The 144,179-nt window shown below is 38.9% G+C and overlaps 1 protein-coding gene across 5 annotated transcripts; it reads left to right on the top strand.

Annotated features, from left to right (window-relative positions):
• The first annotated feature begins 38,271 nt into the window (after positions 1 to 38,271).
• UBE2E3 (ubiquitin conjugating enzyme E2 E3) lies at positions 38,272 to 131,049 on the top strand. 5 transcript variants are annotated; one of them, XM_061433816.1, is made up of 6 exons: positions 38,272 to 38,350; positions 39,816 to 40,034; positions 41,807 to 41,857; positions 123,816 to 123,948; positions 128,419 to 128,566; positions 130,411 to 131,049. In XM_061433816.1, exons 2-6 carry the CDS (start codon positions 39,841 to 39,843, stop codon positions 130,506 to 130,508), a joined length of 624 nt encoding a protein of 207 aa, XP_061289800.1. In that variant the 5' UTR covers positions 38,272 to 38,350; positions 39,816 to 39,840; the 3' UTR covers positions 130,509 to 131,049. The 5 variants fall into 5 exon arrangements, with proteins under 5 accessions (XP_061289800.1, XP_061289810.1, XP_061289790.1 ...); XM_061433826.1 differs by having other exon boundaries at positions 38,336 to 38,780; XM_061433806.1 differs by lacking the exon at positions 38,272 to 38,350 and adding an exon at positions 39,098 to 39,188.
• The last annotated feature ends 13,130 nt before the right edge of the window (positions 131,050 to 144,179 follow it).

Genomic DNA, 144,179 nt, shown 5'->3' with positions numbered 1-144,179 from the left:
TAATACTATGATCATCAGTAGTAATAGTAACAGTAGTAGTAAATAGTTGTTCTGTGAGAACTTTCTAAAACTCTGTGAGATAGATTGGGCTACAGAATTGTCAGTATTTTGATATCTTCTGGTTAGTGTTGCAATTTCTCATATGACCATAAAAGAGAGATGTGCTTCTGTCCTGTGTTTGAGGAGGGAGTACAGGAAAAAGAAAGAGGTTCATGAGAACATTAAGAAATAAGGTCAGACAACTGAAGACATGCCATCGGCATACCTCAGAATCTTAGGATTTTCCAAGATCTCCATTTGCTCCTGGGATCTCAGGTACTTAATATTGCTAAGAAATGTAACCATTGCCCATTTTGAATAAATATGGAGACTATTTCTTTACTGTACTATTATGTTATTTTAAAATATAAAAATGTTATTAAATTTTCTTACTTATTGGGACTGATTGTGAAAGTGCTGAGGATGCGGCAGACAACATTTTTACCTTTACCCCTTTATACTATTTAGAAATTTTTGCCCTGAACATGTAGTACTTTTGTAATTTAAAATATAGTTATTTAAAAAATTTTAAGATACACAAGAAAACTATGAAACAGACAAAATAATTTAGGTTATACTACGACAACATATGATTCTTATAAAATTCTAGAAATTTAATCTGATAAAAATATAGGTAATATTCCCCCCCAACCCATACTTATGTGACCAGAGTAAAGTGCTTTAAGTCTAGTCTATTGCTAATATTTTCCCTGGTGGCTCAGTCAGTAAAGAATCTGCCTGTGATGCAGGAGACCCGGATTCGATTCCTTGGTCAGGAAGATCCCCTGGAGAAGGGAATGGCTACCCACTCCAGTAATCTTGCCTAGAGAATTCCATGGACAGAAGAGCCCGGTGGAATACAGTCCATATTGTCACCAAGGACTGTAGAAACAGTACACATGCATTGCTAATATTATTTCCAGGTGTTAGATTTAGCTAGCTTTTTGTAAATGAGTTCATTTTACAATAAGGGTATTCCCAGGAACAGCAGTCAAGGGGAGAGGGCTGACCAGAACAGTCATTCAGTGTTTTCCTTTAAGAGTCTTTTTCTCTGGAACTTCCAAGCCATGAGTTCAGGAACTTCTGAATTTACTGATGGATATACTCCTTTAAGACTGCAACCAAGCAGGAATTTCACTTCTGCTGTGATGGAAATTGTAGTAAGTGATTTGTGTAGCACTTTAAAGGTCCTTCAGTGTTTCACATCTATTATCTCATTCTCTCTTCTGAATCATCCTGTGAAACAGTAAGTTAGAAAGGTTGTACCTATCAGACCACTTTCTAATAGTGTGTTAAATGTCTTTTTACACAAGATATTTTGTTATTTAAACAAGCATAAGCTTCAGAGTTCATAGTTCCATTTTTCCAGCTATATAACATTAGGCATGATTATTAGAGAGATGGCAGAAGTTTCACTTATTAGCCAGTTATGTTTCCTCCTTTGTTGAATCGCATGCTCATAACTTTTGCCCATTTTTTCTCTATCGAATCATTTTGTTATTGATTGTAGTGAGTTCTAGAGAGAATAGATGTTAGTCATTTTTTAATTATGGTGTTACAAACATCTTTTAAATGGTGGTGGGTTATTTGTTCAATTTTTATACTGTCTCTTGATTTAAAAAGTTTTTCATTTTAACTCTGAGTTTATAAATATTCTTCAAAACATTTTAATGTTTTGCTTTTCATATCAGGTCTTTAATTTTATCCCTTTACCAGCTTAATTTTGTGCATAAGATGAGAGGGAATCCATTTTTTCTCCTATGAAGTACTGAACTTGGGAACTACAAGTATTTAATACAAGAGTCTGTTTGGCTGTTTTCCTTAAGGACTAGGCCTATGTCATAAGTGACATTTGGATCTGTTTATTGAAGTTTGTCTTCTCACTGCTGTGAACTACTGGCTTGCTTACGTTTTCCTCTGCTTATGTCTCTTGGCCTATGTCTGTCCCACAGCCGACACATTGTCCTAATGTAACTTTAAGTCTTTCTGTTTGGCAGAACACACCTTTTCAATAGGTTCATCTTCAAAATGTCTTGGCTTCTTCCAGCCTTCTGCTTTTTCATACATATTTTTCAGCTTTCAGTTCAGTTCATTTCAGTCACTCAGTCGTGTCCGACTCTTTGCGACCTCATGAATCGCAGCACCCAGGCCTCCCTGTCCATCACCAACTCCCTGAGTTCACTGAGACTCACGTCCATCGAGTCAGTGATGCCATCTGGCCATCTCATCCTCTGTCGTCCCGTTCTCCTCCTGCCCCCAAACCCCCCCAGCATCAGAGTCTTTTCCAATGAGTCAACTCTTCGCATGAGGGGGCCAAAGTACTGGAGTTTCAGCTTTAGCATCATTCCTTCCAAAGAAATCCCAGGGCTGATCTCCTTCAGAATGGACTGGTTGGATCTCTTTGCAGTCCAAGGGACTCTCAAGAGTCTTCTCCAACACCACAGTTCAAAAGCATCAATTCTTCGGTGCTCAGCCTTCTTCACAGTCCAACTCTCACATCCATACATGACCACAGGAAAAACCATAGCCTTCACTAGACGGACCTTTGTTGGCAAAGTAATGTCTCTGCTTTTCAATATGCTATCTAGGTTGGTCATAACTTTCTTTCCAAGGAGTAAACATCTTTTAATTTCATGGCTGCAATCACCATCTTCAGTGATTTTGGAGCCCCCCAAAAATAAAGTCTGACACTGTTTCCACTGTTTCCCCATCTATTTCCCATGAAGTGGTGGGACCGGATGCCATGATCTTCATTTTCTGAATGTTGAGCTTTAAGCCAACTTTTTCACTCTCCACTTTCACTTTCATCAAGAGGCTTTTGAGTTCCTCTTCACTTTCTGCCCTAAGGGTGGTGTCATCTGCATATCTGAGGTTATTGATATTTCTCCCAGTAATTTTAATCAGCTTTATTAAGTTATAATTTGACAAGTAGAAATTGTATGTATTTAAAGTGTACAATTTGACATTTTTATATACTAGTAAATTTTATATACTAATAAATGAAATCATCACCTCAATCAACCTCAATTAACATATTCATCATATCATACACTTACTTCTTTCTTTCTTCCTCCCACCTTCCCTCCCTTCTTTCATTCTTTCTTTTGTCATGAGGATGCTTTAAGATCTACCCTTCTAGGAGATTTCAAGTACACAATACAATAATGTTAACATAGTCACCTTACTGTATATTAGATCTTCAGAACTTATTCATGTTATATAACTGATACTTTGCATACTTTAAGCAAGATCTCACCATATCCCCCATCTTCCAGCCCATGGTAACCACCATTCTATTCTCTCCTTGTATTAGTCTATTTTGGCTTTCATATATAACTGATACCATTCAATATTTGTCTTTCTGTGATTGATTTATTTCACTTAGCACAATGTCCCTCAAGTTCATCCATGTTGTCACAAATGGCAAGATTTTCTTCTTTTTAAGGTTGGATAATATTTCTAAGAAATCTGTATGCAGGTCAGAAAGCAACAGTTAGAACTGGACATGGAACAACAGACTGGTTCCAAATCAGGAAAGGAGTACATCAAGGCTGTATATTGTCACCCTGCCTATTTAACTTATATGCAGAGTACATCATGAGAAATACTGGGCTGGATAAAGCACAAGCTGGAATCAAGGCTGCTGGGAGAAATATCAATAACCTCAGATATGCAGATGATATCACCTTTATGGCAGAAAGTGAAAAGAACTAAAAAGCCTCTTGATGAAAGTGAAAGAGGAGAGTGAAAAAGTTACTCAACATTCAGACAACAGAGATCATGGCATCCGGGATGGGGAGGCAATGGAAACAGTGAGAGACTTTATTTTGGGGGGCTCCAAAATCACTGTAGATGGTCACTGTAGCCATGAAATTAAAAGATGCTTGCTCCTTGAAGAAAAGTTATGACCAAGCTAGACAGCATATTAAAAACCAGAGACATTACTTTGCCAACAAAGGTCTGTTAGTCAAAGCTATGATTTTTTCCAGTAGTCATGTATGGATGTGAGAGTTGGATTATAAAGAAGCTGAGTACCGAAGAATTGATGCTTTTGAACTGTGATGTTGGAGAAGACTCTTGAGTATCCCTTGGACTTCAAGGAGATGCAACCAGTCCATCCTAAGGGAAATCAGTCCTGAATATTCATTGGAAGGACTGATGCTGAAGCTGAAACTCTAATACTTTGGCCACCTGATGCGAAGAACTGACTCATTTGAAAAGACCCTGATGCTGGGAAAGGTTGAAGGTGAGAGAAGAAGGGGACGACAGAGGATGAGATGGTTGGATGGCCTCACCGACTCGATGGACATGAGTTTGAGTAAACTCTGGGAGTTGGTGATGGACGGGGAGGCCTGGTGTGCTGCAGTACGTGGGGTCGCAAAGAGCTGGATGCCACTGAGCAAATGAACTGAATATTCCAGTGTATTCATGTGTGTGTGTTTGTGTGTGATTGACTTTTTTCACATTCTCTTTATTCATTCATCCATCAGTGGACATCCTGCAGTGAACACAGAAGTGCATAGATTTCAAGACCCAGGTTTCATTTTCTTTGGCTCTATGTCCAGAAGTAGGATTGCTGGATCATATAGTGACTTTATTTTTAATTTTTTTTAGTAATCTCCATATTAGTTTCCATAATGGCTGTACCAATTTACATTCCTACAGGCAATGTACGAGAATTTCCTTTTGTTCACAATCTCACCAACACTTTTATCTCTTTGATAATAGTTATCCTAACAAATGTTAGGTGATATCTCATTGTGATCTTGATTTCCATTTCCCTGATGATTAATGATGTTGAGCACCTTTTCATTTACCTTTGGTCATTTGTATTTCTTCTTTTAAGATGTATCTGCTCAGATCCTTGCCTGTTATTTTCACATATATTTTATAATTCATACATTGACATCCTGACCCCTAGTGTGATGGTATTAGAAGATAGGTTCTTTGGGAGGTAATTAGGTCATGAGGGTAGAGCCCCTGTGAATAGGATCAGTGCCCTTACATGAGAAACTCCAAGAGAGCACCCTTGTTCTTCACCATATGAGGACACAGCAAGAAGACAGCCATGTACGAATCAGGATGCTGGCTCTCACCAGACACTAAGCCTCCTGGTGCCTTGATCTTGGGTTTCCCAGCCTCCAGAACTATAAGAAATAGATTTCTGTTGTTTATAAGCCACAGGGTCTATATTATTTTTGTTATAGCAGCCAGAACAGGCTGAGACAGTGTTTCTTTAGCATCACATTTTACTTTTTAAAAAGTAGTTGAATTATTTTTAAACGGAACAGCTTACACAAAATCCCAGCAAGTAAAACAGAGAAAAGTGATAAGCCTAAAGTGGATAACCTGGAGCTGAGTCTGTTCTGTCTGCTCTGGGTACCCTGACAATCCTCTTGAAGGTTCCTGGGAAATCCTATAATACCAAAAATTGAATCTGAAACCATTGATTGAGAGCGTCTCTCCTTTTCCTGGCATAAAAGAAGATGCCTGTTTTATTTATTAGAAAGTGATACAGAGACAAATCCTCCCTATATCCAAGTTCTTTGGTGGTTAATTGAATGCTGGGGGTTGGGAGCCACTCAGATACTGTTTACTGAACCTCAGCAGCAAGGCCCAGAAAAAGACAGCTGGTGTTATGTCCAGGCTTGGGTTTGCCAGCTTGTTTTGTTATTTTTTTTTGACAGTACAACTGATCCTCCATTTGTCTAATAGCAATTGCTAGAAGGGGAGAAGAGGCCATCAGAGCTCTTTTAATTTACATTTTTATATGCCTTAGCACCAGCTGATTTTAGGAATGTGCTGCTAAAAAGTCAGGGTGGGGAGGGAGGTGCGGGTTGGGTGCTGAGCATCTGTTAAAAGACGCTCAGTGGGCTATCTACACCAGCAACCTGAATGTCGTTTGTGCACCAGGAGTTTCAGAGGATGCTCCAAAATAATGTGGAGTCAAAATTCTCCAAGCCAGGCTTCAGCAATATGTGAACCGTGAACTTCCTGATGTTCAAGCTGGTTTTAGAAAAGGCAGAGGAACCAGAGATCAAATTGCCAACATCCGCTGGATCATCGAAAAAGCAAGAGAGTTCCAGAAAAACATCTATTTCTGCTTTATGGACTATGCCAAAGCCTTTGACTGTGTGGATCACAATAAACTGTGGAAAATCCTGAAAGAGATGGGAATACCAGACCACCTGACCTGCCTCTTGAGAAACCTATATGCAGGTCAGGAAGCAACAGTTAGAACTGGACATGGAACAACAGACTGGTTCCAAATAGGAAAAGGAGTTCGTCAAGGCTGTATATTATCACCCTGTTTATTTAACTTATATGCAGAGTACATCATGAGAAACGCTGGACTGGAAGAAACACAAACTGGAATCAAGATTGCCGGGAGAAATATCAATAACCTCAGATACGCAGATGACACCACCCTTAGGGCAGAAAGTGAAGAGGAACTCAAAAGCCTCTTGATAAAAGTGAAAGTGGAGAGTGAAAAAGTTGGCTTAAAGCTCAACATTCAGAAAACGAAGATCATGGCATCCGGTCCCACCACTTCATGGGAAATAGATGGGGAAAAAGTGGAAACAGTGTCAGACTTTATTTTTCTGGGCTCCAAAATCACTGCAGATGGTGACTGCAGCCATGAAATTAAAAGATACTTACTCCTTGGAAGGAAAGTTATGACCAACCTAGATAGCATATTCAAAAGCAGAGATATTACTTTGCCAACAAAGGTCCGTCTAGTGAAGGCTATGGTTTTTCCTGTGGTCATGTATGGATGTGAGAGTTGGACTGTGAAGAAGGCTGAGCGCCGAAGAATTGATGCTTTTGAACTGTGGTGTTGGAGAAGACTCTTGAGAGTCCCTTGGACTGCAAAGAGATCCAACCAGTCCATTCTGAAGGAGATCAGCCCTGGGATTTCTCTGGAAGGAATGATGCTAAAGCTGAAACTCCAGTACTTTGGCCACCTCATGAGAAGAGTTGATTCATTGGAAAAGACTCTGATGCTGGGAGGGATTGGGGGCAGGAGGAGAAGGGGACGACAGAGGATGAGATGGCTGGATGGCATCACTGACTTCATGGACGTGAGTCTGAGTGAAGTCCGGGAGTTGGTGATGGACAGGTAGGCCTGGCGTGCTGTGATTCATGGGGTCGCAAAGAGGGACGACTGAGCGACTGATCTGATCTGATCTGATTCAGTTTATACTTTTCTACCAAGGAGAGGGCTTTCTGTAGAAATAGGTTATATTCATCAGAATTGTTTAATTGTATTATGACCAGCTTTTCTTTGGCAATCATATAGGAATGGCTTTCTAGGACCTAGACATCTTAGAATATGTCACAACTTCAATGGGTAACTTAATAAATTCTTACAATTATAAATTCTTACAATTTTCCTATTAAATTAAAATAAGCATAACAGCTATGCCATATGTACATAAGCTAAGCATATGTGGTGGGCTGAATGATGGCCCCCAAAGATATCCAAGTTCTAATCCCTGGATCTGTTAATGTTACTTATGAGAATTTGAAAATGCGATTAAGGATCTTGAGAATGGAGGATTATCTGGGTGGGTCTAAATGTAATCACAAATGTCCTTATAAGAGGGAGGCAGAGGGAGACTTGACAGAGAAGAGAGAAAGCCATGTGACCTCAACAGAGAGAAAGATTTGGAAATGCAATAGGGCTGGCACTGAACAAGAAAGTAAGGTCTACAATATGAGGAGTGCAGCTCTAGAAACTGTAAGGAGAGGAAATAGGTTCCTCCCTGGCCTGGAGCCTCTGGAGGAAGCAAAGCTCTACCAACACCTTAAATTCAGCTCAGTGAAACTGACTTCATTCAGACTTCTGATCTCCAGAATCATAAGAGAATAAATGTTTGTTGTTTTAAGACACCAAGTTTATGGTAATTGGCCATAGCAGCCATAGGAAACTAACATAACATATTCTGGATATATGACAAGAAAAGATGGGGAGGGCAGTGGGGGGGGAAAAAAATCACAGCAAAAAGTAATCAAGATGTCCTGACTCCAAAACTCTGAGAATTCTGAACGAAGAATTTGTAATCTAAGGATTTTTGTTGTTATGCCAGTCTCTTTCTTTTTAAGGGACTTTAAAATCTGTACACTAAAATCAACAAAAGAGCAGCTCATACAGAGGTTCCCAAATGATGGATCATAGAATAGCATTTGAATGGGATAATTTTACTGGTCTTTGGATGAAGTGAGGAAAATAAGGACCATGTAAGAAGTTTTTCCCCCCAATTAAATTTAAATATTTGCTCTTATATGTTACATTAATATTATTCCTTTGTAAAACTATGCTATAATATGCTGTTGTTATAATTTTTAAAAGTTTAGAATAAGGTAGCAAAATTAAAAGCTGTCAGTTGGCCCTGACATTTTTTGGAACTTTAAGTGCCTATTAAATTCACCAGTCTAGTAATTATTCACTATATATTCACCATTTAATGCAAGCAATCAATCATAAACATTTTTTTCTGCTTGATCTGGATTACTTACTCCTGATGTAACAAATTACTGTAAACAGCGTCTTATAGCAACAAAATGTATTACATTGCTGTTCTTTAGGTTAGAAATTGGACCTGGGTCAAGGTGTCAGGTGGGCTACATTCTCCCCCAGAGGCTCTAGGGAAGAAAGTATCTCTTTGCCTTCTTCTTTGCTTTGCTCCCAGAGGCCTCCAGCAGGCCTTGGCTTGTAGCTCTTTCCTCCATCTTCAAAGTTACCAACAGAAGAATAACTCCATTTTACACTGCTTATTAGTCCAACCTCCTGCCTCATTGCATCTCTTTCTCTTGCCTCGCTCTTTCACTTTCAATGATCCATGTCATTACACTGGGCCCACCTGGATAATCCAGGCTGATATCCCTATTTTAAGATTAGCTGATTAGCTACCTTAATTTATCTGCAACCTTAATTTCCCTTTGTCCTGTAACCTTACATACTCACAGGTTCCAGGGACAAAGAGATGCATATATCTTTTTTTTTTTTTTGGCTGGTGGGTGGGGAGATTATTCTGCCTACTACATCAACAAACTTAACCCAAACAGCAACTGAGATAGAGGCATTAATGTGGTTTAATTTTGGTTATTTCCTTAGGATGAGTTATGAGCCTTACAATCAGTGGATATATGCACACTGTAAAGGTTTTTTTTAAATATACTGTCAAATTGCTTTACAAAAACCATGGCAAACTATTACACAAACTATTACATTAAAATAAAGATTAGATTCTACGATGTATTATCATTTCATGTACCATTAGGGAAGAAAAATGACGGCAAATTAAACTATGATGCTATTTTTATCACTTTGACTTCTTATTTTATAGTTCTATAAAGAATTTTCTTAAACTTACTTGGCCTTGGGTTTTTATCATGCATCACAACAATATGAAGAGCTATGGCCAAGTTCATACAGTCGCAGGCAGGGCAGCTACATCAGAAGTGCTGCCTGGCTGAGACTGATTTAAGACCTCATCGATTGGATGGTACATTTTGATTTCAGAGATGTTAAAATGTGCATGTTAGAATCAATGAAATGTAATATATAGCAAGTCCCAGAATATGATGATTTAACATTCTTGATTCCCACTCTTTACTAGTACCTAAGATGGTCCCTGATGGGAGGTGATTTCAACTTTGCTGAGACACATATTGCTTGTTTCCCTTCGGGTCACAGAACAGGGTACCTCACTTGTGAATGAGTGTGGGGGTCTCTGCACTTGACCCACATGGGAATGCACCTATGCAGCAACTCACACTCGCCTTGCAACTCCATGCCTAAATTTAAGACTATGCAAAAATTTCTGTAACTCTCATGAATGCTGAGTCTGTGGAAGGCAGTTATTAAAACAGCACATATTACCTAGGAGGAAAAAGATGTTTTAAAAATGTGCTAGAACAATTTAAAAAAGAACTAAAGAACTACCATTTATTTAGAGTTTACTATGTGTCGGTCACTATACTAAGGGCTCTGTCAACATTTCTTAATCTCCCACAATTAACAACCTTGTACAGAAGACGTAAATATGCCCCTTTTGCAGATGAAAAAAAGTGAGTCTTGGTCTAGATAAATTATATATTCCAGGAAACATGGCTGGGAGGGGCAGAGCTAGGTTTTGAACCCTGGCTTGTTTGAGTCTAATCACTGTAAATACTTTCTATATTAATTATATCTAAGCAAATAAATCACTGCTTTCAATTTTATGGAAATTACATTAAAGTTAGGGGGAATTTTTCTGCCTCTACTGTAATTCATCTTTCTTAAACCTTTCTTTCTTAGCATCTGGATAATGCTAATAAGATACCTCAGGAAAGCATACTTTATGAAAATGAATAAATGGCAAGGGGTAACAGCACAAAATATGTATTTGTCATTTTCTCCCTCAACTGAGAATGGCTAAAATCTACTTCACTCCCAAGGACTTCTTTGCCACCTCCAAATACCATTTGAAAATTATTTATTCTGCCTAGTTTTTTATTAATATATTTTTGCTAAATATTCAAAGACATTTCTTTGAAAAAGAACTCCACAAATTAAAAATTATTATATATTGAAATAAGGGGCAACATATATCACTGGTGTGTTTCAATCTTAATAAATAGGTATAAATATTTGTATAATCTGGAAATTTACCCTCTCATATAACAGATGGATATAAAGTTATAATTTTCAGAAAAAAGATAGCCTAATAATCTTTCTACATTATCATCGGTCTACAGCAATGTGAACAATCCCTGACATTCAATTTTTAATTTAGTATATAGAAGTTCTTTTCTTATTGTTTCTCCATCTCACTGATTCTCAGCATCTCTACCACTATGTAGCTTTCCACCTTGACCATACATTGGCATCACCTGGTGGGGGGAGGGGTTAAAAAAGTATTGATACTAATGTCTGGATCTCACTCCCAGAGCTTAGGATTTAATTAGTTTGATTTAATTAGTTTGGAGTATGGCCTGTGTATGAGGAATTTTAGCAGCTCCCCAATCATTACCAGATGATTCTAATATGAAGCCCAAGTTGAAAACCATGAATACAAAGGGTTAGGTAATAGAAAACACATCTGTGAGTTTGAGAAAGAAAGCTGATTCTAACGGCTTAATAATGATACTTTTGAATTAGCTGCAGATTTCCATGTATATATCTGTTCCTAACTCCACAGAAAACGCAGACTTAGTTGTGTGGCTAAATACTCTAGGCATTTCATGGACCAAGAAATATAACCAGATCATTATCTCATTTGTTAACTCTGCTCCTAAAATTCTTATTTGAATCTGGAATTCTGTAACAAATTTGTGTTTGGATCATAGTACCAGAAAATTCAGTAGTACTACTGTCTTGGGGGAAGGAAGTGGGAGTGTGTAGCAATAAGGTTTAAAATTTATAACTTACCATCTTGGATAGTAATCCTGGCCAAGTTTCTTAAAAGACAATTTGACACACTAATAAAACCTCTGCCAAAATAATCTTTTGCAGAGCCAAAGTACCTTTGCTGCTGCTAAGTCACTTCAGTCATGTCTGACTCTGTGCGACCCCATAGACGGCAGCCCACCAGGCTCCTCCATCCCTGGGATTCTCAAGACAAGAACACTGGAGTGGGTTGCCATTTCCTTCTCCAATGCATGAAAGTGAAAAGTGAAAGTAAAGTCGCTCAGTCGTGTCCGACTCTTAGCGACCCCATGGACTGTAGCCTACCAGGCTCCTCCATCCATGGGATTTTCCAGGCAAGAGTACTGGAGTGGGGTGCCATTGCCTTCTCTGAAAGTACCTTTAGGTAAGATAAACTGACCCCAATGCATGAATTTATGAAACAAAACAATTGTAACAGGTTATCTGTACTTCTGATGTTGCTGTTTTCTGTAAAAATACACATAGAAAAAAGCAAGATTTTGTATAGCAAGTAGTAGAGATGCTGCCAGGCCCCAAATAATAATAATTTCTATTTATGTAGAATTTTATATTTTTTTTAAAGAATTTTATAATTCTTTTAGCTTCTTCACAATGAAGTTCTTTATTTGATTTCTATGACAATTTAAAGTCACCTCACTTCTTGGGTAATGTTCTTTCTTAAATAAATGTTTTTACAGCTCAAGCAGTGTACTAATAAGATAATTTAAAAGAAAATTCATGACTGGTTGATGAGAAGTTATCATGATGCTGTCAAGAAGGATAAGGCAAGTCACTATGATGTCTATACGAGCATTATTGCTTTTTCTAATTAGCATATTTACCTCTGGTTCAGACTACATCATTATACTTCAATACGTCACGTTATGTAGCTCCTTAGTGTTATATCTTCTAAATAGACAATTGGCAACCACAGTAGCAAACATCCGGTAAGAGAAAACTATGACATCTTAAGAGGAAAGTGTCATCTACTAGGACTTCATGTCAGTGAATGAATATTCATTCGAATAAACATCTGTTACTTCTACAAGCTACTGCAGTAAATCAGTTTTAAGAAGCTATACAGAAATGAATATCATATCACCTTTGCTCACCCCAAATCAATCTCTTTTAAATGTTTTGTTAGAATTTCACATTCCACACCCCGCACTCAACCAGACTGTAGCCACTTAGCTTAGGCAATGTAGAGCCTATGTCGATGCTCCTGATGCCAGCCTCTGACACGAGTTCTATTCCCTATTTGCAGCACCTGAATCATCTGGTTTCTCCAGTTATATGGTTGTGAATGCTGCTGCAATGTTGATTCTTATTTTTACTGTTAAACAAGTGCTTGCTCTTGCAGCAAATGGTCTGTGCAGACTCATTCACACATAGATTCATATATGTATGCATATTTGCACTCTTGTACTAATTAGACTACATTTACTCAGATTAAGTCACTAATCCATATTTTGTACCAGGCTCAGCACAAACTGCTCAAAGTTTTTTCTTATGCTGAAAGTTTTCTCTAGACAACTCTTGTCAGAGAAGGCAATGGCACCCCACTCCAGTACTCTTGTCTGGAAAATCCCATGGATGAAGGAGCCTGGTGGACTACAGTCCATGGGGTCGACTAAGAGTCCGACACGACTGAGCGACTTAACTTTCACTTTTCACTTTCATGCATTGGAGAAGAAATGGCAACCCACTCCAGTGTTCTTGTCTTGAGAATCCCAGGGATGGGGGAACCTGGTGGGCTGCCATCTATGAGGTCACACAGAGTCGGACATGACTGAAGTGACTTAGCAGCAGCAGCAGACAACTCTTGTAAATGATTCACTATTATTTTTATACATTCACATAACTAAGTGAACAAATACAATTTTAGTCTTTTAGTGTTCTTTCCAGAAAGTTCAGCATTCTATAAACTATCCCTTAGCTGACATTAGATATGGATGAACTCTTGATCCTATCATGAAGGAGTCAAATCAATGTTAAAATGTTCTTTAATCTAAACTTGGAGATACTTTTAAAATTTGAAAGAAAATGTGAAATTTCAGTAAGCAGTGCTTTGTATTTAAGAGTGGCCTTCTCTTCTAATATTGAAGTGGTGGATTACCAAGGTATATTTTCATAATCTCTCACCATTTAACAATTAGTCCACTTTGGAAGACTTTTTTTTTTTTCTATTAAGAATCACTGACCTGCATGTACAACACTAATAAGGAATAATTTTGAAATAAATTGTTTTTTAATAGAAGTGCAGATGAAAGTGGGATGATATATTGTTATTGTTCAGTTGCTAAGTCTAGTCTGACTCCTTGTGACCCCATGGACTAAAGTACACCAGGCTTCCCTGTCCTTCACTATCTCCCAGAGTTTGCTCAAATTCATACCCTTTGAGTCAGTGATGCTATCTAACCATCTTATCCTCTGCTGCCCACTTCTTTTGCCTTCCATCTTTCTCAGTGTCAGTGTCTTTTTCAATGAGTCAGCTCTTCGCATCAGGTGGCCAAAGTATTAGAACTTCAGCATCAGTTCTTCCAATGAAAATTCAGGGTTGATATCCTTTAGGAGTGAGCAGTGGAATGATATATATATTTGATTTAATAAATATAATAATTTAAAATTTAGGTCAATATTACAACAGGCTAAAAGGAATGGTAAAGGGACAAAGAAAGAGAATGGCACAAAAAAGAATGAACTAGATCCAACTTATTTTGAAAAAATTAAAAAAGAATGAACTTGCGAGAGATTAGCAGAAGAAAAATTGCCCAAACATATCACAAATCATTTCTGGTTTTTATAAGAGCTTTCTTGCAAATGTCTTTCTCATTGGACAGTTTCTGTCAACCCCAGTATTCAAAGACTGTCCAAAAGCAACCTCTTTGGGATACCTAAAACTTGCCTATTCTTCACCAGCCTATCCCAAAGAGCTCAATCCTTTGAGCTCCCATTGACTATAGGGTCAATGATGATGGTTCCTTCTCCTCCCTCCCATTCCCTCACTCGAAATGTCCCTAATTATTAATATTTAGAAGTGGCATAGCATAGCAGTCAAAAGCATAGGCTTCTCTGCCAGAGACCACCATTTACTTGTCTGTGCTTCAGATTCCTCATCTGTGACATTAATGTATAATAACAGTACTTGCCTCATGAGGGCTATTGAGAGAATTAAATGAGTCAGTATATATAAAATACAGCATAAAAAACAGTAAGTGTTATAGAATTGTTTGCTCTCATTCCACAAATATTTCTTGAGCTCCAATAATATGCTAAGCATGGATGGGATACAGTTGTGATTGCAGGAAAAGAGCCCAATATCTGAAATATCCTAGCTGGATGGTTAAACTCTGAACTCTGTTTTCCTTAAAAAAAAAAAAAAAAAAGTTATGATGCGAAAAATAATAATAATAATTCAACTGCTGCTTTTTAAATCATATAATTATCCATCTACTCTACTAGTGCCTACTTCTTCAGAGCCTGCTCTGTGTGTGCGTGTGCTTAGAAAACATGCCATCTGTTTTCAAAAACAGTTTTCTCAGTTGTTCAGTAGGTACTCAATGTTAGTTGAATAAGAATATAAATCCCTCTTTTACACCCTCTGGTTTCTCCTCTAATGTATTTGAAGGTTGTAAAAGTGCAATTCTAAGACACTTTTGGTTAATTCTGCTTATTACAAGGGCTTCCCAGAAGGCTCAGCGGTAAAGAATCTCTCTGTTAATGCAGGAGCCGAGGGTTCAATTCCTGAGTCAGGAAGAGCCCCTGGAGAAGGCAATGGCAACCCACTCCAGTACTCTTGCCTGGAAAATCCCATGGACGGAGGAGCCTGGTGCACTGCAGTCCATGGGGGTCGCGAAGAGCCGGACAGGATTGAGCGACTTCACTTTCACTTTTCACTTGGGAAGGTTCCATGCAGTCCAGTGATTAAGATTCTGCACTTCTAACGCTTCCACTGCAGGGGGCGCAGGTTCAATCCCTGGTCAAGAAACTAAGATACCACGAGGGGCAGAGTGCAGTCACAAATAGCAAATAAAATAAAGATACTGATAGAACCATTTAAAAAAACATGATTAGACAGTCAAACATTAAATTAAAAGAAATGGAATTAATCTGACCAAGAAGTGGAAATTTCACCTGATGTAAACAACCTTATTATTAATAGAAATTACACTGTTTTCTTCATAAAATTTCAAACAAGAACTACTGGTATATATATATATTTTCCACTTAAGTTGATAGCTGATTTGCAGGCATGTAGATTCATACATCCAAAATAACTGGGGTAGAGGTGGGGTGGAGACAAAGTGGGATAGCTGATACTCTTGCCTGGAAAATCCCATGGATGAAGGAGCCTGGTAGGCTGCAGTCCATGGGGTCACGAAGAGTCGGACACGACTGAAAGACTTCACTTTCACTTTTCACCTTCATGTGTTGGAGAAGGAAATGGCAACCCACTCCAGTGTTCTTGCCTGGAGAATCCCAGGGACGGAGGAGCCTGGTGGGCTGCCGTCTATGGGGTCGCATAGAGTCGGACACGACTGAAGTGACTTAGCAGCAGCAAAGCTAAATTGAATTTTAATGGTTAACCAACTTGTGTGATTATCAGATCAGATCAGATCAGATCAGTTGCTCAGTTGTGTCCGACTCTTTGCGACCCTATGAATCGCAGCAGGCCAGGGCTCCCTGTCCACCAACTCCCTGAGTTCACTGAGACTCACGTCCATCGAGTCAGTGATGCCATCTGGCCATCTCATCCTCTGTCGTCCCCTTTTCCTCCTGCCCCCAAACCCCCCCAGCATCAGAGTCTTTTCCAATGAGTCAACTCTTCGCATGAGGGGGCCAAAGTACTGGAGTTTCAGCTTTAGCATCATTCCTTCCAAAGAAATCCCAGGGCTGATCTCCTTCAGAATGGACTGGTTGGACCTCCTTGCAGTCCATGGGACTCTCAAGAGTCTTCTCCAACACCACAGTTCAAAAGCATCAATTTTTCAGCACTCAGCCTTCTTCACAGTCCAACTCTCATATCCATACATGACCACAGGAAAAACCATAGCTTTGACTAGACGAACCTTTGTTGGCAAAGTAATGTCTCTGCTTTTCAATATGCTATCTAGGTTGGTCATAACTTTCCTTCCAAGGAGTAAGCGTCTTTTCATTTCATGGCTGCAGTCACCATCTGCAGTGATCTTGGAGCCCAGAAAAATAAAGTCTGACACTGTTTCCCCATCCATTTCCCATGAAGGGGTGGGACCAGATGCCATGAACTTCGTTTTCTGAACGTTGAGCTTTAAGCTCACTTTTTCACTCTCCACTTTTACTTTCATCAAGAGGCTTTTGAGTTCCTCTTCACTTTCTGCCATAAGGGTGGTGTCATCTGCATATCTGAGGTAATTAATATTTCTCCCAGCAATCTTGATTCCAGCTTGTGTTTCTTCCAGTCCAGGGTTTCTCACAGGGTGATAATATACAGCCTTGACGAACTCCTTTTCCTATTTGGAACCAGTCTGTTGTTCCATGTCCAGTTCTAACTGTTGCTTCCTGACCTGCATATAGGTTTCTCAAGAGGCAGGTCAGGTGGTCTGGTATTCCCATCTCTTTCAGGATTTTCCACAGTTTATTGTGATCCACACAGTCAAAGGCTTTGGCATAGTCAAGAAAGCAGAAATAGATGTTTTTCTAGAACTCTCTTGCTTTTTCTATGATCCAGCGGATGTTGGCAATTTGATCTCTGGTTCCTCTGCCTTTTCTAAAACCAGCTTGAACATCAGGAAGTTCACGGTTCACATATTGCTGAAGCCTGGCTTGGAGAATATTGAGCATTACTTTACTAGCGTGTGAGATGAGTGCAACTGTGCAGTAGTTTGAGCATTCTTTGGCATTGCCTTTCTTTGGGACTGGAATGAAAACTGATCTTTTCCAATCCTGTGACCACTGCTGAGTTTTCCAAATTTGCTGGCATATTGAGTGCAGCACTTTCACAGCATCATCTTTCAGGATTTGGAATAGCTCAACTGTAATTCCATCACCTCCACTAGCTTTGTTCGTAGTGATGCTTTCTAAGGCCCACTTGACTTCACATTCCAGGATGTCTGGCTCTAGGTCAGTGATCACACCATCGTGATTAACTGGGTCATGAAGATCTTTTTTGTACAGTTCTTCTGTGTATTCTTGCCATCTCTTCTTAATATCTTCCACTTCTGTTAGGTCCATACCATTTCTGTGTGGTTATATATGGCCTTAAATCATTGCTGGCATAATCTTGCCCTTAAGCAATGCTAGAGTTGAAAAAATCACTACCAGCCATACTAGTTAGTTTGGTATGTTCAACAGCACTTCCTTATACACTAGCATAAACCATAGATTCCAGAATTGGGAAGAACCTTCAGACTCATTTTGCTGATGAAGAAACTGGCATCTAGAAGGCTGACACAATGAAATGGGAACCATAACCCAAGATGCCATGTTTCAGGGTCATTGACTACAAAGCTTTTGATTAAGAGCTAAAGAAAGGTGGACCAAATATATCACAGTTTTAGTTTTCCATGCGTCCTTTTAAATCCCCTGCCAATGAGTCTGAGATTGATTGAAGTTGATTGATTTTAGTCTTAGTTGCTAGCACTTAGCTTTACAGAACACATAATTTTACCTCTTCTATGTAGAAATTGTATAAAGCAGATTAGAAACAGTTTTGCTGCCCTGTTGTATTTTTAGAAAAGAACATAAGCCAATATTCATTTTTGCAGCATAATTCTATAAGAAGTTTAGTAAGAAAATTTGGTCATTGTTCTCCTGACGTGTATTTCATAGATTAGGGTCACATATCAAACACCTTTAATTTATTTGAATGTATGAACCTATTGTCCTTTAATTTCTCTAAAAAATTTTAGACATCTAAATGTTTGGTCTATGCTACTTTTCATGAAAATTCAGTTCAGTTCAGTTCAGTCGCTCAGTTGTGTCCGACTCTTTGTTACCCCATGGACTGCAGCACGCCAGTCTTCCCTGTTGATCACCAATTCCCAGAGTTTATTCAAAGTCATGTCCATCGAGCTGGTGATGCCATCCAACAATTGCATCCTCTGTCATCCCCTTCTCCTCCCACCTTCAACCTTTCCCAGCATCAGGGGCTTTTCAAATGAGTCAGTTCTTTGCATCAGGTGGCCAAAATATTGGAGTTTCAGCTTCAGCATCAGTCCTTCCAAAGAATATTCAGGACTGATTTCCTTTAGGATGGATTGGTTGCATCTCCTTGCAGTCCAAGGGACTCTAAAGAGTCTTCTCAAACACCACAGTTCAAAAGCATCAGTTCTTCAGTGCATAGCTTTCTTTATGGCCAAACTCTCACATCTATACATGACTAATGGAAAAACCATAGCTTTAACTAGACAGACCTTTTATGGCAAAGTAATGTCTCTGTTTTTTAATATGCTGTCCAGGTTGTTCATAACTTTTCTTCCAAAGAGCAAGCATCTTTTAATTTCATGGCTGCAGTCACCATCTGCAGTGATTTTGGAGCCCCCCAAAATAAAGTCTCTCACTATTTCATTGTTTCCCCATCTATTTGTCATGAAGTGATGGGACCCGTCAGGAAGCAACAGTTAGAACTGGACATGGAACAACAGACTGGTTCCAAATAGGAAAAGCAGTACATCAAGGGTGTATATTGTCACCCTGCTTATTTAACTTACATGCAGAGTACATCATGAGAAACACTGGGCTGGAAGAAGCACAAGCTGGAATCAAGATTTCCAGGAGAAATATCAATAACCTCAGATATGCAGATGACACCACCCTTATGGCAGAAAGTGAAGAGGAACTCAAAAGCCTCTTGATGAAAGTGAAAGAGGAGAGTAAAAAAGTTGGCCTAAAGCTCAACATTCAGAAAACGAAGATCATGGCATCTGGTCCCATCACTTCATGGGAGATAGATGGGGAAACAGTGGAAACAGTGGCAGACTTTATTTTTCTGGGCTCCAAAATCACTGCAGATGGTGATTGCAGCCATGAAATTAAAAGACGCTTACTTTTTGCAAGGAAAGTTATGACCAACCTAGATAGCATATTGAAAAGCAGAGACACTCCTTTGCCAACAAAGGTCCGTCTAGTCAAGGCTATGATTTTTCCAGTAGTCATGTGTGGATGTGAGAGTTGGACTGTGAAGAAAGCTGAGCGCTGAAGAATTGCTGCTTTTGACCTGTGGCATTAGAGAAGACTCTTGAGAGTCCCTTGGACTGCAAGGAGATCCAACCAGTCCATTCTGAAGGAGATCAGTCCTGGGATTTCTTTGGAAGGAATGATGCTAAAACTGAAAGTCCAATAGTTTGGCCACCTCATGCGAAGAGTTGACTCATTGGAAAAGCCTCTGATGCTGGGAGGGATTGGGGGCAGGAGGAGAAGGGGACGACAGAGGATGAGATAGTTGGATGGCATCACCGACTCGATGGACGTGAGTTTGAGCGCACTCCAGGAGTTGGTGATGACAGGGAGGCCTGGCGTGCGGCAATTCACGGGGTCATAAAGAGTTGGACACGACTGAGTGAGTGAACCGAACTGAACTGAACTGATGGGACTGAATGCCATGATCTTTGTTGTCTAAATGTTGAGTTTTAAGCCAACTTTTTCACTCTCCTCTTAGGTCCATAAATATATCAGATAGTAGAGAAAGGTTGTTTCTTCCTGTTATTCTATAACAGTTTCTTCAGTTGACTTTGAGTGTGATGGTATTTGGGTATCCACTCGTTCATTCAGGAATTATTTACCAAATATTACATGCCAGGCACTTTGTTAGGCACAAAATGCCAGTATGGTCAATGCCCTTATTCTTTTAGGAAGATAAATGTATTAAAGAAATAAGCTTACAATTAGATATTTGCTTACAAACAGTGGTAAGTATTATATAATACATATAGGGTATTATGAGAGATTATTGTAAGATTAAAAAATTTATAACAGCATATCAGATGTTTTTCTCATGCTTATAAATAAGGGTGAGAAAAGAGTTTCAAACTTATAAGAATTTTCTGATGATGTCCTTCTGACATTACTGTAGGAGCCACTGCTGCTGCTGCTGCTAAGTCGCTTCAGTTGTGTCCGTCTCTGTGCGACCCCATAGATGGCAGCCCACCAGGCTCCCCTGTCCCTGGGATTCTCCAGGCAAGAACACTGGAGTGGGTTGCCATTTCCTTCTCCAATGCATGAAAGTGAAAAGTGAAAGTGAAGTCACTCAGTCATGGCCGACTCTTCGTGACCCCATGGACTGCAGCCTACCAGGCTCCTCCATCCATGGGATTTTCCTGGCAAGAGTACTGGAGTGGGGTGCCATTGCCTTCTCTGACTGCAGGAGCTAGTAATTTAGAAATATGGGCTGTATGCTCTAGTATATATGACAGTATAGTGAAATGGGGGCAGAATGCAGACTTTTAGAAAGTAATTTAAGTGTCTCTGAGACAGTTTCCTTGATTAAAATTCAGTTTTTCAATATCCTTTTCTTGGAATTTAAGAATTGGTAATAAACAGTCATTTCTTAGAACGAGGCCAAGTTTCTACTTATGGCCACCATACATTGAATACATAGTCTTACTGAGAAGTATTTATCACTTTTTTTAACCCACTCACATCACTCTGTGATGTTTAGTTTATCTGAACTCTTTTGGGACATTATAATCCAGAGAAGTTGAAATCAAATGCATTCTGACATTTTATTAGGCACACCTTTGAGATCTTTTATAAATGATGACAAATCTCTAGAATTTGGACCTGTAGAAAACTGAAGTATAACTCTTAACATATTTAACTAGTACCCCATTTAAAAATATTATTTTGCTTCTTTGGTATAAAGACATTTAACTAAAATGTAAACTTATTTATCATTGTTAAGCTACTTTCTTTGCAGTCCTAAATTAAAACACGTTGTTTCTTATTGAATCTCTTCCAATTAGATAACCATTTGTGCATATGGAAAAGATGGCCAGAATCACAACTAAACTGGCCCTTAACCCAAAATGATTGTTGGCATATGTCTTCCAAATCTCTTGTATACACTTTGCAAGCAATCATATTGTGCATAGAAGTTTGTTTCCTGAAGCAGAAAGTATGCACTTAACCTGATTTTACACATGACATAATGTAAAACATCTTAGAAAATTTAAGTGACATAATGTTAAATAAAAACAACAGTTAAAAAGATGACACATGACATCTTTGTTAGTTTTATTAACTAAGAAGGACATGAGCTGATCTCACAGAAAGGGATTTACCATGAGAAAGAATTGATCGTGAAAATGATAGTTATAATACTCACTATTTTATATTCATGTACATTCCATTGAGTGAATGGAGCATAATTTACTAAAGCATAGCCTTTATGTGGGACAGTTTGAGTGGTTTCCATTTTTATATAGTATAAATTACATTGGGATAAACATTGTCAAGCATATGGCATTTTTTAATATTTTGGATTATTTCCTTAGGATAGATTCCCAGAAGTAGAATTACTAGGTTAAAGGGTATGAACATTTTTATGATTCTTGAAACACATTGCCAAATTGCTTTCCCAAAAAAGGTTTTATCAATTTACAATGCTACCAGCAATATAGGAAAGTGCCCTTCTCATAATATTCCCACAAGTATTTGGCATCATACAGCTTTTAGATTGCAAATTTTGTGGAATATATACATATATATATATACACACACATATGTGTCAGTGCTTCGTTGTTCAGTCATGTTTGACGCTTTGTGATCCTGTGGCATGGACTATAGCCCGCTAGGCTCCCATGTCCGTGGGATTCTCCAGGAAAGAATACTAAAGTGTATTTTCTTCTACTGGAGTGCATATTCTTCTCCAGGGAATATTCCTGACCCAGGGATTGAACCCAGGTCTCCTGCATTGCAGGCAGATTTTTTATGATCTGAGCCACCAGGGAAGCCATATATATGTATGTATATATGCATATATATCATATGTATGTGTTTTATATATATATATATATATATACACACATACCTGTATATATATGTCTGTGTGTATATATATATATATACATCAGTTCAGTTCAGTCGCTCAGTCATGTCCGACTCTTTGCGACCCCATGAATCGCAGCATGCCAGGCCTCCCTGTCCATTACCAATTCCCGGAGTTCACTCAAACTCATGTCCATCAAATCGGTGATGCCATCCAGCCATCTCATCCTCTGTCATCCCCTTCTTCTCTGGCCCCCAATCCCTCCCAGCATCAAAATGTTTTCCAAAGAGTCAACTCTTCGCATGAGGTGGTCAAAGTACTGGAGTTTCAGCTTTAGCTTCAGTCCTTACAAAGAAATCCCAGTCCTTCAGAATGGACTGGTTGAATCTCCTTGCAGTCTATGGGACTCTCAAGAGTCTTCTCCAACACCACAGTTCAAAAGCATCAATTCTTCGGTGCTCAGCTTTCTTCACACCCAACTCTTACATCCATACATGACTACTGGAAAAACCATAGCCTTGACTAGACGAACCTTTGTTGGCAAAGTAATGTCTCTGCTTTTCAATATTCTATCTAGGTTGGTCATAACTTTTCTTCCAAGGAGTAAACATCTTTTAATTTCATGGCTGCAGTCACCATCTACAGTGATTTTGGAGCCCCCCAAAATGAAGTCTGACACTGTTTCCACCGTTTCCCCATCTATTTCCCATGAAGTGATGGGACGAGATGCCATGATCTTCATTTTCTGAATGTTGAGCTTTAAGCCCACTTTTTCACTCTCCACTTTCGCTTTCATCAAGAGGCTTTTGAGTTCCTCTTCACTTTCTGCCATAAGGGTGGTGTCATCTGCATATCTGGGTAATTGATATTTCTCCCAGCAATCTTGATTCCAGCTTATGCTTCTTCCACCCCAGCGTTTCTCATGATGTGCCCTGCATATAAGTTAAATAAGCAGGGTGACAATATACAGCCTTGACGTACTGCTTTTCCTATTTGGAACCAGTCTGTTGTCCCATGTCGAGTTCTAACTGTTGCTTCCTGACCTTCATATAGATTTCTCAAGAGGCAGGTCAGGTGGTCTGGTATTCCCATCTCTTTCAGAATTTTCCACAGCTTATTGTGATCCACACAGTCAAAGGCTTTGTCATAGTCAATAAAACAGAAATAGATGTTTTTCTGGAACTCTCTTGCTATTTTGATGATCCAGTGGATGTTGGCAATTTGATCTCTGGTTCCTCTGCCTTTTCTAAAACCAGCTTGAACATCTGGAAGTTTGTGGTTCACATATTGCTGAAGCCTGGCTTGGAGAATTTTGAGCATTACTTTGCTAGCGTGTGAGATGAATGCAATTGTATGGTAGTTTGAGCATTCTTTGGCACTGAGTTTCTTTGGGATTGGAATGAAAACTGACCTTTTCCAGTCCTGTGGCCACTGCCGAGTTTTCCAAATTTTCTGGCATATTGAGTGCAGCACTTTCACAGCATCATCTTTCACGATTTGAAATAGCTCAACTGGAATTCCATCACCTCCATTAGCTTTGTTCGTAGTGTTGTTTTCTAAGGTCCACTTGACTTCACATTCCAGGATGTCTGGCTCTAGGTGAGTGGATCACACCATCATGGTTATCTTGGTCATGAAGATCTTTTTTTTTTTTTTGTACAGTTCTTCTGTGTATTCCTGCCACCTCTTCTTAATATCTTCTGCTTCTGTTAGGTCCATACCATTTCTGTCCTTTATCGAGCCCATTTTGGCATGAGATGTTCCCTTGGTATCTCTAATGTTCTTGACGAGATCTCTAGTCTTTCCCATTCTGTTGTTTTCCTCTATTTCTTTGCATTGATCGCTGAAGAAGGCTTTCTTATCTCTTCTTGCTATTCTTTGGAACTCTGCATTCAGATGCTTATATCCTTCTTTTTCTCCTTTGCTTTTCGCTTCTCTTCTTTTCACAGCTATTTGTAAGGCCTCCTCAGACAGCCATTTTGCTTTTTTGCATTTCTTTTCCATGGGGATGGTCTTGATCCCTGTCTCCTGTACAATGTCATGTTCCTCCATCCATAGTTCTTCAGGCATTCTGTCTATCAGATCTAGTCCCTTAAATCTATTTCTCACTTCCACTGTATAATTATAAGGGGTTTGATTTAGGTCATACCTGAATGGTCTAGTGGTTTTCCCTACTTTCTTCAATTTAAGTCTGAATTCGGCAATAAGGAGTTCATGATCTGAGCCACAGTCAGCTCCTGGTCTTGTTTTTGCTGACTGTATAGAGCTTCTCCATCTTTGGCTGCAAAGAATATAATCAATCTGATTTTGGTGTTGACCATCTGGTGATGTCCATGTGTAGAGTCTTCTCTTGTGTTGTTGGAAGAGGGTGTTTGCTATGACCAGTGCATTTTTTTGGCAAAACTCTATTAGTCTTGGCCCTACTTCATTCCGTATTCCAAGGCCAAATTTGCCTGTTACTCCAGGTGTCTCTTGACTTCCTACTTTTGCATTCCAGTCCCCTATAATGAAAAGGACATCTTTTTTGGGTGTTAGTTCTAAAAGGTCTTGTAGGTCTTCATAGAACCATTCAACTTCAGCTTCTTCAGTGTTACTGGTTGGGGCGTAGACTTGGATTACTGTGATATTGAGTGGTTTGCCTTGGAAACGAAGAGATCATTCTGTCATTTTTGAGATTGCATCCAAGTGCCGCATTTCAGACTCTTTTGTTGATCATGACGGCTATGCCATTTCTTTTAAGGAATTTTTGCCCGCAGTAGTAGATATAATGGTCATCTGAGTCAATTTCACCCATTCCAGTCCATCTTAGTTCGTTGATTCCTAGAATGTCAACGTTCACTCTTGCCATCTCTTGTTTGACCACTTCCAATTTGCCTTGATTCATGGACCTGACATTCCAGGTTCCTATGCAATGTTGCTCTTTACAGCATCGGACCTTGCTTCTGTCACCAGTCACATCCACAACTGGGTATTGTTTTTGCTTTGGCTCCATTCCTTCATTCTTTCTGGAGTTATTTCTCCACTGATCTCCAGTAGCATATTGGGCACCTACTGACCTGGGGAGTTCCTCTTTCAGTGTCCTATCATTTTGCCTTTTCATACTGTTCATGGGGTTCTCAAGGCAAGAACACTGAAGTGGTTTGCCATTCCCTTCTCCAGTGGACCACCTGTTTTGGGTGGCCCCACGGGCATGGCTTAGTTTCATTGAGTTAGACAAGGCTGTGGTCCTAGTGTGATTAGATTGACTAGTTTTCTGTGATTATGGTTTCAGTGTGTCTGCCCTCTGATGCCCTCTTGCAACACCTACCATCTTACTTGGGTTTCTCTTACCTTGGATATGAGGTATCTCTTCACGCTGCTCCAGCAAAGCGCAGCCGCTGCTCCTTACCTTGGACGAGGGGTATCTCCTCACTGCCGCCCCTCCTGACCTTGAACGTGGAATAGCTCCTGTAGGCCCTCCTGCGCCCGCACAGCCACCGCTCGTTGGACGTGGGGTTGCTCCTCCCGGCTGCCGCCCCTGACCTTGGATGTAGGATAGCTCCTCTCCGCTGCACCATGTGCGTGGTCGCAGCTGCCCATGCTTGTGCATCGTTGCAGCCGCCCGTGCTATACTCTTGTACATATGTATATATATATTATATACATAAGCCCATATATTCACACACCCCTGTATATATGTGTGTGTATGTATATACAGCTCTGTATATATGTGTATATATATTATATATGAGCCTATATACATATATACCCTTGTATATACTGTGTATATCTATGTATACCCCTGTGTGTGTATCAGTTCAGTTGCTCAGTTGTGTCTGACTCTTTGTGACCCCATGGATGGCAGCACACCAGGATTCCCTGTCCATGACCAACTTCCAGAGCTGACTCAAACTAATGTCCATCGAGTTGGTCATGGCATCCAACAATCTCATCCCCCTTCTCCTCCCACCTTCAATCTTTCCCAGATCAGGGTCTTTTCAAATGAGTAAATTCTTTGCATCAAGTGGCCAATGTATTGGAGTTTCAGCTTCAGCATCAGTCCTTCCAATGAACACCCAGGACTGATCTCCTTTGGAATGTACTGGTTGCATCTCCTTGCAATCCAAGGGACTCTCAAGAATCCTCTCCAATACCACAGTTCAAAAGTATCAGTTGCTCGGTGCTCAGCTTTCTTTATAGTCCAATTCTCACATCCACACATGACTACTAGAAAAACCATAGCCTTGACTAGACGGACCTTTGTTAGCAAAATAATGTCACTGCTTTTTAATATGCTGTCCAGGTTGGTCATAACTTTTCTTCCATGGAGCAAGTATCTTTTAATTTCATGGGTGCAGTCACCATCTTCAGTGACTTTAGAGCCCCCAAATATAAAGTTTCTCATTGTTTCCATTGTTTCCCCATCTATTTGCCATGAAGTGATGGGACCGGATGCCATGATCTTCGTTTTCTGAATGTTGAGCTTTAAGCCAACTTTTTCACTCTCCTCTTTCACTTTCATCAAGAGGCTCTTTAGTTCTTCTTTGTTTTCTGCCATAAGGATGGTGTCTTCTGCATATCTGAGGTTATTGATATTTCTCCCAGTAATCTTGATTCCACCTTGTGCTTCATCCAGCCCAGCATTTTGCATGATGTACTCTGCCACTTAAGTTAGACAAGCAGGGTGACAGTATACAGCTTGACATACTCCTTTTCCTATTTGGAACCAGGCTGTTGTTCCATGTCCTGTTCTAACTGTTGCTTCCTGACCTGCATACAGATTTCTTAGGAGGCAGGTAAGGTGGTCTGGTATTCCCATCCCTTTCAGAATTTTCCACAGTTTATTGTGATCCACACAAGTCAAAGGCTTTGGTATAGTCAATAAAGCAGAAGTAGATGTTTTTCTGGAACTTTCTTGCTTTTTCTATGATCCAACAGATGTTGGCAATTTGATCTCTGGTTCCTCTGCCTTTTCTAAATCCAGCTTGAATATATGGAAGTTCATGGTTCACGTATTGTTGAAGCCTGGCTTGGAAAATTTTGAACATCACTTTGCTAATGTGTGAGATGAGTGCAATTGTGCTGTAGTTTGAGCATTTTTTGGTATTGCCTTTCTTTGGGATTGGAATGAAAAACAGACATTTTCCAGACTTGTGGCCACTGCTGAGTTTTCCAAATTTGCTGACATATTGAGTGCATCAGTTTAATAGCATCATCTTTTAGGATTTGAATTAGCTCAACTGGAATTCAATCTCCTCTGCTAACCCCACTCCAGTACTCATGCCTGGAAAATCCCATGGACGGAGGAGCCTGGTGGGCTGCAGTCCATGGGGTCACTAAGAGTTGGACATGACTAAACGACTTCACTTTAACTTCTCACTTTCATGCATTGGAGAAGGAAATGGCAACCCACTCCAGTGTTCTTGCCTGGAGAATCCCAGGGACGGGGGAGCTTAGTGGGCTACCGTCTATGGGGTCACACAGAGTCGGACACAACTGAAGTGACTTAGCAGCAGCAGCTTTGTTCATAGTGATGCTTCCTAAGGCCCACTTGACTTCATATTTCAGGATGTCTGGCTCTAGGTGAGTGATCACACCATCATTGTTATCTGGATCATGAAGATCTTTTTTGTATAGTTCTTCTGTGTTTTCTTGCCACCTCTTCTTAAAATCTTCTGCTTCTGTTAGGTCCATACTATTTCTGTTGTTTCTTGTGCCCATCTCTGCATGAGATGTTCCCTTGGTATCTCTAATTTTCTTGAAGAGATCTCTAGTCTTTCCCATTTTATTGTTTTCCTCTATTTTGTTGCACTATATGTGTGTGTATATATATATATATAAGTATACACATGCATATATATATATTTCTTAGAGCAACATATAGTTTAATAATCTCCATTTTTTAACATGTCCTTTAACTGTCTATGATAATTGGATATTTTTGTAAAACTATATAAAATTATATTTGATATATATTAATCAGTTTTCATAGTACAAACTGCTTTGTCTATTTTCCTGTTTCAGCCTGGTGATAGCATGTGTATATGTGTTGGTAAGCATACTGAGTATTCAATTTTTGTGCCTCATTAAATATATTTTTCTTCTGTGATTTTTTTTGTTAGATTTTAGCATAGTATATCATAACTCATCTCTATCTATATTAAGTAATCAAATTATTCTCATTTTTCCAAGGAGTGACTTTATAAAACTTAACTCTTGAGTCAATCTGTAATTCATGTTGAGATATAAGGTATGATTCTAAGTGATCTTTTCCATATTGGGAACTAGCTACTTCAATATCATTAACGAAATATTATTAATTAAATAATCCTTCATTTTTCTATGTTTTTGATGAAGTCTCATTTGCTATATATTAAATCACCTAATTCTCGTTATTTCTGTTTCAGTGATCTATCTGTCCTTGAGCAAGGGTTTATTGTTTTATTTATGAAGAGCCCCTTCACACACTGCTTAATGGATCATAGCCTTGTTGTGGCAAAGGGGTTTGCTTAACTCAATGAAACTATGAGCCATGCTATGCAGGACCCATCCAAGACAGACAGGTCAAAAAGAAGAGTTCTAACAAAACATGGTCCACTGAAGGAGGAAACAGCAACCCACTCTGGTGTTCTTGTCTGGAGAACCCCATGGGGAGTATGAAAAGGCAAAAAGATATGACACTGGATAATGAGCCCCACAGGTTGGAAGGTATCCAATACGCCACTTGGGCATTGCAGAAGTCATGTCAATAGCTCAAGAAAGAAAGAAGTGGATGGGCCAAAGCAGAAACAACTTTCAGTTGTGGATGTGTCTGGTGGAGCAAGTAAAGTCCAAAGCTTTAAGAAGAGTACTGCATAGGAACCTGGAATGTTAGGTCCATCAATCAAGGTAAATTGGATGCTGTCAAGCAGGAGATGGCAAGATGGAACACTGACACTTTATGAATCAGTGAACTAAAATGGATGGGAATGGGCAAATTTAACTCATATAACCATTATATCTACTACTATGGGCAAGAATAAGTTAGAAGAAATGGAGTAGTCCTCATAGTCAATCAGTTCAGTTCAGTCACTCAGTCGTGTCTGACTCTTTGCGACCCCGTGAATTGCAGCACGCCGGGCCTCCCTGTCATAGTCAACAAATGAGTCTAAAATGCAGTGTGTGTGTGTATGTTAGTTGCTTAGTTATGTCAGACTCTTTGTGACCCCTTGGACTCTAGCTCTCCAGGTTCCTGTATCCATGGGATTCTCTAGGCAAGAATACTAGAGTGGGTTGCCAGTTCCTTCTCCAGGGGATTTCCTGACCCTGGGATCAAACTTGGGTCTCCCATGTTGTGGGCAGATTCTTTACCATCTGAACCAACAGGGAAGCTACTGAAATGCAGTAATTGGGTGCAATCTCAAAAACAACAGAATGATCTAGGTTTGTTTCCAAGGCAAACCATTCAACATCACAAGTAATCCAAGCCTATGCACCAACCACTAATGCCAAAGAAACTGCAATTGACCAGTTCTATGAAGACTTACAACACCTTCTAGAACTAATACCAAATAAAAAAGAGAGAGAGAGAGACGGATGTCCTTTTCATCATATGGGATTGGAATGCAAAAGTAGGAAGTCAAGCGATACCTGGAGTAACAGGCAAGTTTGGACTTAAGAGTACAAAATGAGGCAGGGCAAAGATGATAATAGAGTTCTGTCAAGAGGACTCACTGGTCATAGAAAACACCCTTTTCCAACACCCCAAGGGATGATTCTACACACGAACACCACTAGATGGTCAATACTGAAATCAGATTGATTATGTTCTTGCAGCCAATGATGGAAAAGTTCTATACAGTCAGCAAAATCAGACTTGGGGCTGACTGTGGTTCAGATCATGAGCTCCTTATTTCAAAATTCACACTTAAATTGAAGAATGTAGGGGAAACCACCAGGCCATTCACGTATAACCTAAATGAAATCCCTATGATTATATAGTGGAAGTGACAAATAGATTCAAGGGATAGATCTGGTAGACAGAGTGCCTGAAGAACTATGGACAGAAATTCATAACATGGTACAGGAGGCAGTGACCAAAACCATCCCAAAGAAAAAGAAATGCAAAACAGCAAAGTGGTTGTCCGAAGAGGCTTTATAAATAGCTGAGGAAAGAAAACTGAAAGGCAAGGGAGAAAGGAAAAGATATACCTGAATGCAGAGTTCCAAAGAATAGCAAGAAGAGATAAGAAGGCCCTCTAAGGTGAACAATGCAAAGAAATAGAGGAAAACAATAGAATAGGGAATACTAGAGATCTATTCAAGAAAATTGGAAATGCCAAGGGAACATTTCATGCAAAGATGCTCATGATAAAGCACAGAAATGGCAAGGACCTAACAGAAGCAGAAGAGATTAAGACGAGGTGGCAAGAATACACAGAAGAACTATACAAGATATGTCTCAAAGACCTGGATAACCACAGTGGTGTGGTCACTCACCTAGGGCTGGACATCCTGGAACGTAAAGTCAAGTGGGCCTTAGGAAGCATTACTATGAACAAAGCTAGTGGAGGTGATGGAATTCCAGCTGAACTATTTAAAATCATAAAAGATGATGGATGCTGTTAAGTGCTGCACTCAATATGCCAGCAAATTTGGAAAACTCAGCAGTGGCCACAGGACTGGAAAAGTTCAGTTTTCATTCCAATTCCAAAGAAGGGGAATGCCAAACATTGTTCTCTTTGAGCCTGTTTCACATGCTAGTAAGGTTATGCTCAAAATCCTTCAAGCTAGTCTTCAAGCAGTATGTGAACCAAGAATTTCCAGATGTACAAGCTTGATTTTGAAGAGGCAGAGGAACTAGAGATTAAATTGCCAACATTTGCTGGATCATGGGGAAAGCAGGGGGCTTCCAGAAAAACATCTACTTCTGCTTCATTGACTATACTAAAAGCCTTTGACTGTGTAGATCACAACAAACTGTGGAAAATTCTTAAAGAGATGGCAATATCAGACCACCTTACCTGTCTCCTGAGAAATCTGTATGTGATCAAGAAGCAACACTTAGAACTAGACATGGAACAACTGACTAATTCAAAATTGGGAAAGGAGTACATCAACTCTGTATATTGTCACCGTGCTTATTTAACTTATATGCAGAGTACATCATGCAAAATGCCAGGCTGGATGAATTACCAGCTGGAATCAAGATTGCCAGGAGAAATATCAACAACCTCAAATATGCAGAGGCTACTACTCTAATGGGCTTCCCTGGTAGCTCAGTGGTTAAAGCGTCTGCCTTCAATGCAGGAGACCCGGGTTCGATCCCGGGTTGGGAAGATTCCCCTGGAGAAGGAAATGGCAACCCATTCCAGTATTCTTGCCTGGAGAATACCATGGACAGAGGAGCCTGGTGGGCTACAGTCCACAGGGTTGCAAAGAGTCAGACACAACTGAGCAACTTCACTTCACTTCACTTCACTACTCTAATGGCAGAAAGTTAAGGGGAACTAAAGAGCCTTGTGATGAAAATGAAAGAGGAGAGTGAAAAAGCTAGCTTAAAACTCAATATTCAAAAAACTAAGATCATGGCATCTGGTCCCATCACTTCATGTCAAATAGATGGGGAAACAATGAAACAGTGAGAGACTTTATTTATTTGGTCTCCAAAATCACTGCAGATGGTGACTGCAGCCGTGAAATTAAGACACTTGTTCTTTGGAAGGAAAGCTACGACGAACCAAGACAGCATATTAAAAAGCAGAGACATCACTTTACCAACAAAGGTCTGTCTAGTCAAAGCAATGGTTTTTTCAGTAGTCATGTAAGGATGTGAGAGTTCAACCATAAAGAAGGCTGAGTGCCAAAGAATTGTTGCTTTCAAATTGTGGTGCTGGAGAAGATTCTTGAGAGTCCCTTGGACTGCAAGGAAATAAATCAAGATCAGACGCAACTTAGTGATTGAACAACAACCCCTCTCACAGCCTTTTAACAGTTTTAAAAATGGTCTTTCCTATTTTTTCTATCAACCTAAAAACTTTTGACAATCTGAAAGTCCACTTGAATTTTCATTTTTTTAATTTATAAAAATAACAAATTAGAAAACTGTTAAAACAGTATCAATCTTCACCAAATGTTTCCCTCTGTATTTATTCATATCATTTTTTTCTCATTATAAAAGTTCAGTTCACTTGCTCAGTGGTGTCCGATTCTTTGCGACCCCATGAACCGGAGTACACCAGGCCTCCCTGTCCATCACCAACTCCTGGAGTCCACCCAAACCCATGTCCATTGAGTCGGTGATGCCATCCAACCATCTCATTCTCTGTCATCCCCTTCTCCTCCTGCCCCCAATCCCTCCAAGCATCAGGGTCTTTTCAAATGAGTCAGCTCTTTGCATCAGGTGGCCAAAGTTTTGGAGTTTCAGCTTCAACATCAGTCCTTCCAATGAACACCCAGGACTGATCTCCTTTAGGAGGGACTGGTTGGATCTCCTTGCAGTCCAAGGGACTCTCAAGAGTCTTCTCCAACACCACAGTTCAAAAGCATCAATTCTTCGGCGCTCAGCTTTCTTCACAGTCCGACTCTCACATCTATACATGACCACAGGAAAAACCATAGCCTTCACTAGACAGACCTTTGTTGGCAAAGTAATGTCTCTGCTTTTTAATATGTTGTCTAGGTTGGTCATAACTTTCCTTCCAAGGAGTAAGCGTCTTTTAATTTCATGGCTGCAGTCACCATCTGTAGTGATTTTGGAGTCCCAAAAAATAAAGTCTGACATTGTTTCACTGTTTCCCCATCTATTTCCCATGAAGTGATGGGACCGGATGCCATGATCTTTGTTTTCTGAATGTTGAGCTTTAAGCCAAGTTTTTCACTCTCCTCTCTCACTTTCATCAAGAGGTTCTTTAGTTCTTCTTTGTTTTCTGCCATAAGGGAGGTGTCATCCGCATATCTGAGGTTATTGACATTTCTCCTGGAAATCTTGATTCCAGCTTGTGCTTCCTCCAGCCCAGCATTTCTCATAATGTACTCTGCATAGAAGTTAAATAAGCAGGGTGACAATATATAGCCTTGATGTGCTCCTTTTCCTATTTGGAACCAGTCTGTTGTTCCGTGTCCAGTTCTAACTGTTGCTTCCTGACCTGCATACAGGTTTGTAATAAAAGTAGTACCTGCTTATTTAAAAGAAGAAAATTAATAAAAAAAGAGTTAAAAGATTTTTCATAGTTGCTCTAAAATATAAGCATAGTTAACCTTTTAGAGTACATTCCTTTCATATATTTTGGTCTTGCTAGTTGTAAAGATATGTACAAATTCATTTTTGTGCCATATTTTGCACAGATATTTACTGAGCACTTATTTTGCCAGTTTTCTTCCTAGGCATTAAGTCAAGCTCTGGTTTCACAAAATAAACAAATCCTGCCTTCATTTATTATAATAATAATAAATTATGTTATCATAATCTGTTTTTGTAGTTTTGCATAATCTTCATATGAATTACTGTAATAACTGCAAATTTCATTGGGTGAATCAGTTTCTATAGTCATTTTCCTATAGTTGTGTGTTAGTTGCTCAGTTGTGTCTGACTCTTTGATCCCATGGACTGTAGCCTGCCAGACTCCTCTGTCCATGGAATTCTTCAGGTAAGAATACTGGAGTGGGTTGCATTCCCATCTCCAAGGGATCTTCCTGATCCAGGGATTGAACCCAGGTCTCCTGCACTGCAGGCAGATTCTTTACCAACTGAATCACCAGAGAACTCCCAATTTTTCAATGTTACTTTTTCTGTAGTTAGAGTACCTTTTAAGATACATTTCTTGAAATGGAGTAATTTGGTTAAAGGACATGGACATATTTAAGACTTGACACAAACTTTGAAGTTGTTTTTGAAACAGCTAGTACCAACTCTCATGCTACTGAAAATAGACAATGGGAATTTTTTTTTTAATGAATCTGCCAGCAATAATTGTAAACACTGAAAATTGTTTTCATTATTTTGGTAGGTATTTCATTTTAATTTTCCCTTTTTTTGCTGCCTAGCAAGGTTGAGTCCATGGGATCGCAGAGTCAGACACAATCGAGCAACTGAACTGAACTGAGCGAGATTGAGTTGTATATGTGTGTTTTATTGGAGGACAATTACTTTACAATGTTGTGGTGGTGTGTGTGTGTGTTTTTTAAATAAGGTTAAATAAATGTATTTCTTTTTAAAATTTATATGTTCAGGAAATTCCCTAGTGGTCCAGTTGTCAGGACTCTACGCTTCCATTGCAGAGGGCCCAGGTTGGATGCCTGGTCTGGAAACTAGAATCCCACAAGCCCCACGGTGTGGCTAAAGGAAAAAAAAACAATTATCTGTTCATGCCTTTTGCCTTATTAAGGTGCTTATGCTTTCATTTCATGTGGACAAGCTCTTTATGGAATAAAGACATAGCCCTTTTTGGTATATATACTCTTCCTCAGACTTATGTCAAAGGAGGAAAGGAGAAAATGATCACTGAGCTTTCGTGCCCTGAAGTCAAATAGAGGTTTAAGCCGTCTTCCCATTTCCAGGTTCCAGTCCAGCCTATGGCACACGGCAGGTTTTGTACGCACGACACAATGGGGGCGCACTAGATGCCAATCGGCACATTGGACTCTGGAGGCCCAGAGACACTGAGAGTAACAATGACAACCTTGGCTTCTTAAACTAAGCCCAGGCCAAGAAATGACTTCCTAATAAACCAAAATCTGTTTTTTTTTTTTTTTTAATGGATAGAGAAAGATAATTTTATAGCCAGAGGACAAATGCATGCACATAACTGGATAACATCTGAAACAGCCTAAAAAAAAAGAAGGGTAAAAGGAAAGGATGTTGAGAAAGGTTGTTGTGCGGAAGGAAATAAATGAAAGCAGCAAAGCAAAGTAACAAGTATTCTACATCCATTGTGTATAAGGTATGTTGTTGGCCGTGGTGAGTGATTTTAAAAGATCTGTGGCCCCTCTATAGTTTATATAATTACTCATTTCAGAAACTTAAGCAAATCAAATGTGTATTCCTATAGAATTCTTGGTTATACACACACATACTTATGTACATGTATAACACTGAGACCTACTGAAAAGCATGGGAAAAAGCAATTCCCAAATCAGGGAAGTCTAAAGGATTCTGGAACCTGCCTTGTCTCTCCTCGTAATGACCAGTTACTTTAGGTCATGGCATTTGTGAGAGGAAGGGAAGAAGAGGTCTTCATGGCAATATTGAATTTTGTATCTTTCCTCTTACTTCTGACTTTCTCAGAGCTGTGAGCTAGAAGCTGGCAGGACCCCATACCAAGAACAGAAAAAGAGGAAACCAAGAAGGAACCATCTTCTTGCAGTAGCTGAAGTCTACTTTGTCGTACTATTTTGAGGGGTCATACAGGAAAATTTTTATTGCATACTTTATAGAATAATTTGCATTAGGCAAACTCTGTATGCCGACATGATGCATATAAGACATGGTTCCTATTTTCAAGGGTAAAAGCAGCTGCTTACCTACTATTGTAGGGGCATGCGCCTAATGTCCCTAACCTCGACAGAACCATTCATTTTCTTTCTGGTGACTTTAACAATTTTGTGCATTCATGCATGTTCAGTTGCTTCAGTCCTGCCCAACTCTTTGTGACCCTATGGACTGTAGCCTGCCAGGCTCCTCTGTCCATGGGATTCTCCAAGCAAGAATACTGGAGTGGGTTGCCATTTCCTGAGTACTATTTATTGAACACTTATTATGTCCTAGATAATTTGCCCAGAGCACTGGTTATATTATCACTTAATGATCATTTCAGGCCCAGTTCGTTGTTACTTTTTTTGACCCATACATAACCTCAAGTTTAATTAATAATTTATTCCATGACTAATTTTTAATTAATAATTATTAATACATCACTCATTCTGTTCACTCCTTTAATGTAGCTCTTCTCATTCTGTAGTCTACATTTCTGGCTGTCCCACTATACAATGAGCTCAGTAAGGGAAGCACCTCGATTTCACTCCAATTTCTTAGCATTCGGTAGTTCCTAAGTATTCTGTTGTGGGAGTATTGTGTGGAACTCCATGACTTCAAACACATTGAAGAATCATGAAATTTTTGAGCCATGAGAGGAGAAAGATTTAATTGGAAAATGTAACTTGCCTGAGGTCACATGAATCCAGTAAAATGAGATTAGAATCTAGTTGCCTTGCTTTTCAGTTCACTATTGTTTCTTCTATCATGGAAAATGCTACCAAAACATAACTAAGTATCTTTTATCTCCCAGCTCCACCCAAACCTCATCAGTCCATGGCCTTTGGGCCTTCAGTCTACTTCTGTGATATTAGATTTCCTAAAACAATCCTTTTTTTTTTTTTTTTTTTTTAAATATATAGCTTTCCTTTCACAACTTCACATTCCAAACAGAGAAAAATCCAAACTCCAAATTGGTTGGCTTTTGCTAGCACAGTGTAAAAGTTGGGAGAACCTTCTGCCGGTATTTTCACTAACAAGCTCTTTCCACAAGTACAATTTAATCCAGCCCAATCAAACTGCTTGTCAACACACACACTATGCTCTGTCTTCAACATCTGAGACTTCATATTCGTTCTGACTAGTGTCCTTCCTTCTAGCCAACCTGGTGCACTTTAATTACCTGTTCCCCTTCTGGATCCGTTGCTTCTAACACAGAGTAGAGAGATGTGGCTTTAGTCACACAGTAGTTGAATGAGTAAATTTTGCGCCCAGCACCTGGGGCATAGACCTCCAAAATGTTCACTGAATGATTGTGTTTTAGGAAAAATCACAGAAATGTAACTTACTCATTAGAATTGTTAAGCAATCCTTTACCAAAACTTTTCTATTTGGAGGAAAAATAAGCATATTGGCTCACTCAGCCTTTTTTTCTTTTTTCCTTTAATTCTATTTCATCTGTTATGACTCTGCCATTCTCTGTGAACTCCACATTCTCCCAGCACCCCTGCCCCTGACACTTGTGGGAGAGGAATCCACAAATTCCTTTGGGGCTCCATCACTGGAGCAAGTTCTCAGGAGCTGGAGAAGGTCTGGGCTGCAAACAGGAAGTTTCTGTACTTCTGGCCACTTTGTTCCCCGAGGCAAAAGCTGCAGAGTCCACCTGGAGACTGAGAATGGCAGAACAAAACTAACCTTCACTATCCCCCGTCTGCAGCTTTTCTGTGTGGACATTCTGACTCAGTACCACTTAGGGATTTCGCTCTCCAGAACTGGTATCTAGTATGCACATCAGAAAAGAATCTAGCAAAGCATCAGGTATGAACCCTCCTTACGTTCCTCTTCACTTTGATCGTTTTGAATTTTTAAGTTTTGAAAGCATCCATAGGACCTTTCTCTTTGGAAGGCCGAGGGCCAAAGAGAAACAGAGGCTGACCACCTGGTCTCGAAATCCTTTTTTCTTCCCTCAGTGTCCAAGACCTCATCTTGCCCCGTGAGCTCTCAGGAGGGGCAGGTGGCAGCTTTCCTCTGCTTCCGTACCTGGCCTAGTCAACGACACCCATTAGTCTCCAATCTTCCAGAGCAGTGGGGGACTACCGGCCACGCGACCCAGGCCCTTGCCCAGGCATGGGGTCTCCGTGGACTACGCTGGCCAGTGCGCTGGAAGAGGGGAGTGGGCCAGCCCGGGCATGACCCCAGCTCCAGCCTGTGGGGGCGGGTAGTCCAATGGGCAGCCTCGCTCCGGAGGCGGGCTCAGGCCGGAAGCCACCCCGCGGCACAGCGGCCCCGCGAGACGGCGCCCGCGCCCCCGCCTTCTCCGGCAAGGGCTCCGCGGCCAAGGGCGGCAGGGGCCAGTCCGCCGGGTCCCCGCCGCGCTCTTTGTCCGGGCCGCGCGCGGGCGGACGCGTGCGCCCCCCGGGTGAAGGGAGGCGCGGAGAGACCGCGCGGGAGCGCGCGGGAACAGCTCGCGCCCGCCGGCCGCCGGCGGCGCGCGCCCCTCCGCCAGGCAAGCAGCGAGCGAGAGCGCGCGCCGTCGCCGCGCCCGCCCCTCCCCCCGCGCTCGCCTCGGAACTTGCTGACTGCGCGGCCGGGAGGAGCCGAGCCGGGCGGCGGCGGCGGGAGGCCACAGCGCGCGGGGGTCTCCCGCGTCCCCTCAGCCTCGCCGGGAGCTCGCGCCCTCGCCCAGGCGGGCTCCCACCCCCCCTTTTTTCCGAAGGCGCTGGGCGGCGCCACCCTCCGGCCGGAGCCCGGCACTGCACAACCCCCTCCGACTTTCAATGTTCCACACTCCCCGGCCAGAGCCTCCTCGGCTTCTTTTTTTCCCTCCCCCCCCTTTCCCCCCCCCCAGCTGCCTCCATTTCCTTAAGGAAGGGTTTTTTTCTCTCTCCCTCCCCCACACCGTAGCGGCGCGCGAGCGGGCCGGGCGGGCGGCCGAGGTAAGGCGGCGGGGCCGGGGGGCCGCGTGGGGGGCGGCCGGGGCGGCGGCGGTGGGGGAGGGGGCGGGGGCGGGCAGCTTTGTTCGCGCCGGGCGCCCGCGCCGCCGGTGTCCGCGAGCCGCCGCGGGGCCGGCCGGGCTGCTCGCATCACTTGGCGCCCGGCGCGGCGAGCGCTGCCCGCGGCCCCCGCGCGGCCCTCCCCACAAAGGGCCGCCGAGCTGCGTGGCCGCCGCCGGCCGCGGCTCGCCTCGGCGGGCGCGGAAATTTGTTGCACTTCTTGAGGCTTTGTTTGTTTGTTTTTCCTCTGAAAAAAAAAATTTTTTTTTTTTGGTTATTTTGGACAAAATGTCGGTCCGTGATGTAAAAATTGAGCGAGGAACCTTGATGGCATGGGGAGCTTTGCAGAGGGTGCAGTTTGAATTCTGCTTTTCCCAGGGTGGCAGCTTGGTCTTGGCCGGATGAATCTTCGCTGCTAGCCGTGGCCAGAACAGCTTGTTAGTTGATTTTTTAAATTCCTAAGTGTTGTATTTAAAGGCTTACGTGCACAGAGGAGGAATCACCACCTTAAATAAGCATATGGGCGATTAACAGGGTATGTTTTCCTCTCGGAAAAGGAATTTGGTAGCTTTGACCAATGTCAGTGTATAAATATTTAGACGTTATTAGTGACTTTTTAACATTTTTCAGCGAGATCTGTTATTTACAGTGTGTCATATGTTATTAATGCTCGTTCCCTAAGTTCCCTGGCAAATCTGTTTCATGCCTTCTGAGAAAGTAGACAATTGATAGATTGTCCAAGGGATGGAAAAAAATGTGAGTGGGTTTTCTAACTTGAGTTCGGTAAATCCCTGAACGCTGCCGTTGTGAGACACATCACCTCCCCTGTAACCTTGCTGTACGATGAGATAAGTGTGAACACTTTTGAAGCGTTTTCATTAAAACACGATTTTAGGTGAAGATTAAGAGAAGAAAATGCTATTGGTTTATTCCTTAGACTTACATTTCCTTTCTTTCCCCGTTTTTTTCTTTAAAAAGTTTTCCAAGAAATAACTTCACCAAGATGTCCAGTGATCGGCAGAGATCCGATGATGAGAGTCCCAGCACCAGCAGCGGTAGCTCAGATGCAGACCAGCGAGACCCAGCCGCTCCAGAGCCTGAAGAACAAGAAGAAAGAAAACCTTCTGCCACCCAGCAGAAGAAAAACACCAAACTCTCTAGCAAAACCACTGCTAAATTATCCACTAGTGCTAAAAGGTAACCTCTAAAAACAGGACTAAGCACGTTGTCCGTTTGTCTTCCAAATGGACGCTTTTGTTGATTTAACATCAGTAGCAGTAGTTCAAAAATATTTCCTTTGCTATCGGTGTTGTTTGGACTTGAATGAGTTGTCATTCTTTTTAGGTGGTATATAAGCCACCTCCCTAGAATTAGACTTTTAAGCAAACTTGTTCTGTGCTTTGGTAACTTCAGAGAGAGTGTCCTTGAGTAGAGATTGGAGTAACATCTGACAGATTAAGGAGTTGGCAAGGAAAATTTGGTGATCCCAGATTAGCTGGTACATTTGAGGATGTTGTCTTTTTATGAGTTATATTCATCTTCATTGAAGGTGACACTTCGAGAGATCAGTGCCTCTCTTCATGAAACTTAATGATCAGAAATGGTCATGTTTGCTAGAAAATTTTTAAACTCAGGGCCTTGGCTGTGTTTGAAGGCAGATTTTAAAATTGTACTTCAGGTCTGTTTTCAGTTTTTAGAAGCGTGACTTTAAGTCATTCATCTCAGGTTTTACTTTTTCTAATTAAGCTATGGTCATACCTCTGTGTCCTCGTGAGAGTAGGTAAAACTGAAAAGTAGCCCTTTACATGTTAGGTGGCGCTTGGTGATTGAGAAGTTTGCCATTATGCCTCTTCACTCTAAAATTTGTGGATATGCTTGACATGTTAATACTCAACAGCAGGAGAAGCATATTTTGTTGGGTATAAGTGAAAGATCATTTGTTTTCTGTTGATTTATATTTCTGTGATAGTGAAAATAAGATGCTGTCAATGGGACTCCAATCAATGGTAGTAGTAAGTGGAATACCTGTGAATTTTAGTAATTACACATCAGGTGTGCCTATAGCATTAGTCGATATCGACATTTTATTGATTTTTGTTGATCTCAACCAAAAGAAAAAGAAAATATAAAAGCTGATCAAATGTTGGCGTTGTGTTAGTGAGTCTGTGGATTTTCACCTCTATTGTATCAATAATCAAGTGTTAATAACTAGAATATTTTATGAAATAACAGCAGTCCATGAGATAATTTAAAATCCTCCTCAGTTTCTTACAATCTTGTTGATGAACATATTAAACATATCTTAAGTTTTGAAAGCATTATAAATTTGAATAAAATAAGAACTGTTCTTTTTCCTCTTACCTCAAGGCTGTCTATCTTTTCTCCCAAATTTATTAAATTTAAGTGCTGTACTTAAGGTCAGGGGAGAAACAGATTTACTTCAATACAGATATCAGAATTCTTTGAAAGTTTTTCACTGGTAAAAATATTTGTAAATTTCAAACTTTTTTCTGACAGGTAAAATATTGTCAAAATTATTAATGTGCACTTGCAGTAGCTTGTTAATTTTTACCTTGGTAAAGTGTCTTGGAGTCATTGTCAAATATTCTAGTGCTTTCCCTCCTCCCTTCTTGTCTCATTTGCATATAAGCTTGAAAAGAGAATTTCTCTGGTAAAAAGTGCTTTAAAATACATTTTACCTCCTTTTCTGAGTACAAGTGGAGGGCTAGTTCTCAAATCAGGTGTGAATGTCTTAATTACTTACAGTAGCAAGTGAGAAAAAAAGCTGCGAAGTTTCTGTTAAGGGATTTGGGTTATGCCTCTGAGAACAAAGAGGGAGCAGCCATGTTAGCATTACTGAGGGTGCAGCCAGCCTTGCATTTAACTGCATGGTGGTAGAGGGCAGTGTGATTCCCCGGTTATTCTGTAGACTCTCAAATCCTTTTTGTCTGTTCTCATTTCACTAACAGAATTCAGAAGGAGCTAGCTGAAATAACCCTTGATCCTCCTCCTAACTGCAGGTAAGAAACAAATTGTGTTGTTTTAATTTTCAAATTGTGGAAAAATATCCAGAGATTCATGTATCGTTGTTGGATATTTGTGCTGCAGAAGAGACTACACTTGCTTCTTTTCAGCTTTGCAAGTGGATTGAACAAAAATTGTCTTGGGTGAATCAAATAAATTTGGGAGGAAAAAAAAAACCTTTTTAGAGTGTATCATACGTTTTGAACTTATGAATATATTGATTTTTGCTTCTTGCTGGGATTAGTATGAACGGTGCTGATTTTTACTCTCTTGTAATAGTTCTGTAGTATGTTTATTCAGAAGTATATTGCAGAAACTTCTAAAATTTTGCTAAGCTTTAAAGTTACTGCTTGTGTGCAATCTGAACTGACCTTCCAAATTTAGAAATTGCTGAATGTGGTGTTACAAAAATGTAAGTGCAGTAAACAGGAGTATAGTTGTTTCTGTTTGATTTATTCAGTAACTTGCCTTTAGGACAGAGTTTATGTGTTAAGCTAATGGTTTTAGCTGCTGTTTTCTAGAAAATGCATTGTTGGAATTATTTACATTTTAATCAGATGGTTTAATTACTTGGGAAAATCCTTAGTATTTTTGGTCCTAGAAATATGTGTATAAAAGATAGTGAATGAGTTGGAATTTGTGGGAAGAAGTCATTTCAGTGAAACTCACGTAGAATGCTTTAAGATTGTTGGTTGGTATAAGGTGCATTAAAAGTAATTGGTTTGAATTGTTTCCCTGAAATATTATTTAAATTCCTCTTAGCGCTCAGTTTTTCATCTGTGACTGTATGACTTCCAAAATTCATCAAACTTAGAAAAACTGTCTTGTAGATAATTTGCATGCAGATAGGTACTCAGAAACCAGAATGGCTACTAGAAATAAAGCAGTGTTACAGTTTGATATGAAAGTGTTTTCTTGTCCTACCTATATTTTTCTACAAGTTGTGTTCACTAGTGGTGATCAGACCTATTTCTGAAATCTACTTGAGATATAATAGGATATAATCCAACCGCTTCTTACTGTGTATGTTAACTGGGTCCTCTGATAAGGTGATCTGATGTTTATTTGCTTATATTAATATTTGTAATCAGACATTTCAGTTCAAAACGGAAACATGAATGTGAGCTAATTTTAAACAGATAGTAGTATGTCAGATATCAAAGTAGTACTCAGGAGCTAGCTGCACTCTCCAGTAATGCAGCCACTAACCACTTGTGGCTGTTGACCACTTCGGTTGTAGTCCAAAATGAGATGTTCTGTAAGTGTAAAATACACATCAGATTTTGAAAACAATATGAAGAAAGGAATGCACAATATTTTACTGATTTTCAAAAAATATTTATTACATGTTGAAATACTAATATTTTGATATGTTGGGGTTTGGTTATTTCGGTATGTAAAATGTTTTATTTTATTATTTTTTTTTTTTAAATATATAGCTGATAGACTTAGAGGAGAGGCTAAGTGGTCTAATAGTAAGGAATTCAGTGAGGAGAGATGAGAAGTGAAAGGAAAATGGCTCTTGGGCTTGGGAGAGGAGAGGCACAGGAGGTGGGTGATGGCTGAGAGGTTATGGGGTAAGAGAACTGAGAGGTGGGGGGCAGGGAGAGCTGTGTGTGTTGGGGGGGCAGTTAGAGGGAGGAGATGTAAAAGTGTAACAAGATTTGGAATGGGACCCCCACCTTTATTTTTGAGAGATAAGTTAAAGAATAAAGGCTTCCTTTTTTTTGTAAAATGTTTTAAAATTAATTTATTGTTTTCCTGTTTTAATACGGTTACTAGACAATTTAAAATTACATATGTGGCACATGTTGTATTTCTGTTGAACAGCACTGCTTTAGAGAATAAATAAATCAGTATTTCCTTTCAGGCTTCTAAATGGTGTGTCAAATCTGTAGCCATTTAGGGAGGTCAGGTTAAATTTGCTCTCTGGAAGAATTATTTAACATGGAGAGTGTATTCTGGTATTTCTCATTATAGAAGATGTAAAGATCTATGGGTTCAAAAGTCTTTATTGTTTTAAAATTACATATAAGGTCAAACATTTTTTAAAGGTTTTTGTTGATTTTCTGCAAATGGCACAAACTATTAAATAGTGTTTGTGTGTGAATCTGGTCAGCCCAGTAAACACGTGCTGGATGCCCTGCGAGCAGTAGTGCTGCAGTGGCTGAAATGTGCTCTGCCCATTAACCCAGGAATGTTTCCACAAGGTCACTGACGATTATTGGAGAGGAAGTATAGTCTGTCTTAGAGACAGAAAGTTTAGTTTAATTTGCTTTTATTTTTCTCTTTATATACCATATTTCCTTTCAGTCCATGAAATAATGCTTCACATTTAGTGATTAGACTGGTGAAATGGTCATCCTTTGGGCTTGCTTGTTGAGCAGTAACTTGGCACACATATATAATCTGTGCTTTCCCTCCTCACAACCTGCGATCACTGTTAACTACTGCAAATGACACCTTTCAGTTCTCTGCTGCTTTTAATGTATGAGTTCTTTTGTGACTGTGTGAGTGATTAATAGAGGGAAAAAAAAAAAAAGAAAATATCAGTCTTAGTAGGAGACCGGAGAAGTTGTTTTTGTTTTTATTAGTTTGGGGACAGTCTTCTTTCATATGCTGGACAAGTGAAATATTCACATATTTTTATGTGTTTTTCTGTAAGTCTTCAGCTTCTTTTGGGTGGAAGAACATCTAGGTCTTGTTCTTGAGCAGGAGTTTGGAATAGTAAGGTTTAGTGGAGACATTTTTAGGATTTTTGACAGCTAATTTATTTTTACCTTTGTGTCAAATACGTATTCGTGGTGTTCTTGTAATTCACAGGTGAGAATTTTAGCTTTGTGGTGATTGTACAGTTTAAATTTGTTAATTTATGTTATAATTACTAGTGGGACTCTATTAATAAATTCTAGAAAATATGTGAATTCATATTGTCTGAAATCTATGAAACCTAATTATTTTGACTTTCATGTGTAGTTAACTAATCAGAATTCCATTATGGTTTTGAATATGATTTTTACAAGCTTGTCAAAGTATGTGATACATTTTAATTTTTCAGAGAAGAATGTAAAGTACGTCTGTGTACATTGAGAAAAAAACTTGAATGAAATACAAGAAAACTCAACAAAATCAAAATTACTCAGACAAGATTTTTTCTTAAATCTTTTCCTGTGTTTAGTTAATAAAATATTTTTTAGGTATTTATATAGCTGTGTCAAATATGTATACACCCAGGGTGATCATAGGATAGACTTAATTACTGAATTAAGTGTGTGGCTTTAACCTGTCTAAATACATTTGGGTAGTTTTGATATTTCTTTTCCTGATAGTATAAACATGTGATAAAATGTTATTTCCAGTGATTTGATGGCATTTCAGTTTTTAGGTATTGGTATGCTTTAGGCCAAAGCATTTACAGATATTAACACTTAGTGGCTTCAATTTATATTCTTTATTCTAGATTAGAGTGTGAAGAGTTGATGCACCAGTGAGAATGAAGGGAGATTGTATTATGTGCATTTCCTTATCTGTTTTTAGAGAAAGTTATTAAGTAGAATTGAGCGATGTGCTATAAGACATTTATGTTCCATCTGTTCCCCAGAGGGTGTCCTTTCAGGACTTGACAGGTGGTGGAAGTTTAGAAAGGTGCTGGATTTTTAACTCATCTCTTTAATTCTTTTCCTATCTGAGACAGTACAAAAATATGCTCTAAAAATATGCTTTAATATGTTCAGATTGAACCCATATTAAAGTAGACATTCAGGGACATTGTAAATAGTTTTTGGATGTTAGAAAGGCCTTATTGAGAGGGAGGCGTTACAGTACCAAGTTATTGTATTAACATACGGAACCTGAAAGTGGGTGCTATGATGCTTGCAAATTTTGCTCATTTCCTTCTTTCTAAAAAATGAACAAAAGCAATTAAGTTCTAAACCAGTAGTTGGGAAGCCCTGATTTACTCATAAGCCAGCTGTCTGTGGATGAGCTCTGCCTCCTTTTGCGGATTACTACCACCTTACACCATTTCTAGGGAAGATAGAACTTTGCTGCTCAGGGGTGGTCTTCAGACCAGTAGCATCTGCGTCACAGGTGAGATTTTAGAACTGTAGAATCTTGCGTACCCGCCCTGCAAAAGTATTGAATCAGGATCTGAATTTCAACTAGATTTCCAGATGGATTGTGTGTATTTTAAGGTTTGAAAAGCACTGGTGCTTGAGCTGGACTGAGTACAAGTCCCTGCTCTGGCACTTAATAGCTGTGTTACCTTATATAAGTTACGGAATATTTCTGTCTCTCTGTGTCTTATCTCTATAATAAGAGGTTAAAATTATACCCCCTTTATAAATTTGTTGTGAAGATTAGATGAATTTATATGTTTAGAAATTCCTTAATGTGAATTGGGTCAATAAAGTGGTTGAGGCGTGGTTAAAGAGCTAGCTTAGCAGTATGTCTTCACTTTTGCTGGCATTTTCTCTAGTGCATCAGCATCCAACTATTGGAATAATTTTATCTTAATCAGCTCTGCACCTATTGGGAGTGTCAGGAGCTAGTTAAAAGTAGTTCCTTGGAACTTGAGTAAAAAAGAAAATAAACCTAAGAACACTGGGCAAGGTTGAACAAATAGTGTATCCTCTTTAAAGAAATATGCTAATGGTTAATGAAACCTAATTCAGCAGGGAATGTTCTGTCCAGTGGATTATAATAAACTACTTTTAAATAGTGGTGATACGTTTTCTTTTTTAGTATTCCATTATAGGAATTCATAGTTTTACTGAGAATATTATATCAATAATTTTGTAAAATTGATTCTGAATTGATATAATTTGCTAGTTATCTGAACATAACATTCTTTCCTTCTCTGTGATCTAAGAGATTTTGGAAGCTTTCTCTAGTTGACATATGAAGGCAGGTCATGATGAAAGTGACATGTGAATCTACATAGATTGGTTGCTTATATAATACTTGGTTTTAAATCCTCCCACACATATGGATAGATTGCATTTTCTTTTTTATGTTTACATTGGTTGTTACTGTTTATGTTAGCCAAAATGTGCTATGTGAAGGTACTCTATTTCATAAAACAAAATTGTTTCATTAATCATCTAGCCCTTTTGTTTTCAACTCTTGAAAAAAATCCTGTAATGGCCTTTTTATAAAAATTAAATCTTTGTTGGATGCTCAGTTTGTAAAATAGATAAGTACAGAACTACTCTGACTGAAGGTGTTTTACAACTGGTCTGTCAAATTGACAGGGATAGAAATTCTAGACAAAATAATGACTTTGGATTGGAGATCTATGAAATATCCTATATATTCTTTACTTTTTCATAATTGTGTGTGTTTTAATTTTTGGCTTCACACTAAAGCATGTGAGATCTTAGTTTCTCAACCAAAGATTGAACTTGCACACTCTGCATTGGAAGGCAGAGTCTTAACCACTGAACCACTGGGGAAATCCCCATATCTTTAATATGATTGTTCAGAGGTATTTGGCTGCCATTTGTATTATTAAAAAGAAATTGGTTTGCAGTAAAGCTCGTTATTTCCCTCATACATGCCGGTGTAGCAGAAAGATTCAGTACTTTGTGACTGAAGAGTTTTTCCAAAGGAATGGTATAATTGAAAATAATATTCTTCGCCCTCAACAGGTCACATTTTTATTAGGGATCTGTTAAGTTCAGTGCAGATAATGTAATCAGAAGGTGGCTGAAAACTGCGTTTAAAAAGTTTCGTGGTTACTTTGCAGCTACGTGCAAGACTCAAATTGTTTTGTTCCTTTCTATAGATAACCAGCTGGTATATATTCCCTCCTTGAATGAGTAGCTGTAACAACAGATGGATATGTTTAGTTATAAGAAGATCAACAAGTCATTGTTCCTTAGAGTACAGGGGTGCTCCAGTGGATCTTGATCTGCCATTCTCGGCTTTCTTATAAAATTAAGATTAAAAACAGAATAAAACCACCTGTAGATCTAGAGAACTAGAAAGATTTTTCCTTCCCCTTTCTATACGGCTTTAACAGGGTAGCTTATTTGGCATTTTAGAATCAAGAAGAAGAAACATCTTTAAACCTTTAATATTTCTGTTTCCCCAGTTCTCAACTGGGGGCGATTTTTGACTTCTTCTTCTCACACTGCACTCCAGTTGTCCTATGGAACAATTGGCAATGCCTAGAGACTTTTCACAACTGGGGGAAGAGGAGCTGCTATTAATGATTTAGTGAATAGAGGTCAGGGATGCTCTTAAATACCCTGTAATACCTAGGTCACCCCCTCCAACAAAGATTTTATCTGGCCTAAAATGTCAGTAGAGGTTGAAAAATCCTGCTGTAGATGTTAATTCCAATACCTTGCCTCTTTAAGTTTTACATAGTTCATTTATTATTATTTTCCTGTCTCAGTAGTGATGCCTAGTGCATATACATTCTCCTGTACTTTCCTGAGAGCTGGTAGCCCCATCTTCCACTGCTCTTGTGCTGTAGTTTATGGCTACACTGAATACCTTTTAAAGTATGGTCTACTGAGGCCAGAAATACTTATAGCAATATTTTTAATTAATTAACTAGTTTCCTACTCGTTCATTATACCCTCTTCATGATTTAGGTTTAGGCTGGTTATATCTGTGTGCTACTAGAAATACTGAAGTATCATCGAGTGTAAATAACCATTGGGAAATCATCAAAATTCAGTTTGATACCGTACATTGAACTGCAAACAGTTTAGAAAGCCATGCTCTTCATCTGATTTTGATTTTTATCATTAAGACAATACAGAGATTATCCTATTATTGTTACAAGTCCTCAGTCCTTTATTTCTAACCTGTGGGGCCAGTAATGTTTCAGAATGTGAAAGTTTTCAGATTTTAGAAAGGGAATGTGATGTGGTTTATATAACACTGCCAGTGGGATCTGGGGCAGCACTCCATAATCAAACACATTCATATTTCTACACCCAGACTGTATGAATGTTCTCACTAAGTGGGATAAATCGGCACTACAGATAGTTTCAGGTTAGTTCCTGTTTGGTGTTGCTGCCAAATTATTTTTCAGTCTTTGATTTTGAGAGCTTTTGGGATATTGCAGGATTTGGGTGAGCAGTTGTGGCCCTGTACTGCTAATGTGACAGTGACAAGTGACGCCAGCTGTTTTACTACACGGTGCAAGGGTGTTTAAAGGCTTGTTCTGCTTTTCTTTCTTTTACCTGTTTCCTCATAGCTGTTTTTAGTCTCTCAGCTTTTATTTTTGGATCATTGCTTTTTTTTTTTTTTAATTGTCTAACCTGTATGATTAACCAGAAAAGAGTTTAGATTCTTGATTTTAGAGTTTTTTTCTCCTTTTGAGGTGAAACTATAAGTATCGGTTTTTAAGTTATTCTGTGTATGTTGGATTATTTTTCTACTTTGCTATCAGTATTCTCTCTTAACTGTTCTGTTCATTCTGGACATACCAAATTACACAGAAAGGAAGATATCCTTTAATACCTAAGCATGCATGCATACTAAGTTGCTTCAGTCGTGTCCGACTCTTTTGAGACTCCATGGACTATAGTCTGCTAGGCTCCTCTGTCCATGGGATTTCCCAGGGAGGAATATTGGAGTGGGCTACCATTTGCTTCTCCAGGGGATTTTCCCCACCCAGGGATCAAACCTATGCCTCCTGGGGCTCCTGCATTGCAGGCAGATTCTTTACCACTTAACCGCTGGGGAAGCCCATGATACCTAAGCATAGGACTCGCCATCATTATGTATGCATATGAAGGCAATGGCACCCCACTCCAGTACTCTTGCCTGGAAAATCCCATGGACGGAGGAGCCTGTTAGGCTGCAGTCCATGGGGTCGCTAAGAGTCGGACAGGACTGAGCGACTTCACTTTCACTTTTCACTTGCATGCATTGGAGAAGGAAATGGCAACCCACTCCAGTGTTCTTGCCTGGAGAATCCCAGGGACGGGAGAGCCTGGTGAGCTGCCGTCTCTGGGGTCGCACAGAGCCGGACACGACTGAAGTGTCTTAGCAGTAGCAGCAGGCTATAAAAGGAGATATTAAATTTTGCTAAGCTGTTTTGTGTTGCATTAACTTCAACATATGTTGGGCTCCTGGGTAGCTCTTCCATGTGTTGGCTGGTATCTATGCAGCCTACAACTTGTAGCTCTGCCATTTTCAACATGTCCAGGCAGGATAACTGGAGGGTCATGTGCTGGCTGTAAGTGCTTTGGTCTGAAAGTAAGATATGGATTTAATCATGTGACCTCAAGGTGGTTGGAAAATGTTGGGGAGCATATGGATATTTAGAGAGAAATTTCTCTGCCTATATTTTGTACAAACTGTATGTTGTTCATGAACAGGCAACTTTCATTCTCACTTCAGAAAAAGAAAGAGGAAATAATTAAGCACCCAGCCTGACACTGTACTGGATTTGCATACTATAGTGCCTATTAATATGCTATTTTATTTAATTCCCAAAACAATCCTATGAAGTATCATTCTTGTTAAGGTTTCAAAAGGTAATCTGAGAGTTGTCACACATGTAGTGCATATATATACTTAACAGCTCCAGGGCAAAAATCTAGGCTTAGTTTTGACGTAAATGTAAGCACTTTTTGCTTCTGTACACTGCTGCTTGAGAAATCTGGTAAAAGCATTCAGAGTTGTTTCATGGTCTGTAGGTGCATTCCTAGTGTGAGTGTATCCCGTCTTTTTGCTTATAGTCTCTTGAAGGATCCAGCATACTCCATGGTTTTAGAACCTGGCAAATGAGGTTCAGTTGGTGAATTGGAGAAAGAAGAGTTTTCTTCTTTGCCTTGGGGGTGCTAGGCTTGCATTAATGTATTTTTTTTTTTTAATCATTCAGACAGAATCATTTTCTTTTTTAGGGAGCATTCCCCAAGTTGCCAGCTCAGCTCTCTTCTCTCTTTCCTTGTAAGGAAGAAGGTCAGGGAATGAATATGATCATAACAGAGAAGGCACATCTTTGTTCTCTGACTCGTAGTTCCTTGTGTAAGGCTTTTCTTTGAGCAAAGGAATGACTTTAAATCTACCTCTCTTTTTTTCTCTCTGCCTATTTTGGAGGGATTTGGACCAGTTCTGCCAGTCTGAAGTTCTTTCCTGCTTCACTGTCCCAGAGTAAATATACTTTGTCATTCTGTTTAACTTCTAGCTTGTCTGGGGAAAAATAAAGACATCTCTAGTCTGAAATTGCTTTTGGGAGTATAGCTCCACATGTTTTGGTCTGAGTGAAGGGCCTAGGGAAACATGAATTTTGTTACCTTTTTATTTTATTTTCCTTTACTTATAAATCATCATGATGATTCTCCCTTTACATCCACGGGACTTGCTTTTTATAAACACCATTCATTCCCTTTCTAAGGGTGGTTATTTGTAGTTTGTTTGCCATTTACAATCTTATGGGTCCTTTACAAATGAATCATTTTTTTACATTAAATTTTAGTAGGTCAAGAATCCATTTATTTAGGGTCCCCAAGAGAATCCGTCTCAGAAGATTGTGGCTACATGTTTTTTATGGCTTCATGCTGCTTTCTGTAGTCTTCTCAATTTAAACAGTAGTAACAACAAAATTTAGAGGGCATCTTAAGGCCTTGGCTTTATGTTTTTCTTTTTGTTTCACACTTGTTTCTAAGGAGATTGGTGATATTTGTTGGATTTGTAATATGTATACTTGAAGTAAATTTACCTTCAATCACAAAGAGGGGAAAATGTGGCATTTGAATGGTTTGAACACAACTTTAGATGCATGTGACCATGTGGAATTCAATGACAGTTTTAACTAGTGTACCTTTAGAGTTTCTTTATTTTATTTACACCAGTGTCTGTTTAAAATTTTTAAAGACCTTTCTGTTATATCCTCCCAGATGCTTTATATCCCCATATCCATTAGAGGACTATGCTAAGTATTCATTTTCTTTTATAAGCCCTAAATAAACATGTTGCAAATGATCACTTTTCCCTCCTGCTGAGGTTTCTTAATTTTTTTTAATTAACTTTTATTATGGAGAACTTGGAACATCTACAGAAGTAAACAGGTTAGTGTGATAAATAGCAATGTAGCCTTCACCTAGTTTCAATTGTTAACAACTCTTGGCCAATCTTATGTCATCTATAACCCCAATCATTTCACCCTTCTATATCATGTTTAAGCAAATCTCAGACATCATTTAATCTGAATTTTTAAAGAACAGATATTTCAGGTGCATTTCCAAAGGATAAAGACTTTTAACTTAACCCAGTGCCACTAACACATCTAAAAATGTCATCAAAATTCTTAAATCAGTCATGTTCAAATTTACAAATGTCTTAAGGATTGTCTACCTTCCTTCTTCAAAGGTAATTTGAATCAGTATCCAGATAGACACATTGTAATTGGTTGATGTGTTTTATATATCATCCAATCTTTAAATTCTTTGTTTTTGTTTTTGTGTTTCCCCTTTTCATTTTTGCAGATTATTTAAATGAAACAGGGCTGAGTTTTTAAGTCTGTATTTTGCTTGTTGCACTCTGACGGCAAAGTTTAGTATCTTTTTGTTCAGCGTTTCCTGTAAATTTGGGAGTTAGGTACTGGATATTCAGGATTGATTACCATCCCCCCCTTTTTTTTTCTTTTGACAAAACTGCTTCATAGGTGGTAGTGAACTATTTCATCAGGAAACACCTGAAAATCTGGTTGTGTTTTTGTGATGCTGGTAGCCACTGGAATACTTGTCTAAAGAGAAACTTGCCCACATCTTCTATTTGGTTACCAGTCTGGTAAGTTCTATAGTGAAGGCAGAATAAGTGCTTAGTTTTTCCTCTTGTTTATCAGATTTATTTTTTTGCTCCTTTTCAAAATAGTGAGTTGGTTACCTATCCTTTTCTGATTCATGAACTTGTATTTGTTCTCTTTCATTCAATTGCGGTCCTTCAGTATATGGCCGCTGTTAGGAAACTTTGCATGCATAGAAGTTGCATGGACATATTTGGTGGTAACAATGCAAAGGTGTTATTCAACTCAACCATTGCCCTAGGTATTATTTTGAAAACTGAATACTTCTTGAAGCTGTCGCTTTAAACATAAGATATTCTCCTGGCCCTATCTTAATTTGTGAAGGGATAATCAATGTCTTAGTAACTGAAATTCCTATATTAGAACTATACGTCTGTTTTTAAATTTTCAATTAAACTAGATTAAGGTGGAATGCAGAGACCTTTATCAGAATCAAATTAATCACAAGAATTAAATTTAAAAATGAACTTTATTTTATCTAAATATACAAGAAAAGCAGTGTTCTCTGTCCATCTACAGTGTTTCTTATCAGTGTCCCCTTCGGCATTTTGGACTGCGTTGTGCTTTGCCTTGGACTTCCCAAGTGGCACTAGTGGTAAAGAACACGCCTGCTAATGCAGATGTAAGAGATGCGCGGAAGATCCCTGGGTCAGGAAGATCCCCTGTAGAAGGAAATGGCAACCCACTCAAGTATTCTTGCCTGGAAACTCCTGTAGACAGAGGATCTTGGTGGGCTGCAGTCTGTGGGGTTGGAGAGAGTCAGACACGACTGGAGCAACTTGGTGCGCAGCAGCACGTGCTTTGCTTTAGAAGACACTGAGTATCTTTGAGCTTCATGCTGGCAGGGCCTCTCCCAGTTACTGTGGCCACCAGGACGCAGCTCCTGCTCCCTTCTCCAAACGTCCAGGGGGTGACCGCAACCATGAAGTTAAAAGACGTCTGCTCTTTGGAAGGAAAACTATGACACACCTAGGCAGCGTATTAAAAAGCAGAGACATCACTTGGCTGACAAAGGTCTGTGTAGTCAAAGCTATGGTTTTTCCAGTAGTCGTGTAAAGATGTGAGAGTTGGACCATAAAGGAGGCTGATAGCCAAATAATTCATGCTTTTGGAATATGCTGCTGGAGAAGACTCTTGAGAGTCCCTTGGACTGCAAGGAGATCAAACCAGTCAGTCCTAAAGGAAATCACCCCTGAATATTCATTGGAAGGACTGATGCTCCGATACTTTGGGAAGTATCCAATACCTGATGGGAAGAAGTCAACTCACTGGAAAAGACCCTGATGCTGGGAAGGATTGCGGGCAGGAGGAGAAGGGGGCAACAGAGGATGAGATGGTTGGTTGGCATCACCAACTCAGTGGACATGAATTTGAGCAAACTCTGGGAGATAGTGAAGGACAGGGAAGCCTGTCATGCTGCAGTTCATGGGGTCACAAAGAGTTGGAGACAACTTAGAGACTGAACAACAGCAGTGGGAAAGGATTAACGCTTCCAGTTGCAAATTCCTGGTCTAGATTCGACACTGTAATGATATCCAATCATAATATTTTAATAAAAATATTTTTGTGTAGCATTGCTTCCAGTAATATATAATTTGTAATAGACTTCTTATGTAAAATCTATTATGACCAAATATGTATGATTTTACTACATATGAAATTGTCTTTTATACAAAAATTATTTTTTTCCTGTAGCGTTTTACTTTTTTATACTTCCCCCTAAACTCTGAAATGTTATACTGAATTTAAGCTTTTTGTATGATCTTAACATGTGCATATACACACTCTCCGGCAAATACGTTTCTTTACATATTCTTTTGATCTTTTCATTATTAGTGAGTTTAGTTTTATTTACAGGAAAATCTGAAAATAAAAATGGGATTTTTCTGCTAGCCCACTGCCTCAAACTGGGCCTTTTCATTTATCTTGTGTCTCTAATTATTAACCTCATGCTGTTTCTGAGAGGTGTTTTTTTTTTTTTTTAAAGCCCATTGAATTCTGTCATCTTTTCTTATCCACTGTCTGTCTGCCCATTTATGTTTAGTTTACTGAACCATATCTCCCACTTTTCTGTCTTTTTTTTGTATTTTTTTCATCTGTTTGTAATCTGTCTTTTTCTCTTCTGTTTTATTTTCTAAGGCTATTTGATAATCTAGCTGTTAATGTTTTCTTCATGTGACTTATTTTTAATTTATTTTTTAAGTGCCTTCCTTCTTATATTTCTTTACGTTCAGCTTCTTGCTGACATTCCTGAAGTGTTTCTTCTTTCTCCTAATGACTCTTCTTTCCATTTAGTGTTTCCTTTTAAAAATGTCTGGTGTGACTGTGTTGGTGGAGTGCGTGTTCTTTTTTCACCCTTGTGTCTTTTTCCCTTCTCATCTCCCCTGGGCACTCTTGGCTTTCTCTAGTTGCGGTGACTGGGGGCTGCTCTCCAGGCGCGGCGTGCAGGCCTCTCACTGTGGTAACTTCTCTTGTTGCAGCCCGGGCTCTAGGGCGTGCAGACTTCAGTAGTTGCAACTGGCTGGCTCCAGAGCTCCAGCTCAGTAGTTGTAGCCCACAGACTTAGTTGCCCTGCTACATGTGAAATCTTCCCAGACCAGGGATTGAACCCCTGTCCCCTGCATTGGCAGGCAGGTTTTTAACCACTGGACCATCAGAGAAGTCCCACGGCTGCTTTTTGATCATGGAATTTCCTCAGGAATTTTAGTGGGTGTCCATCAAAATGTTCTTCCTTTGGTTCCTAACTTATCTTTATCTTCTGTTAATGTATAAAAGCTGTGCTCTAGCAGAAGTGGTCTGCTTCCCATCCCCTGGCCATAACATGGGCTTCTAGGCGCTGCATCTTTGTTTACCTTCTCTCAAGGTCTCGAGTGATTTTCATCCACCAATCAATAGTGCTCCTTTGAGACCCATTTTAAATCCTACATCTTGAAAAGCTTTTGGTGCACATCTGTCTTTTGAGAGACTTGTATTTATTCCCTGGTACTTCGAGCGTCTTGTCACATCCCCTTTCTTCCCAGCTGAACCGGGCACCAGGACTGGGTGTGGATCTTATGTTTCTTTATATTTTCAACTCTTAGTGTAATACTCTTGTACTACATTTTAGGATAATGTTAGTGAACTCCTAAGTTGAAAGTAGTACTGAAACTAGCCAAGTTTTCAAAGGTGCGGCATAACACAGGAACCTATTTTGACCATACATCCTGGTTTTTATCTTTTGTCTTAGTGTCATTGTTAATGGCATTTCCTTTCACTTTCAGAAATACCCCAGTTAGTATGATAAATTGTAGGGTTACCTTAACCCTGATAGTATATATGTGGGAAGTGTTCTGGTTAGACTTGGTGAATCAGGAGATTTTTTTTTGTAATCAACCATTATCCAAAGCAGAGATTCTAATTCTTGGTCCAAGGGTGTTCTGAGCATGTGCATTTTGAGAAGCATGTCCTAGTATTAGGTGCTAGCTGCACTCTAATCAGTTTTTTTGAGAAGTGGTGCTCTGAGGCTTGGGGTCATTGTTGGAATGAGGAGAATTGGGAAGGGGCAGAGGAGATAATGAAATACCATTTAATCTCTATGAGGCTAGAGAAGAACAGTTAAGATCGTGGTCTTGATTTTTAGTGACTAGCTATTTCTTAATGTAAGCACCCTCTGTACTTTTGATTGCTGTGTCATAGTGCAAAATATTAGTAAAGCCTGTGGGAGATGTGTGCAAAATCAGGGCCATATGTGTATGTATGTGTGTGTAGCTAGTGACTTAATGAGGGCATGACATTTTAATGCAAACAGCTGAAAATAGAAGTAAATCAGAACTTAGTAAGTTACAACTTCGGAGGAAGATGGCATGAGCTATAAGTACCAGAGACATCCCTAAATCTTACTAGGTGTTTTTATTTTAAAAAAGGAAAAAACTTCAACAGCAACCTCTTAAACTAATTGACAAAGGATGATTCATTTGAAAACATGGATTAGCTTATTTGTTAAAAAAAAAAAAAACTTTAAAAAATTTAAAATTAAAAAATACTTTATACTTTTAATAAATTTCTCTGTAGATTTATATGTAAGATGTTTTAAACTTCCAGATGGTAGCTGTTTACCATGGTTAGAGCATAGGAAAAGAAGATAAACTACCTTAAATGTGTTTGGAGGCAAATATATCTAAATGATACCAGTACTGTCAAAATGACAATGCTCTAATTTCATTGATGAAGGGAGTATTAAAATTATAAAAACAAATAGAATTCACTTATTAGAAAAGAATACCCTGGAGAAGGGAAAGGCTCCCCACTCCAGTATTCTGGCCTGGAGAATACCATGGACTGTGTAGTCCATGGGGTTGCAAAGAGTCAGACACGGCTGAGCGACTTTCACTTTCACTTTCAGTACCCCTCAAACAAAGGAAGTTTGTTGCAAGACTGTGAAGAATGTTCCCAGCCCTCTGACATCACAACAGTAGGCTAAAGAAGAAAAGTTATTGAGCATTTCAAGAAATGCATGGTATGATATAACCGAAAAAAAGGAAAAGAAACAGACTGGTAATAGAGAACAAATAAATGGTTACGGAGCAGGGGCAGCAAGAGTAGGGGATTGAGAGGTATGAGCTATTATGTGTAAAGTGAGCTGTAAGGATATATTGTACATACAGGGAATGTAGCCAGCATTTTAAAAGTGTACATGGAGTATATAACCTTTAAAAATTGTCAGTTACTGTATTGTACACCTTTAACTTATATAATACCGTGTATCAACTGCAGTTCAGTTTTTTAAAAGAGAAACACACAATATGAAATAAAAGCATTTGGTACATTTTCCCCACTCATCAGTTATGGACGTTTTGGTGGTTTGAACATTTCGCCTGTTGTGAATAGTGTTGCTGGCCTTGTGTGTCCAGGCATTTGTTTAAATATCTGTTTTGAGTTCTTTAGGGTATTCCTAGGAGTGAAACTGCGATGTCTTACACTTGCCAAACTCCTTTTACAGAGTCTTTGCCACTTTACTGTCTTACCAATAACGTATGAGGGCTCAACTTTCTCTACATCCTTGCCGTTCTTACTTTCTGTCTGTTTGTTTATGAGAGCCATTCCAGTGGGTGTGAAGTGGCATCTCCTGGTAGCTTGGATTTGCCTTCATTTGTGATGTTGAGCACCATCTGGTGTATTTTAACTGATTCTCAAACAGTGAGGTAGAAGAGAGTTCTTCCTTAAAAAAATAAAATATACTCCCCGTTAACAGAAAGCCAGTTATCCTATTTGTTGAAAATACTTGTGAACCGTTATTTTAAAATTAGGGGTGGGGGGAACCAAGGTACCTGAATTGTAATTAGGTACTAACTGTGACTATAATACAAAGTTCATACTGGAAAAGCAGAGCTGGATCACCACCGCCCCAGCCCCTTGCCCCCAGCACAGAGGAGGCAAGCTCAAACTGTCCTTGTATATAGCCAGGAAGTCCAGCTGACCCAGATAAAGGGCTTTGCAGTTAGGCAAATATGAGTTCAAGTCCCAGCTCCACAAATTAACTGTGAGGTTTTGAGCAAGTTATTTAACTCCTTTCTCAGAATGCGGATAATGCAATTTCATCTTTTTTTTTTTTTTTTTTTTAGTGAGCTAGATATTATATAACTTGTATATGTTACATGTAATGGTAAGTAGTAGTTATATGGAAAAATAAACAGGCGTGTTTATGGAAGGACATTCTGATAAAATGAAGTATTAGAACCAATTAATGTAACAAAAAATAGTGCTAGTCCACAAATAGCAACGATGAGTAGGACAGAGTAAGAAAATATACAGCATGGTCATTGATTTATTTCTCTGGTAAGACTAAGATTTTTTTGTTCAGCAATCATCTTCTGCAATCTTCATTATCAGCATTTAGCCCAGTTTCTAGCACAAGGAAGATATATATGTATTTTTTAAAGTTTTGTTGAATAGAAGCTCAGATTGACAGTGAGTTTAACAGATACCTTAAAAAAATCTGTTAAATTTTCCAAAACATGAAATCACAATTACTTACTAAGTGAAGTTTGGATAAATGAATAGTGATTTTTTAAATTGTCAGTCACAACTTTATAAGCTCCAGATGGGTGAAAATCTTAAATATATCATGAAAAGTCAAACTGGTTTTACTTTGTAAAATGGGCATCTGTATTGTTGGTTGAACCAGAACATCCACATTGTACCACTCCAGGGATACCATTCACACTGTACTACTCTGTATTCAGGATAAATGGAAAGCTCTGGGGTTGTATAGTGCAGTGGCTGTGATTAGACCTGAAAATTAACTTCCTTTTTTTTTTAATTTATTGAAGTATAGTTGATTTGTAAGGATTAATTTTGAATCCATTAGCAAAAGTGTAAAGGAGATCATTGAAATTACAGTATGTTAAGTAAAAACTCTTGTGCTGTGAAAAGGAATGAAACTTTAAACACACAGGGAAAATGTTTACCTGGGCATTACAGGCTATGTGTTTATTCATAAAGAGATCATATCAGTAATAAAAATATCAAAAATAAAAATCATACTGATGTAAACCAAGGTTTATAATGGTTAGGTGAAAGATATGAACTTAAGTTCTTAAAGAAGCAAAAACTAGAAACATTGTTAGAGGGCTTGGCACTCCTTGTGCATGCATGTCATGACCCCATGGACTAGCCTGCCAGGCTCCTCTGTCCATGGGGTTTCCCAAGCAAGAATACTGAAGTGGGTTGCCATATACTCCTCCAGGGGATCTTCCTGACCCATGGATCAAACACATGTCTCCTGTGTCTCCCGTGTTGGCAGGCAGATCCTTTACCACTGAGTCACCTGGGAAGCCCTTTTGGGCTGCTTCAAAGACGTGCTGAAAGCCTGCAGAAAAATACTTAATGCGTAACATTTCAGGAGGAACATTTCAGGAAGTTTGGGGACCACAAAGTTCTTTCCAAACTTTAGAGTTTTAGAAATGAATTATTACATTTAATGCAAATTAGTATGAGGAAACATATGTTACTTATTCAGGAAAGATAGTTGGATGAGAAATAACTTTATACCCTTTTGAAAGTTGAGAGCTTGCATGTTGAAAGTTGAATTTAAAGAGCTTCTTAAATAGCTGGGGAAAAGAAAAATAAAATCGTGTTTTGTCTTTAGTCGTGTAAATCTCTTTCCCCATTATGAATGTGTGGGGAAACAGGAAGTAGGAATACAATAAAAGAGAAGATTTGGAGAAGGGATGGGTTAATGGAGCACGAGATAAAAGTAGGTTTGTTCCAGCACAATGTAGTGAAGTAGGCAGAAAAGTAGAGAAGAAAATAGAGATTAGCCTGGTGAGACTCAAAATTGAAGGTAAGGATCCTGACCTGCAATGGTAGTAGGAAATCTCTGCAGAGTGTTGGTGTTTAGAGGTGTAGCAGATAAGCCTGTAATGTGAATTGTAGTGGTTAAAGAGACTTGGAACTGATCGACAAATGGATGGTTCTAGGGGGAAATGATCTGGATGCAGTTCATCCTTCAAATCTATTCATATATTACTTTCAAATATGAATGAGATTTTATAATTTTACCTTTTTAACCCTCCTGTATGACAGTGCTTATCTCACTTTTGTATATTCAGTGACTAGAAAAAGTGATATTTGTCTATGTTTTTGTGTTTTAATAATGGAAGTTTACAAGGAAGCTGTAATTTTCTGGCTGTTGCACTTTGGGGATTCAAAGGGTTTGAATATCACAAGCAACAGGCATTAATTACAGTATCATAGAAGCCCAGTTGTCGTTAGCTGGAACCACATGTGGCCTTCCATACCTAGCTGGCGAATAAAATTCTAGGAATTAGGTTGACTTTATGATTGGCTTATTAACCACTTCTTGAAATGGATTTGTATTAATGGATTTCTGTTTTAACGATATGCATTACAAAGCACTAATGTATTAGCAACAGCATAATGTTCAAGTGTAATCTATATTATATATTAATACGTTTATTCTGATTTGTATTGTTCACTGGTATTAACAAGTCCTAAGAGATTGTATGAGAAGTATGGAGGTGTGACAGAAAATGTAGGTCATGTAAATTGGTAGATGCTTATCTCTTTTAGAAATGGTTTCAAATGAAGAAAATACTCTAAACTCAGATTTAAAAGCTATGACTTAGAACAGTGCTGTCCAATAAAAATGTAATGCAGGCTACAAATGTAATTTTCAATTTTCTAGTAGCAATACTACTAATTAAAAAGCAATGTGAAATTAATTTTAAAGTTTATATTAATGCAGATATATAAAATTATTCTTTCAACATGTAAACAATATATACTGTATCTTTGACATTTGGTCTGTGTTTTACACTTCCAGCATAGTTCAGACTAGCCACTTTATCAGTCCTTAATAGCCACATATAACTAATGGCTGCTGTATTGGGCAGCATGGATTTAGAATGTTTGCCGTGTCTTTCTGTCATGGGTTAACTTGTCTTTTACTCCCTCTCACCACTTTTTATTATGCATAGATTTCAAGAACTGGGGCACACCCCACTTTGTAAAAGGAAGATTAAAAACCCTTCTTGGATGGAGGTAATCAGATGTGAAAGGTCCTAAAGAAAGCTCAGTACCCAGTGTAGAAATGCAGGCTGTTTTCCAAGGGATTCTGCCTTGAAATATATCTCTCTGCCTGTGATTCTTCACTATTGCTGTATTATGGTAGTATGTGCTTACTTTTTGTTTGAGAAGGGATCTTTTTGAGAATGGGGAGTTTATCTTGAATATCACTTTTGTAACAGGAAGTGTATTTGGTTTAATTAGGATTCCTAGGTGGAGGAGTTTATTTAGTAAGGAGGTTACAGAGGACTTAAAATGTATTTTTATTGCCCTTCTAAGTTGAAATGTCATTTGTTATAAGTTTAATTTTTTACATTAACACCTTTAAAGCAAGGGTGAGTGTATGTATTAGGCTGGCCAAAAAGTTTGTTCGGGTCCCCCTTATCTATGTATCTTATACAGTGACAACCAAGGCTGCTGTTGCTTCTTGGCCTTTTGTTACATGTAGTTTTGAAGGCTAGTAGTGGTATACTAAATGTTAAGATATACTGTATCTTACAATGAAAATATTTTGTAAAGAACGTAAATAAAACCACAGGGTTGGCATCCGCATATGCTTGTACACTGGCAGCCCCTAAGCCAAACGCAGCACCGTGTGTTTGTCTGAACTGTTTTAGAAAACGGACTTTGAATGCCTGTGTTAGGACTCACTTGGTTGCAATAGTAGAAAATTTTAAAAATTCATGCTTGAGAAAAGCGTTTATTTGTTGGCATTAACTGAATAATGGCACAACTAAATAAGTTGTCTCAAAAAACTGAGAAGTTCACGGTAGAGTTGGCCACCTCTCCGTCTGCCAGCTCTGCTTCCTTTTAGCTAACTCCAGCATTGGACACACTTTCTCGTTGTGGTTATAGGATAACTATAACCACCTCCCTGTTGCATCCTGTAGGTTCAGGTGCAGTAGGAAGTAGAGTGAGATTCCTGGCTTGAGTTGTTCTGTCAGAGGTCCAGCTGTATCTCTTTAATCATTTGAGATCATCATTGAATCGATCACAGTGGGGTGAGTGGAGTAAGTGTGAAATGTTGTGCACTTACGGTTCATGCCTATCCCTGGTATATCAGGTCGGTGTATAGGTTATGAGAAAAGTTGCAAATGTTAAGTGGCTTACCACAAGTCAGGTGAGTGGGGTTGAGTTGCAAAACCAGTGTGTATCAGTTTTGGGGTGATAGATATTTATTTCACCATAACACTGTTTCCAACGTTGGTGGCTCATTAAGTAATTTACATTACCTACTTGGTACTTGAGAGTATTTGGTTTTAATTCCTCTGGTTTATAGTTTCCCATTATCAGAAATTATTGAAGAATATATTAATATTTATGTAAACGTGTATTTTTCCCCTATTCCTTAAAATCCAGTTTTAACTGGAATTCAGTTTAACAGGTCTATTTTTATAGTTTTAATCTTTGAGATATCTGTGACTAAAAGTTTTTGAATAGGAAAGTACATTTGAGTTTGATTTATGGAATGGCAAAGATGTTTCCAAATGTTAAATTTTTAAAATGACTACCAGAACCAATTTTTAAACCTCAACTGGATAATCTTAACTGTGTATAGCAGTTGTTTTAGAGACCGTATAGCCAAGGTCTTGGCTTATGTAATAGAACTAAACCAGGCACTACTCATCTAAACAGTGGATGGCCTGCCACAGTTGGAAGGAAGAGGTTCAAAGTTTAGTTCTTGTGTAGGAACAGAATCAGAGGCATTTCTAGAGTCCCTCACTCAGAGCAAGCCAGAACCCAGCAGGGTGGAGAGGCTCAAGTCTGTGGCACTGTTCGGGATTTGTGTCAACAGGTTAAAATTAACAGGTTGGGGTCTAGAATTGAGTACAATTAATGCAGAAGAAAGTTCCTCTGACAGGATTCTCTTGCGCTCTCAGAGCCTTAAGGTTTGCCCTCAGGCACGCCCCTACATGTTTTACAGGCACCTCTCCACCCATTGTCTATATTTACCCTCTCCATATTGATGTGGTTTCAGATTTTGAGGACTTCCACTCTTTGCCTTTCCAGATGCCATTAAGGCTAATCCTTTGGTGTCTAGGGTGACCAGATAAAATGCAGGGCACCTAATTAAATCTGAATTTAAGATAAACAACAAATAACTTGTTAGTGTAAGTATGTCCCACATATACCTGGGCTATACTAAATATTTCTTGTTTATGTGAAAGTCAATTTTAACTGGGTATCCTGGGTTTTTCTTCACATAAACTTTTTATTTTGAGATAATTGTAGATTCATATGCAGTTGTGAAAAATAATTCTGAGAGACCATTCTGCATTTTTACTTGCTAAATCTGACAACTCTCTCTGGGTCTCTTTTCATCATAAAGCAACCTGACCTCAAAATAGTTGTGTTTTGCTAATAATAAATACTAGTTAAAAATCTTTTGGGGGCCCTCTAATACTTCAGAGAAGATTGATTTTTGAAGGAGTAATGTTTGATGTATGATACTAGTAGTAAAAGTACTTCAACATTTTCAAAACTGCAGAATAAAATGACTTTAAAAGTTATGCAGGATACTGCTTTGGAAATGTTAGGAAACAGTGAAACTAATTTAGCCTGAGGCATCTCTGAACAGGTAACATTTTGAGCCAGGTATTCTCAGGTTTCTTTCATAGCTCAGTCCTTTAAAGTTGTTACAACTCCCTTGACCCAGATTTGGCAAGAGAGATTATAGTTCTATCTTTTCTAATAGTTTGTCATGATTTCATAACTGTGGAATTATGATTTGCCTGCCACACCTTTGAATGAAATGAGAAAGAGAAAGGAAGGGACCCTTGCGGATTTCAGAGTTCTTGGGTCAGATCGGAGCAGCTAGGTTCCTTGCCTTTTTCCTCATCTTGGCAGGATAGCATGGGGAGAACCCTGGCCAGCTTGCTTGCCACATAGCTACTTAGTAAATCCCAGCTGTTACTTGCCATTGGTAAACAAACTTCCTAGTACCTTTATTTTAGAGTAGACTGAACTGAGGGAAAGGAGAGGAAGTGGAATGTGAAGTAAAACTGTGTACTAAGTAAAGCTGTTAACTTAGTAAAAATTGATCATCTCCTCTTTGCTTTATGCTTGAAACTACTTGGGCTAATAGCTGTAGAACATTATTCTCTGATGAGGAGATGGAAATTGGAACTGGAATTAATTAGTCTGCTGGACCTTGCATTGGGTCAGCTCTAGTCTCCAGCTCTTCCTCTCCTAGAGGTGCACTGGGTTAATATGTTTGTGCCATACTGATGAGTGGAGCGTCACAAAATGGTGAGCTGAGGCCTTCGGAGCGGTGCTGCTGCTGCAGGGCTCTGGCTGTACCAGCATTCTCCGAAAGACCTTCCTACCATGGTTGGAGTACTTAATCTGCCACATATGGAGACTGTTTCAAAGACGGCTTGTAAGAGAGGTGGACTGAATTTGTACTTTAATTCTACTTTATTTTTTAATTGAAGTATAGTTGATTTACAGTGTTTCCAGTGTACAGCAAAGTGATTCTTTTACACACACATACACTCTTTTTCAGATTCTTTTCTTTTATAGAGTACTGCTAAGTCCCTTCAGTCGATTCCGAGACTCTGTGACGCCATAGACGGCAGCCCAACAGGCTCCCCTGTCCCTGGGATTCTCCAGGCAAGAACACTGGAGTGGGTTGCCATTTCTTCTCCAGTATGAAAGTGAAAGGTGAAAGTGAAGTCGCTCAGTCGTGTCCCACTCTTAGCGACCCTATGGACTGCAGCCTACCAGGCTCCTCCGCCCAGGGGATTTTCCAGGCAAGAGTGCTGGAGTGGGGAGCCATTGCCTTCTCCATTATAGAGTACTAAAAGATATTAAATATAGTTCCCTGTGCTATACAATGCGGCCTTGTTTATTGTTTTTGTATAAAGTAATGTGTATCTGTTAAACCTGAATTCTTAATTTACCCCTCCTTCAGTTCAGTTCAGTTGCTCAGTTGTGCCCGACTCTTTGTGACCCCATGAATTGCAGCATGCCAGGCCTCCCTGTCCATCACCAGCTCCTGGAGTCCACCCAGACTCATGTCCATCTAGTTGATGATGCCATCCAACCATCTCATTTTCTGTCGTCCCCTTCTCCTCCTGCCCCCAATCCCTCCCAGCATCAGTCTTTTCCGATGAGTCAACTCTTCGCATGAGGTGGCCAAAGTACTGGAGTTTCAGCTTCAACATCAGTCCTTCCAGTGAACACCCAGGACTGATCTCCTTTAGAATGGACTGCTTGGATCTCCTTGCAGTCCAAGGGACTCGCATGAGTCTTTTCCAACACCACAGTTCAAAACCATCAATTCTTCGGCACTCAGCTTTCTTCACAGTCCAACTCTCACATCCATACATGACCACAGGAAAAACCATAGCCTTGACTAGATGAACCTTTGTTGGCAAAGTAATGTCTCTGCTTTTTAATATGCTATCCAGGTTGCTCATAACTTTCCTTACAAGGAGTAAGCGTCTTTTAATTTCATGGCTGCAGTCAACATCTGCAGTGATTTTTGGAGCCCCAAAAATAAAGTCTGACACTGTTTCCACTGTTTCCCCATCTATTTCCCATGAAGTGATAGGACCAGATGCCATGATCTTTGTTTTCTGAATGTTGAGCTTTAAGCCAACTTTTTCACTCTCCTCTTTCACTTTCATCAAGAGGCTTTGTAGTTCCTCTTTACTTTCTGCCATAAGGGTGGTGTCATCTGCGTATCTGAGGTTATTGATATTTCTCCTGGCAATCTTGATTCCAGCTTGTGCTTTTTCCAGCCCAGCGTTTCTCATGATATACTTTGCATATAAGTTAAATAAGCAGGGTGACGATATACAGCCTTGATGAACTCCTTTTCCTATTTGGAACCAGTCTGTTGTTCCGTGTCCAGTTCTAACTGTTGCTTCCTGGCCTGCATATAGGTTTCTCAAGAGGCAGGTCAGGTGGTCTGGTATTCCCATCTCTTTCAGAATTTTCCACGGTTTATTATGATCCATGCAGTGAAAGGCTTTGGCATAGTTATATCCCTCCTTAGTTTTGCTTATTTTTATTTTAGTAACCGCATGTTGCCAGTGGCTACCATAGTGAATGGAGTCTTCAATCTTTAAGTTTCTTCAGGAATAGACATGTCAGTTTGTGTTTGTTCCCCAAGCATATCCTGAAAATAAAGTACAGTGTGTGTTTAGTCTCTAGTCTGGCTTTTTAAAGTAGGGGTTGACAGGTCAAGATATAATCAATTTAAACTTTGGCCTTAGTGATAAAATCAGCAGTTGTGACATCATGGGTCTCTACAGTATAGATAAATATGATTGCTGTACCAGTCAAGCAGTTGTTTTGTTATCAGGGTTTTGTTTTTCAGCATGGGATTTGGCTGGGTTTCTTGAACAATTAACTATTGCTGTGCGTTATTCCAAGTCTCGCAAAAGTCTTACGGATGTTATTATCACTAAGAAAACTGAGGCAGAGAGAGAAAATAATTGTCTAGGATCACACAGTTGATAAAAGATGGTAAAACCAAGATTTGAACTCGGGCATGCTCGCTCCAGAGCTCATGCTCTTTAAGTGCTGTGCGGCACTGCTCTTGTAATTTGTCAAAGTGGCTGTAGACGTTTTGTTTGTGTGTGGAAACTGAGTACTGTTGGAACACGCGCGCTTAGTTCCAGCTGAGGTTCAGGTGTGTGTCCTGCAAAGCTGACTGTGTAAGGAGAGGTATCCCAGTGCTCAGCCATTGAGGGGAATGAATGCTGGGGCAGCTCTGGGTTCTGACCAAGTGGTAGCTTGGGCCTGGCTCGTGTGGTGAGGAGGGCAGTGGAGTGGGAAGGGAATTACTCGAGGCTTTAAGTTGGGGAAAGTGTACTTAAAGCGGGTCAGAGGGCACCGAGCATTTTTAAGGCAAGTCGGCTTCTTACAGGAGACATTAAATAGTTACTGAGAGGTGGCAGCTTAACCTCTTGAAAGCTAAACTTAAAATAACAATTTGATGGATTATGACCATCTTTGACAAGTCATTCAGTCTTACGTTACTTGTTCCTCCTCAGACTAGGCCATAATTTGATTTATTTTCCAATGGAAATGTAAAACTAGTTGAATAGAACAACATTGGGTCTTGATGCATTAAATACTACGGCAATGCAAAAAAATACCATAGCAGTGTTAAAGGTGGTTGTTCTACCACAGTATATTTTATACTATTTGTATAAAATGAAGGAAGAAGTTATTTCTCTTAGCTAACCTTTTTTTTTGGCCATACCTCGTGGGTTCTGCACAGCTTGTGAGATCTTAGTTCTTCTAGCAGGGATGAAACCCATGCCCTCAGCAGTGAAAATGCAGAGTCCTAATCTTTGGACCACCAGGGAATTCCCTTTTTTATCCAACTCTTGACTTTTTTGTCACCTGTCTGCTCCTTTTGAAAGAATGCTTTATCTAATTCCTGATTTTCCTCAGTAATTAATACCAATGTGATATTTTTCCTAGGCATGTAATATTTTTAATGTTGAGTGATTGAGCACATTATAAAATAAGTGAATGAAAAATGAATTATATTTTCCTCCATTTATCTTCAAAGCCATTCTAAATTACTATCATATTGCCTTAGTCTACTGTAGTATATACCTGCCTGAATTCATGAACAAATATAAATTACTTCCTTTTAGCGTTTCTCTTTTCAAGTGTTGATTGTGAACGTTCCTTCTGACTCTGGTACTGTAAAGTATGTGCTAATACTCATTTATTTAGGAAATGTAAGAAACAGCATTTTAAGGATTTGCAAGGTGGTATTAATAAAGGAAATTGGCAGTTAACTATTTTATAAATGCTTTTTTATCATAAAAATACAATTTATGATTTTTTAATTAACTTTCCAGTTTCTTTGATATATTTTTGTTCATCAGTTGTCCTCTCAACGTATTTGCATTTTCATGTTGTAAATACTATTTTTGTTCTCTTCTAGACAGACACATGGTTGTAATGGGGTTACAGTCACATTCATTTTTTTTAGTTCTATGCCTTTTGAATCTTGATGATGTTTCACCAACTAGGAACAGTAGGGTGAGAGTCTGCTGAAGTATTAATCCTGGCATGGTGCTGGTACAATAATTAGAGGATATGTATTTGTGGTAGACAATATTCTTGTGTATTATTACATACGTTTCTCTATATAGTTCTTCTTTTCATTCAGAGACCAGTAGAAGAGTCAGTGCCCTAGAGCTGTTAATGGCTTAGTTGCTAAGTTGTGTGCAACTCTTCCGACACCGTGGACTGTAGCCATCCAGGCTCCTCTGTCCTTGAGATTTCCCAGGCAAGAATACTGGAGTGGGTTGCCATGTCCTTCTCCAGGGGATCTTCACGACCCAGGGATCAAACCACTCCCGCATTACAGGTGGATTCTTCACCACCAAGTCACCAGGAAAGCCCCTAGAGCTGTTTACTAACATATTATTATACTACTATTTTTTGTTTTGTCCTATCCTTTGTAATATTGAAGGATTATTTTTTGAGGTGGTTGCTTTTAGATGCTTTCTTTTTAAAATAAAGAGATGAGAGGAGTGGTTGATACTCTTGGCTGTTGAAGAAGTCAGAGGGGTGGTCACATATTTCCAGGTGTGCCTGCCTGCCTGCTCTGAATCCTTCCGTGTGCTCCTTGGTAATAGCACTGCTGTTACTGCTAAAAGGGAGATCCTCTGCAGGAGCTATGCAGGTTTTTAATATTTCTATCAGAGTGAACATCTTCCTCACTGTGGTGTAAAAATGCTATTAGGATTGGCATTGTTTTAGCTTTGATCATTGTTTTGTGGCTCCCAAGAATGGTTTCAGAAGTTACATGTGAACTTGATTTTCACAGTTAGACATAAAAGGAAAACAGTAGCTACTAGACTTTTTCTCAATATCATGTTCTATTTTTCCTTTTTCTCTGTTTGGATAAATAGTATTTCCTAGTGGGATTTAAGAATAAAACGGCCTTTGACTGTTTTAGGGGGAAAACGGCCCTTTCTGATAAAAAGTGTGATGTTAAGAGGATTGACTATATGTACCTCCTGTGTGTAGTTTTTGTTGTATTCTCTTCTTTTTGCATCTTACATGGATGCACTTATTGGCAATATTCATATCTGTCTCAGACTGCTGTGTGTCTTGGGTACCTCTGCAGAAGTGAGCCTACTGATTTCTTTATTAGTGAGTGCCCTGAGTTAGGACTTAATACTGAAGACTTACTACTTCAACTGCACATCATAAAAGACAGGGCCTTTGTGGACTTAGCTACTATTAGCCCCCAATGTTGTTAGTGAATAAAATCAAGGAGTGATTTAGTGACTTGGCATGAGGTCTCATTTTTTGATCAGAGCCAAAACAAAAGCTCCAGACCAGTGTTCTTTCTAGTGTTCCTCAAGCAAAATTTTCTTTCAGCAAGATAACCCAGTAGCTGCAAAGAAAGCATGATACAGAAACATCATTTCTCCCTGTATTAGTTGTCAGGTAATGCTCTTCCATTCTTTAGCTTTCATCTGAATGCCGGTTTGTATGAGCTATAACAGTTTAATCACTGAGATCCTCTGGCAAGTAGTGTTATAAAAATTGTATCATACCATTATTTATTGTTTTATTTGTTTGAAGTGAATGAGCCATGTATCTTACTTTTAACTGCTTTTAGGAAGAACAAATAATAAAGATTGGCTATAACATTTTTTCCAACTATTTAATTTCACAATATGGACAGTGATTTCTGTTTATTTGTTCTTAAATTCCCTGAGAGAGTTTTATTAGGAAAAGTGGACTCCATAGAATGCATCATGTTTTCCTGTTTCTTTAGTATTTTCAGAATTAAACTTTGATTTTATGTGTAAGGGCAGCTCTATTTTGTTCCACTGTGAGGTAAAGGACTCAGTTATTAGGTTGGAGGGGAGAAATTAATTATTGTCTTCTTTTGAGAGAAAGGAGTGTGATTACCAGCTACAGATTTGTTTTGTCCTTTGTCAAGAATGACAGTTTTTAATAGTATATGTATTCCTTTTTTGTGAGGCAATCCTGATTAGATTAACAACATCAATTAGATTGGGTTTTTAACATATATGTTACATATAATAGTGTATGCTAGGAATTTTCAGACATAAGTCAGGCACATTTTTGTCTTATTGAGTAGAGAGCCAAGATGTTTGTCCCTTATAGTTGTCATTTGAATCAGTATTGTCTGCTGATGAACATTATTTCCTAAGTAGTTTTCTGTATATTTAGGTACTTCACTAGCCTTTAAACAAATAATCATGGTTATGGTAGGGGGAGGGGTGGGTGTGTTTGTATACACAAACATACAGGTGTGTGTGCACGCTCATAGATTCATGTTTATGTGTCTATAATTGATTTTAAGTCATTTGTCTTACAACTACACATTGTCAGATAAGCGCACAGAGGTTTTAACGTTTAACAGCGCAAAAATATCTCTTTGTTATGCCTGAAGACAGTTTGGAAGATCTGACCAGTTTAAAAAAAAAATGCAGTATATTCTATGTATACTAATAGTTTGATAAACACACATACATACCCCATATCAGTATGTATGTTTTATATACATATGTATGTAATTAATATCTCTGTTTTGAATTAAGGTCTTAAGTCATTTGGTGATGTCACACTTTAGCATAAAGTTTTATTATTATCTAATAACAGGTTTGTAGTTATGAATTTAGAGATATTACCATTGACATTTCTCATATTGAATATTTCTGGAGTCCCTACTATGGTATTAGACATCACTTGGTGTTGAGAATATAGTAGTGAACAAGTCAGGCTTTGTCTCCGTCTGTATGCTTCTTCCTGTTTAGTCAGGAAGACATATATATTAGTTTTTCATTGCAAATGTGTTAAGCGCAATAAGGGAAAAATATGATAGATGCCATAGGCGTTTTGTTAGTTATGTATTGCTGCTTAATAAATTACCCCACAACTCAGTGGTTAAAATAGCAAACATGATTATCTCATTCTTTCTAGTCAAGAATTTGGAGAGGATTAGCTGAGTGATTCTGGCTGGTTAAAAATCTTCCATGAAGTTGCAGTATCAGCAGGCTGTAGTTATTTGCAGGCTTGATTAGATCGGAGGACCCATTTTCGAGATAGCTCACTCATATAGCTGTTGGCAGGAGGCCTTAGTTCTTCACCACATAGGCCTCTCTATAGGCTGCTTAGATTCCTTATAACTTAGCAGCTCACTGCCTGCAGGAAAAGCGATGGGGGGAGGGAGTTGGAGTGTGGCTTCTCCATGTGGCCTGGGTTTCCTTAAAACATAATGGCTGAGTTTCAAGAACAAGCATTCTGAGAGAGAGGCAGAGAGAGAGAACTCTAGATGGAAGCTACATTGCCTTTTCTGACCTAGAAGTCATACAGCATTATTTCTGCTGCATTCTGCTCATCAAGGTAGTTTCAAAATCCTACCCAAATTCGAGAAAAGAGAAACAGACCGTACCTCTTAATGGGGAATGGGAGGGTTCTGGAAAAAGTATTTGGACTACAGCACCGATGGAGTCATTTTTGAAAAATACAGTCTGCTGCAGAAGGGAGAGGAGGAGAGGACACTGAGAGATCGGTGACGTCACTTCCAGGAGGGAGATAATAGTAGTGGCAGTGTGGGTGGGAAGAAGTGAGTACATGTAAGAGATATGCCCAGAGGATGGACAGAACCTAATGGTTGAAAAGCTATGGATGGTAAAGACGGGCTATTAAAGAGACTCCTGTGTTCAGACATAAACAGTCAAGTGGATGTGGTGCTGTATTCTGGGATAGGAAATCTTGTATGAAGACCAAAGTGAGGGGTTGGAAATTTTGTTTTCAGGGGTTGTGGCTGTGATGGACTGAGTTGGGAAGATTCTAAGTTCATTTCTAAGCGTTTTGAGTTTGAGTGATAAGATGAGGGACATTCATCAGGAATGGAATGCTGCTAGTCTAGCTCAGAGAAGCAGTTTGGGCTGGAAATAAATATTTGAGAATTTCAGGTATATAGATTGCAAAAGGTATGGGTTAAGTTCACTTGGGTAAATGTAAACTGAGAAGATAAAAAGGTGGGGGAAAGGTTCTAAGGAATGTCATCTTTAAATGACCGATTAGAGACAGCATCAGCAAATAGACTGAAAGGACTTGCCTGAGAGATAGGAAGAAAACAAGAAGCATATGAGTATGTTAAGGAAGTCTAAGGAAGATAGTATTTCAAGAGTGCATAAAGGTCAAGTAACTTGAGGGTTTAATATGTTTTGTGGAATTGGTTGTTCGGAGGTGACATTAGCAGAATTCCTTTTGGAGAGGAGTGGAAGTGAAGAGACATTGTAAGTGGTGTGAGAAGTGAATGGGAAGGGCAGAGTGGAGATGTCTGACGAGGCAGCTCTTTTAAGAAGGATGGTTAGGAGGAGGGGAGAGGGGCTGGGGCCAGTAGCTGTAGAGGAAAATGAAGGAAAGTTTTTTTGTATTTTTTTTTTATTAAAAATTTTCATTTTTAAATGGAAAAGATTTGACACTTTAAATGTTTATTTAGTAATCTAGAAAGATGTATAAAAGATAGGATGAACCAAGGGCCCAGAGAGAAAGAATTCTCTTTGTGTTAGAGGCCTGAGTCTGGAAATACCAGGACAGTTTAGAGAAGAGGTGGGTTTGGGACTAGCAACTTGGATCCATCTTAGGACTTTATCATAAACAAGAAGATGAGGGAGAGAGTGAGGAACACCTGGGTCTGATTCAAAAGAGAGCTTAGGGTGGAAGACCGAATTAAACCAGGGATCAGTTCAGTTCATTCGCTCAGTTGTGTGCGACTCTTTGCGACCCCATGAATCACAGCACGCCGGGCCTCCCTGTGCATCACCAACTCCCAGAGTTCACTCAAACTCACGTCCATGGAGTCAGTGATGCCATCCAGCCATCTCATCCTCTGTTGTCCCCTTCCCCTCCTGCCTCCAGTCCCTCCCAGCATCAGGGTCTTTTCCAGTGAGTCAGTTCTTCGCATGAGGTGGCCAAAGTATTGGAGTTTCAGCTTCAGCATCAGTCCTTCCAATGAACACCCAGGACTGATCTCCTCTAGAATGGGCTGGTTGGATCTCCTTGCAGTCCAAGGGACTCTCAAGAGTCTTCTCCAACACCACAGTTCAAAAGCCCTGATAATAGGAAAGCCTGGAACTGAGGGTGGAACTCTCCCTGGGACAGGGAGAAAGCATAGAGCCTAAAAGAGGGCCAAAGGAATTGGGAAATCTGGAAGAAGCGTAGCACTGGGAGCTCAGATTAGAGCAGGGCAGTGGCCAGGACTCTCAGGAGATTGAGGAAGTGTTCAGGTGAAGTCTGAGGCCCAAGGGGGTCCCATGGGATGAGTAAGGGTAGGACCAGTGAGGAGAGCTCAGAAATGAAAGTTTAGAGGTGGGTGCATCTCAGGTTGGGACAAGTCGGGGGTTAGGATGGGAAACCAAGTATGAGTCTCTCTTGTATGAGGCCAACGGTTTTCCGCTAAGACTGGACCATGGATTCTGCAGTTTGGGCAGTTTTCTCCAAGGGGAGATAGTTGGCATGTTGTTCAGTTGCTAAGTTATGTCTGACTCTTTAAGACCCCATGGACTGCAGGACACCAGGCTTCCCTGTCCTTCACTGTCTCCCAGAGCTTGCTCAGACTCATGCCCATTGAGTCGGTGATGCCATCCAAACATCCCATCCTCTGTCTCCCTCTTCTCCTCCTGCCTTCAGTCTTAAACAGCATCAGAGTCTTTTCCAGTGAGTCAGCTCAGGTGGTCAGAGTATTGGAGCCTCATTTTCAGCATCAGTTCTTCCAGTGACTATCCAGGGTTGATTGCCTTTGAGGTTGATTGGTTTGATCTCCTTGTTGTCCTCAACAAGGGGATTGTTGAGGGAAGGGACTCTCAAGAGTCTTCTCCCACACGACAGTACAAAAGCGTCAATTCTTCAACATGAATACAGTCCAGAATTATCACTTGTACATGTAATAGCTTATACACTGCCCTTTCGGTAATGGTGACTGATTCTAGATTTGAGTCATCTGTCCCTTTCAGGTCTGGGTTCTTTCTTGGTCTGTTTTGTGGAGAAGTACTTATGCTTTTGTTTCATATGTTACTTATTTAAAAAGTGGTAAATTAAAAAAAATTTTTTTTAATATCGTGTTTAAATTATACTTATATATAGGGTACTCCTTCAACTTGCCTCATCTTTCAGCTCCCAACTAGAAATGGTGCTTTAATAGCTAGAGGATATGGGACCTGGGCTGCCTTGCTAAAAAGCAGTTGACCCGTCAGACTGAGCCCTCCTGACTGCTGCCTTACTGCTGATTTTCATGAAGGAATCCCATCTTTCATGTTGTCAACTATAGTCTTCCAACTTGCAAGCTGGGTTTACTTTTTTCTCCATTTCCTTTCAACAGTATCTGTGCTTTCTAGTTTCTCTTTGTACCTGGAAGATCACCCTAGTTGATTTTGTTGTTCATAATGAGACTTCCACAGTGGCTTCGCTTTGGTTTCATTCATGCCTGTTGGACTTTCATTTGCTTTGCTCTTGTTACTGGTTGGTTATCTCCTCTAAAATGAATATTCTTAAATAACTAATAAAAAAAGATTATATTGTACTAGTACTTTATGTCAGTAAAATCTAAAGAACACTGTTTATATTTAAAGATTCTGTCCCTCAAAGGGCTGTGATATACATGCACATGTGATGTACATGCATATATAAACACACAAGCACCCATGTTTACACATGTGGTTAACATTTTCATCTATACACATACATATTTGACCTATAGGAAGACATAGTGTCTATACTGTGTATCTTTAGGGGTTGGATGTGGGTATGTGTGTACACCCACATACACATGCACATACTTCAGTGTGGATGATCCATTCATTATTAACTTCTGTGCTGAAGGACCCAGGGGAGTATAGACAGTTAAAACGGTGGGCCTGTCTTACATGCTGACAGCTCTGTATTTTGTTTCAGTTTTTTTTTTTATGTTTGTTCTTTTATTAGATCTTTTAATAAGAACGTTCTGAACTGCTTGAAGGAAGTCTTTTTAATTGCAGGAGTTAGGGCTTTTTCATTCTGATATTCCCTTTTGTTAGGATTCTTCATCTTTGATTTGATAACAATGGTAATCAATTAATGGACATAGTGTGGTAATACAACATATATAATTTTTTCCCCTAGTATCTGGAGGATCTAGAAAAGCTCATGCCTCTTGCATAGGGGAGAATCATTTTCCAGATAGACGATTATCTGGGCTAGAAGCAGGAGAGATCTGGGTTCTCTGGTCTCAGATTTTTTCATTGTAAAATGAGGAGGTTGGGAATATTAAAACTCTGAAGTTTCTTTGTAGCTCTGAAATGTATGAGTATATGGGTTTGTGTGAAATTCTTAGTTGACAGACATTAAATCATTGGAACATGTTCAGCTGTTGCTCAAAATTTACTCCCCGTAAATGTCACTCAGAAACATTAACTTTTCATTAATCTCTTTTTCCTGTCTACAGTGTATACTTTCAAACTTTGAAAATGCACTGTGCACTGAGCAGTGGCCTTTTTAACTTCTTGTTTCAAGTTGTTACTTTAGAAAGCACAGCATGGGTTTTATTTTCATTTTGCATTTTGAAAGAATCATAGTAACTACAGAACTTTTAGGAGTAGAGAGCTTCATTTATAATTATATAAAAATTTATTTTCATCTGAGGGTGCAGTGTACCAGTTTTTTTTTTTTTTAGTCTATTTACTGTTTTTTTTTTTTTAAGGTTGATATACTAGTTTCTTTGGGCTGCTGTAACAGAAATATCACAAACTGGGTGACTTTACACACAGATTTATTGTCTAACAGAGACAATAGAGACTAGAAGTTCTTGAAAACAAGAAGTAGGCAAGACCATGCTCCCTCTGAAATCTGTAGGCAAGATTCTTTCCTTGCCTAGCCTAGTCTCTGCTGTTTGTAGGCAATCCTTGGCATTCCTTGTCTTCCTTGTTTTTGCAGATGCATTGTTTCAATTTCTGCCTCCATTATCACACGGCCACCTTTTCCTTGAGTGTCTCTGTATCTCTTCTCTTCTCGAAACGCTAGAAGCCATATGGAATTAGGGTCCATTATTCTCCAGTATGACTTTGTCTTAACTAATTGCTTCTGCAGTGACTATTTCTTTTTTTTTTAGTACCATTTTTCTAGATTCCATGTATATGCATTAGAATACAATATTTATCTTTCTCTTTCTGACTTCACTCTGCATAATAGATTCTAGGTTCATCTAGCTCATTAGAACTGACTCAGAGGGTTCCTTTTTATGGCTGAGTAATATTCCATTGTACATACCACAGCTTCTCTGTCCATTCATCTGTCAGTGGACATCTAGGTTGCTTCAGTGCTCTAGCTATTGTAAATAGCGCTGCAGTGAACAGTGGGATACATATGTCTTTTTCAATTTTGGTTTCCTCAGGGTATATGCCTAGGAGTGGGATTCCTGGGCATATGGTGGTTTTATTCCTAGTTTTTTAAAGACTCTCCATACCATCTTCCGTAGTGGCTGTATCAATTTACATTCCCACCAACAGTGCAAGAGCATTCCCTTTTCTCCACACCCTCTCCAGCATTCATTGTTTGTAGACTTTCTACAACCAATATTGTTTGTTGCCTATTCTGACTGGTGTGAGGTGATATCTTATTGTAGTTTTGATTTGCATTTCTCTAATAATGAGCAATGTTGAGCATCTTTTCATCTGTATGTCTTCTTTGGAGAAATGTCTGTTTAGGTCTTTTCCCCACTTTTTGAATGGACTGTTTGCTTTTCTGGTATTGAGTTGTATGAGCTGCTTGTATATTTTGGAGATTATTCCTTTGTCAGTTGTTTCATTCGCTACTATTTTCTCCCACTCTGAGGGCTGTTTCTGATTATTCTGTGGTACTGTAGGTTAGGACTTCAACATATAGGGATGGGGGCAAAGTTCAACGCATAATAGTTGATAAGATTATAAGTACGAATGTACTAAAACCAGATTATTGTTGTCTTGCTCCTTATTTCATAAATCTTTCAACATTGCCACTACCACCTTTCCATCTACTGAGCAAATGTTAATGAATTCCCTTTGGTTCTGGTATCTAAGAACAAATAAAAGGCTTAACTGTAGATTCAGAGAAATGCTAAAACTAGTTTTCATATAAAGTTAACAGAAGGTGAATAGTTAGAAGTAAATAATGCACAAGAAAACAATATTAGGTAGTCATAGGAAGTAGAAAGCTTTAAATTCATCTTAACGTATACAGGAATTCTTAACATATCCAGGTATCCTTAACATATCGGGAATCCTTTGATGTGAGTATAAAATCTAGTGATACGGTTGTAGCTGACAGGGTAGATTACAATCCTAATTAAAATTTTAGATTCAGAGAATGATAAAATGTGGAAAAGAAAAAGGGGATTTTGTCCTTCCTGTTTCATAGTATCATATTTGGGGATGTTTCAGTATTTTAACGTATGAGCATTTGAAACTAATGGAAGGGTTGTTGTATACTCTGTGTCAGTAATGTTATAGACTTCTGTGCATAAGAAACAGTAATTATTTCAGGAAAGGTGGTTTAATGGGTACAGCAATATGGAGTAGTTAATTGCTACAGCAGTATACCACTCTGTGGACTTACACATATAATAACATAGTCGGAATTTAAAAAACCTGAGATTGGTTAAGATTGTGGTGTTTACTGGCAACAGGATATTAATCCCAGTGGAGTGGTGTTCTCCCTCTTGAAATTATTTATTCATTTAAAGTACATTTTTCTATCCTTACTCAAGTTCTTAAAGTTAATTATTCACATAATTGCAAACCCCAATCACCCCCTAGTTACAATTTTTCTTCTTAGATGTGCTGTTTCTATTGTATCTGTGGTCATGGAACCAAATAAAGGAATTCAGTAATGTTTTGTTGTAAATTCAGTAGTGTTTGAGGCTATGGGTTTCTTCTTGTAGATTAATTATCTGCTTCTGTTAGTTTATACTTTATGTTTTTTTTCAAAGTTCATATGTAGGTTGGGAATTGTTTTTGGATTTTGTTTTTTTAACCTAAATGATTTCTAAGTGTATCTGCAGGTTCAGAGTAACAGTCCCGAGAATCCATGACCTTGGTCTTCCTTATGTGTGAAATCACTAGTTTTTCTCTTTTGATCAGTTCTTTTGTTAAGCGTAAAAGCTACCCTGTCTCACTCACCACTTTTGTAAAAAATAAAATAATAGTGTGTGTGTCATTTTGGAAATTGTATAACACAGTAAGATGTTATTAATGATATTAGAACTTAAGTGAGAATGTCCTGTGTGATGTCCTGTGATTAACGTTTGTTATGGTGTAAATATACTGTAAATCTAGGAATTACGGACTGCTTTTTAAAACAATGAATATTTAACAGTTACATGATGGTTGTGAAATTTTAACCTTTTCATTAAGATTGTCTTTAAAATAAGACTAAGTTTACTAGTTCCATCCATTTCAGGAAGATTTATCAGATGGTTTGAAAAAGAAATTTGGTCAGTTTCCAGCATTTGCAGTGGTTATATTCTTTAGCATTGCCACAAACACTGAATTAGTGAATAGTGAACCACTGTTCCTAAAGGAAATACGATGTTAGGTTCCTGCGGGAACCTCTGGTTACATTTTCATCAACAGATGAATGCATGACTTTGTATTTTTATTTAAAGATAACCTTATCTATAGTGTTAATCCATTAACCTTGAACCCATGGCCAGTAGCCCTGCAACTCATGCCTGAAGCAAGTGTATTTTACACATATATTTTCTTAGGGCATTTCAGAGCCTTCTTGTATTTAGGGATAGACACTAGGTAGAATTTGGTACTGTGTATGGGGGCCATTTCAAACAGCAAGGGACCCCCCCCGGAAAGCGCAAAAAATAGGAAAAATAGGTGCTAAATAGACCATGAAAACAGCACTTGTTTACAGCATGAGAGCTGAAGCAGGAAGGCAGGGTGTTGTCTTGTTTTGTCTTAGCTGAAACAATTTGCTACTGCACATGCCTTGACTGACTGCAGAAACACAGCTAGTGTTGATTTTGGGTAGTCGGTGAATTCACATACAGAATCCATGAATAAGTGACCATCTGTCTTAATTGCTAAAGTTAAGAAATGAAAATCATTTGTCTTAATTTCTAAAATTTATGTTTATGATAAATATTACATCCTCTATCTTTGTCTCCTGATTTCTCAAACAATATAGCCACAGAATATCCATTACCAATGGTGTTTGTAACAAATAATATAATGTTTTACCTTTTCATCTGATGCTAAATCTGCTACTCAGAATCACGAGATGCTGTGTGCCATCAGAAAGATGACAGAGGGCTTTGGCCCAGTGAATAGTGCAGGCAGCCTTTATACTCGACTTCCAATATTCATTGGAAGGACTGATTGTTTAGCAGTAGCTAAACAACTCCACTCTGATAACCTCTGGGTAATTGTGGGCATAAAATCAGAGACATTCATTGTAGCAAGGGGATTAAGAGCATGGACTCTCTCTCGGTAAGATCAATTACTAGACGTGTGACTTTAGTTCTGTTAAGTTTTTGTGTCTCAGTTTCTTTTTTAAAATGAAATTAATAATACAGTCATGATTTAGGTGTGAGAATTAAACAAACCAGTACATATTATTGTTGTTTAGTCTCTAAGTTGTGTTTGACTTTTCTGCGACCCCATGGACTGTAGCCCGCCAGGCTCCTTCGTCCGTGGGATTTCCCAGGCAAGAATAGTGGAGTGGCTTGCCATTTGCTTCTCTGGGGGATCTTTCTGACCCAAGGATCAAACCTGCATCTCCTGCACTGGCAGGCGGATTCTTTACTGCCACCAGGGAAGCCCCGAACTAACACATAGAACATACTTAAAAATAGTGCCTGTCACTTAAGTTGCTGCTCAGTAAATGTTAGCTGTCATCATTTATGATTACTATTATCATCCTTAATTTAAGGACACCCTTTTTATTCCTTGCTGCCCCTCACTGTCATGAGTGATATAGAGCAATTGAAAATCCTGTCCTTTGTAGATAATTTGTCATACTTGTAACCTCTCCCAGCACTCCTGTGTATCATCCATCTGATTAGTCACTCCCTACCCTTTTACCCTCTTTCTGTAAGAGGTTAGAAAGGGGAAGAGAGAAAGATGTATGTTCAGTCCTCCATTATGAGCCAGAAGTTGACATGGGGACTTTAGCAATGAGTCACCAAAGGATTATTTAAAAATATTATATTTATTAATATGTTCATCTTTCTTCTCCTGAGAGTAGTCTTTTGACTGACTTGTTCTTAGAAAATGGTTGACAGTGTGTAAAAGATTGACTCTTTATGTTAAGAGTTGATCAGGGAGGAGTGAGAGACTGCATCCTTCTGTCCTACCATCCTACAGTCATTCAGCATGTATGAAAAGTAATGCAGAGAAGTTTTCAATAGGAAGAAACATTTAATGAAATATTTTAGAAACTATTCCATTCTAAATGGAATATTTAGAAACAGTCATGAAATGAACAGGCAATAACGAGATTAGGTAAAGCTCCAATAAAATAGAGTTATAGAACTGTAAATTATACTTTTTTTCCCCTCAGTTTATTTTCAGACTTCACATCATATATACACACAATATTATTGTGTATAAAATATTATAAAGTTGTAATTGTGATATGCTACTGTGTAGATAGGAGTCAGTGTTATGTCTAGTTTTTCTCAGCATTTTGTTATGAAAATGTTTAAGTGTACAGCAAAGCTAAAAATTCTGTAGTAACTTCTTGTATGCCCACCACTTAAAGGTGTCTATTTATTTTTACTTAGGATTCAGTTCAGTTCAGTTGCTTAGTTGTGTCTTGACTCTTCGCTACCCCATGAATCGCAGCACGCCAGGTCTCCCTGTCCATCACCAACTCCTGGAGCTCACTCAAACTCATGTCCATCGAGTCGGTGATGCCATCCAGCCATCTCATCCTCTGTCGTCCTCTTCTCCTCCTGCCCCCAATCCCTCCCAGCATCAGGGTCTTTTCCAATGAGTCAACTCTTCGCATGAAGTGGCCAAAGTACTGGAGTTTCAGCTTCAACATCAGTCCTTTAAATGAACACCCAGGACTGATCTCCTTTAAGATAGACTGGTTGGCCCTCCTTGAAGTCCAAGGGACTCTCAGGAGTCTTCTCCAACACCACAGTTCAAAAGCATCAATTCTTTGGCGCTCAGCTTTCTTCACAGTCCAACTCTCACATCCATACATGAGCACTGGAAAAACCATAGCTTTGACTAGATGGACCTTTGTTGGCAAAGTAATATCTCTGCTTTTTAATATGCAATCTGGTTTACTTAGGGTAATTTGCTTAAATTGTACTAATTCAGATGGACTAATTTCAAAAATAGGTCTTTCTGATGTGTGTTACTATATTATTTTATATCAGCTCCACTAGTAAAAGCAGAAAAATAGCAAAATAATTCTCATGATTCCATTGATAGGATAGCCAATTTTTAAAAATGGGTAATAAAAATTTTTATAGAGTCCAGCATAATCATTTTTTGTGGCTTTAGTAACAGGTGGATGGGTTCTGGGATCAAAGTTGGAAGTATTCAGAAGTAAGAAACATCAAGTAATTTTTAGAGTCAACAGTATTTTGAGATGCAGTTTTGGCTTTAGGGTGGGTCTAGGCAGTAGTCTATAGAGATCAGACCACTTTGCTCAATATGCTAAACACTCTCCGAAGTAAATGTGAGAGTTAGACCATAAAGAAGGCTGAGGAACGAAGAATTGATGCTTTCGAACTGTGGTGTTGAAGAAGACTCTTGAGAGTCCCTTGGACTGCAAGGAGATCAAATCAGTCCATCCTAAAGGAGATCAGTCCTGAATATTCATGGGAAGGACTGATGCTGAAGCTCAAGCTCCAGTACTTTGGCCACCTAATGCAAAGAGCCGACTCATTTGAAAAGACCCTGATGCTGGGAAAGACTGAAGGCAGGAGAAAGAGATGACAGAGGATGAGATGGTTGGATGGCACTGACTCAATGGCCATGAGTTTGAGCAGGCTGTGGGAGATGGTGAAGGACAGGAAGGCCTGGTGTGCCGTAGTCCACTGGGTCTCAAAGAGTCGAACATGATTGAGCAACTAAATAACAACTCCTAAGGAGACCAGAAACCTTACTCTTAATAGTATATAAAACAGTGTAGTGTTTACTTTTTGAAAATGTTTTCATTTTTGTTAGTATTTTATTTACAAATAAGTACAGTTTGCATGGTATCATCGTGTTGATCTTCATCACCGAGGATGTTCCCAATTTTTGCCCCTGATAGTTGATGTTCAGTTGTGTTCAGCCTTGTTGGGCAAGTTAACTTCAATAGTTTCCTTCAGTATTTATTGTGAAAACAGATATAATTGCCTGGAATGTATGCATTTAAAGATTATTAAACAGTTATCTTAGAGGTACCTTTAATCATAGTTGTTAAATGCTACTAGTCACTTTTTTCTGGTTTTAAGTGACAGACATGCTATGTTACTGAACTTGTCTCAGAAATGATAGAAATATAGGGTCATCATATTAAATTAATTCTGGATTTGAATCATATTATTATCTGTTATAATCTTCCAGAGTCACATCTACATAAGTTACCAGTAAAGAATTACTTTAGTGACAATCTGTTAGACTTAATAATAAAGAGAAAAAAAAGGAAAAATCAAGTTTACAATTTATCTTCTATAAATAACTCTAAAGTCAATGTACAGCTCTTCTTTATTTTTAAAACTCTTAAGATATTTCAAGAGAGCAGGAAATGGATTAAGGAAAGTTGTACTTAAAGTTGTAGTCAAATTTTATGTAAAATGTATAAAAATTATTTTTAATATTCAAAACTGTTAAAATTTGAATAATACCAGGAAGTAATTTTATTTTATGTAGAGGCTCAACAGAGCAGTTAATAAAATGATACAACCGAAGAGACTTTTGCTATAGGATCAAGTGTGTTGGTATAATGAATAGCTTTAATTAAAACGGCAGAAAAACTGAAATAGCAAACTCAAATTCTTTGTGAGATTTAGTCAAAAATTGTGAGTAATAATTTGAGGCTAATACTTGAGATGTTTTCACAGAAACAGAAAGACAAGTTTTTAAGGATAGCAAATGTAGATTATATACTCTATAGATTGTTTTGGCAATCTCTTGTAAACTGATTTTATTTAAGACGACATAGAATAAAGCTAAGTAACTTCTTCAATTAAATTCTGCGAAAAGACACCTGTGGGCTCTATAGGGAATTTTTGTTTCTGGTACTTTTTCTGTCTTGTTTGTCTGAAGATAAGAAAGAGGCACCTCTGTGGGTATGTATTTTCTGTGAGGCAGATATTGGGTCTTTCAACCATTGTTTGATAATCCTGGGGAAATGCCCTCCAAACGTTGAGAAAAGAGAGAGAGATGGGGGTAAAGTTGCATATCAAAGGGGTTAAGTGGGATGGATTTGTGTTTAATAAGCCATTAATTTAAATGTTTGTGTATGACATTTGTTTCATCACTTCAGGCAGATCACCTTACCTTGATTGGACTGCCTCTCTCCTTTTGTGTTGATCAGTCTGGTTATGTTTAATTGAACCTGTGGCAGTACTAGGATTGGACCTGCTGTGTCTATCAATAAACTGTCACTGAACTTGTATTTGATATTGATTGAAATTCCTGTCCAACATGTAACATTTTGTATAATTTCTGTGGTATTATAAACATAAAATCGATAACTAGTTACGTAGGAAATTGTGTTTTAAATGTTTTCATTTGGATTTTACTAACCAGTCAGAAGGACTTCCCAGGTGGAGACCCGCCTGCCAATGCAGGAGACCCAGGAGTCTCGGTTTCCATCCCTGGGCTGGTAAGATACCCTGGAATAGGGCATGGCAACCTACTCCAGTATTCTTTCCCAGAGAAGCCCATGGATAGAGGAACCTAGCGGGCTACAGTCCGTAGAGTCACAAAGAGTTGGACACGACTGAAGCAACTTAGCACACACGCATGGAACCAGTCAGAAATCTCTCATTTATGAAATCTTTCATTGTTTTTATGAAAACTTTATTCAGAACTCCTTAGGTAATCTGTACTCCTTTAAATGTTAACTGCAACCTTTGAAATTAAAGATCATATATTTTTATAAGTCACATTAATTTCAAATTTATAGCAAATATACACATGTGTTTATTTATGTATGTGCATATGTATGCAAATTAAATCTTAGTATATAAGGTGGACTTCAACAAAAAGTGTAGGCTAGTTTTATAGTAACAGTATCTTGCTTTTTGCTTCTCTGGTTAAGATGTTCATATATGCCTCATGGCTAGCCAGACCTCTTATTTGAAATGATAGTCATGGTTAACCATGATTTAAAATACTAAATAAATTTGAAAATAGACCCATCTGACCCATTAAATGAAAAGATTACCAGGAATTCTAGATGTAAAACCATTTAATTCTGAGGTTTGACTTTTAAAAAAACAGTTTTTTATGGGTAGCCTTAAAAAGGTTTGTCAGTGGAACATTATGTAGGCCACACTTTTTTTAAGGTCTGGGAGGGGGAAGTGTTATATAATTATGAGATGAAAGACAAGTTTTAGCATATTGTATGTTTTAAAGGCTTTTAGAGTGACTTAAAAGCCCAAGTTCTCTCCTAGTATCACTTTTTAAATAAATTATTATAGCTGAATGTAGTTCAGCTAGGTTTTGTTTATGGTTTCCTACTCAAACATTGCTGTAACTCTGCTTTCCTAGTCATCTGTTTCTGCAGAAAAAGTATACTCTGCTATTTTGCTTGTTTAAGTATACTGTTAATTGAGTATTCATACACATAATGCACGGAAAAAGGTTTCCCCTTACTCTGAGATTTTAAAAAATTATTTCCTTACTACCTTAAAAATACAGGTTCTCTGTATATTTCTAAAAACAGTACGAGTGCTCGGTCACTTCAGTCGTGTCCAACTCTTTGTGACCCTGTGTACTGTAGCCTGTCAGGCTCCTCTGTCCATGGGATTCTCCAGGCAAGAATACAGCCATTCCCTTCTCCAGGGAGTCTTCCCCACCCAGGGATCAAACCCAGGTCTCCTGCATTGCAGGCAGGTTCTCTACCTCTGAGCCATATCTTTTGCTTATTCTAGAGTGTTATATTTTGTTACTGTTGAGTCACTAAGTCGTATCTCACTCTTTGTGACCCATGGATTGCAGCACACCAAGCTCCCTTGTCCTTCACTGTCTCCCAGAGTTTGTTCAAATTCATATCCATTGAGCCCATGATAAGATCCAACCATCTTAATCTCTGTTGCTCTCATTTTGGTTATATACTTGGTACCATAATATAATTCAGTTCAGTTCAGTCACTCAGTTGTGTCTGACTCTTTGTGACCCCATGGACTGAAGCACTCCTGGCCTCCCTGTGCATCACCAACTCCTGGAGTTTACCCAAACTCAAGTCCATTGAGTCGGTGATGCCATCCAACTATCTCATCATCTGTCATCCCCTTCTCCTCCCACCTTCAGTCTTTCCCAGCATCAGGGGCTTTTCAAATGAGTCAGCTCTTCACATCAGGTGGCCAAAGGATTGGAGTTTCAGCTTCAACATCAGTCCTTTCAATGAACACTCAAGGACTGATCTCCTTTAGGATGGACTGGTTGGATCTCCTTGCAAGAGTCCAGGGACTCTCAAGAGTCTTCTCCAATACCACAATTCAAAAGCATCAATTCTTCGGCGCTCAGCTTTCTTCACAGTCCAACTCTCACATCCATACATGACTACTGGAAACCATAGCCTTGACTAGACGGACCTTTGTTGGCAAAGTAATGTCTCTGCTTTTTAATATGCTCTCTAGGTTGGTCATAACATTCCTTCCAAGGAGTAAGTGTCTTTTAATTTCATGGCTGCAGTCACCATCTGCAGTGAATTTAGAGCCCCCCAAAATAAAGTCAGCCACTGTTTCCCTTGTTTCCCCATCTGTTTGCCATAAAATGATGGGACCAGATGCCATGATCTTCATTTTCTGAATGCTGAGTTTTAAGACAGCTTTTTCACTCTCCTCTCTCACTTTCATCAAAAGGTTCTTTAGTCCTTCTTCACTTTCTGCCATAGGGTGGTGTCATCTGCATATCTGAGGTTATTGATATTTCTCCCGGCAATCTTGATTCCAGCTTGTGTTTCATTCAGCCCTGCATTTCTCATGATGTACTCTGCATATAAGTTAAATAAGCAGGGTGACAATATACAGCCTTGATGTACTCCTTTTCCTATTTGGAACCAGTCTGTTGTTCCATGTCCAGTTCTAACTGTTGCTCCCTGATCATGAGGCAGGTCAGGTGGTCTGGTATTCCCATCTCTTTAAGAATTTTTCACAGTTATTGTGATCCACACAGTCAAAGGCTTTGGCATAGTCAATAAAGCAGAAGGACATATTTTTCTGGAATTCTCTTGCTTTTTCAATGATCCAGCAGATGTTGGCTATTTGATTTCTGGTTCCTCTGCCTTTTCTAAAACCAGCTTGAATATCTGGAAGTTCACGGTTCACATATTGTTGAAGCCTGGCTTGGAGAATTTTAAGCATTACTTTACTAGCGTGTGAGATGAGTGCAATTGTGTGGTAGTTTGAGCATTCTTTGGCCTTGCCTTTCTTTGGGGTTGGAATGAAAACTGACCTTTTCCAGTCCTGTGGCCACTGCTGAGTTTTCCAAATTTGCTGGCTTATTGAGTGCAGCACTTTCACAGCATCATCTTTTAGGATTTGAAATAGCTCAACTGAAATTCCATCACCTCCACTAGCTTTGTTCGTAGTGATGCTTTCTAAGGCCCACTTGACTTCCCATTCCAGGATGTCTGGGTCTAGGTGAGTGATCACACCATTGTGATTATCTGGGTCGTGAAGATCTTTTTTGTACAGTTCTTCAGTGTATTCTTGCCACCTCTTCTTAATATCTTCTCCTTCTGTTAGGTCCATACCATTTCTGTCCTTTATTGTGCCCGTCTTTGCATGAAAAGTTCCCTTGGTATCTGATTTTCTTGAAGAGATCTCTAGTCTTTCCCATTCTATTGTTTTCTTTTATTTCTTTGCACTGAATACTGTGTACTGAGGAATGCTTTCTTATCTCTTGCTATTCTTTGGAACTCTCCATTCAAATGGATATATCTTTTCTTTACTCCTTTGCTTTTTGCTTCTCTTCTTTTCATGGCTATAAGGCCTCCTCAGACAGCCATTTTGCTTTTTTGTATTTCTTTTTCTTAGGGATGGTCTTGATCCCTGTCTCCTGTACAGTGTCATGAGCTTTGTCCATAGTTCATCAGGAACTCTATCAGTTCTAGTCCCTTAAATTTATTTCTCATTTCCACTGTATGTCCTAAGGGATTTGATTAAAGTCTTACCTGAATGTTGTAGTAGTTTTTCCTACTTTCTTCGATTTAAGTCTGATTAGACTTCTACCATCTTCTGTTTCTGTTTTGTTGATATTTTGAAAAAAAATTTTAGTGTGATATAATTGAGGGTTAACATATTAGCTTTGGGTGTATAACAGTGATTTGATTTATGTATATCTATATTATGAAAGATCACTACAATAAGTCTAGTTAACATCTGTAACTACACATACTTAAAATTTTTTTCCTCCTGATGATAACTTTTAAGATTTACTGTCTCAGCAACTTTTAAATATAAAATACAATATGACTGTAGTCAACATGCTATACATTAAATATAACTGAAAGTTTGAATTTATTGACCACTTTCAGCCATTTAGCCCACTCTGCATCCCTTCTGCCTCCAGCAACCACCAATCTAGTCTCTGTATCATCTTTTTTTTTATTTCACCTGTGAGATCATTCAGTGTTTGTCATTCTGTGTCTGACTTATTTCACTTGACTTAACACCTTCAAGTTCCGTCCATTGCAAGATTTCAGTCTTGTCTGTGGCTGAGTAATAACAGTCCATTATATTTATAAACCATGTTTTCTTTATATACTTACCCATCGGTGGACATTTAGGGTGCTTCCATGTCTTGGTTACTGTAAATGATGCTGTGGTGTACATTCTGGTGCATATGTCTTTCTGAGTCAGTATTTTCATTTCCTTCAGATAAATATTCGGAGGTGGAAATGCCGGGTCACATGGTAGTTCTGTTTCTGAATTTCTGAGGGGCTGCCGTACTGTTTTCTACCGTTGCTGCACCAATTTGCTCTGCCATCAGAGGTGCAGAAGTCTTCCTCTTTCTTTACGTCCATGCCAACAACTGTTATCCCTTGTCTTACTGACGGTAGACGTTCTAGCAGGTGTGTGGTGATAGCTTATGGTAGTTTTGAATCGCATTTCTCTCATGATTGGTGACGATGTGCACTTTTTCTTGTATCTGTTTGCCACGTATATGACTTCTTTGGGAAGATGTTTACTTAGAGCCTTAGACATACTTAAATCATATTTTTTTTTGGCTATTGAATCATATGTGTTTTAAAATATATTTTGGATATGAACCTTTTGTCAGATGTGTGATTGGCAAATATTTTATCCCATTCTGCAGGTTGTCTTTTCGTTTTGTTGATGGTTTCTTTGTGCAGAACTCCTGTCAGTTTGATATAGTCCTGCTTTTTTCCTTTTGCTTTTGATGTAAGTCCACTTGTTTGTTTTTGCTTTTGGTGATCCACGTGGAGGAGCTTCCTGCCTGTGTTTTCTTCTGGGCTTTTTATGGTTCAAGATCTTCTGTTAAGTCTTTAATGCATTTTGAGTTGGTTTTTGTATTCAGTGTAAGACAGTGGGCCAGTTGCATTCTTTTGCATGGGACTGTCCAGTTTTCCCATCACCATTTTGAACAGACTGTCCTTTCCCTGTGGCTCCTGTGTTGCATATTAAATGACCATATGCATATGGGTTTATTTCTGGCTCCCTATTCTGATCCATTTATTTTATGTGTCTGTCTTTATGACATTGCCATACTGGTTTAATTACTGTAGTTTAGTAATAAAGTTTGACATCAGGAAGTGTGATAACTCCAGCTTTCTTTTTCTTTCTCAAGAGTATTTTGGCTATTCAGGGTCTTTTGTGGTTACGTAACAAATCTTAGGATTGTTCTGTTTCTGTGAAAAATGTCATTGGAATTTTGAAAGGAATTGTGTGGAGTCTTTACATTGCTTTGGACTATATGAACTTTTAAACTATTAATTTTCCAATCTCTGAGCACAGAATACCTTCCTGTTTGTTTCTTCAGTTGGTTTCATTAGTGTTATAGATCTCATTGTACAGTTCTTCACCTCCTTAGTTAATTCTTAGGTATTTTATGCTTTTTGATGCAATTTTAAATTAAATGTTTAAAAACGTCCTCTTCCTGATAATATATAGAAATGAAACATTTCTGTTAGCCATTATTTCTTCAAAAACGTTTTCTCTCCGTTTGTCTCTCTCTCCCCCTTCTGGACCCCTGTGATATTTATAGTAACCCTCTTGAGTATCTCCTGTAAGTCCCATAAGCTACTCTCACTCTTTTATATTATCACTCTTCTGTATTCCTTTTTTTTTTCTTTTTGCTGCTCTGACTAGATGGATTTCAGTGCTTCCTTTTGAGTTTACTCATCCTCCTCCTTTAGTCTGTTGTTGAAACCCATCTATTGCATTTTTCAGTTCAGTTGTATTCTTCAGCTCTGTGATTTCTGGTAACAAAGCTCAGAATCTTCCAAGGTAGGCTTCAACAGTACATGAATCAAGAACTTCTGGATGTACAAGCTGGATTTAGAAAAGACAGAGGAACCAGAGATCAAATTGTGAACATCTATTGGATCACTGAAAAAGCAAGAGAATTCCATAAAAACATCTGTTTCTGTTTCATTGACTATGCTAAAGCCTTTTACTGTGTGGATCAAAATAAACTGTGGGAAACTCTTAAAGAAATGGGAATGCCAGACCACCTGATCTGCCTTCTGCGAAATCTGTGTGCAGGGCAAGAAGCACCAGTTAGAATGGGATATGAAACAACAGACTGATTTCAAATTGGCAAAGGAGTACATCAGGGCTGTATATTCTCACGCTGCTTATTTAACTTATATGCAGAGTACATCATGAGAAACTCTGGGCTGGTTGAAGCACAAGCTGGAATCAAGATTGCTGGGAGAAATATCAATAACCTCAGATATGCAGATGACACCACCCGTATGGCAGAAAGAGAAGAGGAACTGAAGAGCCTCTTGATGAAGGTGAAATAGGAGAGTGAAAAAGCACGCTTGAAATTCAGCATTCAAAAAACGAAGATCATGGCACCCAGTCCCACCACTTCATGGCAATAGATGGGGGAACAATGGAAACAGTAAGAGACTTTATTTTCTTGGACTCCAAAATCACTGCAGATAGTGACTGCAGCCATGAAATTAAAAGACGCTTATTCCTTGGAAGGAAAGCTGTGACAAACTTGGTGTATTAAAGAGCAGAAACATTACTTTGCCTACAAAGGTTCATATAGTCAAAACTATGGCTTTTCCAGTAGTTCTGTATGGATGTGAGAGTTGAACCATAAAAAAGGCTGAATACCAAAGAATTGATGCCTTGAACCGTGATGCTGGAGAAGACTTGTGAGAATCCCTGGACAGCAAGGAGATCAAGGAAATCAAACCAGTCAATCCTAAAGGAACTCTACTCTGAATATTCACTGGAAGTACTGATACTGAAGGTGAAGCTTCAGTACTTTGGCCACCTGCTTGGAAGAGCTGACTCATTGGAAAAGACCCTGATGCTGGAAAAGATTGAGGACAAGAGGAGAAGGGGATGACAGATGATGAGATGATTGGATGGCATCACTGACTCGATGGACAAGAGTTTGAGCAAGCTCCGGGAGCTGGTGATAGACAGGGAAGCCTGGCGTGCTGCAGTCCATGGAGTCACAAAGAGTCAGATAACGACTGAGTGGCTGAACTACAAATTGATTTCTGCATAGTATTTTCTTATATTTTCTATCTCTGTTGAAATTCCTGCTTTGTTTATAAGTTGTTTTGACCTCCATGAGCATCTTTATGCCAGCTATTTTGAACTCTTTATCAGGTAAATCAGTTACCTCTGTTTCATTAAGGTCTTTTTCTGACATTTTATCTTATTCTTCTGTTTGGAATATATTCCTTTGTTTCTTCATTTCCTTGACTTTGTGTTGGTTTCTATGCTTTAGATTATTCAGCCATCTCTTAAAGGAGTAGTGACCTAGTGTAGTAGAATAACTTTATTGTTTATTGTTAAACTCTCCCATACCTCTTAGTTGTCTTTTAAACCTTGAGATAGTACCAGGCAGCCTTTGTTCTTAGTTGCTCCAAGTAATTCAGGGTGTGTCAGTATCTCAAAAGGAAGGCTCTTAATCAGCACCTCAGTCAGTTCAGTTGCTCAGTCCTGTCTGACTCTTTGTGACCCCATGAACTGCAGCACGCCAGGCCTCCCTGTCCATCACCAACTCCCAGAGCTTGCTCAGACTCGTGTCCATCGAGTCGGTGATGCCATCCAACCATCTCATCCTCTGTCATCCCCTTCTTCCACCCTCAATCTTTCCCAGCCTCAGGGTCTTTGCCAGTGAGTCAGTTCTTCCCATCAGGTGGCTAGAATATTGGAGTTTCAGCTTCAGAAGCATTAGTCCTTTTAATGAGTATTCAGGACTGATTTCTGTTAGGATTGACTGGTTGGATCTCCTTGCAGTCCAAGGGACTCTCAAGAGTCTTCTCCAACACTGCAGTTCTAGAATATCAGTTCTTTGGCACTCAACTTTCTTTATAGTCCAGCTCTCACATTCATATATGACTACTGGAAAAAACATAGCTTTGACTAAATGGACTTTTGTTGGCAAAGTAATGTCTCTGCTTTTTAATATGCTGTCTAGGTTTGTCATAGTTTTTCTTCCAAGGAGCAAGCGTCTTTTAATTTCATAGCTGCAGTCACCATTTGCAGTGATTTTGGAGCCCCCAAAATAGTCTCTCACTACTTCCGTTGTTTCCACATCTGTTTGCCATGAAGTGATGGGACTGGATGCCGTGATCTTAGTTTTTTGAATGTTGAGTTTTAAGCCAGTGTTTTCACTCTCCTCTTCCACCTTCATCAGGAGGCTCTTTAGTTCCTCTTCTCTTTCTGCCATAGGGTGATGTCATCTGCATATCTGAGGTTATTAATATTCTCCCGGCAATCTTGATTCCAGCTTGTGCTTTATCCAGCCTGGCATTTCTCATGATGTGCTCTGCATATAAGTTAAATAAGCAGGTTGAATCAGCCCCTAGGTTCAGGCAAATTGGAAGCTAAATTCTCAGGTAGTATATCTTTTAAAGTATTCAGAGGAAGACTGAGTGTTGCTGTGTGCTTTCTCTGAACTGAACCCTGGGATGAAATCCAGTTAAGAAACCCTTACGATCTGTTGAACCCAAGCCCTGCTGGCCATCAGAACCAGAGCATGAGAGGGACACCAGATTTGTGCACAAGTTCCTTGTAGACTGGCGATGCCAACAACTTGGAGTCCAGTAGAAAGAGAGTGAAGATGATGGCCTGTTGGCTTCCTGTTTGGAGAGAACTTCTGTAGGCCCTTAGATGTGCCTTAAATTAGAGGCTTGCCCTCAGGTAGAAGCTTTCAAGATAAGCAGATGACCTCTTCTATGGAAAGGCAGGTTATTTCAGTCAGCTGCTCTGTGCTGGGCCCTGTGGAATAGCCTTGGTGAGTCTGTTTAAACCCTGATTTTCATTTCAGTATAGCCTTGTGGGTCTCACGGCCATATGCCCCACTGTCTTACAAAGCTGATGTTTAGTGGGCCTGTCTCTTAGGTACAGTCCTTAAATGTTACCATCTCAAAGTGAAACCCGTTTGTCTCTTAAATCACATGTCAAGATTTATTTGAGTCATGGCATGTAGCTATAGTTCATTACATTTTAGTCTTACGTACTTCTCATTATGTGAAAATACCTTGATGGGCTTCCCAGGTGGTGCTAATGGTTAAGAACCTGTCTGCCAAGTCAGGAGACACAAGAGACATTGGTTTGATCCCTGGGTGGGAAGATCCCCAGAGGAGCGCATGGTGACCTCACTCCAGTATTCTTGCCTGGAGAAGCCTGGTGGACTACAGTCTATAGGGTCTCAGAGAGTCAGACACTACTGAAGTGACCTAGCACGCACACGTGCACCTTGATAGTCTGCTAGTAGTAGGGAGTGTTGGGTGTTCAGTTTTGTTTTGTCATGAACACTTTGAATTCAGTGCTTGTTTAACGTGTGTTCTGGTATGTGTGAGTAGTTTATGTATGTGTATAGGAGCAGAATTAGGATGACAGGGTGTGTGTACATTCGTCTGTACAAGATAATGCTAAGTTGGTCATGCACCATTATATACTGGTCCCGTCAGCAGAGTGCTGTAATTCTCTTTGCTATATATGCTTATCAGTACTGATGCTTTGCAGTTTTCTTTTTTTTTTTTCCTAGTTCATTTGTATCATTCTCTTGTATAGTTAGAACTTTTATATCATGGTTAAGAACTCTCTACCTTGTATAATATCATAAATATACTATCAGTATTTTATTTTTAAAGGCTTCTCTTTCGTATTTATTTTAAATCTGTTTGGAGTTGGTTCTTTGGATAGTGTAAGTTCTTGGTCCAGTTGCATTTTTTCCGCCATGTGGGTAACTGTTCTAGTTCCATTTATTGAATAACCTCTCCATTGACTGGAGTGCCACCTCTGTCATTTCATGATTCTCTGCATGGTTCCAGGCTGGGCTTTTCTCTTTTGTCGATGAGATTTTCTGACTCTACACAGATACTACATGAGACTGTTTTAACTGTACTGTGCTGTGCTAAGTCACTTCAGTCATGTCTGACTCTTGGCAAACCTGTGGACTGTAGCCTGCAGGGCAAGAGTACGTAGGTTGCTGTGCCCTCCTCCAGGGGATCTTCCCGACCCAGGATTCGAACCCACGTCTCTTGTGTCTCCTGCATGGGCAGGCGGGTTCTTTACCAGTAGTGTTACCTGGGAATCCCCACTGTTTTAACTACTAAAGTTCTAATGAATCTTTATCTGGTATGGCAAGAATCTATACCTTCTTCATCAGGAGCTGTTGACTGATCCATATAATTTGAGAATCTGCTTATCAGATTCTTGAAAAATTCTCTTTGTGGTCTTGATTGAAATTTTGTTGAATCTGTCAAATCAGAAGTGAATTCTTAAAAGTGTTGACTCTCTTTGTCCATTAATATATACACTATCCCATTAATTTAGAACTTATTTGATCTGCTGTTTCATAATTTGGTCCATGTAAGTATTGTACATCTTTTGATAGGTTTATTGCTAAGAGTTTAGTATTTTTGATATTATAAATTATAGCATCTAAACATTTCAATTTGTTCTTGTTCTTCCATTTAGAAATTAAGTTGATTGTTTTTTCTGTTCTTGTGTTTAGTAACCTTACCTAAACTCTTTTTATCAAATCTAATAATTTGCTTCTATGTTTTTTAAGCTTTATATTTATTCATTTTTATTATCCCTAAAGAATGATTTTCTTTCTTTTTTTAAAAAAATTCCCTTTCCTTTTAGTTCTTTATCTCACTGTAATATCCACTAGGTCATATGTGGGTTTCCTGTCTTAATTGAGACATTGAAGTGTTGCAAATTTTAATCTTTAAAAATGGCATTTAGCTACATATATAAATATGTAATTATGGCTGATTCACATTGTAGCACAGTACCAACACAACATTGTATGGCAATTTTCCTCCAATTAAAAAATTAAAAAATGATGTTTGATGTGTATGTTTGAAAGATTACTGTTGATCATATCACTTAATGAAATCCTTTTTTCTAATTTTCTAAGATGATATTTTTGTTTGTGGTGTTCTTATGTAAACTCTTCATTGGGTATTAAAATTTTCATCAAATGCTTATCTGCTTTTATGCTTCAAAAAAAGTTGTGTTTTTTCTCTAATCTGTTAATATGAGAAATTACATTTGTATATTTTTCTAATGTCATACTAGCTTTACATTCCCAACTTGGTCATGATATAAACACTTTTGGAGATGGTTTGTTATGAGGAGTTTTGCATCTGTGTTCATTGGTGAGATTAGCTTTTAACTTAAAAAAAAAATTCTACTTTATTAGCCTATTTTTAATATCAAGTTTATATTGGCCTCAGAAGAAAGTTTTTGGTTCTTTAAAAAGTTTTAAAGTTGGAATAATATTGTGCTCAAAATTTAATAAAACTCTTCCGTAAAGCAATATTTGGACCTGGTAGTTTTATATTTGGAGTGGCTTGGCATAACAGAAAGGTGGAGATTACCTCTTACATTCTCATAGTTTGCTTCTTTCAATAATTTATGTTTTTCTAGGAGTAGGACCATTTGTCTAAGTTTTTTTTTTTTTTCCCATGTTTATTGTTTGTGCCCCTTTTTTCCAGTCTCATCAGAGGTGTTTATGTTTTGCTAGTCTTGTCCAAAACTTTTTTTTTCAAATTATGTATTTGTCTGCATCGAGTGTTAGTTGTGGCATGCCAGGGAATTCCCTGAGGCATTTATCCTTACAGCTTTTGAGTTTTGTCTTTTAAAAATACCTTATTTCTCTGTATGGTGGGGGAGAGAGAGAGAAAATTCAGTTTGACGATCTCTGAAAAGTAATTATTTGTATTGATTGGAATTGGGGTTTGTTTCTACCGTTTCCTTAGGACTTCCCATTTTTCTGTCCTTTCCTGTCCCTGTCTCACTATTACCTCTTGTACTTCTTTCTCCCTTTTTAAATTTATTGAAGGTTTTTTTACAGGCTTATTAGTTTCTTTTTTTCTTTATCAGTTCAGTTCAGTTGCTCAGTTATGTCCGACTCTGCAACCCCATTGACTGCAGCTCCCCCTCAGGGAACCTTCAGTCTTTCCCAACATCAGGGTCTTTTCCAGTGAGTCAGTTTTCCTCATATTTTGCCTCTTTATCTAGTTTTGGAAGATACACACATTATTTTCTTATAGTTCCCTTGAAACGTTAAACCATGTCTACTTGAAAAAGTAGACACCCTCTCATACAGCACGAGGATTGTGGAACACTTTAACTCCTATCAGCTCCTTTTCAGATTTGAAATGGTTCCAGACTTAAAAGATTTTTAAAACTCCATTGTTTCTAACTCAGAGTTTGCCAGGCTCACAAATGCAGCTTTGCAAATGCCATGTAACCTGTACTTACCATCCAAGAGTTATTTTCTGCAGTGGGAAACCTGCACCAGGGAAGGGAGTCCATTAGCAAAATCTGGAAACCCAACATTGCTGATAATCAGTCTTCTGAGGTTTTTCGCCTCTGAAGCAGCAGAAGCTTCCAGTGCTGCTTCGAGCATGTACCTTATCCAGTTTTCCTTGGGAGACATCTCTGACAAAATGAATTCTCCTATTGAAGTAATATCTTACAAAAGCTAAAGCAAACCTCATTTCAAAGGAAAAGAAAAATAGAACATGACCCTACTCATTCATCGAGTAGCAATTGTATGAAATAACATATTAAACATTAATTTTTAATTGGTGACATTTATTTCTCTTCAGAGTCGGCTTCTGCTATCTAATAAAGATTATATTATTCTTTCATATGTAGAGACTACAGAAAAAACCATTTAACTAGCTTATTCAGATGACCCCTAACAAAGGAAACCTCTGTAACATAGATAATATAAATAGGATAATGATGTTCCAAAAAATATTGGAGGGGGAATCATTTGCTGTTTTTCAGTATGTTCTCTGCATCTTAGAATTTTCTCATTTGTGTGCATTTCTTTATTAACTCTCAATCTTCTTTTCCTGGTATTTCTTTTTCAGTCTCTGAAAATGTGAAAGAAAAAATTTCAAGTGTATCACCATAATTTGGACATGCAAAGGAAATGAGATTGAAACAATATAATTTTTAAGTGTGCTTCCTTATTCTCAACTATGATTCAGAAACACTGTAATTTATAGGCAGATGTTTCACATAATTTTAGGTAAGACTACCTGAAATCTCTTGGAGGTAGCATGTCTCAATATTATTTTATGCTCTTCTCAAATTTTAGTATGTATTAGAACTGTCTTTCATTTTTATTCATGTTGAAGTTTCAAAGGAGATACTGAGAGGAACAAAATGTGGCTTCTAACTGGTGAAATGATTTTAGTAATAGAAATACAGCTTTATCATTGTCATGGAAATTTTTACTAAACTTAGATGTATAATAATACCTGGTTTGAGATTTGTCATTTATGAAAAGTAGAGAAAGGGGTTAGGAAAACACTAGTATTTTATATAATTCCAGGTAAATAAATTTTATTTAGATAAATGACAAAATCACGACTTAGTATTCCGAACTTTTAATTTATGTTTATTGTAGCAAAAGAGCTATTTCATTTCAGTATTTGTGTGTATATTATTTCAGGGACAAAACTATTTTCAGGAGTTAAAAGTGAAGCCTGCAAGTGAAAAATTTCTAAGATACCTGCTATTCTGTGATTTGTATGATGTAAGGAGATACGTATTTATATATATGGAGATAGACATAGATTGTTGTTCAGTTGCTCAGTCCTGTACAACTCTCTGTGACCCTGTGGTTTGCAGCAAGCCAGGCTTCCTTGTCCTTCACCATCTCCAGAGGTTGCTGAAATTCATGTCCGTTGAGTCAGTGACACCACCCAATTATTTCATCCTCTGTTGTCCCCTTCTCCTCCTGCCTTCAATCTTTCCCAGCATCAGGGTCTTTTCTAATGAGTTGGTTCTTTACAACAGGTGGCCAAAATATTGGAGATTCAGCTTCATCATCAGTCTGTTCAATGAATATTCAGGATTGGTTTCCTTTAGGATTGACTGGTTTGATCTCCTTGCAGTCCAAGGACTCTCAAGAGTCTTCTCCAACATCACAGTTCAAAAGCATAAATTATTCGGTGCTCAGCTTTCTTTATGGTCCAACTCTCACATACATACATGACTACTGGAAAAACCATAGCTTTGACTAGATGAACCTTGGTTGGAAAAGTAACATCTCTGCTGTTTAATATGCTGTCTAGGTTTGTCATTGCTTTTCTTCCAAGGAGAAGCGTCTTTTAATTTCATTGCTGCAGTCACCATCTGCAGTGATTTTGGAGTCCAGAAAAATAAAGTCTGTCACTGTTTCTGTCGTTTCCCTGTTTATTTGCCGTGAAATGATTGGACTGGATGCCATGATCTTAGTTTTTTTAATGTTGAGTTTTAAGCCAGAGTGAAACTCTCCTCTTGCACCTTCATCAACGAGCTCTTTAGTTCTTCTCTGCTTTCTGCCATATGGATAGTGTCATCTGCATATCTGAGGTTGTTGATATTTCTCCCGGCAATCTTGATTCCAGCTTGTTCTTCATCCAGCCTGGCATTTTGCATGATGTGCTCTGCATAGAAGTTAAGTAAGCAGGGTGATAATATACGGTCTTGACATACTCCTTTCCCTATTTTGTACCAGTCTGTTGTTCCATGTCTGGTTCTAACTGTTGCTTCTTGACCTGCATACAGGTTTCACAGGAAGCAGATCAGGTGGTCTGGTACTCCTGTCTCTTGAAGAATTTTTCCACAGTTTGTTGTGATCCACAGAGTCAAAGGCTTTAGTGTAGTCAATGAAGCAGAAGAAGATGTTATTCTAGAATTATCTTGCTTTTTATATGATCATCAGTTTGATGTTCACAATTTGATCTCTGGTTCCTCTGCCTTTTCTAAATCTAGCTTGAACATCTGAAAGTTCTCAGTTCACGTACTGTTGTTGGAGCCTAGCTTGGAGAACTTTGAGCATTACTTTGCTCCATGTGAAATGAGTGCAGTTGTGCAGTAGTTTGAACATTTTTGGCACTGGGATGAAAACTGACCATTTCCAGTCCTGTGGTCACTTGTGAGTTTTCCGAATTTGCTGGCATATTGAGTGCAGCACTTTAACAGCATTATCTTTTAGGATTTGAAATAGCTCAGCTAGAATTCCATCACCTCCCCTACCTTTAGCTTTATTCATAGTGATGCTTTCTGAGGCCCACTTTGCACTCCAAGATGTCTGGCTCTAGGTGAGTGATTACACCATTGTGTTTATCTGAGTCCTTAACTATTTTTAAGTGATTATATCTTTTTTTTTTTTTTGTATAGTTCTTCTGTGTATTCTTACCACCTTTTCTTAATATCTTCTGCTGGTTAGGTCCATAGTGTTTCTGTCCTTTATTGTGCCCCTTTTGCATGAAATCTTGATATCTCTAATTTTCTTAAAGAGATCTCTAGTCTTCCCACTTGAGTAATAGTTTAGCAATTGGTTGTTATAAACATACACTTACCGTATGACTCTTTGTTGGGGTTTGAATTGTGCCTACTCCCACCCCTCCCCATCCAAAAGTATGGCTCAGTGCTCAATCTTAGTACATCAGAATCTGACCTTATTTAGAAGTAGTCATTGCAGCTTAATACAAGGCCTCACTTGAGTCAGTTCAGTTCAGTTCAGTCGCTCAGTCATGTCCGACTCTTTGCGACCCCATGGACTGCAGCACACCAGGCCTCCCTGTCCATTACCAACTCTCGGAGTTCACCCAAACTCATGTCCGTCGAGTCGGTGATGCCATCCAACCATCTCATCCTCTGTCGTCCCCTTCTCCTCCCGCCTTCAATCTTTCCCAGCATCAGGATCTTTTCAGATGAGTCAGTTCTTTGCATCACTTAGCCAACGAATTGGAATTTCAGCTTCAACATCAGTCCTTCCAGTGAATATTCAGGACTGATCTCCTTTAGGATGGACTGGTTGCATCTCCTTGCAGTCCAAGGGACTCTCAAGAATCTTCTCCAACACCACAGTTCAAAAGCATCAATTCTTCGGCGCTCAGGTTTCTTTATAGACCAACTCTCACATCCATACATGGCCATTGGAAAAATGATAGCCTTGACTAGATGGACCTTTGTTGGCAAAGTAATGTCTCTGTTTTTTAATATGCTGTCTAGTTTGGTCCTAACTTTTCTTCCAAGTAGCAAGCGTCTTTTAATTTCATGGCTGCAGTCACCATCTGCAGTGATTTTTGAAGCCCCCAAAAATAAAGTCCGTCACTGCTTCCAGTGTTTCCCCATCACTTCCCATGAAGTGATGGGACCAGATGCCATGATCTTAGTTTTCTCAATGCTGAGTTTTAAGTCAACTTTTTCACTCTCCTCTTTGACTTTCATCAAGAGGCTCTTTAGGTCTTTACTTTCTGCCATAGGGTGATGTCATCTGCATTATCTGAGGTTATTGATATTTCTCCCGGCAATCTTGATTCCAGCTTGTGCTTCATCTAGTCCAGCATTTCTCATGATGTACTCTGCATAGAAGTTAAATAAGCAGGGTGACAATATACTGCCTTGGCGTACTCCTTTTCTGATTGTAACCAGTCTGTTGTTCCATGTCCAGTTTTAACTGTTGCTTCTTGACCTGCATACAGGTTTCTCAGGAGGCAGGTAAGGTAGTGTGGTATTCCCATCTCTTGAAGATTTTTCCAGTTTGTTGTGATCCACACAGTCAAAGGCTTTGGCATAGTCAATAAAGCAGAAGTAGCTGTTTTTCTGGAACTCTCTTGCTTTTTCGATGATCCAGCAGATGTTGGAAATTTGATCTCTGGTTCCTTTGCCTTTTCTAAATCCAGCTTGAACATCTGGAAGTTCACAGTCCACGTACTGTTGAAGCCTGGCTTGGAAAATTTTGAACGTTACTTGAGTATGGAGTTCTTAATCCAATATGACTTAGTCTAGTATGAATCCAGCACTTCTCCGAAGAAGAGGAGAGACACAGGGAGCGTACAGAGGCAAGAGGGGGTACTTCTGACGATTACAGACACATCAGCTAAGTAAAAGACATGGGCATGTTCTAGCTGCTAGGTTTTACTAGCAGCTTCAAGAGAGCATTGCCTGACCAACACCTTGATTTTACACTTCCAGCCTCCAGAGCTGGAAGAGAATACATTTCAGTTGCTTTAAGCTACTCAGTTTATGATACTTTGTTATGGCAATTCTAGGAAACGAGTACACCCACCAGTATCACTTACTGGGATTTACTTAAGAGAAATGAAAACGTTTTTACAGAGATGTACTTTGAATATTTATAGTGGTTTTAGTCCTAATAACCAAAAGCTGAAAACAACCCATTGTCTACAAACTGGATGAGTAAATAAAAATTGTGATATATCTGTATAATAGAAGGAACTATTGATTCACACCAAAACATGAATGAGTCTGAAGAGATTGTGCTGAATGTGTAAACACAGTCACAAAGTTCTGTGTACTCTCTATTTCTACTGATACAACATTCTGGAAAAGGAAAAACTGTGACAACAGAAAGCAAAACAGTTGTTCTTAGGGGATAGGGGTGAGGAGAGGAGATTAACTGCAAGGAGTATGAGGAAACCTTTTTGGGTGGTGGAAATGTTCCCTATGGTGATTGTGGTGATATTACAAGGTGATTGTGGTTGATGTTGCAACCTAACCAGTTGTCCACTTCAAAATGTGACATTGTGTTATAAATTATAACTCAGCAGACAAGCAAGAAGATCAAACCAGCCAGTCCTAAAGGAAATCAACCGTGAATATTCATTGGAAGGTCTAGTGCTGAAGCTGCAGTTCCAATACTTTGGCCACCTGATGTGAAGAGCCAACTCATTGGAGTAGACTCTGATGCTGGGAGAGATTGAGGGCAAGAGGAGAAGGGGGTAACAGAGGACGAGATGGTTGGATGGCATCACTGACTCAATGGACATGAGTTTGCAAACTCTGGGAGATAGTGAAAGACAGGGAAGCCTGGTGTGCTGCAGTTCATGAAGTCCCAGAGTTGGACACGACTTAGTGACGCAAGAAAGCTGATTAATACATTTAAGAAGGAATATAATAAATGGTTCCATTGAGTATATAGTGAATATGCCTTTTTAAGTTGAATGAAAAAAAACATTTAAAGTCATACAGATGGTACTTTTGGCCAGCATAAATTTTTGAGAGCAGTGTCAGTTGTACAATCAAGAAGAGCTGTATCTCAATAACTTAAAAGTGAGTTCATGTATTCTAGAGATGATTCTGGTGATGATGAAGACCCTGGCGTCAAAGAGTTGAATAAAATTTTAACTGAATATGAGAGTGAAGAAAAGCATTATTTGCAAATTAATTTCTTATTAGGTGATTTAAATATCTGTAAGCTAGTAATTATTTTAAATGATCATTTAACAGTTTCCTTGACTTTCCTAAAAATCGATGTGTTTAGATTGGAAGCAAAAAGCTTTTTATCTCTTTGTACTGGGAAGATGGTGGATTGCCTTATATTCAGGCATGCATAGCGTCTTCTGTTCTACACAGTTAAGCAGAGTTGATGCATCCTCCTCCATCCTTCCATGGGACATTGAACCTTCCGTGAGACATAGTTTTGCACATTATGCTATTTGGCATATAACCATTCTGTAAATCTAGATGTATGATGTTTTATTTCTCTTTATTTTTGTCTCTACCACGGTCTACAGTGCCTGACTTTTGATGTTCGTAAAATAAAATATTGGTGGATGGAACAAAAATATTTTTGTAAAGAATCAGTCTTTTGCCATGATGCCTTTTATCATGCTTGACATTTACTCAGCAAGCATTTATTAAGTGTTACGTGGAAAGCATTGTACTAGCTGCTTTGGGACGTATAAAAACGCTGTAACATCTGAACTTTCATGGTTAGAAGAAATTGTAGCCTCTCTTCAGTGTGAAGTGTGGTGTAAAGGGTGAGGGTGGGCAGTCACCAGTGCTTCCGTGTGTGCACATGTGCTCAGTCGCGTAGTCTGTAGGGTAAAATACTGGGAAAATACTTAGCTTGACGATAAAGGAAGTCACTTTTCAGCAGCTGTAATATTCAGAGTAATCATAGCTTAAATGTTTAACAAAACAGTTCTGAGATTTTTATAAAACTATTCTCCTTATTGTCACGTTGTTAGGTTAATCAAAAGAGTTGGACTGTGCAGTAAGTGAAATAGTCTTTACCTTGGAAGAACACAGAGACTTGAATTTTCATACGTAGACTCTTAGAGGCTCCTTCTGATGTTTCTCCTTTATAAAGAAGTACAGTGAAAAGTAATGATTCAGAGATTCACTGGCATTTTTTTTTCTCCTTTTTAAAGTAGATTGTACAGTGCTTAATGGCACTTGAGACAAAGGTCTTCACCTCTCCTCATAGGAGCACTGAGCGGTAATGGAAGCTTAGTATGAAATATCTTTTATATCAGTGATTGGTATAGCTCAATACTAGTTGTTAAAATAGATGTACGGTTTTCTGTGAGTGCCGTGAAACACAAAGATTCTTAATAGTGCAAATTGTGATGGGTTTTGTCTGTCTATATACTAGATTTATTATATATTCTTTCCATGGCTGGTGCTTTCACTCGGTGGATTGAATGACAACCAAGACTTGAACATGAGGCAGTGTCGTTTAGGAGAGCATCGGAATGTGAGGCAGAAGACCTCATCTCTCATCTGGGCAGACCTTAGCGCTGACTTAGTACTATTGATATTAGGTGCCTATCCCTTAGGCAAGAAAAAGCCATCAGAAATGAAAAATATTTGTGAAGGCTTCTGTAATATCTGTCAAAGCTAAAAAGATTAATAATAACTGAACTGTAGGCTTTATTCAAATTTTTTCCCACTAATACTCTTTTTTTTTTCTTTTTGGTGCCAGGATCCAGTCCAGGATACCACAGTGCATTTAGTTGTCATATGTCTTTGTTCTAACATACCAGTTTTCAAGAATAATTTAATTTTTTCAGATGTTTGAAAATTAATGTTCGTTCGCCTGTTTTAGGAAGCAGAGAATGTGTACTGAACATCACTCAGTCTTGTCAGCTCAAGGCTGTTATTGTGTGACATGTTACCTTTTGGTGCCTTCAGGAGTTGTTTAATGTTTTTATCTGCCTTGACCTCAAGCTTCTCTGTTCTCCTCCAGTTGATCCCCCATCTGTGTTAACCTAACCAAAAAACCGAACAGCAGTGAGTATTAGATGACTTCAACGGGGAGAAGTCTCTATAGCATTAGGGAGGCCTTTCTGTTAATTATTTCTAATAAAGTATATTGAAAGAGGCAGGGATTATCATGGAGGTAGGAGAAATGGCATGATCAAAGTCGTTAGGAATGTTTCCAAGGATTCCAGAGGATTTCTGAGCCTTCCCAGTACAATTAGTTGGCTCCTTCCATTCTTGTGTTATCAGAACAGTTGCTTAAAAGGGTTCATTGAATGATTGGATACGTGGCCTGGAGAAGAAGGAAGCTTAAACTCAAGTCTGTGTAACTGAAACGATAAGTGAAAGTGCTGTATTTTAAAATAACATTATTTTCTGATTATCACAGTATAATTATTACAGAATATTTGATAAGACACAAAAGCAAAAATACGCATAATAAAAATCAACTATGATTCCATTGTAGACATAGCCACTTTTAATGTTTTCATCTAACTTATTTACAATATGATATATACACCTATTTTTTATACATTTTGATTACCACTAATACAGTTTTGTGACGCTTCTCTACATTAATCTGTTACGGGCATTTCTCCATGTCAGTAAATAATCTTCAGAATCATGATTTTTAGTGACGATTTTAGAGTTCATTGAAAACCTCTTCATTTAACTGTTAACCATTTTGTTGGACATTTGCGTTTCATTGTTAATTTGCTTTGCGCCTCCTTATACAAAAATCTTTGTCCACATCTCTGTTTATTCTCTTAGGACAGCTTCTTAGAAGTGGGATTACTTGACCAAATGGCTCTTGACACTGTGGCTAAAGACCCTTTAAAAAGTTCACTTCTCTCTCCACCCATCAGTAATGTGTGAGCATGACTGTTCCTCCCACACTTTTGCTATCAAGTACTATAATTTTTGGTCTTTACAAGGGCCAGGTTGTGTTTTGAAGATTATTTTGACCTTGTTGAGTTTGAGATGACAGTTGGACAGATAATTATGACGTTCAGTAAATGCAAAATATACAGTACTACAGTTCTAGACTTAGAAACGATCTATATGTAGTTTCTGTGAAATGTTATCTCAAAGCTATATATATATAGAGAGAGAGAATGTATGTGTAATAATATCTGTGGTATATATGTATATCAAGAAGTAGGGTATGTATGACTGAACTTTAGGGTATATACAGATAATAAGAGATGGAAGTGGGATAAAAAGGATCTTTGAAGGTGACAGAAGGCCAGTGTTCGTCAGTAGAAGATTGTGGTTTCTATACCGTCTTATCTTAAGGAGTATTTGATTTTAGCTTACTGTGCAGCAGCTACTTTTGTAATTTCACATTTCTAACCTGGTGTCAGTGTGCAGTGTTATGCTAGTAGAACTGTTCTGTGTCACATAGATTAATGTATTCTTGATTGTTTTAGTGAATCTTTTACTGTGTATATTCTTTTAGATGATGTTACTTAAGTCCCTGAATGATAGTTGCAGGTCTGTTTTAAAAGTGTTTTATAAAGCTTGATGGTTATAATAATATCTAGTGATGTTACTGGTTAGTGTTCTAGATTTAATGATCATTATAATAATGTGTTTTCCCAAATTATGTGGAATTTTCTAGATGTTACAGGGTGAACTTAGAGAAATTACTGAATATAAATAGGATTTAGAATACTATTTTACCCATCTCTGATTGCTCTGCCTGATACTTACAAGTCAGCCTCTGCTTTGTAGTCAGAGAAGGAGAAGGAAATGTTAAGAAAGCAGAGAACAGGACGAGCAGGTATCTTAAACTATCGTAAAACATTTTACTTTTTAGAGACAAATGTATAGGCAAAATTACTTGTGTGTTGTGTGAGTAAGAATGTTTTTGACACAGTTTCTCATTTGACCACACTTTTAAAAATTGTTGTATTCTGTTGGTTGGGCTTCCCTGGTAACTCAGATGGTAAAGAATCCTTGCAGGAATGCAGGAGACCTAGGTTTGATCCTTGGGTCGGGAGGATCCCCTGGAGAAGGGAATGGCAACCCACTCCAGTATTCTTGCCTGGAGAATTCCATGGACAGAGGAGTCTGGCAGGCTGCAGTCCATGAGATCGCGATGAGTCAGACAAGACTGAGCAACTAACATTGCTTGCCTGGAAAAGGACAGAGGAACCTGGTGGGCTGCAGTCCATGGGGTTGCAGAATTGGACACGACTGAGCAATGAGCACACATTTTGCTGGTTATATTGTAGCTTTTGGAGATGGTGATGGAGGAGTTGTCCAGGGAGGCTATCATGCCCCTGGCTGAGCCCAACAGAACAGCATCACCTTCATAAATTCACTATGATCCAAGATGATAATGAGTTTTGGCAAGAAGTTACTGTAGCCTATTAACATCTGTCTGCACAATAGGAATACAGAGCCTAGCTAATTATGTCATAGCTGAGTATTTCCCCATTCTTCCTGCGTATCAGAATGTTTTTGGCTACACTTTATATCACCTGATGACCCTTTAAATCTCTCTTAAGCTCAGGCCACACCCCATACTTCACACTGATTAAGTCAAAATCTCTCCGGGCTACAGCCTAAGGATCAGTAATTTTTAAAGGTCCACTGTTGATTCCACTTGGCAGCCAAGGTTGCAACCCATGGCTTCAGATATAGTAATCAGTTCAGTTCAGTTCAGTCGCTCAGTCATGTCCGACTTGCAGCCCCCATGAATCGCAGCACGCCAGGCCTCCCTGTCCATCACCAACTCCCGGAGTTCACTCAAACTCACGTCCATCGAGTCGGTGATGCCATCCAGCCATCTCATCCTCTGTCGTCCCCTTCTCTTCCTGCCCCCAATCCCTCCCAGCATCAGAGTCTTTTCCAATGAGTCAACTCTTCCCATGAGGTGGCCAAAGTACTGGAATTTCAGCTTTAGCATCGTTACTTCCAAAGAACACCCTGGACTGATCTCCTTTAGAATGGACTGGTTGGATCTCCTTGCAGCCACAGTTCAAAAGCATCAATTCTTCAGGGCTCAGCTTTCTTCACAGTCCAACTCTCACATCCGTACATGACCACTGGAAAAACCATAGCCTTGACTAGACAGACCTTTGTTGGCAAAGTAATGTCTCTGCTTTTCAATATGCTATCTAGATTGGTCATAACTTTCCTTCCAAGGAGTAAGTGTCTTTTAATTTCATGGCTGCAGTCACCATTTGCAGTGATTTTGGAGCCCAGAAAAATAAAGTCTGACATTGTTTCCACTGTTTCCCCATCTATTTCCAATGAAGTGATGGGACTGGATGCCATGATCTTCATTTTCTGAATGTTGAGCTTTAAGCCAACTTTTTACTCTCCTCTTTCACTTTCATCAAGAGGCTTTTTAATTCCTCTTCACTTTGTTCCATAAGGGTGGTGTTATCTGCATATCTGAGGTTATTGATATTTCTCCTGGCAATCTTGATTCCAGCTTGTGCTTCTTCCAGCCCAGCATTTCTCATGATGTACCCTGAATATAAGTTAAAGAAGCAGAGTGACAATATACAGCCTTGACATACTCCTTTTCCTGTTTGGAACCAGTCTGTTGTTCCATGTCCAGTTCTAACTGTGGCTTCTTGACCTTCATATAGGTTTCTCAAGAGGCAGGTCAGGTGGTCTGGTATTCCCATCTCTTTCAGAATTTTCCACAGTTGATTGTGATCCACACAGTCAAAGGCTTTGGCATAGTCAATAAAGCAGAAATAGATATTTTTCTGGAACTCTCTTGTTTTTTTGATGATCCAGCGGACGTTAGCTATTTGATCTCTGGTTCCTCTGCCTTTTCTAAAACCAGCTTGAACGTCTGGAAGTCACAGTTCACGTATTGCTGAAGCCTGGCTTGGAGAATTTTGAGCATTACTTTACTAGCGTGTGAGATGAGTGCAGTAGTTTGAGCATTCTTTGGCCTTGCCTTTCTTTGGGATTGGAATGAAAACTGACCTTTTCCAGTCCTGTGGCCACTGCTGAGTTTTCCAAATTTGCTGGCATATTGAGTGCAGCACTTTCACAGTATCATCTTTCAGGATTTGAAATAGCTCAACTGAAATTCCATCACCTCCACTAGCTTTGTTTGTAGCGATGCTTTCTAAGGCCCACTTGACTTCCCATTCCAGGATGTCTGGCTCTAGGTGAATGATCACACCATCGTGATTATGTTGGTTGTGGAGATCTTTTTTGTACAGTTCTTTTGTGTATTCTTGCCACATCTTAGTATCTTCTGCTTCTGTTCTTAAGAGTGTTGCTTATTAAAATCACCTGGGAGATTTAGTCCACAATGTTCCTCCCCTCCCTCTCCCTTTATTACTTGAGTGAACCAGTGTTAACTGAAAGGAATATAGTCCATTCCCTAGATGTGTTAGGACAAAACATAAAACAAAGGATTAGTTCGTTAAGTACTCTTTTTGGGAGAAAACCTGCTTGTGTAAATGACTTTGCATTTAACCAGCATTATTTCGTGTTTCATATTTCAAGACTTCCCTGGTAGCTCAGACGGTAAAGCATCTGCCTACGATGCAGGAGACCTGGGTTCAATCCCTGAGTCGGGAAGATCTCCTGGAGAAGGAAATGGCAACTCACTCCAGTATTCTTGTCTGGAAAATCCCATGGACGGAGGAGCCTGGTAGGCTATAGTCCATGGGGTCGCAAAGAGTTGGATACGACTGAGCAACATCACTGTCTCTTTTCATTTCATGTTCATAATTTTGTGATATTTGTGCTGTATTTGTACAGCCTCTCTGAGGGCAAAGATCATGTCTTTTCTGTTCATCACTATTTTCAGTACCTAACAGTGCCCAGCATATAGTGGCTGCTCAGTAAATGTTACAAAAATGGGCCATTAGCGCTGAATTTGAAAGTACCTTGCTTACTGTTTTATATCTATATGTACTACCTATGTTATGAAGCTTTATAATTATGTTATCCACTAAGGAAAAAGATTTTCATAAAATAGAACATAAGCAGGAAATAGATTTATTTAATTTTGAAAGATTTTTGCAGGTCAGGGATTCAGTGTGGGCTTCATAAAGTTTTGAAGGAAAATGGAGCGTACAGCACCAACAGTTCATACTTGGTGCTCAAATTTTAAAACAAAACATACAGAAAAACTAAAAGACAGATGTGTGCTTAATTTAACCTTCATGATAAACTAGACTAGAGCTTGGTCCATTTATCATCTCTTAGTTGTATCTCACCCGGTCATAGTCTGTCCTAAAGTATTCAGTAGAGGATGGTAAATTAAAATGAGACGATCTGTTAAATATGATTGACACATGATACAGATTTACAGTATAATGGCAAAGCTTAAACTTTGGACAAATTAATGTAAATTAATTTTGGACGTTAATCTCTCTTTTGCTTTGCTCCAAACTTTAAAATGTACAAGGAATGGGGGCAAGGATGCTACTTAAGAAAGGGTAAGTCATTCTACTCAAGACATCTAAAAGCTCTTATTGAATCTTTGTTATTCCAGAATTAGGGTGTCTCAGGTGCCCAAGTGCTAGGATTGAGGAAAACAAACATATCATACAAATTCACTCTGCCTGCGTAAAATCCTGCGTGGTTTAGATTTTCTCCTGTGATCTGGTACTTTAGTCACATAAAACTCACTGGGTTCTTTTCCCCCTTATTTTTTTTTAATTAAGTAAAAAAAAAAAAAAAAGGCAAAACTTTTTTTTTTGGTACATAGGAAACAATTTAGAATAGAAAAGAGTATACAGTGAAAAGTAGGTTTCCTTTCTACTGCAGAGCACCAGATTCTTCTTAGAGGAAAACATATTAGCATTTTCTTGTATATCTTTCCAGAAAGAATCTGTTTATATTGCCAACATGCACATGCAGATAGCCGTTGTAGTTTACACCTGTAAAAGAAGTATTTGTATCCATTGCTCTGTACTTTCCGTTTTCTTTTTTGTTCCCCCACCCACCCTATTTAACATGTCTTGCGGATCTTTCCAAATTACGTTTTTATTTTCCTCACTGTGAGTTGGTGTGGTCTCCATATTCTTAGCAGATGAAGTCTTCTCTTTCAAAGCCACATTTCCCCCCATAGCTCTTCACGTATTAATTAATCTCTTTTGCTTTGCTCCCATTTACTCTTTTTGACACTCTATTACATACCTGTCATGGTCTGCTGTATATTATCATGATTTATATGTGGTTTTCTCTTTCTAAGTGTCATCTCCTCATCCCTGTATTTTTCCATATTCTGGTTTATCCTCATCTTCAGGACCTTAGTTACCACCTGTGCACTCAGGTCTGACATTTGTATCTACTCTGAGTTGTAGATATTTCACACAGACAAGGCTTTGACATTGTGATACATCTATTTCTTGTGTATTTCTTGTGCATCTCAAAAGCATCTTAATCCTAGCATGTCCAAAGCCATCTTCTTTTCCATTGTCTCTATCCTAGTATCTGTATGCATCTCAGTTGCACATCCAGAAAACTGAACTGTTCTTGATATCTCCTTCTCCCTTACCTCCTATATTCCAAAAAACACAAGTTTGGTTGATTTTTCCTTCCTGAATCTCTCTCGAATCCATTGTCTTCTCTTTATCTCTAATACTGCCTTAGTCCAGTCTGCCTTCATCTTCACCTGAATTATTACAGTAGTCCACTGACAGGCTTTCTGGTTCTCTTCTAGACCATTTTCCATATAGAAATATGAGGAATGTTTTCAAAATGTAAATAGTAGTATGACAGCCCTGCCCCTGCTTAAAATATTTTGATGTCAGGATCTATAATATAGCTCAAAGGGTCCTGCTCCCTCTTCGTTCCCCTCTCACTGCACTCTCCCCTGTTCTCTTTGCGTCTACCACACTAGGCTTGTTTCCAGGCCCTGCCTTTCACCTTGCTCCTTACACCTCTGGGCATTTACATATGCTGTTTAGTGTTCCCCAGCTCTTTCCTTTAACCTTTTCTAGTTAACCCCCACTGAGCGTTTCAAATATCATCTCAAACGTCGGTTACTCTGCAGATCTTCCCTGTGCTTCCTAACTAGGCCACATCCTCCTGTCACTCAGCAAATACCCTTGTCCTTTGTAGCACATTCTCTGTTCCTTTGTGTGTGTGTGTGTGTGTGCGCGCGCATGCACACAGGTGGGCGTTTGTTTGGTTACTCACTATATTCCCAGATAGGCAGTAATTTCCCTGAAGGCAGTGGCCTTTATATCTTTAGTTTTCTGCATAAGTGCTCAGCACAGAATAGAAGACCCTCAAATCTTTAATGAGTAAATGAATGACTTTGTTTCCATTTTCTCTATTGAGTCAACTGTGGTGAAGTGTGCAAACTTTTGCAAGAGCTCAAGCACATACTTCAGGTTCAAAGTGAATTCATATACTGAGCAAGACACAGTATGGCTTAATAATGCTGCAGACTTCCCAAGGCTTTAAATTTACCAGAAAGAGGCAAACTTTCTGGGGATGGGGAATGGGAAGATAGTTGTGAACTGCTGACAGACTGCTAGGTCTATATTTTAGTTTTCTAAGCCATTTCCCCTCTCCCATTGTCTTATATCATTTCTCCCTAATAGTAAACTCATAGTTACTTTCCATCTAGAGAAATATGACTTCCCAGAGCAGTCAGGAGTAGCACCTGTCCACTTATAAAACAAATGTTTGAAGTTTGAAAAGAAATATAAAGGTATGGTTAAGATTGAATTCTGTCTGCCTCCATACTAGCCATGGAGAATTTGGGCAGAGCTGCTTACCTGCTGTGAGCCTTGGTTTTCTCATTTGGGGAGCTGGGGTCTTATCTCACAGGACTGTTGCGAGGCTTAAATGAGATACTCAGCATTTAATGCAGTGACCGTTGGCTGTATCAGCGGCATCCAAATGCTCAGTCAGTGCGCGTGGTTACTGTTGTTGTTGCAGCAGCTCTTCCTTTGGGGACATACTTTCCCAATACAAAGGTTGCTAGGTCTACTTCACACATGTCCATTTAGCATTTGATGTACTTAATGTAATTAAATTTTTTCTACATGCCAGGAATATCCCAAAGCCCTGGTCGCCATAGATAACCTTGTTAAAGTGAGTTACTCAGTGATCACTGAAATTACCTTCTCCCCCACACTCCACTTCAGTGTCACAGGGAAGGTAGAACTCTATAGTCTTCAGCCAACAGAGTGGAAGGGACTAGGAGGAGAAAGGGTGGTGAGTGTTTGCCTTAACAACTTGGAGGGAATAATAGATATTCATGATGTCTTCATTAGTAAAAGTCTGGGATCTTCACACATATAGTACTTCATTTAAAGTTATGGGGAAATTGTTTAAACTGACTTTTGAGCCAGCATTGAAACTACTAGTTGTATTAATATGGTTAAAATGTGACCCAAGTTCCAAATTAACTGATTTTAAAACAGATTTGAAGAGTATGCATCCCTTTTTAAGTTTGAAACTTTTCATAAACCAACAGTTAAAGAAATGGCTACTAAGTTGCTTTAATATGGAAATGTTTACTTGTTCTTAACTTTATTTGTATTTTTTTTAATCAATAAACTTTATTTTTAGAGCAGTTTTAGGTTCATAACAAAATTGAGTAGAAAGTATGGAGAGTTCCTATAACACCTGCTGTCCTCACATACATAGCTTCCTCACCACCATCTCGTAACACACTGATACATTTGTTACTGATGAACCTACATTTGACACCTGGTCATCACTCAGTGTCTTTAGTTTACATTAGGGTTCACTCTTGGGTTCACTGTGGGTTTGGATGAAGGTACAATGACATGTGTTCACCATGTATTGGAGGCGGTAGTGTTATAGAACCCACCTGCCCATGCAGGAAACACAAGAGACTCGGGTTCAATTCCTGGGTTGGGAAGATCGCTAGAGAAGGAAATGGCAATCTGTTCCAGTGTTCTTGCCTGGGAAATCCCATGGACAGAGAAGCCTGGCGGGGGTCCTTGGGGTCCATGGGGTCACAAAGTGTTGGACATGACTGAGTGCACACCCAGTCAGAACAGAATAAAGGTCCTCTGTGTTCTGCCTGTTCATCCCATCCTTCACATTAAACCCTACCCACCACTGATCTTTTTACAAACTCCATAGTTTTGATTTTTTCCAGAATGTCATATATTTGGAATCATACAACATGTATGAGTGGAAGATTGGCTTCTTCCACTGAGAATATGCGTTTAAGTTTCCTCTGTGTTTTTTCATGACTTGATAGCTTACTTCTTTTGAACACTGAATAATGTTTTACCATCTGAATATATTAATACTGATTTATTTATCCCTTCACTGACTAAAGGCGATCTTGGTTGCCTCAAAGTTTTGGCCATTATGAATAAAGCTGCTCTAAACATCCGTGTGCAGGTTTTTGTATAGATACAGGTTTTCAGCTCATTAAGTACCAAGGTGCACAGTTGCTGGATTGTGTGGTAAGAGTATATGCTTAGTTTTGTAAGAAATTGGTCAAACTGCCTTCTGAAGAGGCTGTACCATTTTGCATCCCACCAGCAGTTAATAAGAGTTCCTGTCGCGCCACATCTTCGCCAGTATTTGTTGTTGTCAGTGTTTGGGATTTTGGCCACTCATATCGAGGTGTAGTGGTATCTTGTTTTAATTTAGAATTCCCTAATGATGTCTTTACATTTTATATTAGATCTGTGATCCATTTTGAGTTTATGTTTGTGAAGGGTGTAAGGTTTGTGTCCAAATTTTATTTTTTTTACCATATGGATGAGTTGTCCGTAGCATCATTTTTTGAAAAAACTATCTCTGTTGCATTGTATTACCTTCATTCCTTTGTCAAAGGTCACTCGGCTTTATGTGGGTGTGTTTTCTGGCTTCTGTTTTTGTCCAGTTGATCCATTTGTCTATTCTTTTGCCAGTTCCCCAGTGTCTGGATTACCGTTGCTGTATAGTAAGTCTTGAAGTTGGATAGTGTCAGTCCTCTGACTTCATTCTCCTTTGATACTGTGTTGGCTTTCCTGGGTCTTTGTGTCTCATGTAAACTTTATGATCAGTTTGTTGATATCTACAGAGTAATGTGCTGGGATTTTTTGATGGTTTGCATTGAATCTGTAGATGGAAAGAACTGACATCTTGACAGTATTGAGTTTTCTTACCCGTGAACATAGAGTATTTTCCATTTATTTAGTTCTTCTTTGGTTTTATTTGTATTTATAATAGATGTATCAATGTAGTGTTTTAAAATTTAGTCATGGTAGATAAGGTCTATTCAAATAGGTCTATTCAGGTTATATGAACATGTTTTCTTAGTTCACTCTTCCCTGGTGGCTCAGATGGTAAAGCATCTGCCTGCAATGCGGGAGACCTGGGTTTGATCCCTGGATTGGAAGATCCCCTGAAGAAGGAAATGGCACCCCACTCCAGTACTCTTGCCTGGAAAATCCTATGGACGGAGGAGCCTGGTAGGCTGCAGTCCATGGGGTCGCGAAGAGTAGGACACGACTGAGTGACCTCACTTTCACTTTGTCTTAGTTCAAGTTCTTTCATTCTTGTAGACATAAAATTAAACCCATGCTTAAGTAAGAACTTTGTATTAGTAATTTTAAAATTTTAAATGTGTACTACATGCAGGTATATTTAATCAGTTTAATGGTTTAGAATGGGACGCTCACCATTATACTAGTTTTCATAGTTATGTCCGTCTTATGTCATTGTTGATAGTCTTATCTCCTTGAATTTAATTCAGCTTATTTTTAGATGGCCATAGGGATAGAAACCATATAGATTTTAGTGCAGATCTTTGCATTTGGCTTAGTATGGAATTAAAAAGCCATGTGGATAAAAGAATTGTATTTTTTTAAAAAGGGATATGTATAAAATTGAATCTATTGTTAAGCATTTGAAATTTCTTATGGGGCACTCCAGTTCTGTGAAAGGCTAGTGTTTATGGCCCTTGAGTAACAGTAATTGCTAAATTAATACTCAAGCGATGAGAAAATGGATTTTGCTAAGATCAGTTTTCCTGCTGCTAATGTTTAAAATAATGTCAGTCGTTAACAATAAGAACAGCTGGTAACAGAAAATTCCCAGGTGCGAGTTTGTCACGCTTAACTTTCCACTTGCTTTTTACTTTTGTTTGTTTTGTGTAGAAGATGTAATAACTTATGGGAAACATGGTATTTAAAGGGAGGAAAGGAGAAAAACAATAAAATAAAAGTACTTCTCATTTTCTTAATAGTATTTAAACAAATTTAAGTCCTTAATTATGGAATTTAACAATTCATCTTTCTTTTTGGTGTTAGCAAATAGTGAGATTTCAGTAAACAAAGTTCCTGTTAATTTTGTCTCTGATTTTGCATAATTCGACTCAGAACTGAAATGGATTTTACTTTCGCTGTATCAGTAAATTACTAAGTAAATGAACCTTTTCTTCCGAAATTAATTCAGGTTTACCCCACTATCTGAAAGTAGAGCGCTCCTAGGAAACCTTTGGTAAGCCTAAATGACGTCAAGTGAAGAAGCAGTTACCTTAGGACATGTCTTGCTCACAATGCACAAAATAAATCAAAATAAAGCACAGATGCCCACCACAGACTTACAGATCAGAGCTACGGAAGCTTGATGCTGAGACTCAGAGTGTAGTTCCTGGGGGAGGCAGCTGTTGGTGCTGCCCTCACTGCTCAGGACGCGCCGCCTCCGTGTTAAATGCAAGTGAAGGCTGTTCGCTATTTTCACCTCTCACCTTTTTTTGCAAAAGCAAAGATCCTCTTAAGGTCTCTTTTGGTTGATGAAAACAGACAGGTCTTTCGTAAGAGCAGGCATAAAGTGGCATAAGAATTGCATAAAGTGAATCTTTAAAAAGTAGGGGATACCTGTATAAAGAAAAAGTTCCTTTTTCACTTTCTTCTTTCCCTTTCTCCTGCCATTAAACATGCTCCAAGATCTCCCTTTCATCTCCGCTTGGGCAGATCGCATAACACTGTAGTCACTTTGAATGATTAAAATACATCTGCTTTTCAGGGCATAAAAAGCCCAGCCCACTGAAAGTTAAAGAGCCTGGTTCACATCTTGCAGCCTCATGGAGCTTATATTCTAGTGGGAGACAGACCAATAAATAGCAAGTGAGAGGAATAGATAAATACATGTTAGAGACTGATGCTATGGAGAAAAATAGAAGGATGAAACGTGTGGAGATTGTGTGTGACATTTTAGATGAGAGCGGCCAAGAAAAGCCTCACTGAGAGGTGGTTTTTGAGTCAACAAAGACCTTAAGAAGGTGGTGGAGCACAAACCATGTGCATATTTGAGGAAGAGTGTTCCAGGCAGAGAGACACTGCTGCAGAGGCCCCAAGGTGGATATGTACATTATATGTTGAAGAAAGAGTTGTATAGCCAGCTGAACAAGGAAAAGAGGAGCAGATAAAAAGGATAGCAGCAAATGATACAGTGCCTTTAGGTCATAGAACTTTAACACAGAACAAGAAGGGAAGCCTTATCAGGGAGGGTTTTGACCACAGTTACGTGAGCTGATTGACTACCGTGGTGGGGTTAGGGTCCCACAGGGAAACAAGGAGGCTACTGGAGTTACCCTGCCAATGGATGCTGGTGTTTTCAGTCAGGGTTGAGGTGATCGGGAGAAGTAGTAGAATTTGAGGTATGTTTTGAAGATAGCATCAGTGGAATTTACAGATGTGGGATAGAGATGAGTGCTGTCAAGGGTGAGGTCTAGGCGTTTGCCCTGAGCATCGGCCAAAGTAGGGAAACTTGTAAGAGGAATCGGGATCAGGGATTCAATTTGGGGCATGTTAAACTTTTCAAAATTATTGGATTCAAAATATTAGATTTCAAAATAAAGACTGTTTAGTAGGCATTTTGATTTATAGCCCTGAAAATCAGTATAGAAATGTAGGCTAGGGATACAAATTGGTGGGTTCAGAGCTTACTGTTGCTATTGGAAGCCATAAAGTAGCAGATCAACAAAAGAGTATATGTAGGTAGAAAGGAGAAGAAGTTTAAGGACTGAGCTCTGGACTGGCAATATTTAGAAGTTAGGGAGATAAGGAATGGCAATAGTGATTGCCATAGTGATAATGGCATTTAGTGATTGAGAAGGAGGGGCCAAGAAAGTTAGGAGGAAAACCAGGAAGGACAGTGAAGCAGAGAAAGCACATCAAGGAGGAAGAAGTGACTAACTGTGTCTATAAGATGAAGATTGAGAAATGAGCAATTAGAGCCATGATGAGGTCACTGGTGACCTTGGGTGAGAGCTGTTCCAGTGGGGTGGTGGTGGTGGTGGTGGTGGGGTAAGAGCCTGTTAGAGGTAACTGAAATGAGAGCTGGAAGCAGTAGAGGAATCAAGGTTAGCTCAAAGATTGAGGAAATGGCATCTTAGTATTCTTGTGGGCATGATTCACCAGAGAGGGAAAAACTGATGATCCAGGATGGAGTATAGAATTGTTGGAGTGTTGTTCTTTTTGGAAAAGAGAGACTAAGAACTAGTGGAAAGGTGTCGTTAGGACCTGTCTTGAGATTGCCAGCATTTAGCACCCCTTTTCTACTCAGTTATGACGCCTCAGTGGCAAGTCAGCTACTAGCCTGTAAAATGTTGTGGTTGAATTAGACTGAAGTCAGTCGTATATCCAGCATGCCCCTGCCACCTACCCTCGACTCCATCTACCTCCCCGCTAACCCACATCTTGGTTAGCAGGTGGCACCTTTGTGAGAAAGGAAGAGGGAAAGGAGGCCCTTATTCCAGATAGGGCAGCCAACAAGGGCTGAGTTTTAGCCCTAACTTACCTTGTGCTGTGCTAAGTTGCTTCAGTCATATCCGACTCTTTGTGACCTCATGGACTGTAGCCCACCAGGCTCCTTTGTCCATGAGGTTCTCAGGGCAATACTGGAGTAGGTTGCCATTTCCTTCTTCAGGGGATCTTCGAAACCCAGGGATCGAACCCACATCTCCTTTAAGTCCTGCGCCTTAGGCTAGGTGTTCTTAGAACACAGCCATGCAAGACAGTGGCTGCTGCTGCTAAGTCCCTTCAGTCATGTCCGACTCTGTGCGACCCCATAGATGGCAGCCCACCAGGCTCCTCTGTGCATGTGATTCTCTAGCCAAGAACACTGGAGTGGGTTGCTGTTTTCTTCTCCACCAATACAGTGGGGAAAACCACATTTCATATCCTGCTGTCATAACCAGAGCCTTAGTGTCTTGTAGCAGAAATAGCCTAACTGAGAATAAAGCAAACTTAAGAACCAGGAATTTGCTGTGGGAGTCCCAGCTCTTCTACCACCTGGAAGAGAGGATTTGAGATGGAAGACTTACTTTCTGTGAATTGGTTTCTTCAAGTGTAAATGGAGGGGTTGAGCTTCAACCAGATCCTTTTCATGCTGAAATTCTGTGAATCACTAAAGTATAGTAATCTCCAGCCATCTCAAGCATAACATAATTCTGCCAAAAACCAAAGAGTATCACTGAGGATATTCATTCAGTTTCTTTGGAGAATAGCTCTCCTTGTATTGCTCCCCAAATATTTGGGAAATTTGACTGAAGATTAAATTACACATAGTAGCACAGAAATTATAAGAAGAAATATATGTATAGCAAAACCATTGAAGTCAATAGAGATTTATTCAGATTTCATCTAAATTCTATCAGAATGTTTTATAGCTATGGGATATATGGAAAGTTATTTAACTCTCTGAACTTTAGTTTCCTCATCTAAAAAATAGTGATATAATAATTGTATGTTTTATAGATTCGTAAGGAGAATTCAGTGAGATGTGTACTAGGTGCTTTGAAAAATGATTGGCTTCTTATGAAGTAAACCTTAGCTGCTGCTTTTATCACTGTCATTATTGTCGTCAGTGTGTGGAGAACTTGTATGGTTTAGAAGCAGCTTAGTAAAGCAGCTACACTGTAAAAGTCTCACACTATAGTTTTATAATGATTACTTTGAGTCATCAAGGGAAAAATTAACTTAGAAAAGGAAATGTCATTGAATCAGGTTAAAATGTCTTCTTTTTATAAACAAAACTGGTACTTCAGATCAGATCAGATCCTATCAGTCGCTCAGTCGTGTCCGACTCTTTGCAACCCCATGAACCGCAGCACGCCAGGCCTCCCTGTCCGTCACCAACTCCCGGGGTTCACTCAGACTCATGTCCATCGAGTCAGTGATGCCATCCAACTATCTCATCCTCTGTCGTCCCGTTCTCCTCCTGCCCCCAATCCCTCCCAGCATCAGAGTCCCCTCCAATGAGTCAACTTTTCTCATGAGGTGGCCAAAGTACTGGAGTTTCAGCCCCAGCATCATTCCTTCCAAAGAAATCCCAGGGCTGATCTCCTTTAGAATGGACTGGTTGGATCTCCTTGCAGTCCAAGGGACTCTCAAGAGTCTTCTCCAACACCACAGTTCAAAAGCATCAATTCTTCGGTGCTCAGCTTTCTTCACAGTCCAACTCTCACATCCATACATGACCACTGGAAAAACCATAGCCTTGACTAGACAGACCTTTGTTGGCAAAGTAATGTCTCTGCCTTTGAATATGCTATCTAGGTTGGTCATAACTTTCCTTCCAAGGAGTAAGCGTCTTTTAATTTCATGGCTGCAGTCACCATCTGTAGTGATATTGGAGCCCCCAAAAATAAAGTCTGACACTGTTTCCCCATCTATTTCCCATGAAGTGATGGGACCAGATACCATGATCTTTGTTTTCTGAATGTTGAGCTTTAAGCCAACTTTCTCACTCTCCTCTTTCACTTTCATCAAGAGGTTTTTAGTTCCTCTTCACTTTCTGCCATAAGTGTGGTGTCATCTGCATATCTGAGGTTATTGATATTTCTCCCAGCAATCTTGATTCCAGCTTGTACTTCTTCCAGCCCAGCGTTTCTCATGATGTACTCTGCATATAAGTTAAATAAGCAGGGTGACAATATACAGCCTTAACATACTCTTTTTCTTATTTGGAACCGGTCTGTTGTTCCATGTCCAGTTGTAACTGTTACTTCCTGACCTGCATATAGGTTTCTCAAGAGGCACGTCAGGTGGTCTGATATTCCCATTTCTTTCAGAATTTTCCTCAGTTTATTGTGATCCATGCAGTGAAGGCGTTGGCATAGTCAGTAAAACAGAAATAGATGTTTGTCTGGAACTCTCTTGCTATTTCGATGATCCAGCGGATGTTGGCAATTTGATCTCTGGTTCCTCTGCCTTTTCTAAAACCAGCTTGAACGTCTGGAAGTCACAGTTCACGTATTGCTGAAGCCTGGCTTGGAGAATTTTGAGCATTACTTTACTAGCGTGTGAGATGAGTGCAGTAGTTTGAGCATTCTTTGGCATTGCCTTTCTTTGGGATTGGAATGAAAACTGACCTTTTCCAGTCCTGTGGCCACTGCTGAGTTTTCCAAATTTGCTGGCATACTGAGTGCAGCACTTTCACAGTATCATCTTCCAGGATTTGAAATAGCTCAACTGAAATTCCATCACCTCCACTAGCTTTGTTCATAGTGATGCTTTCTAAGGCCCACTTGACTTCCCATTCCAGAATGTCTGGCTCTAGGTGAGTGATCACACCATCATGATTATCTTGGTCGTGAGGATCTTTTTTGTACAGTTCTTCAGTGTATTCTTGCCACCTCTTCTTAATATCTTCTCCTTCTGTTAGGTCCATACCATTTCTGTCCTTTATCGAGCCCATCTTTGCATGAAATGTTTCCTTGGTATCTCTAATTTTCTTGAGGAGATCTGTAGTCTTTCCCATTCTATTGTTTTCCTCTATTTCTTTGCATTGATCACTGAGGAAGGGTTACTTTTCTCTCCCTGCTATTCTTTGGAACTCTTCATTCAGATGCTTATATCTTTCCTTTTCTCCTTTGATTTTCACTTCTCTTCTTTTCACAGCTATTTGTAAGGCCTCCCCAGACAGCCATTTTGCTTTTTTGCATTTCTTTTCCATGGGGATGGTCTTGATCCCTGTCTCCTGTACAATGTCACGAATCTCCATCCATAGTTCATCAGGCACTCTTATCTATCAGATCTAGTCCCTTAAATCTATTTCTCACTTCCACTGTATAATCATAAGGGATTTGACTTAGGTCATACCTGAATGGTCTAGTGGTTTTCCCTACTTTCTTCAATTGAAGTCTGAATTTGGCAATAAGGAGCTCATGATCTGAGCCACAGTCAGCTCCTGGTCTTGTTTTTGCTGACTGTATAGAGCTTCTCCATCTTTGGCTGCAAAGAATATAATCACTCTGATTTCGGTGTTGACCATCTGGTGATGTCCATGTTTAGAATCTTCTCTTGTGTTGTTGGAGGAGGGTGTTTGCTATGACCAGTGCATTCTCCTGGCAAAACTCTATTAGTCTTTGCCCTGCTTCATTCTATATTCCAAGGCCAAATTTGCCTGTTACCCCAGGTGTTTCTTGACTTCGTACTTTTGCATTCCAGTCCCCTATAATGAAAAGGACATCTTTTTTGGCCATAAAATAGGCCATAATAGTAAGATTTTATAGTTCATGTATATCTACCTTAAAAATAGGTTTTTGAAACATACTATAAATATTTTGATTGTACCATCACATTTTCTCCACTCTTTCTGTATGAACTGTTTTCAGAGTGATTATTGATAGCATTGCTTGCTTAATATTTACAGTCTATAGTGTATGTTTTTCTGAATTAAGATATGGTCAGATCATTTAATGTATGTTTAAAAGTCCTAATGTCATTGCTTTATCAATGTTGGTTTGCACTTATTTTAAATCAAACATGCGGATTATTTCTAAACTGACAATCACTAAAAGAAGAAAAACATTATATCTACTTTAGGGCAGAAAGTTAAGTTAGTCTATAAGGTTAGAGCAAAACAGAAGTCTGTAAGGTAAATTTGAAAAGTACTGTGAGTTTAGATTTTATTTATCTGTCGTTGTAGTTTATAAATGAAATGATGGTGTTGAACACAGTGTAATGTACTTGGGATTTAGCACCACCTAGCACTCAGACCTTGAGATACATTCGCACTAAAGGGAACCAGGGCTCCTTGAAGAAGTAGCAGATTCCAAGGATGGGAGCCTGGAACATACTGTAATGCTAAAAAGTAAGAAAATGCTTCCCCCAAAATGATGGTGGCCTATGATAAGGATACAAGGGTCATTTTGAAGATGTTCCCGTTGGCCAATTCTGGGATAATTTGAGCATCAAAATAATTAAATGCAGTAAGAATTCTAAATCGTTAGGAAAACAGATAAGAATCCATGCTGCTGCTGCTGCTAAGTCGCTTCAGTCGTGTCTGACTCTGTGCAACCCCATAGCCTGCAGCCCACTAGGCTCCCCGTCCCTGGGATTCTCCAGGCAAGAACACTGGAGTGGGTTGCCATTTCCTTCTCCAATGCATGAAAGTGAAAAGTGAAAGTGAAGTCGCTCAGTCGTGTCCAACTCTTCGTGACCCCATGGAACCTACCAGGCTCCTCCATCCATGGGATTTTCAAGGCAAGAGTACTGGAGTGGGGTGCCATTGCCTTCTCCAAGAATCCATGAGACCTCACCAAAATAATACACATGTTCATACAGATAGGAGAAGAGAGGGTTCAAGCACAGATGTGAAGGAAATGCTGACCTTGGAAAATTATGATTTTATCACTATCATAGTAAAGTTCACTTTAGCCAGGAATCACAAGTCGATGTTAAATCTAGGATAGAAGTGCTGATGAAGAGTGGTATATTTGCACAGTCTTAGGCTTCCCTCCTGTTGGTTCAAGCGGTAAAGAATCCGCCTGCAATACAGGAGACTCGAGTTCGATCCCTGGGTCAGAAAGATTGCCTAGAGGAGAGCATGGCAATCCACTCCACTATTCTTGCTGGGAAAAATCCCATGAACAGAGGAGCCTTGCAGGCTGTGGTCCATGGGGTCACAGAGTCGGACATGCCTGAAGCAACTGAGCACACAGGCTGAGTTTCCAAAGACTGCCTCTTGGTTGCAGTCGCGTAGTACTTGATCTGGATAATGAAAATTACCATCACCAGTGTGCCTCTGGATATGACACCCTGGGAAGAACGCAGCATCACTTACGTTCTCTTCTAGCCAGGAATGTACTGCCTGCATATAATCGCAAGGAAACACCAGACAAGTTCATAGTGATGAGCATTTTATTAAAATAAGAACTGTGTTCTTCAAAAATGCCCAATATTGTCGTAGGCAAAGGAAGGCTGAAAGGCTCTATGTTAAAGGAGACTAAAGACACTGGACATAGATGGTCGATCTCAAGACTGGGATCCTGTATCTGGATGAAAATTGAGGGTTTTTGTAAGGCATAATTGGGTCAGTTGACATTATTTTGCAGATTGTAGGTATTGTACAGATTTTACTTTTATTGAAGTTGTAGCTATATTGCAGTTGTATTAGATTGTTTTAGGAAATGATACTGAAATATTTATTTCAGAATAAATATTCTGAAAGGACTGATACATTGACCTTCTCTCAGATGGCGTAGAAAAAAAGCACTTGTGTGTGTGTGCATGTGTGTGCGTGTAATTTAGAAGGGGGTGGAAAAAGAGAAAAGGAGTTGACTAAAGCAAATGAGCAAAGTGGAATTCTGGATAAAGTTTCTTCGTTCTTGTGATTTTTCTGTAAGTTAGAACTATTTGCAAATGTGTTTATTCACACATCCCTGCACAAGTTGGTTGAGGCTTATTTCTTTTATATTTATCTCGTACTGTTCTAGGTTGCTAATTTACCTTTGATACTTAACTGGTTTAAGATGCTAATATTCATAGATCACAGATACACACATTGATTTTTAATTTCTTTTGAATAGTGCTGGGCCTAAAGGAGATAACATTTATGAATGGAGATCGACTATACTTGGTCCACCGGGTTCTGTATATGAAGGTGGTGTGTTTTTTCTGGATATCACATTTTCATCCGATTATCCATTTAAGCCACCAAAGGTAAGAACCTAGAATTGCATTCTTTAATACTTACTCTTTTCCAGAATCAGTTATCATAAGAGTTAATGTGTGGATGAAGTTACTGTTTTTCATGGATTATGTGGAAACTCTTCTAACCAATGATTTTTAAAATGTGGTGGTAATTGACTTCTGTTTTACAAATAGCTTTGTATACAATCAGTGGAGAGTGTGTTAAATGTAAATAAAGGTATGCCACTTTGCATATCAATAAGCAAATAAATTATGGTATGAGAGAAAATAGCATATGAACCTTACTTAAGAAACCTGTTGGGATAAAAGGTAAATTTGACAGCTTTGGGAAATAAGAGTTAGGTATCTTGAATTTTTTGCTGAATACCCTATCTTTATAGATAAGCAAAAACTAGAAACCTATAACAAAGAAGAGGGAACTAATACTATTTAATATATTTATTTTGTGCCCACTGTAAGTATGATGCATTAATGAGAAAGAGAGAGGCTGAGTGAGAATTATGAGAGAATGAGAGAGGCTAAGTATGAATTATGTGGATAACAGCGAAAAGGGTTCAGTTGTGTCTTGTAATGACTGACAATTATTTTTAAAGTTTTAAACATAGCAGTTACTTGACTAGTTTCTTCTTCTGACTTCTCCCTGTAAAATGGTCAAGCCAGCATTTTTTAACATCAGTATTAAGTGTGAGTCTAATGATGCTGTAGTTAGACTTATAAGCGGAGAAGGCAGTAAGATGTTGTAGAGAAATGTTAAGCCAGCTTTCATGAAATGTTTTTCTTTTCAATGTAGTTCCTTACATTGCTTCCATTATTTAAAGTATGTGTAACGATTTAGAGCCTGTGCTCACATGCCTGCCTGTTATGTGTTTGTGTAAAAATAATTTTTTTTATTCCCTCACTGAATAAGGTAACAACAGTTCCATCTAGTGGTATTTACCTCAAATTGCAGATACCAGGGTTCCTTATCACCTTCAGGTATTTGCTCACAACTATAGCTGTCAGTTTTTGAGAGCTTTCCTAAGTGGTCCCATCAGCATCTAAGATTTTTAACTAATTGTTTTATTTAATGTTCTCCAGTATGTCTAGTATCTCTTGATAATCAGTCAAAGACAGTGACAAAACCCTCATGTTAATAAAACTGAAGATTGTATTCATACTCAGAATGACACATGTTAAATTCCAGCATATCATTAAGTATTTAGTTTGCCTTAAGTCCTTAAGTTTCCTGTATGATACAGGAAAGCAAAACTTTAGCAAAATAGCTCATGACTGTATCTGTAGTAATGCTTATTTCTACTTGCCTCATTTTTCATATTGGAAATTGGTTTTAACATAGTAGAAAAATTAGCAGAAAAAAATTTACAATATTTAGTTTTTTTTTTTTTTGAGATTTAACAGGCAAGTTTTATTATCAAACGTAACAATTCTACAAAAATTCAGTAGTATTGTAGTATTACTGCCTATCTTAAAGTCTTTCAGAGCTCTGGGCAAACAGCATCTTAAGGCAGCCAAGTATAAAGAACTATTTTTATGATCTTAAGTGCCAGTTATCACCAATTTTCACACAACATGGTTTTTCTTATTTTTCCTACTGCAGTTAAATGGACATTACTGGTCAGTGAAGAGGGACTGTTTGGCTTTAGTTTTTATGAAATATTTAGTTTTTATGAAATTGTTTTTATACATGAGGGATAATTTGTTAAAGGAAAACACATTTTTCTTAGCATCTATTAATGAAAATGGCTTTAGTTTTTATGAAATATTTAGTTTTTATGAAATTGTTTTTATACATGAGGGATAATTTGTTAAAGGAAAACACATTTTTCTTAGCATCTATTAATGAAAATAGAAATGGACTATCATGCTGCTGCTAAGTCGCTTCAGTCGTGTCCGACTCTGTGTGACCCCATAGACGGCAGCCCACCGGGCTCCCCTGTCCCTGGGATTCTCCAGGCAAGAACACTGGAGTGGGTTGCCATTTCCATCTCCAATGCATGAAAGTGAAAAGTGAAAGTGAAGTTGCTCAGTGTGTCCGACTCTTCACGTCCCCAGGGTCTGCAGAGGACAGGCTCCTCTGTCCATGGGATTTTCCAGGCAAAAATACTGGAGTGGGGTGCCATTGCCTTCTCCATGGACTATCATAGTTACATATATATGATTTGTCATCATTGTTTTGGTTAATACAGTGTTTATTAACTTAGCACGTTAATTTTTTTGTTAAAGTCTCAATATTTTTATTTTTTAGCCCTTAATGTTGATTCCTTCCTCTTCCCTAAGATATCTTATATAGTGTTTTGAAGCGTTCTTCAGATCTATAGTTGGACAAGTGAAAAAGAATAAAACTTCTGCTGTTATCTTGGTTTAGGTATAATTGCTTCTCTACAGTTCTGCTTATTTTTGAAGTTCAGATAAGGTGTTGTTCTTCTTGAAGAATAATAGAAATTTAATTCTTTTCTGTTCATTGTTTAAAAGCTGAAAGTATTCAAAATTTTAATCATGTTTTGTAAGCTCTCTATTGAGTAGTCAGCTGTCAATGATATGAACATACGTTATTCCCATATTCTAGAGCAGAGCCGGTAGAAATATAATGCAGGCTACATGTGTCATTTTTGATAGAAATAGTGAAATTGACTTTAATAACATTTTACTTAATCCAGCATGTCCAAAAATACTGTCATTTCAATATGTAATCAGTAGAATTATCATGAATGCCCTATTTTACATTCTCTGTCTGGTATTGAGTCTTTGAAATCTAGTGTGTATTTTATACTTTTAGCCCATCTTATTTCTTACCAGCCACATTTTAGGAGTTCTGTGTAACTAGCATGTACTGTGTTAGAACAGTTCTAGAATTATATACAGTAGTTTTTTCTTATCCTCAGAAGCAGAATTCCAAGACCCTCAATGGATGCCTGAAATCACAGATAATACCAGACTCTATATAATGCTGTTTTTTCCCATGCATAAATACCGATAGCAATGTACTATAATAAATGTTACAAGATTGTGGTCCCTCTCAAAATATCTTGAACACATTGAATGCCTTTCCCATTGTAACTAAGCACTTGTGGCTGTAGCTTTTGAGGCTTGAGGTACAACAGCAAAACTAGCACAAGTTCCCCCCGCTCCTCCCCTGCCTTTTTTTTTTTTTTGGAATTTCATGGATAAAAGTCTCATTCTTACCATAGATCTTAGCAACCTCAGAGTAGAATTTGTTTTCCTGCCCTTGTTACATTGAAAACTGTCATCTTTTCACTCAACACAAGAACTTCATGGCTTCTCTTTCCAGATCTGAATTGCCAGCATCACTGCTCTTGAGCTTTGGGGCAATTATGAAGTAAAGTAAGCGTGACTTGAACGCAAGCACTGCAGTACTGCAGCAGTTGAGCTGATAACCAGGATGCTACTTAGTAGCCTGTGACTGGCAGGATTGTGCTGAACACCCAGGCAGGGCAGGACAGTACAAGACTTCATCATGCTACTCAGAACAGCACAGTTTAAAACTTCTAAATTGTTCATTTCTGAACTTTTGCATTTAATGTCTTTGGATCCCAGTTGATCTGAGGGGTCTAAAACTGGAACTGTGGAGGGTAAAAGTGTAGATAAAATGGGTACTACTGTAGTCTTTTCCTCCTCCTTCCCCACTACACCAGTGGTTGCTTTCTTGTTTTTAATTATGCATCCTTATCAGAAATACACATTTGAGGGCTTTACCCATTTTCTTCCCAGACTCCACTTGGGAGATTACCAGTTCCAAGGGTTCGGGAACTCTCTTTTCTATTTTGCAGTTCTAAATTAAGAATTAACCACTGAATTTGTGATTGTTTTGAAATTTGCCACTATTGTTTCTATGAGTTATTCTCTTTTCCACATGTTTCAAGGATATAATGGTTTTCCTTTATTCAGTAGTTTAAGACCTTACTTGTTTTGTTTGACTGTCTTATTCTAACAAGACAGTGAGCCATTTGGGGAAATTAAAGTCTGAGAAATAGAAACACTGGTGATTTCACCAACCTTCTGCAGTACTTTTTGACACATGGCAAAAGATTAGTGATGAGTTGATGGCCTTTTTTTTACTAATGTAACTTTAGTTTTATGTTTAAAAAATTCATCACTACTTTCTCTCACTTTTGGCACCAAAACGTTTCTTTTCTCCCTCATTTCCTATTTTTAAACAGGGGTGTATGTGTACATGCCTGCACATACATATATTGAATTACTGTATCATTTATTTAAACAATTCTGCACCTCGCTTTGTTTTAAAAGCAATGTAGTTCCTGCTATACTGGATAAAAACAAAACTTCCTGCAACTGAATTAAAGAAAATAATTTAATTTTGCTATTACAAAAACTAGTGTTTGATTAGCTCTTCAGTTATATGCTATTTGCTATGATCTGTAACATGTTCCACTTCATTTTTGCTAGTGAGAGTTTTGGTTGGTAATAAAGCTTATCTGTTTTTAATGTCGCTGCCCTTAGGTTACTTTCCGCACCAGAATCTATCACTGCAACATCAATAGTCAGGGAGTCATCTGCCTGGACATCCTTAAAGACAACTGGAGTCCTGCTTTGACTATTTCAAAGGTTTTGCTGTCAATTTGTTCTCTTTTGACAGACTGCAACCCTGGTAAGTAGATTTTTATTAACACATTCAGTGAGGTTCCAAAAATCAGTGCATTTTTCTCAGTTAGCTTAAGGCCTAAGGTGAATTTAAGAAGTAAATGCTATTGGTAGAAAGATCAGCAAAAAACACTTTTTGAGAAGCTTATCAATGCCATTTCAAATAGAATAGACCAAAAGTTTCACAATAACTTCTTTAGTTTGTTAATGGTGTAAGTAAGTGTTAGTCACTCAGTCGTGCCCGACTCTTTGTGACCCCATGGACCGCAGCCCACCAGGTTCCCCTGTCCATGAGACTTTCCAGGCAAGGATACTAGAGTGGGTCGCCATTTCCTTCTCCAGGGGATCTTCCCAACCCAGGGATCGAACCCAGGTCTCCTGCACTGCAGGCAGATTCTTTACCTACTGAGCTACAAGGGAAGCCGTTGTTAATGGCTTACTACCCTGTAATTATTTTCTCCCTGTCATTGATGAACTCCCTATTTTCTGAATTACGGAGTTGTGCAGACCCCTTCTGATGTGAGTGTTTCTGACAGCATCTCCTCTTGCTCCTTCCCTGCTGTCATGTGCTTGCATGCAGTCAGCTGCTCAGCAATGAAGGGCTCCTTGTTCTCCCTTCCATCCTTTTTGGATTATGGTTAGCTTTATTAGATGTGGTAATAGTGGATATTAAAATGATAACTGATGAGAGAGTTAGACTAGATTATGATTATTAAAATTCAGGGATAAAGTCATTAGTGTGTAACTTTTAAGAAATGCTTAACTGCCACACACGATCTTTCATGTGGGTAGCTGACTTGAAAAAGTAATGTATAAGTGTGGGATTTCGCATGTGATATCTTGTAAACAAATAGACTTATTTTTTCCTAAATATTTAATCAACCACCAAAGGCTATTACTGTTATTTTAGACCCAGCAGTTGCATATGTACCATAGAGAGAGAGAGAGAGATAGTATAGGGATATGTAGAAGGATATTCATTGTGGCATCATTTATTAAAGCAAAAGATTGTAAACAACCTTCATGGCCATTAGCAGAGGATGTAGCTTAAAGAGGTAGCTCTGTGTGAATTAATGGAGAAAACTCTCGAAGATACATTAAGCTAAAAAAGCACAGCACTGAAAAATAGGCAAAACAATAATATTCTAAATGCTTATAAATACATATAATGTCTCTGGGTAGAGATGCTATAAATCATTTGCCAGGAAGAGAAACTTCTAAATAGTTGGAGGCAGGAAGGAAGAGAGCTTTTTTACATTTTACTGGCTGTTGATTGATATGCTTCAAATTTTGTACCACATCTACATAGTGGACCTTCTTGAAAAACAAGCTCAAAATAAAATTTACGTCTCAGATTCAGTTTCCCGCTCAGAATATTATTTAAAACAAAATGGCAAGTAAGTTTTCAAATGGAGGTAAGGATGATGATTTAAATCATATTATTATACAGAATAAAAGAAATATTTCATTCTGAAAAGCCTTGCATCATAGGATCTGCATTTGGAAAAATTAATTTTTAAGTATCCATAGGAAGACAAATACTGGCACACTTACTTTTCAGTAAAATGCTAAGGGTGAAAAATAGTTTTTATATATTAAAGATGCACACATTTTTTTAAAAAATCACACATTTTAAAAGCTTTATTATTAACTTTATTTTTAAAGAGGCTTTTCTAATTTGAATATTAAAATATAAAGATGATTATGTTACTTTAAGCATTTTTCTTTTTGAGAAATTAGCCATTATATATCAAGATGCTGCTGAAAAATCAACATTTCAGTTCCAAACTGCTAGAACTGAATCGTTAAGACACTGTATAATATCTTCTAATGTTCTTTCCACTTTTCCAGCGGATCCTCTGGTTGGAAGCATAGCCACTCAGTATTTGACCAACAGAGCAGAACATGACAGGATAGCCAGACAGTGGACCAAGCGATACGCAACATAATTCACATAATTTGTATGCAGTGTGAAGGAGCAGAAGGCATCTTCCCACTGTGCTGCAGATCTTTATAGCCTTTACAATACGGACTTCTGTGTATATGTTATACTGATTCTACTCTCTGCTTTTATCCTTTGGAGACTGGGAGACTCCCCAAAAAGGTAAATGCTATCAAGAGTAGAACTTTGTAGCTGTAGATTAGTTCTGTTTAAAACGCCTACTTGCAAGTCTTGCTTCTTTGGGATATCAAAATGTATTTTGTGATGTACTAAGGATACTGGTCCTGAAGTCTACCAAATATTATAGTGCATTTTAGCCTAATTCATTATCTGTATGAAGTTATAAAAGTAGCCGTAGATGATTAGAAATTATGTCATTTGTATTAAACCCAGATCTATTTCTGAGTATGTGGTTCATGCTGTTGTGAAAAATGTTTTACCTTTTACCTTTGTCAGTTTGTAACGAGAGGATTTCCTTTTACCCTTTGTAGCTCAGAGAGCACCTGATGTATCATCTCAAACACAATAAACATGCTCCTGAAGGCATAGTTTCCTGTCGTAATATTTTAAGTCAGTTTTGTTAGAAGGCGTGTCTGAGATGATTGTTGTTGAAATAAAAATGTGAATATGAAGATTGACTACGAAGGACTAGTACAAATAAATCATTTATTAAATGGAAACCATTTCAAATCTTACAAATGTGTAGAGTTTTTGTCCTCTAAGTCCTAATGAGAGAATACATGAGCTTAAATATACAGAAATACATTTTTAACCATTGGTCTCAAAAACACATAAAGCTCTACTTTGATGATGTGACATCAAAATAACATAAAATCCTGGCTTAAAAGATTTGATATCCAAAATGGTGACTTCTGTCCACCATTGGGCAATATTGTCAAATAACTTTAATCCGGTATCCCTTCTGTGTCTTTCATGCATTTTTTTTTTTTTTTAACTTATCCTGTTCCTGAGTTTTCATGGTGTTTTCTGGTGTATATTATCATACTTATTATGGCACTTGCCAAGCAGAGATAGCTGGTTGAACACAAACTTTCGTCTATCCTGAAGGTAGAATAGTATTCCAGATTAGTGTGCAGATGTAGCATTAATTCTCAGTTGAAAAAATAGAGAATTTTAAGGGTTTACAGGTTATATGGATTTCTTCTTTCTAGTTATAATTATTAAATACTAGATTTCTTACAGGAGTTAATTTACTTTTCAATATTTAGATTGGTCAGCAGAGTATAAATGTTTTCCTCTGGCTGGGATAGTTATTAAGGTAATTCCCTGGTCATGCTGCAGGTTTGTGGAATATGGGGATATGTCTTATCCAGTCCAGAAGTTGGAAATAGAGTACCATCTTAAAATGTGTAGAATGAAACTCTTAGCATAGAAGTACGTTGCTCCAAGATAATAAAGCAAAGCATTTCGAATTGTACATAGCCTTACAAAGAATGATGGACTCCTGCTAGAGTACTTGTCAGTAGAAGTCTTAAACCAGCGTAAAATAAAATCACGCTTTCACTTAACACCCCTACTCTCCAAATAACTCCTCGTTACAAAAGTACACCAAACAGGCTTAGGCCCGTGAAAACCTCTGAGCCTTGAATATTAAAAGCAGTAACTAATAATATGAACTGGAGTCAAGTCAGTGTGATGAGAATGGGGATTGTTTATGTAAGCTCTTGAGGATTTCTATGTAGGTGAAGGGTAGAAAGTAGTTTTTACCCACTTCCACCATTGTACGTCCTATACCCTAGATTAATAAACTCTCGATGCCAGAAAAGTGTTCATCATACTGAATATCAGGATATTTGGGAGATGCGATTCTTGTACTTCCTTCATTTGCTATGAGCCTGTTTACTACCATCAACCTGCTTACTTGCAGGTTTTGTCCAGTACTCACCTGGGACAGAGTGGAAAGAATTGGTGACATAAAAATATTTGTGGCTCTTCCACAAACTACCTTTTTGGCCTTAAATAAGACACTTTCAATTTTTTTTTGTAAAATACAAGTTAATTTAATTATTTCCCTGTTCTCTCTTAGTCTTTAAACTCAGTCATTCTAATCTTATAAAATTTTGTTACGCATGTTCTGCTTTCTTTTGCAGGGAACAGGCCACAGTTTCAAGTGGACTGAAAAATAAGTCATCACTTGGATTCCTTAAAATTCTAAATTTGTAAAAATCTTTTCTATTTCTGATCCACTTCCCAGTTACATAGGTGTCCATCCATGTATACTACAAATAGGGGATTTTTTTTTTTTCCTCATAAAACTTTGCTCTGGAGGTGAAACTAGGTTTTTTCCCTCATTCATTAAGAGCAAGTTTTACAAGTTCCAGGTTCAAATGTAGTAGTATGCAAGAGCAGCCCTGGCACCATATACCCTGCTGAGCCTGGAGTGTCCTCATCTTCACTCTGTGCCCTCAGGGCCTGCCTGTGCAGCACATGCCGGGCTCCGTTTAGTCACTGAGGTGCCTCATCTCGTTCAGTATCACCCCAAAAAGCTTTCAGAGAGAGGTGCTTTGATGATCCTCAGTTGACAGAATAAAACCAATAGATGAACAGGTTAAATACTTGCTGCAGATTAAAACAGCCAGCATGATGTGAATGGAGGTACAATCCCCATTCTTCACCAGTAGGCTTAAGTGTTTTTGTTCATAGTGTTACAGTTAATATTGAATATATATGTTTATATGTAAAAGCAGGTATACATAGATTAATTGAAAACTTCTGAAAGGTAATCTGTGAGTACAGTTTTGCATTTTAGTCAATCCTTATTTTAATCTTCTATTTTAGTCTCAAATGGAACCTTACAAAATAGCGCTTTATTAATTGATTCCAGTGAATATGAGGTATGTTTATTTATCTTCTTAGATATTTGTCATAAGAATACTTTCAATATCACTGGTTTCCGTTTTTTAATTTGGAAAATGAGATAAGTGATGATATTTTAAATTTATTTACCTATGCCATCACATCGCCACATGAAAAAATTTGTATTGATAAATTTTATCATTTAATGATGAGCCTTTTCAAAATAATAAGATGTATTAGTTGTCTAGACACTGTCTCTTTTTTTTTAATTTAATCAGGTATCATGGGGATAAAATTTAGAGGTTTGACTTGGCCTTGTGTGTACATTACTCTTTCTAACAAGAACCATGAGGTGTTGTGTACTTGGAGTCAGTCCACTACTTGCCCAAGTATATTCTTGTAACAGTACAAAAATGATTATATAGTAAAGTTCGAGCCAGTTTCAGTCCTGCGTGTGGCTTCACCTGTTAACCAAGATTGTAGTCAAGTTAATCCCGTACACATTTTCATTGACATTTACGTTATGGTCTTTGATAGAATTATGGCATGATTTGAAGCATTATTTTCATAAAACTATTGCAAGTTATTTGAAGAGGCTGAGATAATGATTCTACAATAATTATCCTCTTGTGTTTCAGTATTTCTTTAGATAAATAGAATATATGAATAAATCCATTGCTTCCTATCTAAATTACCAAGTTTTTGAAATAATGCCCAAATAATAGAAAATAATTCATAATTTTAATAGGCAGGTGTTTTTTGAAACATCAGTTTTTGGTAACTAGTTTGTTAACTTCTGGGGGGTCAAGTTATTCTCTGATTTAAATGTACTGCTCCAGTGTGTAATGGGGTGTTTCTACACAGTGGAATGATAGTCCTTTCAAAGTGGTTATGAAATGAATTTGGGGGACTGGTTTATAAACTGTGTTGCCAACAGTGATTAAGTGGCGTTAAAACCTTGTCAGACAGAATGAACCTAGATTCTACTGATGAGTACATTTAGAGAAATATAAATTCAGTTTACATCTATAGGTTATCTTGCTGAAGTCCAATGAGGCTAAAGCCAGTTAATTATTCAGGTCTTTTTAACACAGAACATAAAAAACAAGTTTTCCCCCAAATCCAGTTCCCTGAAGTTTTTCTCAAGTTCAGCTCTTCTGATGAAACCTTTGCAGAAGTTTTTCTGAAGTTCAGCTCTTCTGATGAAACCTTTCCATTTTACTGTTGTGTAACTTTAGTCCGTCAGTCTGTTTCTCATTTTCTTTCTTTTCCTTTGGATGGGGTGGGTGGGCGGGGGGTGGTTATGCTATATACCAACTGGCCTCCATTGCAAGTTTATTCTACAAATTAAGTTTGCTTATTGAAGGTCCTTTCAGGCACTGTAATACATGCAGAGATGAATACATCCTTAAATAGTTTATCCTTTTTCTGTCCAAATAGATTTTCCCTCTTAGCAGAGGAGAACATATCTTTGTTAACGTGTATTCATTTTCTACTGAACAAGAAATTAAAACAAATGTCTCAGCTGATTTAGCTATGAACATATTAGTGTAATAATTTGGTAAGTTTTATCTAATCTATATGATGTTAAACGTTCTTAATACTATTTGATGCTTTGAAAATGATTACTCTTTTTCAAACTACTCTGAATACCCAATATCTCTAGTATGTGTTTTGTTGTTATATTCAGTTTAACACCTTGTATATTTCTCGATAGTGAGCTTTTGGAGGATAATATCTGTAGTCCTTGTCTCTGTGTCTCAGCCCAGTATCTCTTGTACCATGATAGATGTTTACTGAATGAATGCATATGATATCATGGGTGTAATCTCTGTAAGGTTGTTCAGGGACCATCCATGTGAAGCATGTCAGTCCTGTTGCCTTTAATTCCCTGTCATGCTGATTCAGTGCTTTATACTTGGTAGATACTGGATATTCCTGTTAACTTGAAGTGTGAGAAGTAGCATTGGGTTATTTTCATAACTTACTTAGTATCTACTTGTTTAAAGTGGAGAATGCATTAATCTTGTAATTTTAAAAGTCCTTAATTATACCAAAATGCTCTCTGCCCTACAAAGTGTTCATCGTTTCCCATTATCATTACTATCTTATTTGGTATATTTCTCCCGCTCCTTTTTACTGGTAAGAAGGCAAAGGACACAGTGGAATATATGTATCTACTTACAGTAATTCTGTTACGGAAATCTAGTAAGAAAAATGAAAATGGTAACTTTCAAAAAAATTTCTCTTAAGAGAAATAATTTAGGGAAAAGGAACAAGTGTACCCTTATAGTAGTATGGAGAGGGGCAGTCTTAGAGTGTTGAAAGTCAGTCATTGAAATATTATCCAAATCTTTTCATTTTGTTTTTCTTTCCCATTTCTATCTTTGTGAGAAAAGAGGAATAGAATAGGATAAAGAATCAAATGAGTCGCTTTTTTTCTTTATTGCCCTACGTTTATTGCCCTGTGTGTGGACTGGGTAAAAGATCCCTTGATTCCAGAAGTTAATTCCAGTTTCTTACAACGTGAGTATTTCATAAGTTGGCTGAGCAAATTCAGGTATGTTGTCTGCTTACCACTCCAGGCCCATCTCACACCCAGAGTGGAGAATGAACCCAGGGAGAAACAGGTTACTGAGCACTGTTGATCACCGAGGGAAGTCCTGATACTCAAGGGGCAAGTGTGTGAGGAATGTTAGAGATTCTCTAAGACTGAGACAGGCATGCTTATAGCAAGTCAGTGTACGAGCATTTCACGCTATGTAGTGATGAAGAAGAGAAATTATGAGGGATACGGGGAGTTGCAGGGGTATTAGTGGCACCCCTTGCTTGATTCTTACATTATTTTTTAGGAGCGTGTTAGCCCACTGCTAAACTCTTTCCCTGGCTACACAACCCCCAAATGGTAAAGGTCATTTTGAGTCATGTGGGACAGCTTTTTTTCTTCTGTAATTTTTTTTTAATGACACACATTTTATTTGTTTGTTAGTTACCTTTTACTTGATCATGAGCCCCTACAAATCAGGGATCAGGTTCATTTCACTCAGTAAGTTAGTGGTCGTGTATTCTGGCCAACATTGGTTTCAGTGCTTAGGATTAGCATTGAACAAAGCACATGAAAATCCCTATCGTAGGTTGTTTACTTTCCAGTTCAAGGTGACAAACAGGTTTTTTTGCAGGGGAGTGTTGTATGTATATAATATGTGCTAAGTCACTTAAGTCGTGTTCAACTCTTAGGGACCCTGTGGGCTGACAGGCTCCTCTGTCCATGGGATTCTCTAAGCAAGAATACTGTAGTGAGTTGCTATTTCCTTCTTCAGGGGATCTTCCCAACCCAGGGATTGAATCCACATCTCATGTCTCCTGCATTAACAAGCAGGTTCTTTACCACTAGTGCCACCTGCGAAGCCCTTGTATTACATACTATATATATGATGGTAAGTGCTATGTCAAAAAGTAAAGCAGGCAATGTGTGCCATGAGGGAGAAAGGGGAGGGTGTAGGCCAGTTGTAAAAGGGTTATCAGAGAAGGCTTAGCCAAAAATGTCAGCCAAGAGCTGAAGATGGTAAAGGATAAGGGGGAGGAGGAGTGTGGAAATTCCAGGCAAAGGAAATAGCAGATGAAAAGACCCAGGAGCCAGGAGCATGCTCAATGCTTGCAGAAAACGGCAAGACCGCGGAGAAGCTGGGGTAGAGTGAGCAACTAGAAGAGTAAGAGGCAAAGTCAAGACTGACTGCTGACAAGTCACATAGGGCCATTTAGTGTGTTAATAGTGCCTTGGAAGGAGTCTGGGTATTCCAGATGAGATGAAAGCCACTGGAGTGTTGTAGTCAAACAGTGATGAGATTACGACATGTTTTAGAATTTCTGATTACTGTTAGGGAAAAGACTTGGTGGGTTAGAGCTGGCTTAGAGATTGACATCTACCTGGGTAGCATTAGTGTAGGTAGTAGGAAATCATCAGATTCTGGTTGAAGGTAGCTAATAAGTTTTGCTGATAGACTTAACTGTGGTGTGAAAAGTCAAAGTTTAGCACCTGAGAAAACCGGAAGGCTGGAATTGTAGTTAATTAAGATGAGTCTGGAGGTGGAGCAGGAGTGTAGAAAGATGAAGAGCTTCATGTTAACAGGTTAAATTCAAAGTGCCTATGAAATGTCCATAGAGAGACGTCAGAGTAGCGGATATCCAGATCTGAGATTTGGGAGTTAGTTCTGGGTCATTCACATACATTTGGGATTCATGAGTGGATAGTTGATGTTTACAGTTAGGGGATTGGATGAGATCATCAAGGAAATGAGTGCTGCTAAAGAAGAAAGAAGTCTGGGCACTCCAGTTTCAGAAGCCGAGGACACATGGAATCAGCAGAAGAACCCAGGAAGTAGAAGGACATCCCCAGGAGAGCATGGGGACCCAAAAAGAAAGTGAAGAGTTTCCTGGAGATGGGAATGATCTGTAGCTTCAGATGGGACTGAGGATCCAGCTAAGATGCTGCTGCTGCTGCTAAGTCACTTCAGCCGTGTCCAATTCTGTGTGACCCCATAGACGGCAGCCCACCAGGCTCCCCTGTCCCTGGGATTCTCCAGGCAAGAACACTGGAGTAGGTTGCCATTTCCTTCTCCAATGCATGAAAGAGAAAAGTGAAAGTGAAGTTGCCCAATCCTGTCCGACTCTTAGCGACCCCATGGACTGCAGCCCACCAGGCTCCTCCATCCATGGGATTTTCCAGGCAAGAGTACTGGAGTGGGGTGCCATTGCCTTCTCCGAACTAAGATGCAGATGTGGCTATTTTATTTCCCACCTGATGAGCAGTGGTCATCAGTGACTAACAAAAGTGGCAAGATCAAAAGCTCTGTTGGAGTAGGTGCCGAAGGTAACAAACTGTAGACTTCTGACAGTTTTGCAATAGAGAAATGGAGGGTAGTTTCCTTTATTTAAGATGGGGGGAATTATACTGTATGTTGATGAGGAAGATGAACAGGGAGAAATGGGTGAGCAGGGCAGAGAAGCAGTGTCCTAGAGAAGATTGTCTGCACTGTTTTCGGGGTGTTTCCAAAGCTCTCTGCACTCCCCTTGGATCTCTCTCTCTTCCTGACAACACTAGGAGCTCTTGAGGGGCGTATCCCCACTTAAAGCAGTATTGGCCTTCACTGAACTCGAGCTGTCCTACTTAGGCAGAAGGAGATGGGATCTAGCATAGACGTGAAGTGGCTGTTCTTTGCTGGGAACGTGACATCTCATACCACCCATAGTAGTAGAACAAGCAGAAGGCAAGGGGATAGGTCCAGGCTGGAGGTAGATGTGATAGTGGGAAGTTCCCTGTGACTTCCACACCTCTATTAATTAAGAAGTGGCTGTTGGCCGAAAGGGAGGATGGGGTGACCAAAGCGCATGTGTCTGTGTGAGTCCTCCATGCCCAGGAGAGGGGTCGTTTATTTTTGAGAGAATAAACGAATGGTTAACTGAGTTGTCTGTCTAGATGAGCCTGTGATTTTATAGTTACATGTTAATTGTGAATAAGTAATATAGTGAACAAGTAATCAAAATTTCCTTAGTGTCTGGAATGACTCTTCTTTTTCCTCAAGTATGGCTAGCAACTGTTAGCTGAGTTGAATCTTAAGCACCTTAATATTTTCTTCCCTTCAGGTGATTTTCCTTGTCATTGAAGAATCTTACCTTGACACCAAATTTAACTACATTTAAAAATTCAGATCAACAGATTTAAGTATTTATAACTGCTGCTGCTGCTGCTAAGTTGCTTCAGTCGTGTCCGACTCTGTGCGACTCCATAGACGGCAGCCCACCAGGCTCTGCCGTCCCTGGGATTCTCCAGGCAAGAATACTGGAGTGGGTTACCATTTCCTTCTCCAATTCATGAAAGAGAAAAGTGAAAGTGAAGTCGCTCAGTTGTGTCTGACTCTTAGCGACCCCATGGACTGCAGCCCACCAGGCTCCTCCATCCATGGGATTTTCCAGGCAAGAGTACTGGAGTGGGGTGCCATTGCCTTCTCCGAAGTATTTATAACTAGTGCTGCTTAAATGCTGGAAGTAGAGGAAAATAAATTTCCTAAAGAGCTCATCAAAGCCTAGTCAGGAAAAGAGATGTCCTAGGTAAGCACAGAGAGCTTTCAGGAAGATGGCTTGTCAAAAATCCTTTCTTGCCCATTCAGGTGATTCTAGGAAATAGAGCAAGTCTACTTTGTAGACATAGTGGTGAGAGAAGGACATAGAGATGCCAACTCCTGTTACTCACTTCTCGCCCTGGTTCCATGGAAGGACACTCCCGGTTCCAGGCCTTCTGTTTTTACCTTACTCTTGGTAGTAGGGAATTTGAAAGGCAAATTTCATTTCCAGAGAACCCATGGGGCAATGAGCTAAGGACCGGGTCTCATGCCCTGTTTGCCTTGCGCTGCTCCTGTCCTGACTTCCTGCTTCCCAAGATTCATACAGAAGAAATGGAGCATATTTAGCTTATTTTTTCTGAAGACCTAGTCAGTGACAGACCCAGTTGGCTCACCACTCAATTTTGCCTAGAGAGTCAGGAACTAAGAGATACTTTGTCAACTTTTCTCTTTATTGAGTCTTGCTGAACAGTGCTTTTGCTGTGTGATTATTGCACATTTAAATCCAACTCTACTAATTACCTGAACCTAACCTCATGCAAAGAGTTGACTCATTGGAAAAGACTCTGATGCTGGGAAGGATTGGGGGCAGGAGGAGAAGGGGACGACAGAAGATGAGATGGCTGGATGGCATCACTGACTCAATGGACGTGAGTCTGAGTGAACTCCGAGAGTTGGTGATGGACAGGGAGGCCTGGCGTGCTGCGATTCATGGGATCGCAAAGAGTCGGACACGACTGAGCGACTGAACTGAACTGAAGTAGGGTGTGACTTTTTAACCTAAATTAATCATATAATATTCTTTAGACTATCTTACACTTTTACAAGCTGATCTTTGCTGTGTTTTTTTTTCCTTGTTTCTGACAGATGTCATGTTTGGGTTCTATTTTCTCCTTTCCAGTCCTAGGTCTAATTCAGGCCCATTATCTTCAGGAGCCTTTTAAGTTATCCTCTCATCCATCCAAAGGACTCCTACTCATTCTTCATGCTGCTGTTGGCATTAATCTTCTTAAGAGTAAGCACATCCCTTGCTCTTAGACTTGAGTGGTTGCCCACTGTTTTCAGAATCCAGTCCAGACTCCTTTGAAACCTAGCTTTCTGTCATGACATCAGTATGCTCCCATGATGAAGCAGTATTTATTTCAGTAGTAGGTTCAGATACACTTGTTTTTAGTGAAATACCAGAATCATTCTTGCCAATGGCAGCCGTTCTATAACTTAAAAATATTTTGTCAGAGAAATAGCAATAGTGACTCATTGAGAAAACTTCCTTAATCTTCTGACTCTTCTTCAAGACTTTCTGCTTATGGGGCTATAACTCTCTGATGGTCTGACATTTTTATAATTTCTTTTACTACAAGCAGTTCAAAGTATTGATGCATATAACCTTGTTGCTGGCTGTGTGGTAAGTCTTAAGCATCAGAAAATGGATGGATAGCTTAAGATACTTTGCTAGGCACACCAGTATTTTAAATCCGAATTGATATACTTGGTGCTTCAAGACAGATGGTTCATTGCTTGTGAGGCTAAGAGCATTTGGCAGTACTGAAATTGAGCCTTCTGTTCAATCCAGAATAATTCAGTGATGAGTGGGCAACTTTGTACTTTTTTTTTTTTTTTGCTGGATTTGAATATTTGGAAGTGTTTTAGCTTACATATTAACTATATGTGAGCGCCTTCATAAAGTGACATTCTAAGCATAGGCAAGTACATTATCAGTGGATAAGCACTATATCAGTTTGGCATATGGCAACACTTGTTTTTATTTTCATTATAGGGATGTTCCTAGGAAGATTAACAAGTATTTGGCCACGTTTAAACATGGGCACAAAACTTTGCGGGTTTAAAGTTAACTGTTAGTTAGGCTCATGTTAGTTAACATCCAAGGGGAGGATTTTTGAATGTGACTGAAGTGAGTCTGAAGAAAGAGGCTTTTAGGTCTTGTGTGGGTCATCTCCCCCCAGTTTCACGTGATTGCCCCAGGTAACACCTCTCCTCGGGTACCTTGCTAAGACAGCGTTTCCTTATTTAAGGCCTGGCTAGAGGATTGCAAAGAACAGCATCTTTAGAGCCCTGTGTTTTGTTACTTAAATTAGAAATCATTTTGTATTCTTTTTGATTTGCAGCTTGTTAGAGCTTTCTCAGTAATTAGCTGGAAACGTCTTTTCTCCATGTATTTTCAAAGGAGGACTTACATAATTCTGTGGTCATTAGGGGACGACTGGGTGTTGGGGAGCCAGCAGCCCCAGTCGCCCGCAACACGGGAACGCCCCGCGGGGCCGTCTACAGGCCGACAGCAGTGGCACCGTCGTTCCGCAGTCAGCCTTGGGTTTGGGGTTTTGATGGATGGAGGATGTTGATGGTTAATTTAGCAGAGGGTGCTATGATGTGGAGAAAATACCCACCTCATTTAAGCTTTGGGAAAAGGTTTACCCGTTTGAGCCGGAGTTAAAAGTAGTGTTTTGCCTGCTCTCTCAATGCTGAAAGGATAAAGAGATCAATAAAAAGTTTCCTCAGATTCTGTAAGTCAAACTTGTCTCTCTTTTTTCTACATTTCCAGGGAAACCAAGATCACAAATAAAGGGGCATTCTGTATTTTTATTGATTCTCTAATGTAAATTCTTTTCTGACAATAAATGTATCGTGAAGGGTACTCTGACCACTTTTCTAGATTCATTTCATATAACACATCCATGGACTGATCTCTAGGAGTCACTTCTTTACCGTCTGAACTTTGAACACACCTGGGAGCTTAGTTCCTATCTATTGCGTAGTGGCGTGCATGGGACAGTGGAACTAGAAGAGTGCCTTAGGAGGACATGTACACACCCAAGTGACTCGTTGCATGCCTAAAAATCACTGCCATCTGCTTATTTAACACAGGGACAGTAACCTTAGCTCTGAGGTCAGGTCCCCTCTAGACTAGGAATCTTTAAAATCATCATTTCTAATAAAATGTTGTCATCAAATAACATTTTATCATTGAATAAAATATAAACTAATTACCAAGAGTTGCCACCTTGACACATTTCGACACTTTTGAAAGAATAGAAAGATCACAACTTCTAAATTTTCAGTGTATTATCATTTAGAGTAATTAAAGGTCATTGATATATTACGATAGTTTCTTTGTGAGCAAAACATTCCAATAGTAATTACTTCAGTTCTCCTGGATCTTCAGTTTCTGAACTCGAGCCAAAATAACTACCAGCCTATCAGCCTGTGATGGAGTAACTAAACTCACATTTTCTGTGTACTGTTTTATTCTATAAGTAGAACTTTTTTTTTTTTTTTTACTTCGCTGGGCCTGAATTTTCTCAATTATCTAAAAGAACAAAAAACAGTGAACAACACTGCAGAAATGTAGTGATGAGGAAAATGTGTTTAGTAGCAAAACACTGGGCAGTGTAAAGTATCTGGAAAGACTTTAAGCAGTAAAACAATACAGTTGCAAATTGTATGGATAATTACATGTTTGAATACAGCATGAAGCTTCACTATTAGAACATTGTTTTTGCTTGTGCTAATAGGTTGTGTCGCATCTTTTTTTGTTGTTTTTTGTTTGTTTTTGTCTCTGGGCTCTGAAGATTGAAGTTTACTATTAATTGCCAAGAAGGACATAAGTGAGTATATTTCTTTTTTTATTAATTTGACAGACTGATGATACATATTTATATGAGTGTTCAATTATAATTTAAGTAATGTAGCTGCCATAATATTCTCCTAGATTTTACACTTGAGAGGTGGTCTGGTCTAATCATTTCTAGATGACTCTTCTGATTCTCAGACACAAAGAGAGGAGTTAAAAGAATTTAGAATCATTCTGGGTGTGGTGGGAACAAACTCATGCACATTCTTCTCTAGAGAAAAATCACACATGTCCTAATCCTTGAGGTTTCTTTTAATTCCACTTTTCCTCCAGGCCAACAGTAAGATGTTTTTACTTTTTTTTTTTTTTTTTTCCAGAAGAGGTGTGGTGGAAGGGTCTGCCAGAACCAGAGGCTAAGCACACAGCAGTGTAAAACAAATTCTTTATTCCAGCTTCCAGAATGCATCCTCTTCAGCCTTTCCTGTTCATTGGACTAAAGCTGTTAAGCAATGGTGTCAAGAACCGTCATCCACTGGTTGAAGCTCAGTAGAAAACCAGGAAGCAGGCGGGTTTAGATCCAGTAGGAACAACTTGACTCAGATCTTCGCACTTTCACTAAGGAGGGTCGGGGGTGAGGAGACAACATTTACATTTGTACTGAAGCTGATCTGATGTGATTGTGACAGTTTTCCAGTCAGTATTTGTTTATCTTAATTTAGTCGCGTGTTAAAAATGTGAGGGTCAAATTTACTTCCTTTCAAGGCCACTCGGCGTACACGTCTGGTAGTCTTTGGAAGGGATGGCAAGGAAACAGCCATGCTTTAATGATGGGATTAGATGTTGATGAAAGCTAGGTGTAATAGTAGAAACATTTTATTGTATATTTTTATTCCAAAGTAAGTGCAGTGTTATTATATTTAGATAAATGTTCAGTGATAAGCCAGAAATCTTACACATACATTGCTGAAGACATTTTCCCTCTGGATTTAATAAAATTCAGGTACACAGAGGTACAAAATGTAATTCATAAATGTAATGAAAACCCTAGAAAACGCTTCCTGCATGCTTTCCTTGCCTCCCCTCCCCTCCTGTCCCTTTCCTCCTCTTCTCCAGCCCACTCTCCAGTCTTGCTTGCCTTCATTGCTGGGGGGAA

Source organism: Bos javanicus, chromosome 2 (genome assembly GCF_032452875.1).
Source record: "Bos javanicus breed banteng chromosome 2, ARS-OSU_banteng_1.0, whole genome shotgun sequence".
In the NCBI taxonomy this organism is placed as follows: domain Eukaryota; kingdom Metazoa; phylum Chordata; class Mammalia; order Artiodactyla; family Bovidae; genus Bos; species Bos javanicus.
This window is presented reverse-complemented; position numbering and strand designations above follow the sequence as displayed.

Bases quoted from the DNA above. Each gene is read 5' to 3' on its own strand.
- UBE2E3 (XM_061433816.1), top strand. From the start codon at position 39,841: ATGTCCAGTGATCGGCAGAGATCCGATGATGAGAGTCCCAGCACCAGC. The intron at 41,858-123,815 runs GTAAGAAACAAA...TCTTTTGAATAG, and splicing joins GATCCTCCTCCTAACTGCAG to TGCTGGGCCTAAAGGAGATA. The intron at 128,567-130,410 runs GTAAGTAGATTT...CCACTTTTCCAG, and splicing joins TTTGACAGACTGCAACCCTG to CGGATCCTCTGGTTGGAAGC.